The sequence below is a fragment of the Hemiscyllium ocellatum genome, chromosome 44, assembly GCF_020745735.1.
Source record: "Hemiscyllium ocellatum isolate sHemOce1 chromosome 44, sHemOce1.pat.X.cur, whole genome shotgun sequence".
In the NCBI taxonomy this organism is placed as follows: domain Eukaryota; kingdom Metazoa; phylum Chordata; class Chondrichthyes; order Orectolobiformes; family Hemiscylliidae; genus Hemiscyllium; species Hemiscyllium ocellatum.
In genome coordinates, this window is record NC_083444.1 from 5,549,299 (window position 1) to 5,693,477 (window position 144,179).

At 48.2% G+C, this 144,179-nt stretch overlaps 2 protein-coding genes across 2 annotated transcripts; one reads left to right on the plus strand and one right to left on the minus strand.

Moving 5' to 3' along the window:
* Positions 1 to 4,202: 4,202 nt before the first annotated feature.
* Positions 4,203 to 84,377, plus strand: LOC132835202 (retinal guanylyl cyclase 2-like). The gene is made up of 20 exons (XM_060854567.1): positions 4,203 to 4,926; positions 10,435 to 10,736; positions 28,522 to 28,876; positions 30,364 to 30,448; positions 32,799 to 32,895; positions 35,304 to 35,435; positions 40,338 to 40,418; positions 43,087 to 43,263; positions 45,973 to 46,129; positions 51,281 to 51,430; positions 54,845 to 54,993; positions 56,642 to 56,805; positions 59,726 to 59,918; positions 63,983 to 64,157; positions 67,566 to 67,664; positions 71,600 to 71,694; positions 74,666 to 74,751; positions 78,556 to 78,623; positions 80,692 to 80,861; positions 84,330 to 84,377. The coding sequence occupies exons 1-20, from the start codon at positions 4,203 to 4,205 to the stop codon at positions 84,375 to 84,377; spliced, it is 3,507 nt and encodes a 1,168-aa protein (XP_060710550.1).
* Positions 84,378 to 86,123: 1,746 nt separating this feature from the next.
* On the minus strand, positions 86,124 to 100,094 carry LOC132835203 (galactose-3-O-sulfotransferase 4-like). Its single transcript, XM_060854568.1, has 3 exons — positions 100,071 to 100,094; positions 94,763 to 95,533; positions 86,124 to 86,156 (listed from the first exon to the last, which is right to left on the minus strand). The coding sequence occupies exons 1-3, from the start codon at positions 100,092 to 100,094 to the stop codon at positions 86,124 to 86,126; spliced, it is 828 nt and encodes a 275-aa protein (XP_060710551.1).
* Positions 100,095 to 144,179: the final 44,085 nt, after the last annotated feature.

Below are 144,179 nucleotides of genomic sequence, written 5' to 3' on the forward strand. Positions count from 1 at the left end.
ATGTTTTGTTGGCACAGCATTGATCCCAATCTGGATATTCTGGTAAAATGAGTCTAGAATAATCCAATTGCCACATTTAAAAGTTGAGTTCAGAACAATCCAGATGTGTAAGGAGGATTAGTAATGAATCTAGAGTCAGTCCAGATGTTGCACAGTTACTGAATGCAGAACAGTCTAAGTGCATTCTACAGCAAGCATTGTATCGCTAAAATTAATCGAGAGCCATCGTATTTGTGTATTGGCAAGTACATCGAGACCAATCCAGTTGTCACACTGGCAAAAAGATTTGGGACGATGCAGATGTGCTGGCTGGAATGACCCTGAAGTTGTGTTGGATGGGGCTGGAGCGAATCTGAAACAACTGACTGAATCCAGAACAGGGGCATTAGGTTGGAACTCTACAACACTCCGGTTAGGTTGGAGCTGGAGTCTGGTATGCAGTTCTGATCGCGGCACTTTAGGAAGGATGAGATTGTACTGGAAGGGGGGTGCATTTCACCAGGGTAAAATCAAAGAACTGCCGATGCTGGAAACTTGAACAAAAAACAGAAGTTACTGGAGAGAAAGTGGAGTTATTAACCCTCCTTCAGAATTGATAATATCTAGGACAAGGTGGTATACATGCTGTCAACAGGAGCGAGGATGGTGGTAAGTGATAGGTGGAGATGGAGCCCAGGCAGAGAGAGAAGGGCAAATAAAAGGATGGATAATGGTGAGTCAGGGAAGAAACGCTACTAATGGGGACCATATGTAGGTGAAAATGGCTGTCGTGAAAGCAGCCTATGAGATGACAGGGCCTGGGGTATGGGAGTCGGTAAAGGCCATGGAAGAAGGTGCCCATTGGACTCAATATCTGCAGGGTCTCCAAGTGCAAAATGAGATGCTGTTCTTCCAGTTTGTACTGAGCCTCCCTAGAAACCACAGCAGCCCAAAGACAGAGAGAAGTGAATCTGAGGAAATCTTCACTACAGTGAGCTGCTGAGACTGGATTGTGAAGTATATTCAAGGCTGAGAGAGAGAGAATCTTTTCATCAGTATAGGATCAAGGGTTACAGTGAAAATGGAGTTGAGGCTGATCAGATCAGTCATGATCTCGTTGAATGGGGAGCAGTCTCGATGGGCTGAATGGCTGACATCTGCTCTGATATCTTCTGGTCAGAGGCTAGAAATTCTGCAGCGAGTTACTGCCTCCTGTCTTCCCAATGCCTATCCACCGTCAACAAAGCACAAGATGTGGAGGCTCCGGCGCTGGACTGGGGTAGACAAATTCAGAAGTCGCACGACACCGGGTTATAGTCCGACAGGTTTATTTGAAATCACAAGCTTTCGGAGTGCTGCGAGTTGACTGCCTAACAAAGCACGAGTCAGGCGTCGAATGGAATACTGCCTGAATGAGTGCAGTTGCAACAACATTCCAGAAACAATACCATCCGGGGCAAAGCAGTCCACTTGCTCGGCATCTCGTGTTAAACACTCACTGCACTAATGCATAGTGGCAGCAATATGTGCCATCTACAAGATGCACTGCAGTAACTGACCAAGGGTCGTTTAACAACTCCTGCTAAGCTCGTGACCCTTGCTGCTGAGAATAACAAGGACAGCAGATATGTGGGAATACCACTGCCTCCAAATCAGACACAATCCTGATTTTGAACTAAATTACAGTTCCTTCACTACTACTGGGTCAGCATCCTGCAGCTCCCTCTTAAACAATGCCTGTATCCCCCTTAAACCCTTCCTATTCATATAGCCATCCAGATGCTTTTTAGATGTTGTCCACCTCTTCCTCTAGCAGCTCGTTCAATACACACACCAACCTCTGCGTGATGCCTAATCCTATGAAAGAATACTAAACAATAATTTGAGTCTTCCTCTCTGTCTCACTCCAGGAAGAACAGGCGACCTGCTAATCCTATCAATATTGTTAAGCTGCAGTTGGATTAGTTAAATCAAAGACCAGGCTCTGATATTTCTAATACCATAGCAGCCTTAAAGCTGGGGGAGTGGATTTAATGTGAGAATTTCAATCAAGTTAAGTGGCCACACTTTATAACTGTTGTATTGAGAACAAACTCTGAGGTTTCACTTATAATATATGCCAAGCAAAAAGAAGTTCTGTTCCTAAAAAAGGGTCCATAGAATCCCCGCAGTGTGGAAACAGGCCATTCAGCTCAACAAGTCCACACTGACCCTCTGAAGAGCACCCCACCCAGACCCATCTCCCTACCCTAACCCTGTAAACCTGCATTTCCCATGGTTAAAGCACTTCATGTCCAATGTGTGAGCAAATTAATGCAGATGCTGGAATCTGTACTGAAAACAACAAATGCTGGAGATCAGCGTAGTCAGGCAACATCCATGGAAAAAGAGCAAGCTAATGTTTAGAGTCTAGATGGCACTTCATCAGAGCTGCACTTAACATACACATCCCTGAACGCTATAGGGGAATTTTATCAGAGAATCCCCACAGTGTGGAAACAGGCCTTTCAACCAATCCTCCGAAGAGCATCCAACCTAGACTCCTCCCCCTGCCCTATCCCTGTAACCCTGCATTTCCCGTGGCTAACGTACCGAGGTTCCACATCTCGGAACGCTATGGGCAATTTAGTGTGGCCAATCCACCAGGCTTACACGTCTTTGGACTGACAGAGGAAATCACAGCACCTGGCAGAAGCCCAAGCAGACTCTGGGAGAACATGAAAACTCCAAACGGACAGTTGCTCGAGGGTGGGATTGAGCCTGGGTCCCTGGTGCCGTGAGGCAGCAGTGTTAACCACCGTGCTACCTGGACTGAATCTGTTCGCGTGTCTCAGAACTACAGAACATCCCAGCATGCGGAACTCCAATGCAGTACTTTCTGAAGTATCTCACTGTAATTGATGTAGAAAACATGAGACTCACCACCTTCTTCTCTGGGGCTACTAGGGATGGGCAATAAATGCTAGCCCAGCCAGCATCACCCACAATCCTTGAGGTGAAATTTTGAAAAAGCCATTCTATGCACAGCAAATTCCAACAAACAAGAGCATGATAATGATAAAGATGATTCCTGATAAGGGCTTGTGCCCGAAACGTCGATTCTCCTGCTCCTTGGATGCTGCCTGATCTGCTGTGCTTTTCCAGCAACGCATTTTCAGGTCTGATCTCCGGCCTCTGCAGTCCTCACTTTCTCCTCTATGATAATGACCGGTTAATCTGGTTTTTTTTTTAAGAAATAAACTAATGTTGCTCAAAGTATTGGCCCAGGATGCCAGGGAAACCTCCCCCTCTTTGCAATTAAAGAAACCAAAGAACTGTCGGAAAGAAAGGTAGAAATTGCTGGGAAAACTCAGCACGTCTGGCAGCGTCTGTGGAGCGAGGGAAAAGCAGAGTTACTGTTTAAGATTTGGTGACCCTTCTTCAGAACAGGGTGTGAAGACGACTCTGCAATCAAAACGTTAACCGTTTTCTCTCCACAGATGCTGCTTCCCTCTTTGCAGCAGTGGCTGTGGGATCTTTAACATTGACCTACAGGGCTTGGTTTAGTCTCCCACCTGAAAGGTGGCACCTCCAACTGTGCCATGCTTCCTTGTAGCAGCATTGTGTGCTCAGGTCTCTCTGGAGTGGGACTTAGAATCATAAAAGACCTGTACAGTGTAGAAATTGCAATTTGGCCCATCGGGTCAACACTGACCCTACGAAGAGCATCCCAGCCAGACCCACCTGCCCTATCCTATCCCTGTTACCCTGCATTTCCCATGGCCCTTACACCCTAGCCTGCACATCCCTGGACACCATGTTTCAATTTAGCATGGCCAATCCACCCTAACCTGCACATCCCTGGGCACTATGGGACAACTTAGCACGGCCAATCCCCCCTAACCTGCACATCCCTGGGCACTATGGGACAATTTAGCACGGCCAATCCCCCCTAACCTGCACATCCCTGGGCACTATGGGACAACTTAGCACGGCCAATCCCCCCTAACCTGCACATCTTTGGACTTTGGGAGGAGACGGTGGTGTTGGTTGGGGGCGGAGGGGGGGGTACCCAGTTGAGTTCGCAGGACAGGGTGGTTGTGTTAATGATTATTTTTGATCTGCTCTTCCACCTCTCAATCCTTTTTTTTCCTCCCAGAAGCTTTCCAGGGCAGTGACTGAACGGCGACCCCGCCACAGAGAGGGAAGGAGCTCTGGTCAAGCCAGTGGTGAATGGCGCGGTGATGATGAGAATGTTCCAGAAGGTTCTGCACGAGTTGTCTGCCCCACGGTGCCAGGGCACCGGGCTCGCTCTGCTGCTCCTTGGAGTGCACCTGCTGACGGCCGCCCGTTCGCCAACCTTCACCATCGGCCTGGTGGGGCCCTGGCGGTGCGACCCGGTGCTTTCCAGAGCCCTGCCTGAGCTGGCCGCCGGCTTGGCCATCCAAACCATCAACTGGGACCCGTCCGTCAGCCCAGCTTACCACTACGACTACACGGTGCTCGACGAGGAGTGTCAGACGGCGCAGGGCCTGGCCGGCTTCGCCAGGCTGGAGCGGCACGCCTCGGGCTTCGTTGGGCCTCTCAACCCCGGCTACTGCTCGGCGGCTGGCCTCCTGGCCAAGAGCTGGGGCAGGCCGCTGGTTTCCTGGGCCTGCCCGGATCCCGACCCGGGCCGCGGCCCCCCTCGTCGTCGGGAGTTGAGCCACCCGGCCTTCGCCAGGCCCGCGCCCTCGGCCGCCGCCGTCTTGCTCCGGGTGCTTGAGCACTTTGGCTGGGCGCGGGTGGCCGTGGTGAGCTCGGAGCAGGAGCTCTGGGTGGAGACGGCCCGGGCGTTGGCCGACGGCCTGAGGCGTCGAGGCCTCCCTGTCAGCCTGCTGCTCACCGCGGAGAGCAGGCCCCAGGCCCAGCCTGAGGAGGCTGCCGCGCACATCCTCAACCGCATCCGAGAAATGGACGGTGTGAGAGGTAGGAACCAGGGGGCTGCGGGTGCCCTGGGAGGTGCGCAGGACCGTCTGGTCATAAGTGGCTGGGATAGGGAGGGGTGTAGGGGCTGGAGGGGGTTACAGAGATAGGGAGGGGGTGTAAGGGGCTGGAGGGGGTTACAGAGATAGGGAGGGGGTGTAGAGGCTGGAGGGGGTTCAAGAGATAGGGAGGGGGTGTAGAGGCTGGAGGGGGTTCAAGAGATAGGGAGGAGTGTAGGGGCTGCAGGGGGTGACAGAGATAGGGAGGGGGTGTAGGGGCTGGAGGGAGTTATAGAGATAGGGAGGGGGTGTAGGAGCCAGAGGGGGTTACAGAGATAGGGAGGAGTGCAGGGGCTGGAGAACATGACATGGATAGGGAGGGGGTGTAGGGGCTGGAGGGGGTTACAGAGATAGGGAGGGGGTGTAGAGGCTGGAGGGGGTTCAAGAGATAGGGAGGAGTGTAGGGGCTGCAGGGGGTGACAGAGATAGGGAGGGGGTGTAGGGGCTGGAGGGAGTTATAGAGATAGGGAGGGGGTGTAGGAGCCAGAGGGGGTTACAGAGATAGGGAGGAGTGCAGGGGCTGGAGAACATGACATGGATAGGGAGGGGGTGTAGGGGCTGGAGGGGGTGACAGAGATAGGGAGGGGGTGTAGGGGCTGGAGGGGGTGACAGAGATAGGGAGGGGGTGTAGGGGCTGGAGAGGGTTACAGAGATAGGGAGGGGGTGTAGGGGCTGGAGGGGGTGACAGAGATAGGGAGGGGGTGTAGGGGCTGGAGAGGGTTACAGAGATAGGGAGGGGTGTAGGGGCTGGAGGGGGTGACAGAGATAGGGAGGGGGTGTAGGGGCTGGAGGGGGTGACAGAGATAGGGAGGGGGTGTAGGGGCTGGAGAGGGTTACAGAGATAGGGAGGGGTGTAGGGGCTGGAGGGGGTGACAGAGATAGGGAGGGGATGTAGGGGCTGGAGGGGGTGACAGAGATAGGGAGGGGGTGTAGGGGCTGGAGAGGGTTACAGAGATAGGGAGGGGGTGTAGGTGCTGGAGAGGGTTACAGAGATAGGGAGGGGGTGTAGGGGCTGGAGGGGGTTACAGAGATAGGGAGGGGGTGTAGGAGCTGAAGGGGTTTACAGAGATAGGGAGGGGTGTAGGGCCTGGAGGGGGTTACAGAGATAGGGAGAGGTGTAGGAGCTGGAGGGGTTTACAGAGATAGGGAGGGGTGTAGGGGCTGGAGGGGGTTACAGAGATAGGGAGCGGTGTAGGAGCTGGAGGGGTTTACAGAGGTAGCGAGGGATGTTGGGGCCAGAGGGAGTGACAGAAATAGGGAGGGGGTGTAGGGGCTGGAGGAAGTTACAGAGATAGGGAGGGAGAGCTCAACCAGGGATGAATGGAAATCAGAGGTGAGATTTTTGGAAAAAGAACTAAAGAATTATGGATAATGTAAAGCTGAAACAAAAGCAGAAATTGCTGAAGCAACTCAGCACATTAGTATTTGTTGAAGGTGGTGTGGATGGAGGAGTAAACGGTAGGTGGAGATGAAACCCAGAGAGAGGGAGAGAACAGCAGTTGGACAGACAAGAGACTGGGTCATGGGTCAACTTGGGAGAACCAGTGGCTGCTAATGGCGACCGTTCATGGCTGACAGTGGGATGGTGTGTGTTAGCAACGTGTGATGGTAAGGCCTGGTGTGTGGGGGTTGGGGTGAGAGCGTGGGAGAAGGTGCTCAGGTCCTAAAATGATTGATCCCGATATTGGGTCCTGAGGGCTGCTGGGACCCCCAAGTGGAAAATGAGGTGCAGTTCTTCCAGCTTGTACTGAGCTTCACTGGAACAAACCCGAAGCAGCAGAGATGTTGGCCAGGGAACACGGGGGTATGTCGAAGTGGCAGGCGATAGGAAGCTCAGTAATTTTTGTGCAATGTCAGTGTTAATAATGTCTCGTCTGCACCCAACCCTGATGCCCTGACTTTGCTGATGTAAGTTCAAATCCCACCAAGGCAGCTGGTGGAATTTAAATTTTAAAAAAGCTAAAAGAGTGGGCGGCACAGTGGTTAGCACTGCTGCCTCACAGCGCCTGAGACCCAGGTTCAATTCCCGCCTCAGGCGACTGACTGTGTGGAGTTTGTGGAGTCTGCGTGGGTTTCCTCCGGGTGCTCCGGTATCCTCCCACAGTCCAAAGATGTGCAGGTCAGGTGAATTGGCCATGCTCAAGTGTTAGGAGAAATGTAAGGGAATGGGTCTGGGTGGGTTGCGCTTTGGCAGGTCGGTGTGGACTTGTTGGGCCGAAGGGCCTGTTTCCACACTGTAAGTAATCTAATCTGAAACGGTAAGCTAGTCTCAGCAATGGTGGCCATGAAGCTGTCCTTGCGTTGTCGCCAAAACCCATCTGGTTTGCTGGTGTCCTTTTCGGGAAAGAAATCTGCCATCCTTACCCAGCCTGGCTTACCTGTGACTCCAGAGCTGAAAATGTGTTGCTGGAAAAGCGCAGCAGGTCAGGCAGCATCCAAGGAACAGGAAATTCAACGTTTCGGGCATAAGCCCTTCATCAGGAATGAGGAAAGTGTGTCCAGCAGGCTAAGATAAAAGGTAGGGAGGAGGGACTTGGGGGAGGGGCGATGGAGATGCGACAGGTGGAAGGAGGTCAAGGTGAGGGTGATAGGTTGGAGTGGGGTGGGGGCGGAGCGGTCAGGAAGAAGATTGCAGGTTAGGAAGGCGGTGCTGAGTTTGAGGGATTCGACTGAGACGAGGTGGGGGGAGGGGAAATGAGGAAACTGGAGAAATCTGAGTTCATCCCTTGGAGGGTTCCCAGGCGGAAGATGAGGCGCTCTTCCTCCAACCGTCGGGTTGTTATGGTTGGCGATGACTCCAGACCCACAACCAAAGTGATTAATTCTGAACTACCTTCTGACCAAAAGAGCTGTTCAGCTCAGGTCTTTTGCTACCATATGCTGGCTTTTCCAACCATGTCCAGATCCCATGAAAAAATACCTTGAAAAAATTGTACTGTTAGTAGAGTGACAGGACTGATGATCAGAGAGGTTGGCTATAGGGCACTTGCCTTAAAGGAGGGGAGAGTTTTCTCACCACTTGACTCCCCAAAGACTGTCCACCATCTGCAAAGGCACACATGTGAGGGAATATGTGTGACTTGCCTGAATGGGTGCTGAAAATGTGTTGCTGGAAAAGCGCAGTAGGTCAGGCAGCATCCAAGGAACAGGAAATTCGACGTTTCGGGCATAAGCCCTTCATCAGGAATGGGTGCTGCTCCAACAAGACTTGAAGCTCGACACGATCCAGAACAAAGCAATCAGTTTGACTGCCATCGCTCCTACAATCATTCACACCTACAATCATTCACACCTACAATCATTCACACCTACAATCTTCCCACTCCCTCCATCACTGATGCTCAGTAGCAGCAGTGTGTCTCATCTGCCAGACGCACTGCAGCAATACACCAATGCACCAACGGCACCGTCCCAATTTACAGACTTCACCATGTAGAAGGACGAAGGCAGCAGATACATGGGAACACCACCCCCCACACGTTACCCTCTGAGCCCCTCACCATCCGGACTTGGAAGTATATCGGCTGTTTGTTCAGTGTCTCTGGGTCAGAATCCTGGAACTCCCTCCCTCACGGCGCTGTTTGGGTGTCCCTACACCACACGGGACTGCAGAGGTTCATGAAGACAGCTCACCACCCCCCCACCACCTTCTCAATTCGAAGTTATGAGCAATAATAATGCCTATATCCCATGAATTATTTTTTTAAAAAGGGTCCAAGCAGGGAATTCCGAAACCTGAGGGCACCTGGGCAGCTGAAGGCTGCAATCGAAAATAATGGAGCGATTTATTATGGAGCAGACAAGACCCCCTCAATGTTTTAAGAAGGTAGCTTAGACCCTAACTTTTTTTTGTATTTTGAAGGTAGATGCGCAGGACAGTGTTCCAGATGCAATGCGACTGGTCAAACTACTCTATGTTAAGCAAAGCAATTTATTTAAACGTTACAGTTAAAATACAAATAAAAGAAAGAGGAATTTAGAATAACTTAACTATTAGAAAACTTAACCAAATAGTAGATGCAGAGCCTGTTACTAATTAACCGTTTTAATAAAGAGAAATCCCATAAACACACCCCTTAGCAAAAAGGAACATTCAGATGCAGATTCTTGCATGCAATTGGGGGCCAATTTATTGAAGCTCTAACCTTCTGACTACTACAGCCAAAGAAAGTTTGGGAGAGGATTTGTAGCTCGTTGTTGTGGTTCTGTTCGCCGAGCTGGGAATTTGTGTTGCAGACGTTTCGTCCCCCTGTCTCGGTGACATCCTCAGTGCTTGGGAGCCTCCTGTGAAGCGCTTCTGTGATCTTTCCTCCGGCATTTGTAGTGGTTTGAATCTGCCGCTTCCGGTTGTCAGTTCCAGCTGTCCGCTGCAGTGGTCGGTATATTGGGTCCAGGTCGATGCGATGGCACTCCTCCCTAGATTCAATCAATAAGCACATCGACCTGGACCCAATATACCGGCCACTGCAGCGGACAGCTGGAACTGACAACCGGAAGCGGCAGAGACACACCACAATAAATGCCGGAGGAAAGATCACAGAAGCGCTTCACAGGAGGCTCCCAAGCACTGAGGATGTCACCTAGACAGGGGACAAAACGTCTGCAATACAAATTCCCAGCTCGGCGAACAGAACCGTGTGGGGCGGCACGGTGGCACAGTGGTTAGCCCTGCTGCCTCACAGCGCCTGAGACCCGGGTTCAATTCCCGCCTCAGGCGACTGACTGTGTGGAGTTTGCACATTCTCCCCGTGTCTGCGTGGGTTTCCTCCGGGTGCTCCGGTTTCCTCCCACAGTCCAAAGATGTGCAGGTTAGGGTGAATTGGCCATGCTCAAGTGTTAGGAGAAGGGGTAAATGTAAGGGAATGGGTGGGTGGCGGGTCGGTGTGGACTTGTTGGGCCGAAGGGCCTGTTTCCACACTGTAAGTAATCTAATCTAACCACAACAACAGCCAAAGGAAAGCTAGAAAGCCTGATCTTTGAGAATTGGCCACTGCCCTTCCGTTTCTTACAACTGTTCTTAAAAAAGAAACCTTAAAGGCTTCCTGAATTGTTGACTCAGGCCATCTCCAGTGGCCAGTTCCAGCACCTCTGCCTTCACAACCACTCTTCAAAAACAAAACCCCAAAATAACCTCTTTAAAGTGACAGCAGCATCACAGATTCAAATCGGGAAAGCTGAAGAGGTCAGAACTGAAGGCGTATAAAGGTCTTGGCAAAAGATGGGGCTAGAGCTGATTCCGAAGCTGGGGTCAGGGCGGGAGGATTTGAAAGCCAGGACGAGCATTGTAAAAATGAAGATGGTGGTGGGTCAGGGGCGTCTCTGCAGTGACTGAATTTAAAACGCCTCCTTGACTCTGAGGGGCCCACGAGATAGCGTGAGGTAGTGAAAGGTGCCACAGCAATGCACGCTGTTGTTGTCTCTCGCTCACTGAGCTGTTTCTTGGACGTTTCAGTCGTGGTCATGTGCATGCACTCGGTCTTAGTGGGAGGCAAAGACCAGCAGTTGTTCCTCCAGCAAGTGGACAAGATGCAGATGGCTGATGGGAGATACGTGTTCATTCCGTTCGACACCATCCATTACAGCCTTCCATACCGGAACGCCAGCTACCCAGTGCTGGCTGGGAATGCCAGATTGCGACGCTCCTATGACGCCGTACTCACCATCACCATGGATTCCAAGGATAAAGACTTCCATCAGGTCCTGGGAGAGGTTCTGGAAAAGAATAACATCCGGATTTCTCTGAAGCCAACCCAGGTTAGTAGCTTTGGCGCTTTGAAGGGTTACTGGAGTTTGTACAGTCAAAGTTTTTTGTTTTGTCTCACTGTGCCTTACCTACCCCAGGTTTGAATGACCTTGACTGTGCATCACTGGATTATACAGAAATTCGATAGCACCCTTCCAATCCTCCACTAGAAGAACATGTGACTTCCATTAGGGCGGAACGGTGGCACAGTGGTTAGCACTGCTGCCTCACAGCGCCTGAGACCCGGGTTCAATTCCCGCCTCGGGCGACTGTCTGTGTGGAGTTTGCACGTTCTCCCCGTGTCTGCGTGGGTTTCCTCCGGGTGCTCCGGTTTCCTCCCACAGTCCAAAGATGTGCAGGTCAGGTGAATTGGCCAGGCTAAATTGCCCGTAGTGTTAGGTAAGGGGTAAATGTAGGGGTATGGGTGGGTTGCGCTTCGGCAGGTCGGTGTGGACTTGTTGGGCCGAAGGGCCTGTTTCCACACTGTAAGTAATCTAATGTAACAAGGGCAACAGCTACATGAGAACACCACCACTTCAGATGCCCTCACCCCTTTCTCAGTCAAATTCTTTCTAGTCAAAAACAATACCAAATTTATTTTAAAGCCTCATTTAAATCTGCTTCCACCACACTCTCAGACTGGTGGCTCAGTGGTTAGCACAGCTGGCTCACAGTGCCAGGGATCTGGGTTCGATTCCAGCTTGTCTGTCTGGAGTTTGCACGTTCTCCCCATGTCTGTGTGGGTTTCCTCTGGGTGCTCCAGTTTCCTCCCACAGTGTGCAGGTTCGGTGAATTGGCCACGCTAAATTGCCCATAGTGTTCAGGGATGTGTAGGCTCGTTGCATTAGGCAGAGGAACTGTAAAGTAATAGGGTAGGGGAATGGGTCTGGGTGGGACTGGCTTTGCAGGGTCGGTGTGGACTTGTTGGGCCAAATGGCCTGTTTGCACACGGTGGGGATTCTATGAAATGCTAAACTGTCCTCTGTTGTCCACGACCCTGCAATTTGCTCATCCTCAAGGACCTCCTTGGATAGACTTCGGTCCAACCTGTCCACACCGACCAGATTTTCTAAGCTGATCTAGTTCCATATGACTGCATTTGACCATATCCCTTTAAACCTTTGCTATCCATGTACAGATATCTTTTAAATATTGTAATTGTATGCACCTCTTCCACTTCCTCATTGCGTAATCCAACCTCTGTGTGGAAATAATTGCCCCTCTGGTCCTTTTGAAATCTTCCTCCTCTCACTTTAAAATTATGCCCTCTGGTTTTGAGCTATCTTCCCCTGGGGGAAAAAGACCTTTTGTTATTCACCTTATCTATGCCCTTTGTGATTGTTTTAAATCTCTATGAGGTCACCCTTCAACCTCCTAAACTCCAGCATAAAATGTCCCCACCTATCCAGTCTGTCTTTATAACTCAAGTTTCCCAGTCTGAGGGTAACATCTTTGTAAATCTTTTCTGAAGCCCCTTCAATCTAATAAGTAAATTCCTGCAGATGCTGGAATAAACATGCTGGGAGAGATCCCACCACTTCCCCACCTCCCCTTGTTTCCCACTGGACTCGAAATGTAAATTGTTTCTCTCGCTCTCTCTCTCTCTCGCTCTCTCTCTCTCGCTCTCTCTCTCTCTGCTCTCTCTCTCTCGCTCTCTCTCTCTCGCTCTCTCTGTCTCGCTCTCGCGCTCGCTGTCTCTCTTGTTCTCTCTCTCTCTCTCTCGCTCTCCTCCAGCACTTAGAGTCATACAGATGTACAGCATGGAAACAGACCCTTCGGTCCAACCTGTCCATGCCGACCAGATATTCCAACCCAATCTAATACCACCTGCCAGCACCTAGCCCATATCCCTCCAAACCCTTTCTATTCATATACCCATCAAATAGTATCTTAAATGTTGCAATTGTACCAGCCTCCACCACATCCTCTGGCAGCTCATTCCATACATGTACCACCCTCTGTGTGAAAACGTTGCCCCTTAGGTCTCTTTTATAACTTTCCCCTCTCACCCTAAACCTATGCCCTCTAGTTTTGGACTCCCCGATCCCAGGGAAAAGACTTTGCCTATTTATCCTATCCATGCCCCTCATAATTTTGTAAACCTCTATAAGGTCACCCCTCAGCCTCCGACGTTCCAGGGAAAACAGCCCCAGCCTGTTTAGCCTCTCCCTGTAGCTCAAACCCTCCAACCCTGGCAACATCCTTGTAAATCTTTTCTGAACCTTTTCAAGTTTCACAACATCTTTCTGATAGGAAGGAGACCAGAACTGCACGCAATATTCCAACAGTGGCCTAACCAATGTCCTGTACAGCTGCAATATGACCTCCTTACTCCTGTACTCAATACTCTGACCAATAAAGGAAAGCATACCAAATGCCTTCTTCACTATCCTATCTACCTGCGACTCCACTTCCAAGGAGCTATGAACCTGCACTCCAAGGTCTCTTTGTTCAGCAACACTCCCTAGGACCTTACCATTAAGTGTATAAGTCCTGCTCAGATTTGCTTTCCCAAAATGCAGCACCTCTCATTTATCTGAATTAAACTCCATCTGCCACTCCTCAGCCCATTGGCCCATCTGGTCCAGATCCTGTTGTAATCTGAAATAACCCACTTCGCTGTCCACTACATCTCCAATTTTGGTGTCATCTGCAAATTTACTAACTGTACCTCTTATGCTCACATCCAAATCGTTTATGTAAATGACAAAAAGTAGAGGGCCCAGCACCGATCCTTGTGGCACTCCATTGGTCACAGCCCTCCAGTCTGAAAAACAACCCTCCACCACCACCCTCTGTCTTCTACCTTTGAGCCATTCTGTATCCAAATGGCTAGTTCTCCCTGTATTCCATGAGATCTAACCTTGCCAATCAGTCTCCCATGGGGAACCTTGTCGAATGCCTTACTGAAGTCCACATAGATCACATCTACTACTCTGCCCTCATCAATCTTCTTTGTTACTTTTTCAAAAAACTCAATCAAGTTTATGAGACATGATTTCCCATGCACAAAGCCACGTTGACTATCCCGAATCAGTCCTTGCCTTTCCAAATACATGTACATCCTGTCCTTCAGGATTCCCTCCAACAACTTGCCCACCACCGAGGTCAGGCTCACTGGTCTACAGTTCCCTGGCTTGTCTTTACCGCCCTTCTTAAACAGTGGCACCACGTTTGCCAACCTCCAGTCTTTGGGCACCTCACCTGTGACTATCGATGACACAAATATCTCAGCAAGAGGCCCAGCAATCACTTCCCTAGCTTCCCACAGAGTTCTCGGGTATACCTGATCAGGTCCTGGGGATTTATCCACCTTTAACCGTTTCAAGTCATCCAGCACTTCCTCCTCTGTAATCTGGACATTTTGCAAGATGTCACCATCTATTTCCCTACATTCTATATCTTCCATATCCTTTTCCACAGTAAATACTGATGCAAAATATTCATTTAGTATCTCCCCCATTTTCTGTGGCTGCCTTGCTGATCTTTGAGGGGCCCTATTCTCTCCCTAGTTACCCTTTTGTCCTTAATATATTTAGAAAAACCCTTTGGATTCTCCTTAATTCTATTTGCCAAAGCTATCTCATGTCCCCATTTTGCCCTCCTGATTTCCCTTTTGCATATACTCCTACTGCCTTTATACTCTTCTAAGGATTCACTCGATCTATCCTGTCTATACCTGACATATACTTCCTTCTTTTTCTTAACCAAGACCTCAATTTCTTTAGTCATCCAGCATCCCCTATACCTACCAGCCTTTCCTTTAACCCTGACAGGAATATACTTTCTCTGGATTCTTGTTATCTCATTTCTGAAGGCTTCCCATTTTCCAGCCATCCCTTTACCTGCGAACATCTGCCCCCAATCAGCTTTCGAAAGTTCTTGCCTAATACCGTCAAAATTGGCCTTCCTCCAATTTAGAACTTCAGCTTTTAGATCTGGTCTATTCTTTTTCATATCTATTTTAAATCTAATAGAATTATGGTCGCTGGCCCCAAAGTGCTCTCCCACTGACACCTCAGTCACCTGCCCTGCCTTATTTTCCAAGAGTAGGTCAGGTTTTGCACCTTCTCTAGTAGGTACATCCACATACTGAATCAGAAAGTTGTCTTGTACACACTTAAGAAATTCCTCTCCATCTAAACCTTTAACACTATGGCAGTCGATGTTTGGAAAGTTAAAATCCTCTACCATAACTACCCTAATATTCTTACAGATAGCTGAGATCTCCTTACAAGTTTGTTTCTCAATTTCCCTCTGACTATTAGGGGGTCTATAATACAATCCCAATAAGGTGATCATCCCTTTCTTAATTCTCAGTACCACCCAAATAACTTCCCTGGGTATATTTCTGGGAATATCCTCCCTCAGCACAGCAGTAATAATATTCCTTATCAAAAATGCCACTCCCCCTCCTCTCTCACCTCCCTTTCTATCCTTCCTGTAGCATTTGTATCCTGGAACATTAAGCTGCCAGTCCTGCCCATCCCAGTCCCATGTTCCTAACCATGCCCTGAGTTCTTCTGCCTTCCCTGTTAGGTCCCCTGCATTGAAATAAATGCAGTTTAATTTGTTAGTCCTACCTTGTCCCTGCCTGCCCTGACTGTTTGACTCACTTCTGTTCTCAGCTGTACCCGTCCTAGATCGATCTCTTTCCTCACTATCTCCCTGGGTCCTAACCCCCACCACCTTACTAGTTTAAATCCTCCCAAGCAGTTCTAGTAAATTTCCCTGCCAGTATATTCGTCCCCTTCCAATTTAGGTGCAATCCGTCCTTCTTGGACAGGTCACTGCTACCCCAAAAGAGATTCCAATGATCCAAAAGTGTAACTCCTTCTCCCATACACCAGCTCCTCAGCCATGCATTCATCTGCTCCATTCTCCTATTCCTGCCCTCACTAACTCGTAGCACTGGGAGTAATCCAGATACTACTACCCTTGAAGACCTCCTTTTTAAATTTCTGCCTAACTCTCTGTAATCTCCCTTCAGAATCTCAACCTTTTCCCTTCCAATGTCGTTGGTTCCAATGTGGACAATGACCTCCTGCTGGCTCCTCTCCCCCTGTGAGAACATTCTGCACCCTCTCTGAGACATCCTTGATCCTGGCACCAGGGAAACAACACGCCATTCTGCTTTTTCTCTGCTGGCCACAGGAACGTCTGTCTGTACCTTGGACTACAGAATCCCCTAACACAATTGGTCTCTTGGAAGCTGACGTACCCCTCATTGCATTCGAGCCAATCTCAATACCAGAAACTTGGCTGTTCGTGCTACATTCCCTTGAGAATCCATCACCTCCTACATTTTCCAAAGCAGCATACCTGTTTGAAATGGGTATATCCACAAAAGACTCCTGCTCTAGTTGCCTACCTCTCTTACCGTTCCTGGAGTTAACCCATCTATGTGACTGTATCTGAGACTTTCCCCTCTTCCTATAACTGCCATCCATCACATACTGTTGCTGTTGCAAATTCCTCATCGCTTCTATCTATCTCTCCAACTGACCCACTCGATCTGATAAGATTCGCATCCAATAGCATTTATGGCAGATATAATCCGTTGTAACCCTTAAACTTTCTATAAACTCCCACATCTGACAAGAAGGACATATCACTGCAAAGGCCATTTTTGCTCCTTCCCAATCTACAGACCCAGAAAATAACACCGTCTTATTCCTCTACAAACACTGCCCCAGGTTAAAATAATAGCTATGGCTTATATTTTAAGTTTAATCAAGAGACTAATCTCCAAAAACATATAATCAAAAAAGAACCCACTGTACTCCCTAATACAACTTTTCTCTTGGACAGACTTAAAACAACAATTAACTAATCTGAGTCTGTGCTGTGAAATTTGCCCAAACCAGTTCTTCCAAGATTAGTTGTGAATTTCACTGTGTGTTAATTTTCCCAGATGCACTCCGATGTCCAGCGGTACACGAATTCAAGCAGCAAAGGCAGTAACTGTGCAGGTTCTTTCTCTCTCTCTCTCTCTCTCTCTCTCGCTGTCGCTGTCGCTGTCTCTGTCTCTCTCTCTCTAACTGTCCATGCTGGTTTTTGAGTTCTCTGTCACGCAGGAACGGGAGACTGTTCAGCCCCTCAAGCCTGCTGTCCCATTAAGTGAAATCAAGGATGATTTGATTCATACCCTTGCTCCCTTTCCTCAGCTCTGGTGCTGAGTTTCAAACTACATGGGGAATTACAATTGCTATTATACGTGCGCAGTTGCAGTCTAAGTAATGATGGGAGAGGTTCTAATTTTTGCTCTATGATACAGCTGGCTCCTGCTATTGACATGTTTTGGGAAGAGTTTACAGTCAGTGGCTCAATTGGTTCATCCACATTGTGAATGCACCTTCTTCCCTGATTGTCACATCCCAGTCTCAGGGATGGGTCTCCAACTTGGTGCCTGGAGACAGGGACTTGACATGAGCAGCTAAGACAGGAGCAGATGTGAACACTCAGCCCCTCAAGCCTGCTATTCCAGTCAGTGCGATTGTGGCTGATGTAAGGGGGCCGTGGTGGTTGGGTGCTTAGCACCACTGCCTCATAACCCTGGGGACCAGGGTTTGATTCCAGCCTTGTCTGTGTGGAGCTTTCACATTGTGTGTGTGTGTGTGTGTGTGTGTGTGTGTTTGTGTTTCTGCCTGGTGTTCCAGTTTCCGCCCACACTCCAAAATGTGGGGGTTACGGTGGATTGGCCGTGCTAAATTGCCTTACACTGTCTGGGAATGTGCAGGTTAGGATGGATTGGCCGTGCTAAATTGTCCCATAGTGCCCAGGGATGTGCAGATTAGGGTGAATTGGCCGTGCTAAATTGTCCCATAGTTCCCAGGGATGTGCAGGTTAGGGTGGATTGGCCGTGCTAAATTGTCCCATAGTGCCCAGGGATGTGCAGGTTAGGGTGGATTGGCCGCGCTAAATTGTCCCATAGTGCCCAGGGATGTGCAGGTTAGGGTGAATTGGCTGTGCTACATTGTCCCATAGTGTCCAGGGATGTGCAGGTTAGGGTGGGTTGGCCATGCTAAATTGTCCCATAGTGCCCAGGGATGTGTAAGTTAAGGTGGATTGGGCGTGCTAAATTGTCCCATAGTGCTCAGGGATGTGCAGGTTAGGGTGGATTGGCCGTGCTAAATTGTCCCATAGTGCCCAGGGATGTGCAGGTTAGGGTGGATTGGCCGTGCTAAATTGTCCCATAGTGCCCAGGGATGTGCAGGTTAGGGTGGATTGGCCGTGCTAAATTGTCCCATAGTGCCCAGGGATGTGCAGGTTTATTTGAAATCATGAGCTTTTGGAGCACAGCTAACGAAGGTTCACCTGATGAAGGGGCAGCGCTACGAAAGCTTGTGATTTCAAATAAACCTGTTGGACTATAACCTTGTGTCGTGTGATTTCTGACGTTAACAAAAGAGAGTCAGTTCAGTTTAGTATGCTATCTGAATGGCCATGCTTGGATTAATGGCTTTTGAGAGACTTTAGTTCCACTCCTTCCCCACAATTTGTAGTCAATTGCGCTATGCCAGGTAAGCTCAGAGCCTCTGGGATACAGAAGGGGAAAATCAGTTCCGTTACTGATCACTGTCCATTTTCACTCACCAGGAGAGTGCGTGAATTCTAAAAGACTGGTGATTCATATTTGTATGTTGCAAATGCGCCTTTTGTATCACAGGCCGTCCCAACTCACCCTCTGGCAAGTGAAATAAGTGCTGCCACCTTTGTAGTGTAGGCGCAGCAGCCAATTTACACACAGCTGGCTCCTGCAAACACTGGGTGTAATGACCAGTGTTTTTCTTTGTAAATATATTTATTTGCAAATTTTTTTTAACTTTACAAACATGTAAAATTATTGAAAAGTACAATCAATAACAGATATCAGTATAATAAAAACAAAAAAACCCACAAATTCCAATACAACTACTATAACCTACCCTATAATACAAAACAAACCCTAACACTGTGCAAAGCAACACCAAAAAAAAAGCAAAAAAAAAAAAAATTTAAAACACAAAATGCTCTGCACAAAACTCCCAAACAAAGGGACGAGAGCGTTGTATATATATACCCGTATTAACTCAGGAGACCCCCTCCAGGGGCCAGGGCTTGACAAATCTAACCAACCTGGTTAGACAAATGCCCTAGTTAAGATAACTGACAAATCTATCTCCAAATAACTCATGTAGGGCTGCCGGGTCTTATAAAAATGGTCAGTTGTGTGGTGCACCATGATTGTAAAAAAGTCCAAGGGAATGTGCTCCATAATTAATTTCTGCCATCTCAGCAAGCCCGGGGGGTTCTCAGACACCCAATTCATCAGAATATTCTTCTGTGCACAGTGTGCAAGAATATCAAATAGTTTCTTCCCATGCCCTTCTAAAGATGGTAAATGCGGTAGACCTAAGAGGAGAGATATCGGGTCTACTTTGACTTCAGTCCTCAAAACCCTCCCTATCTCTCCCGCCACAGCGCCCCAATAAACACGGAGCTTGTGGCATGTCCAGAAGCAATGGGCCAGAGTACCTACCCTTAATTTACACTTGGGGCACACTGAAGATGCCCCTTTTTTAAATGTCGCCAGATGAGTCCTGTGCAGAACTTTTAACTGCGTAGCGCATGTCCTATTACAGATTGAGATCTTTTGAGTACTCTCCCATATGTTCTCCCATGTTTCAGAAGAGATCTCCACTCCCAGCTCTTGCTCCCAGACCTCACATAACCGGTTAATATCCTGCCAGGCCCTGCCACCCAGCAGGTGATAGAGGGCACTAACCAAAAGGGTGCTATGGAGTGTAGCAACAACCTCTCTGTATCGAGTTTATAGGGCTTAGTGAGAAGCATAGTCTTCATCTGGATGAAATCCCTAACCTGAAAAAAACGGAAAAGGTCTCTGCTGGGCAACCTGTATTTGTGGCTCAGTTGCTCAAACGACAACATAACCTCCCCCTCAAACAAGTCTCCCAAACTAGAAGCTCCTCTCGCTGCCCATAGTTTGAACCCTGAGTCCATCATCCCTGGCCTTTACCCTGACATGCCAACTATAGGTGTAAGTGGTGAAGCCTTGGATAAACAACCCTCACTCTGTCACATCGCCCCCCCAAGCCTTGACTGTACTAATGACAATGGGGTTCCGGCAATGGTCCATAACAGTCCTCATCTTATCCATGAACAATAGGTTAATAAGAGGGCGCTTTGCCTGGGAGGCCGCAATATCCGGCCATATTGAGTTTGGATCGTTACCTACCCAATCACAGACAAAGGATAGCAAGGAACTCAATTGATACCTCCTGATGTCTGGGAAATCAACTCCTCCCCCTCCTTGAGGCAACTGCAATTTAGTAAGTTTGATGAGGGGCCACCCACGATGCCAGACCAAGGAACCCAACCACTCCATAAGCCTCTAAAGCGTTGACCTGGGAAACATTAAAGGGAAAAAGTGAGGTCTGCAGATGCTGGAGATCAGAGCTGAAAATGTGTTGCTGGAAAAGCGCAGCAGGTCAGGCAGCATCCAAGGAACAGGAGATTCGACGTTTCGGGCATAAGCCCTTCTTCAGGTTTCTTCCGCCACCTTCGCCTCCGTGCCTACTTTTCAACCAAGATTCTCGCCCACCCTCTGACGACCCCTTCTCCCGCCTCCAACACACCCCATCCACCTGGACACCCCGTGCTGGCCTCTTACCCGCCCTCGATCTCTTCATAGCCATTCCTGAAGAAGGGCTTATGTCCGAAACATCGAATCTCCTGCTCCTTGGATGCTGCCTGACCTGTTGCGCTTTACCAGCAACACATTTTCAGCTCTGATCTCCAGCATCTGCAGTCCTCACTTTCTCCTTAAATACTTCCCTGGCCTATCCCTATATTTGAACAGCCTTTGGGCGGCATGGTGGCACAGTGGTTAGCACTGCTGCCTCACAGCGCCTGAGACCCAGGTTCACTTCCCGACTCAGGCGACTGACTGTGTGGAGTTTGCACGTTCTCCCCGTGTCTGCGTGGGTTTCCTCCGGGTGCTCCGGTTTCCTCCAACAGTCCAAAGATGTGCAGGTCAGGTGAATTGGCCATGCTAAATTGCCCGTAGTGTTAGGTAAGGGGTAAATGTAGGGGTATGGGTGTGTTGCGCTTCGGCGGGATGGTGTGGACTTGTTGGGCCGAAGGGCCTGTTTCCACACTGTAAGTTATCTAATCTAGTTATCTTATCTAATAATGTCTAGCAAAAGTAAGTTCTTTCTTTGCGTTTTGTGTCAGTATTGAATTCAAGGCAGCCCGGAAGGCCGTGATCCTCTGTAGCTTAGTCACCGAAGGCTGTGCAAAATGTGCCACCTCGGCGGCTTTCAACCGCTTCTCAAGTAGACACTGCTGTTCTTCCTTCTGTTGTTTCCGGCTAGCCGCATAGGAAATAGCTAATCCCCTAGCAAAGGCCATAGCAGTCTCCCAGAGCATAGACGGACTACTAGCCGTGCCTGAGTTGATAGTCAAGAATTCCTGAAATTCCTTCAAAAAGAATTCCACAAATTTGGAATCCTTATGGAGAAAAGGGTCCAAATGCCAATGCCGCGAACCCAGCCCTTCACTCTTGGCCTTAACCTCCAAATATACCGCCGCGTGATCAGAGATAGCTGTATTCCCAATTTTGCAACTCATAATTGAATCCAGAAGGGCCAAGGGAGCCAGAAAGAGATCAATCCTCGTGTGACATTTATGTGGGTTTGAAAAAAAAAAGGTGACGTCCCTGCCGGCAGGGTGAAGACATCTCCAAATATCCACCAGCCCCAACTCCTCGCATAAGTCAACCACCTGCTTGGCCTGTGAAGAAATAGTTGGGGCCCACAAGGCATCCTGTCCACTGTCAGATCAAAAAGGCAATTAAAATCCCCCCTATAATAATGTGCAGTGTTACCAAAAGCACTCAATTTGGGGAAAGCACTAATCAAAAATATGAGGGGATGCGCTGGAGGACAGTAGACATTTAAAATGCCATATTCCTCCCATGTATCAGGGCATTAAGTATCACAAACCATCCCTGCTCATCTTTCACCTGCTCTAATAATGTGAACAGCAGATGTTTCTGGATAAGTACCGCCACTCCCCTACTTTTAGTCGTAAAGGATGAAAAGAATACCCAGTCATAACCCCCTGTTGTAAGTTCAGGTGTTCCCCATCATCAAGATGGGTTTCCTGCAACATAGCGATATCAACCCTTTCCCTCCTAAGGCTAGAAAGCACTTCTTTCCTTTCAACAGGTGAATTACTTCCCTTAATGTTCCAGGTGCACCATTTAATAAGACACTTAGCCATATCTCCTTTCAGAGACCCTTGAACCCCCTCGCAGGAAGCACCCTGCTTACAAATCGCCGAGCATAAGTAAATAAAGACTCCTAGAATCGAAAAACTATATATACAAAAACTACTCTATCATAATTATAAACAACTTACTCCCAAAAAACTACAAAGAAACCGACTATAAAACCTTGAATGGAAGACTCTTCCCCCTGCCCATAGGGGGCACTCACCCTACCCATCCCCTCCTTCACAGCTCCTTCAAACCCAGACTGTGCCCCAGCCTTAGGCCAGAAAAAAAATACAAGGAGGTGATCCTTAAATCAACAGAAAAAAAGACCAAGTCAGGATGAGCACTCGACCCATCCCTGGCTCCATGTCACCCCTACATGTGACTAAAAGAGAAACAGAACAAACAAAAAAGAAATGGGGGAGAGACGAAGATAGAACATTCACAAAATTTCCCATCAGAAAATCCAGTTATTCAAAAAATGGAACAACTTATTCCAAGGTCTTTTCCCCCCTTTCCAAAAAGGAAATTATTAGGGAGAAAGAAAGGAATTGAAAAAAGCAAGAGAAAACATGGGGAAAGATCGACAAGAGAACAAACATTAGCCGTATTTGTCAGGCCAACCGTCTATTTTAAAGTGTCCACAAAGGTTTTAGCTTTATCCGCCGAGTCAAATGTATAAACCGAGTCCTCGTGGCTGAAACGGAGCACCGCGGGGTATCTCAAGGAGTACTGGATGCCCAGGTTCCTCAGTCTCTTTTTAACTTTATCAAAGGACTTCCTCTTTCGAATTACAGCTGCAGAGAAATCCTGGAAAAAGATGATTTTTGATCCCTTGTACAGCAGTGTCTGCAGATCATTTCCCAGGAATCTGGAAGCTTCTATGACTTTTTGCTTGTCCTGATATGAATGGAGGTGCACCGGCCCTGACCTGTGCACTGTAAACCGAAATGCCCTTTCAATCTGCAGTCTGCTGGACTCGATGTGAAGGCCCAAAACCTTCGGCAGCCAGTTTTCAAAGAAGCTGCTCACCTTCAGGGAGCCCAACCAATTTGGAGATTTATATTCTGACCTCTATTTTCGAGGTCGTCGATATGGTCTCGCAAGGCCCACACCTCTCGCTCCAGCACCTGGATTCGACTGGATGAGGACTCCATCGCAGCTTCTGAGGCCTTAGTTGGACCCTCCACCACCTCCAGCCTCTCCCTAAGGCCCTGGATCTCCTGCTCATGCTTCTGCAGCATGGATGCAATTTAGCACGGCCAATCCACCCTAACCAGCACATCCCTGGGCACTATGGGACAATTTAGCATGGCCAATCCACCCTAACCTGCACATCCCAGGGCACTGAGGGACAATTTAGCACGGCCAATCCACCCTAACCTGCACATCCCTGGGCACTATGGGACAATTTAGCACGGCCAATCCACCCTAACCTGCACATCCCTGGGCACTGTGGGACAATTTAGCACGGCCAATCCACCCTAACCTGCACATCCCTGGGCACTGTGGGACAATTTAGCACGGCCAATCCACCCTAAGCTGCACATCCCTGGGCACTGTGGGACAATTTAGCACGGCCAATCCACCCTAAGCTGCACATCCCTGGGCACTGTGGGACAATTTAGCACGGCCAATCCACCCTAACCTGCACATCCCTGGACACTATTGGACAATTTAGCACAGCCAATCCACCCTAACCTGCACATCCCTGGACACTATGGGACAATTTAGCACAGCCAATCCACCCTAACCTGCACATCCCTGGGCACTATGGGACAATTTAGCACAGCCAATCCACCCTAACCTGCACATCCCTGGGCACTATGGGACAATTTAGCACGGCCAATCCACCCTAACCTGTACATCCCTGGGCACTATAGGACAATTTAGCACGGCCAATCCACCCTAACCTGCACATCCCTGGGCACTATGGGACAATTTAGCACGGCCAATCCAGCCTAACCTGCACATCCCTGGACTCTGGGAGGAAACCTGAGCACCTGGGGGAAGCTCATGCAGACACAGGGAGAATGTGCAAACTCCACACAGACAGTCGCCCAAGGCTGGGATCAAACCTGAGTCCCTGGTGCTATGAGGCAGCAGTGCTAACCACTGAGCCAACATGTCACCTACATTAATTTAGCTCAGATTCTTGTGGTACTATTTTCAAGAAGACACTTTTTTTTAGCAGTCCTCCCACTGTGTCTGTAGAATGTAGCAGGGCCACTGCTGAGTTGCATCTGAAAGATGACCTTCTGATAATGCGGCACTCTCTCGGTGCTGCATCAGGAGCGTTGGGCTGGATTCTCGTGCCTGGCTTTGTGAAAAAAAAACTCTGCCTCTCCTCTGGATGAGTCTTCCACCTGGACAACTCCCTGCCTCTCTGGCTTCAGTATTTTCAGGCAGTGCTCAGTTAGTGGAATTAAATCTAAAAGGCTCTGTGCTGAATTAAACTAAGGCATTTATACGAAACAATCAGATTACGTTGAGGATGGTCACTGCTTAATCTTCTTTAATTAATGCAGCTTTACTTAGGCAGACTGGAAGGTAAATAACCTGCCTACATTTTTTAGCACGTTCACCCTTAAAACAGTGATTTGTTGTGATTTGCAAAAGCAGTGAAAGATGATTCACCAGGAACTTGCCGGAAGGGTGTTAAAGAAACACTGGAAGGGGAGAGGTTTGCAGGAGAAAAGGAGGTCTGGGGTGAACTGATAGAAGTCTGTAATATACTGAGGAGTATATCTAGAGTTAACAGTAGGTGTCTTTTCCCTCGGATGGGGATTTCTAGACTCGTGGGCACACTTTTAAGGCGAGAGGATAGAGATTTTTTTTAAAAAAGAGGCTAATTTTGTACACAGAGTGTGGTTCGCGTGTGGAATGAACTTCCTGGGTTGGAGACGCCGGTGTTGGACTGGGGTGGACAGAGTTATAAATCACCCAACACCAGGTTACAGTCCAACAGGTTTAATTGGAAGCACACTAGCTTTTGGAGCGACGCTCCTTCATCAGGTGATTGTGGAGGGCTCGATCGTAACACAGAATACGTTGTTATTTACACATGAAAGAAGTGGAACTATCACTGTATTCTAACAGATGAAAGGCTTAACAGACAATCAGTTTTTCAATGTATAATTCCAGTTACATCACATTGTAAATTTTTGTTATAAATTCTGTGTAATGATCGAGCCCTCCACAATCACTGGATGAAGGAGCGTTGCTCCGAAAGCTAGTGCTTCCAATTAAACCTGTTGGACTATAACCTGGTGTTGGGTGAATTTTAACTTTGAACTTCCTGGGGAAATGGTGGATGTGGGTGCAATTGCAATGTTTAAAAGATAAGGACATGAATAAGAAAGGTTTGGAGGCATATGGGCCGGGAGCAGGCAGGTGGGACTAGTTCAGTTTGGGATTATGGTTGGCATGGACTGGTTGGACTGTTTCAGTGCTGTATGACTCTGTGACTGTGTTGGAAAAGTGATTGGGGTGAATTGGATACCTTGTTCAAAGGGTTGGTATGAACAGGATGGGCTGAACAGCCTCCTCCTGCATCCTGGGATTTGAACATTTTACAAGTTTGTTGTTCGTGATGGGGTATGCATAATAAAATATTATAGCCTGGGGGGAGAGGAACTTGGGAATTTTTGTAGCGCCTTTAACCACCTCAGCATGGCTCAAAGTGCTTCAGAGCCAATTAAGTACTTTCAAATTATAACCACTGTTGTAATGGGCAGTTAATTTGTGCACAGCAACCTCCCACTGAATGTGTAGTGATAATAATGCAAACATTTGTTTTTAATGATTTATGCTGAGGGGTAAATATTTCATTTATCGCTTCGCGGGGTGTTTTGAGTCATTGACTGTTCCACCTTTTAATTCCCATCTCTCTCTGTCCTTAAGAAGGTGGGTGGGGTGAGCTGCCTTCCTGAACTGTTCTAGTCCACCTGCTGTGGGTTGAGCCACAAATCCCTTGGGGAGGGGGTTCCAGGGTCTTGTCCCAGCAACATTGAAGGAGAGGCGATATATTTTTAAGTCTGGGTGGTGAGTCGCTCAGAGGAGAACATAGAACAATACAGCGCAGAACAGGCCCTTCAGAACAAAGAACATAGAACAATACAGCACAGAACAGGCCCTTCAGAACATAGAACAATACAGCGCAGAACAGGCCCTTCAGAACATAGAACAATACAGCGCAGAACAGGCCCTTCAGAACATAGAACAATGCAGCGCAGAACAGGCCCTTCAGAACATAGAACAATACAGCGCAGAACGAGCCCTTCAGAACATAGAACAATGCAGCGCAGAACAGGCCCTTCAGAACATAGAACAATACAGCGCAGAACGAGCCCTTCAGAACATAGAACAATACAGCGCAGAACAGGCCCTTCAGAACATAGAACAATACAGCGCAGAACAGGCCCTTCAGAACATAGAACAATACAGCGCAGAACAGGCCCTTCAGAACATAGAACATAGAACAATACAGCACAGAACAGGCCCTTCAGAACATAGAACATAGAACAATACAGTGCAGAACAGCCCCTTCAGAACATAGAACAATACAGCGCAGAACAGGCCCTTCAGAACATAGAACAATAAAGCGCAGAACAGGCCCTTCAGAACATAGAACAATACAGCGCAGAACAGGCCCTTCAGAACATAGAACAATAAAGCGCAGAACAGGCCCTTCAGAACATAGAAAGTAGAACAATACAGCGCAGAACGGGCCCTTCAGAACATAGAAAGTAGAACAATACAGCGCAGAACAGGCCCTTCAGAACATAGAACATAGAACAATACAGTGCAGAACGGGCCCTTCTGAACATAGAACATAGAACAATACAGTGCAGAACAGCCCCTTCAGAACATAGAACAATACAGCGCAGAACAGGCCCTTCAGAACATAGAACAATAAAGCGCAGAACAGGCCCTTCAGAACATAGAACAATACAGCGCAGAACAGGCCCTTCAGAACATAGAACAATAAAGCGCAGAACAGGCCCTTCAGAACATAGAACAATACAGCGCAGAACAAGCCCTTCAGAACATACAACAATACAGCGTAGATCAGGCCCTTCAGAACATAGAACATAGAATAATACAGCGCAGAACGGGCCCTTCAGAACATAGAACAATACAGCGCAGAACGAGCCCTTCAGAACATAGAACATAGAACAATACAGCGCAGAACGAGCCCTTCAGAACATAGAACAATACAGCGCAGAACGACCCCTTCAGAACATAGAACAATACAGCGCAGAACAGGCCCTTCAGAACATAGAACAATACAGCGTAGAACGGGCCCTTCAGAACATAGAACAATACAGCGTAGAACGGGCCCTTCAGAACATAGAACAATACAGCACAGAACAGGTCCTTCAGAACATAGAACAATACAGCACAGAACAGGCCCTTCAGAACATAGAACAATACAGCGCAGAACGGGATCTTCAGAACATAGAACATAGAACAATACAGCGCAGAACGGGCCCTTCAGAACATAGAACAATACAGCGCAGAACGGGCCCTTCAGAACATGGAACAATACAGCGCAGAGCAGGCCCTTCAGCCCTCGATGTTGCGCTGACCTGTGAACTAATCTTAGCCCATCCCCCTATTCTATCCCATCATTGTCCATGTGCTTACCCAAGGACTCTAATGTGGCCACGTCAACTACATTGGCAGGCAGGGGTATTCCACGCCCTTACCACTCTCTGAGTAAAGAACCTGCCTCTGACATCTGTCTTAAATCTACCATCCCTCGATTTGTAGCTATGGCCCCTCGTACAAGTTGATGTCGTCATCCACTGTCTACCCTATTCAAGGTGGTAGTGGTCAGGGGTTTCCTGTCAAAGGAGGTGAGCTGCTGCAGAGTGTCTTATAGATGGTACACATTGCTGCAACGCTGCGTCGGCAGTGGAAGGAGTGAACGTTGGCTGGGATACTGAGGAGAATGCGCCCTGTTCTTTGATAAAGTAGGAAAGCTGAAAGATAGGAAGGACATTAACCATGTTGAACTGTACGACAGTTACTCCATACTGCAACTGTGAGGGGTATGGCACCTTCCCAATGCCTAGACTGTACTCTGTGCAACCCATCTGAATGCTTTCACTGGGTTTCAGACTGTGACTTACTCCCAGTACTCTTCCCCTCACATTGATACATTGTCCATGTTGAGGATGAGCCTATCACAGGGTCGTCAGCAATGTATTGTCTGAGCGAATGTTGGAAGTAGATTCAAACGTGGCTTTGAAATAGTTTTGGAGATTAATGCCCCTGAAGAGATGGGGAGTTTGCAGAACGATTGAGAAAGGGGTGATAAGATCTGATGTAGCTCAATTGCCCTTAGAGAGAGAGAGACAGCACGGACGCGATGGACTGATTGCTGCTATACATGATAATTCTATGTCTAAGCCTGGCAGCTCTTTCAGAAAAGCGGAACAGACCAGTTGGGCTGAATGGCCTGTCCTGTACCTATTTCTCTTGGTAATTACCCACTGTGCTCCTTCAAACAGGTCTCCCCATTATTTGGCACCATCTACAATGCAATATACTACTTGGCCAAAGCAGTGGACAGTGCCTACCAGGGAAGCAGGGGGGTGGCTGAGACAAGCATTGTCCAACACACCAGTGGGATGGAGTTTGAAGGATTTAACCAAGCCTTGCAGACAGACAAAGATGGAGCAGTCATTGCCGACTACGTGGTTTTGGACACTGACGGAAGGGGGAGCCGACTGAAGGCAACTCACTCAGTCAAAATGGCTACAGGAACCTTGAAATACCTTGGCACTACCATCCATTTCCCACAGGGCTCAGTCCCTGGAACAGATGCTGACTGTTGGTTTGATTCCAAGGAAGTCTGTACAGGAGGTGAGATCAGTTGTTAGTTAAAAATTCTCACCCTTGGCATCCCATCCCTTCAAGACCCTCTCCGGCCTGCAACCCCCTCCCTCTTAGCGCTCCCATTTTTAATCAGTCCTACACTGATAGCCGTGCCAGGGCCCTAAGCCCCCTGGAATTCTCTCCCTAAACTTATCTCCGCCTTTAAGAAGTTTGTTCGATCTCCTAAGTTCTTCAACCCTCCACACCCAGGATCAGTTCAGTGAACCTCCTACAGGACTGCCTCCAACCCAGGTAGTCTCAATGCCTCTCCTCATTCTCCAACCTATCTGCTTCACCTGAAGGAGATGTCAGATAGTTTCTTGGCAGTATTTTCCAGACCATAATGTAATGATAATCAGTTGTGAAGAGAGGTTGGTGTTGTGGTAATGTCCCTCAACTAATAATCCAGAAGATTAGCTGTCGGAATTTGGATTCCTTCCATTAAAATAAATCTAAAATTAACAGGTCATTACAGAGATGGTGATCATGAAACTATTATTGACTGTTGTAAAAGCCTATCTGGTTCACTCATTGAGTCTGACAACATGGAAACAGACCCTTTGGCCCAGCCAGTCCATAATCCCAATCTAAACCAGTTCCCACCTGCCTGCTCCTGGTCCAAATCCCTCCAAACCTTTCCTCTTCATGTACCTATCCTATTAACTTTTAAACATTGTAACTGTCCCCACATCCACCACTTCCTCAGGAAGTTCATTCCACATGCAAACCACCCTCTGTGTGAACAATTTTCCCCTAAGTCTTTTTTAAAATCTCTCTCCTATCACTTTAAAAATTAGTCTTGAAGTCCCTGTCCGAGGGAAAATACACCCACCTTTAATCCTACCTCATTATTTTATAAACTTCTTTCAGGTCACCTGTCAACTTCTGACGCTCCAGCAAAAAAATATCCCAGCCTATCCAGCCTCTCCTTATAACTCAAACCTTCCATACCTGGCAACATCCTGGTAAATCTCTTCTGACCCATCTCCGGATTAATAATATCCATCCCATAACAAGGTGACCAGAACTGGACGCAGTATTCCAGTGTGAGAGGCCTCACTAATGTCCTGTACAACCTCAACATGATGCCACAATTCCTGTACGCAAAGGACAGAGCAATGAAGGCAAGCATGACAAACCCCGTCTTTCATGCCCCTTAGGGGGGGAAATCTGCCTCCCTTACTCATTCTGGCCTACATGTGACTCCAAACCCACAGCCAATGTGGTTGACCTTGAACTGTAATGGGGTTAAGAAATGGAGTCTGAAATGCCTGATCAGCCCACTCGGGGCAACTCGTGTTGGCCTTGCTAATGATATTCTCCTGTCTCGAAGCAGTGAGAACCAGCAGGCTGTGATAGGCCCCCCACACGTGCTTACCAAATGTGACACTGGATTTATTGGTCAATGATTGAAACTGGGTGGGAAAATGTCTTTTGAAGCCCATGGGATAATGAATTGTCTCTCTCTTGCCTAGGATTGGACCCAATGTTTGTGCTGTTGGTGTTCACCATGGTCTGTTGTATGATTCTGATCTGTGGAGCCACAATCTATTCCTTCAGGTTTGGCCATCTCCCATTTTATGGCATTTTCATTTGCATTATCCCACTAATTTTTCATTTCTTTCTCAACGGAAGCGCAGAATCTCCCAGACGGAAGGAGGCCATTTGTCTGTGTATTGACTCCCCATGCCTCATTTTACAGTCTAGCTGTTTTTTTGTCCTTTTGCCCATAATTAGTTAATTATTATTTTCCTTTCCCTTAATAATATACATCAGTGTTGATTCAATTATGAGGACATGGGTTGTATTGTCCTAACTCTCCTTCCATCCGTGATGAACTGTGGCCTTATCAGTGAGCCAAGATCACTCTACTTTCATCTTTCTCTTGCTGTACTCTGAGCCACAAAGTCTTTTGCAGAATTCCCCACACCTTACAGGAGTTGGGAGGTCATGTTGCAGCTGTGCAAGACATTGGTTAGGCCACTGTTGGAATATTGCGTGCAGATTTGGTCTCCTTCTTATTGGAAGGATGTTGTGAAACTTGAAAGGGTTCAGAAAAGACTTACAAAGATGTTGCCAGGGTTGGAGGGTTTGAGTGAGGTTGAACAGGCTGGGGCTGTTTTCCCTGGAGCGTCGGAGGCTGAGGGGTGACCTTATAGAGGTTTATAAAATCATGAGGGGCATGGATAGGATAAATAGACAAAGTCTGTTCCCTGGGGTGGGGGAGTCCAGAACTAGAGGGCATAGGTTTAGGGTGAGAGGCGAAAGATATAAAAGAGACCTAAGGGACAACTTTTTCACACAGAGGGTGGTACGTGTATGGAATGAGCTGCCAGAGGAAGTGGTGGAGGCTGGTACAATTACAACATTTAAAAGGCATCTGGATGGGGATATGAATAGGAAGGGTTTGGAGGGATATGGGCCAAGGGCTGATAGGTGGGACTAGATTGGGTTGGGATATCTGGTCGGCATGGACAGGTTGGACTGAAGGGCTGTTTCTGTGCTGTACATCTCTATGACTCTATGACCTGAGCAGAAAATCTAGGCTAGCATTCCTATTTCAGTATTAAGGACAGTGTGCCATAGTCACAGGGTCAGTGCTGAGGGAGCGCCGCACTATCGGAGGGTCAGTACTGAGGGAGCGCCGCACTGTCGGAGGGTCAGTGCTGAGGGAATGCCGCACTGTCGGAGGGTCAGTACTGAGGGAGCGCCGCACTGTTGGAGGGTCAGTGTTGAGGGAGTGCTGCACTGTTGGAGGGTCAGTACTGAGGGAGCGCCGCACTGTTGGAGGGTCAGTGTTGAGGGAGTGCTGCACTGTCGGAGGGTCAGTACTGAGGGAGTACCGCACTGTCGGAGGGTCAACGCTGAGGGAGCGCCGCACTGTCGGAGGGTCAGTGCTGAGGGAGTACCGCACTGTCGGAGGGTCAGTGCTGAGGGAGCGCCGCACTGTTGGAGGGTCAGTGCTGAGGGAGCGCCGCACTGTTGTAGGGTCAGTGCTGAGGGAGCACTGCAGTGTCAGAAGGTCAGTGCTAAGCGAGCGTGGAATTTTCAGAAGATCAGCGTTGAGAGAGCACTGCACAGTTAGAGGGTCAGCGCCACAATGTCAGAGGTGTTGTTGTTCAAATGTGACGTTTAACTAAGGTCTTCTACATCTGCCTTCCCCAGTAGTTGCCATGATCTCCCGAGTACGTGCAGGGGGCGTTTCCCCAATCCTCTTGCCCCCAGGCCTTCTTCAAGTAGCATCACAAGGTGTGTTTATTTGGTCACTGTCTCAACGCTATTTATAGGATTCTGCTATGCTCCTTTTGAATGCCATGTTAACCCTGAACTGGAACGTTTCCTGGGCCTCAAAGATCGTGTGTCATTGCTTGTGGACCCAAAGCTTTGGGCATTGCGGAGAAGTGATGGCCTAGTGGTATTATCACCGGACTGATACTCCTGGGTAATTCTGGGGGCCTGGGTTCGGATCCCACCACGGCATTCAGTAAATATCTGGCATTGAGAGTCAAAGGGTGACCGTGAATCGATTGTCATCTGGTTCACTAATGTCCTTCAGGGGAGGAATCTGCCATCCTGACCTGGTCAGGCCTACACGTGACTCCACACCCACAGCAATGTGGTTGACTCTTAACTGCCCTCTGGGCTTTTAATGCTGACCTAGCCAGCGGCGCCCTCATCCTGTGAATGAATTTAAGAAAAGAAAACTCCATGCAGTGTAGGAATTGTTTCTTGTTGGAAGGGAGGGTAAGGCAATAGGCCAGTGTGCTTCACTTTGGTAGACAGTCCCACGCAGTCAGCATTGCTTGAGGGACAGCAGAGCTGGGCTCGGGTTAACCTGGGGTCAGGAATGATATGAAAGAAATGTGGTGGGCAGGAGAGCGATGTAACCTGTTTTGCTGACATGTTGTAGGAAGCGCTTCCTGAAACCACACCTGTCAAAAGGACCCAACAAGATCATTCTCAGGCTGGATGACTTGGTGTTCATTAATGCACAGCTCAGCCGTAAGGTACGGAGATTTTATCGGCTTTGTCTTTGTCAAGCTCCAGCAAGACGCAAAAGGTGATGCTGAAGATCTGAAACACCAACAGAACCTGTTGAAGAAACTCAGCGTTAACTCTGCTTTCTCCCTCCGCAGACTTGCTGGGTTTCTCCAACACCATCGTCTGTTTTTATTTCAGTCACAACACTGCCGCCTTGTTTTATGTCAGTAGGAACAGGGCGGTTAGCTCAGTAAGAAACTGGTGTCTGACGCCATCAGCACGGGTTCGATTCCCACACTGGCTGAGGTTACAATGAAGAGCTCTGCTTTGATTTCCCCACTAATTGGGGGCAGACCATTCGGCCCATCGAATCCACACCGACCCGCTGAAGATCATCCTACCCAGACCTACCCCATCCCTGTAACCAAGTGTTTACCGTGACCAATCCACCTAGTGTGCACATTCCTGGGCACTATGGGACAATTTAGCACGGCCAATCCACCCTAACCTGCACATCCCTGGGCACTATGGGACAATTTAGCACGGCCAATCCACCCTAACCTGCACATCCCTGGGCACTATGGGACAATTTAGCATGGCCAACCCCCCTAACCTGCACATCCCTGGGCACTATGGGACAATTTAGCACAGCCAATCCACCCTAACCTGCACATCCCTGGGCACAATGGGACAGTTCAGCACGGCCAATCCACCCTAACCTGCACATCCCTGGGCACTATGGGACAATTTAGCACGGCCAATCCACCCTAACCTGCACATCCCTGGGCACTATGGGACAATTTAGCACGGCCAATCCGCCCTAACCTGCACATCCCTGGGCACTATGGGACAATTTAGCACGGCCGATCCACCCTAATCTGCACATCCCTGGGCACTATGGGACAATTTAGCCCGGCCAATCCACCCTAACCCGCACATCCCTGGGCACTATGGGACAATTTAGCCCGGCCAATCCACCCTAACCTGCACATCTTTAGTCTGAGAGGAAACCTGACCACCCGGAGGAAACCCACGCAAACTCCACACAGACAGTCGCCCGGGGATGGAATCGAACCTGGGTCCCTGGTGCTGTGAGGTGCCAGTGCTAACACTGACCCTGTCCCCTCCTTCTGAACTTCTCCCCTCGCCTGGTGTGTGGTGACTGAAGTAACTCCAAAGAGGCTGGTATTCTGTCACCAAGTCATCCTTTATTTGCATGTGTGACGTACTTAACAATGGTCTGGCTTTCTCAGAGCCAGCTCTGAGTGAACAGAACCTCCTACATTCCTGTTTGTTTCCTCTTTTTCTTTTTTTCTTCTTCATAATTCAGCTGGTTCGGGATTCGTGTTTCTTCCAAAAAGAAACAGAATCCATCAGTGGCAGTACCCACTGGATGTGGGCAGCCCGTTCAGAGTCAGTCCCCTCCCTGGCACAAGATGGAGAGCCCTGGACACTTATCCAGCTCCCTCAGAGCTTGCTCTCAGAGAGAGCAGGAGGTCTGACACTTCAGTTTATTTTTTTCTTTTTTTGTAATTCCTTTTGTTTCTTTCTGTTCTTTTCCTACCCCCCCCCACACTCCCGCCTATCAGCGATGGTGTTTACTTTTTCCCTAGCCCCCAAGTTATGTCTGCGCAGGTGTAGGACTCGGTGAGGAACAAGCGTGTATATCTTCATTTATGTTCCACCACCAGGAATAAAGGACACACCCGAGTGACCAGTGACAAGCAGAGCCCTTCTTGACAAAGGGCAATGCTGCCTGATCAAGTAGTGAAGAGGGAGGCAGGGATTAAATAGAACATAGAACAATACAGCATAGACCAGGCCCTTCGGCCCTTGATGTTGTGCTGACCTGTGAACTAATATAAGCCCCATCCCCCTACATTATCCCATCATCATCCATAAGGATGGTTTAAATTTCCCGAATTTAACTAAAATCATTAACTGTGTTAATCAAAATAGGGTTGGAGGGGGGAAATAAATCACTTCACTCCCTGTGGCGCCCACCTCTCTCTGAAGAGCTGAAGGGTGTTGGTGGACACCGCGTGCTCCTTCTCCAGAGACACCCGGGCACGGACGTAACCACGGAAGAGGGCAGGCAATTGGCCCCAAGGCTCCCCTCCGTGGCCTGCTGCCTGGACCTATTTATGGCCAGTTTAGCCAGCCACTCCTGTTTGTATCTGTCAGCTCCCTGATTGGGACTATTAACCTGGCCCAATCAGGGATCTCCATGTTCTATGAGGTCCCCCTGGCTGACCTCATTCCAATCGCTGCAGTGACCCTAAGGTTTAACCACTACCCTCTTGAATGAGAGAGAGAGAGAGAGAGAGAAACCGTGTGGTCTTGTCGACTTGCAGAGTGCAGCAATGAAGTGCAAGCCCAGAGCCACTCCACTCTGAGAAATCCTTACGTCTTTCTGCTGATGTCTGCTTTACAGAGATTGAACGGTGAGAATGAAACATCTGTTTTAGGGAGAAGTGTCTTGGACTTGAAAACACCCAAACATTCAATGTCGGGGAAAAGCTTTGCGGCAGCCACTCCCGAAACCAGCAACATTGCCATATATGAGGTAACGTCCCCATTCTCTTTTAGATGTGCAGCAGGCCATGATGACTAAATGTATGCGATAACTCGCAGTCACCTGACAGCAGCTAGGGGTTACTTTACTGGGTTGATCCAGAGGTTTGGACCAGGGAACTGGGGTTCAAACCTCACCACGGCAGCTTGGTGGACTTTCGATCAAATTAGTCGATAAATCTGAATTAAAGCAATTCTAATTAATAATAGTCCTAAGAGATAGGACATATTGAATTGAATTGATTGTCACATGTACTGAGGCACAGTGAAAAGCTTTGACTTGTGAGCAATAACGGGCAGATCAGAGAGTTAAGTAGCATAGATAAGTAAAAACAAAACACAGGTACAGGCGAACATTAAGAGTTTGAGAATAGGTTGAGATTTTGGGCGGCACGGTGGCACAGTGGTTAGCACTGCTGCCTCACAGCGCCTGAGACCCGGGTTCAATTACCGCCTCAGGCGACTGACTGTGTGGAGTTTGCACGTTCTCCCCGTGTCTGCGTGGGTTTCCTCCGGGTGCTCCGGTTTCCTCCCACAGTCCAAAGATGTGCAGTTTAGGGTGAATTGGCCATGCTAAATTGCCTGTAGTGTTAGGTAAGGGATAAATATAGGGGGTATGGGTGGGTTGCGCTTCAGCGGGTCGGTGTGGACTTGTTGGGCCGAAGGGCCTGTTTCCACACTGTAAGTAACCTAATCTAATCGTTTCGGCCCCAAGGCCTCTAATCATTCGCTTTACCGGGTAAAACTGCGTGTGGAACGAGCAACAATAGGGTAGAAAGTGTTTTGAAACTGTCTGGTGCATGTGTTCTGAACATAGAACAGTACAGCACAGGAACAGGCCCTTTGACCCTCGATGTTGTGCTGAACATGATGCCAAATTAAACTAATCCCTTCTCCCTGGCCTCGGTCCACATCCCTCCATTCCTGCATGGTCATGCGCTTATCTAGAAGTCTCTTGAACTCCCTGATTGTATCTGCCTCCACCACCATCTACACTTCTACCACTCTCTCTCTCTCTCTGTTAAAAAAAAACTTGCCCTGGCACCTTAAATGCTCGTACCCTAGTATTAGGCATTTCAACTCTGGGAAAAACGATTAGATTTCTATTTATTCACCTTGCTGGTGGGCACCAGCGTCTATTGTCCGTCCTTAATTACCCGTGTGGTGTCGGGGTCCCAGACAGCACCGCTGGGGAGGGAGCTCCAGAGTTTTGAGCCAGCAACACTGAAAGAAAGATGTGACCAGGGAGGACTTCTTCCTGATCTGATCTGTGCGTGATTCCAGCAGCACCAATTCTTAAGTGCCTTTGGAATGTTTGTGGCATGCCACTGAGTTGTACCAAAGCACACCAAACTCGGCATGTGCCTGTACTATGCGGTCTGTATGCAGGTTGTCCGTCATCGCAGTTCTGAAGCGGGTTAGTTACTGGGCAAGAAATACTTCCATCTCTCAACTGGATTAAGTGAAAAACAAAATGTTCAGCTGAATTGAATTGAATTTATTGTATCGAAACACAATGAAAAGCTTTGCCATGTGAGCAATGTAGGCAGGTTACAGAGTTAAGTAGTATAGATAAGTAAGTAATAGGTAAAATTAGTGGGCGGCATGGTGGCACAGTGGTTAGCACTGCTGCCTCACAGTGCCTGAGACCCGGGTTCAATTCCCGACTCAGGCGACTGACTGTGTGGAGTTTGCATGTTCTTCCCGTGTCTGCGTGGGTTTCCTCCGGGTGCTCCAGTTTCCTCCCACAGTCCAAAGATGTGCAGGTCAGGTGAATTGGCCATGCTAAATTGCCCGTAGTGTGAGGTAAGGGGTATATGTATGGGTGGGTTGCGTTTCGGCGGGTCGGTGTGGACTTGTTGGGCCGAAGGGCCTGTTTCCACACTGTAAGTAATCTAATCTAATCTAAACAGCAGCAAAAACAAAAACAGGTACAGGCGAATGCTAAGAGTTTGTGAGTCCATTCAGTATTCTAACAACAATAGGGTAGAAACTGTTTTGAAACCAGCTGGTGTGTGTGTTCAGGCTTCTGTACCTTCTCCCCAATGGTAGAGGTTTTAGAAAAACATTGTCAGGGTGGGATGGATCTTTGAACTCCCCTGCATTATAGTAGGGACTACCTCTCAAGAAACAGATTTTGTTGATTGCGAAGTGTTTTTGTGAGGCGTGAGGATGTCACGAAAGGTGCTACGGAAATGCAAATCCTATAATTCCTGCGTCAGTCTTTATAGTCTGGCTGAGCTGGGAAGGACTTAAGTAAGAAAGGTCTATTTGCTGGAGAGGAGACGCAAGGAGCATTCACTGGATTGATCCCCTGAGTTGAAATGGTTGGCGTAGAGCGAAAGATTGAGGAGAATGAGCCTACAATCTCTGGAACTAAGAAGAATGAGGAATTATCTCACTGAAACATTGCAAATTCTTCAAGCTCTCTTTAGATGCTGAGAGTATGTTTTCCCCCATCTGGAACTAAGGGGCTAAGGTGTTAGAATAAAGGGTCAGCCATTGAGGACTGGGCACAGGAGAAATTACTTCACACAGATGATTGGTATTCTCTATCTTTTGAAAGCTAATCACAATCAACTATAGAGTGTACTCCAGGCTGTAAGAAACATGGGACAATAGGTGGATTTGAGATGGAAAATCATCCATGATCACATTAAATGGTGGATCAAATTTGAGGGGCTGAATGGCCTACTATCTCTTATGTTCTTACATTTCTTGTACGTCTGGAATAAAAGCAGGTTTTTTTAACCTTCTGTTTTACTCATTGTGTGAAAGGTAATGTCACCTCTGATCTTTAGTAATAAATGCTGTGCTATGTCTGTGCTTTCGAACGATAGCTGATTCTGTCTCAGCTGTGGGGACAGAGTTACTAGTGTTTTCCCATTTTGCCAGAGTCTGCAACTTCTGCTCCTGGGAAATAAATGATCCTGTTCCTTGGTTCCAACAGAATGCAAAGAGACATTAGAACAAAGAAGAATACAACACAGGAACAAGCTCTCCAAGCCAGTGCTGACACATTTTGCCCTTCCACACCAAAACTGTCTTCACTTACAGGATCCATACCCCTCTACTCCCTTCCTACTCCTGTGTTTGACCAGGTGCTACTGAAATGCTGCTACTGTGTCTGCTTCTACCACCACCTCTCTGGCAGCGCGTTCCCTGGCACTCCCCACCCTTTGTGTGAAAAACATGCCTCGCACATCCCTGTTGAACTCCCCACCTCCCCGCCCCGCCGCCCCCCCTCCCCACACCTTGAACCTGTGTCCCCTAGTAATTGACCCCTCCACCCTGGGAAAAAGTCTCATACTTTCCACTTTATCCACACCATTCACAAGCTGATAAACTTCTATCAGGTCGTTCCTCCACCACCTGCATTCCAGTGAAAACAAACCCAGTCTATCCAATCTATCAAATCCCCCTTACCAGGCAACATCCAGGTAAACCTTTTCTGCACCCTCTCGAAGCATCCACAACCTTCTGATAACGTGGTGGCCAGAACTGTATGCAATATATACATCTTAAATAAATTATTGATTTATTTATTTTCTGCCTGATCACATTCCGAACTGTCTTTAACACCCTTTTGTAATCAAAGAGTCAAACAGCACAGAAACAGACCCTTCGGCCCAACCAGCCCATGCCGAACATAATCCCAAACTAAACTAGTCCCACCTGCCTGCTCCTCCCTCCAAACAGTTCCTATTCACAGACCTATCCAAATGTCTTTTAAACGTTGCCGTTGTACCTACATTCACTACTTCCTCAGGAAGGCCGTTCCACCTGCAAATCACCATCTGTGTTAAAAAACTTGACTCTCAGGTCCTTTTTAAATCCCTCTCCTCTCACCCTCCTGTTGAAATCCCCCAACCTAGAGAAATTAACTCTATCTGTACCCCTCATTATTTTATAAACTTCTATCAGGTCGCCTTCCAACCTCCTATGCTCCGTTAAAGGAGTCCCAGCCTCTCCAGCCTTTCACGTTAAACAAGAAAGCGTTTTGCATGAAGTGTGGCACATTTTTGAATCCTGCATACCATCCAGTACCAAATCTGTTGCAAACTATCCTAGTCATTTCCAAAAACACACTAAGTTATAGTGGCGCAGTGGCTCAGTGGTTAGCACTGAGACCCGAGTTTGATTCCCACCTCCAGCGACTGTCTGTATGGAGGTTGCACATTCTCCCTGTGGTCTGCATGGGTTTCCTCCGCTTTCCTCCCACAATCTGAAGATGTGCAGGTTGGGGTGAATTGGTCATGCTAAATTGCCCATAGTGTTAGGTGCATTAGTCAGGGGTAAATATAGGATAGGGGGATGGGTCTGGGTCTGAAACTCTGTGGAGGGCTGGTATGGACTAGTTGGGCCAAATGGCCTGTTTCCATACTGTAATCTAATTTAAATTTGTAGGAATAATGTATTTATGTATTCAAATTGCAAATGAAGGGACTCTTGAGTGGGGTCAAGTAGTAGGGAGGGAAGGACAGTGAACTGGTTCATTGCAATACGTTCCTGTCTTACTGGATGACTACCGCACACTTTTTGGGGGATAGATACATTTGGAGGGCTGACCGTGGATAGAATGACATCAGTAAAACAGAATTGGATAGATATTTGCAGAGAAACTATTTGCAAAGCTGTGGTGAGTGGGACTAATTTATGAGTTAGCTGAAAATGTGTTGCTGGTTAAAGCACAGCAGGTCAGGCAGCATCCAAGGAACAGGAAATTCGACGTTTCGGGCATAAGCCTTTCATCAGGAGTTAGTTTATGAGTTAGTTTATGAGTTAGTTAATTCATAAATTGTAAGAGGGCTTTCCAAGATTTGGTACATGCACAATGGGACAGTCCTTTTCTTTCTCCTAATGTTTGACATATTCTTCAATCTTAATGGAACAGGGAGACTGGGTATGGCTGAAGAAGATCAGGAATGGAAAATTTACCGAGGTCAAACCTTCGACCAAAACTGTGTTCTCCAAGGTGAGCTATTCTTCTTTCATTCCTAAACTAAAGCAAATGTGCTTCGGAACCAGAACGGGAAAAATCCCCATTTCTGACTTGTCCGAAGTGAGATAATGTAGTTCTGCCAAGTCTGTCAACTGTATCCTTTGTCTGCAAGACCAGCGATGTGTTGGTACTTCTATTTTCAATTCCTCTGCCTCTTCTTCCATCTCTAATGCCTCAGCGATTCTATCCCTCCATCTACAATCTCCCAGTATCCTCTTCCCTTCCACCTTCAGCCCCTCAGTCTCTTTCCCTCCATTTTTAGTCCTTCATTCCATCTTCAATCCCTCATTTGCACTCACTCCATCTTCAGTCAGTCTGCTTGTCCCTTTATTGCATCGTTCCCTCCATCTCCACCTTCGATATTTTCAGCTGCTGTTGTCTTCTACAGAGGGAATGCAGGGAGAAATCCTTCCCAGCTGAAAATGTGTTGCTGGTTAAAGCACAGCAGGTTAGGCAGCATCCAAGGAACAGGAAATTCGACGTTTCGGGCATAAGCCCTTCATCAGGAGGGCTTATGACCGAAACGTCGAATTTCCTGTTCCTTGGATGCTGCCTAACCTGCTGTGCTTTAACCAGCAACACATTTTCAGCTGTGATCTCCAGCATCTGCAGACCTCATTTTTTACCCGAAGAAATCCTTCCCAACCATGAAAGAATCAAAAAAGGTGCAAATTTGACATTTTTAGCAAAAGAATCCATAGCAACATGAGCCAAAGCCTTTTCACCCAGTGAATGGTTAGGGTCTGGAATGCAGTGCCTGAGATTGTGGTGTGGGCAGGTTAAGTGGAAGTATTGAGGATGGAATCAGACCGAAGGAAGAAGGTATCGGAGTACTGGGAGAAGGTGGACGATGACGCAAAGTGAGTCGCTCATTCAGAGAGCTGGTGTAGACACGATGGGCTACATGGCCTCATTCTGCACTGTCACAAGTCAGTGATTCATTGGTCCCTTCCATCATCATCCCACTGATTCCTTCATCTTTGACCCTGCAGTGTGTGAGTCCCTCCACTTTCACTAAGCAGGGATGATGGATTGAGCCCAGAACCTTGGGAGCCTGTGCAGGGCAGGGTGATATCGGATTGGTCTTTTTTTAAACCACGAGAGGGGTACTATCTGAGGGTTTCTAATATTTCTGAATTTTCAGTGGAAGGATCTTCTGTTTTTAAAATATAGTTTTGGATCCCCCCTGCTTTGCACGTGTTCCTCCCAATTTCATGTGTTATTGTATCATTTAATTGTCATTATTCAGTAAAGCCTCCTTTACAAAATTGTATCTAGTTGATTTATTTGCGACATTTCGTGCTCCTTTCATAGCTCCCTTATTTTTCAGCTTTAAAATAATCCTTAATTCAATGTTTGTCAGTAAAGATGTTTCATTTGTCTGCCTTTTTAACTATTGCTTCATCCTGGTTTCTAATGTTATTCATGTGTCAGTACCTTTGTCATTCTCATCAATTGGACATAGAGTCATGCAGCACGGAAACAGATCCTTCGGTCCAACTCGTCCATGCCGACCAGATATCCCAAATTAATCTAGTCCCATTTGCCAGAACTTGGCCAATATCCCTCTCAACCCTTCCTATTTGTATATTCATCCAGATGCCTTTTAAATGTTGTCATTGTACCAGCCTCTACCACTTCCTCTGGCAGCTCCTTCCATACACGTACCACTCTCTCTGTGAAAAAGATGTCCCCTCAGTTCCCTTTTAAATCTTGCCCCTCTCACCTTAAACCTATGACCTCTAGTTTTGGACTCCCCTACCCTGGGGGGAAAAGACTTTGGCTAATTACCCTTTCCATGCCCTTTCATGATCTTACAAACCTGTAGAAGGTTGGTCCTCAACCTCCGACACTCCAGGGAAAACAATTGACAATAGACAATAGACCATAGGTGCAGGAGTAGGCCATTCTGCCCTTCGAGCCTGCACCACCATTCAATATGATCATGGCTGATCATTCCTAATCAGTATCCGCTTCCTGCCTTATCTCCATAACCCTTGATTCCACTATCTTTGAGAGCTCTATCCAACTCTTTCTTAAATGAATCCAGAGACTGGGCCTCCACTGCCCTCTGGGGCAGAGCATTCCACACAGCCACCACTCTCTGGGTGAAGAAGTTTCTCCTCATCTCTGTCCTAAATGGTCTACCCCGTATTTTTAAGCTGTAAAACAGCCTCATCCTATTCAGCCTCTCCCTGTAGCTCAAACCCTCCAACCCTGGCAACATCCTTGTAAATCTTTTCTGAACCCTTTAATGTTTCCCAACATCCTTCCGATAGCAGGGAGGCCAGAATTGCACGCAGTGTTCCAGAAATGGCCTCACCAATGTACAGCCTCAACATGCCCTCCTATACTGAGGTGTGACAATCAAACAATAATTGAGAATTTAATGAACCGAAATTGCTGTGAAATACAGTAAATGTTCCATTTTAATTCTGCATTTATATGCTGAAATGTTCAAAATTGTGTAATTATTTTATTACTTTAGTGGTTGCAGTATTTTATGAATTACGGCAACTTGTTTAATTTGTTTTATCGTCACAATTTGGCACTTGACTTTTCAATTATGCTGAGCAACTGGCGGCCAAGGACTGAATGGCCAATTTCAGTAAATCCTTTTGTAACAAAGCGATCTTTCCAGATCCAGGAATTGAGACATGAGAATGTGAATCCATCCTTGGGGCTCTTTCATGACTGTGATATCCTCGCAATCGTCACTGAGCATTGCTCCAGGGGGAGTCTGGAGGACCTCATCGCGAATAAAGACGTGAAGCTCGACTGGATGTTCAAATCCTCCCTCCTTCTCGACCTGATTATGGTAAATAGACTTTAGAAAGCTGCAAAGTCTCTCTTTTGGATGGCCTATAAAGTTAGCGTTGTGTTCAAATTCATGATGGCTCTGGACAGAATAGAAAGAGAGAGAAAAATAGTTCCAAAGGGTTGGGGAGCAGGAGATACGACTTAAGATGGATGACAGAAGAATCGAAGGCAATTGGAGGATAAAGAGGAGTTCAGATCCAAAGGTCACCGTTTAAGGATAAAATATAGGTTGTTTAAGATTGAGGCAAACAGAAGTTGAGGGAGTGGTGAGCCTATGGAATTCTCTGCCAAAATACTGAATATTTTTGGGAAGGACTTAGGTATAGTTGTTAGTGCTAAAGGGGTCAAAGGGTGCAGGGAGAAAGCAGGAACAAAGGGCAGAGTTCACTAATTAGTTGCGATCATGCTGAATGGTGGAGCAGGCTCAGATGGCTGTCTTAAATCTGCCAGCCTTCAATTTGTAGTTATGCCTCCTCATACAAACTAACATCATCACCCTAGGAAAAAGACTTTCACTGTCTACCCTGTCTAATCCTCTGATCATCTCGTATGTCTCTATCAAATCCCCCCTTAACCGCCTTCTTTCCAATGAGAACAGACCCAAGTCTCTCAACCTTTCCTCATGAGACCTTCCCTCCAGACCAGGCAACATCCTGGTAAATCTCTGCATCTTTTCCAATGCTTCCACATCCTTCCTATAATGGGGTGACCAGAACTGTACACAATATTCCAAGTGTAGCTGCATGAGCATTTTGTATATTTGCAGCATGACATTACGGCCCTGGAACTCAATCCCTCTACCAATAAAACCTAACACACTGTATGCCATCTTAACAACACTATCCAGCTGGGTGGCAACTTTCAGGGATCTATGTACATGGACTCCAAGATCCCTCTGCACATCCACACTACCAAGAATCTTTCCATTGACCCAGTACTCTGCCTTCCTGTTATTCTTCCCAAAGTGCATCACCTCACATTTAGTTGCATTGAACTCCATTTGCCACCTCTCAGCCCAATTCTGCAGTTTATCCGAGTCCCCCAGACTGCTCCTATTTTCTATAGTTCTGTGATTTTGTACAGCAGGTGGTTGGGAATGTGCTGCCCACAAGTGTGATCCAGGCAGATTGGAAAGCTTTTCAAGATTGGAAAATTTCTTGAAGGGGGAAAGCTTTGCATGGTATAAGGGATAAAGGATGTAAGCGAGGAATAAAATTCTAAAGGGTCTCACAGTTATAAACATAACTGAGCTACCTCTGTTGATAAGACCGAATTATCCCAAATAAGGATTGAATGATCTGGCAGGATGTAAACTTACCTCAGTCAACCGTAAAGGTTGTAAATTCTTGTCATCTCTTTCCATGAAACGGAGATGAGCTTTTCTTGTTCACATGTGAGATGGCTGGCTGGCAAAAATTCATTGCCCGTCCCTAGTTGCCCCTTGAGAAGGTGGTGGTGAGCTGCCTTTTTGAACTGCAGCAGTCCGTGTGCCGTAGGTAGATCCACAACGTCCCTTAGGGAAGGGAATTCAGGATTTTGACCCAGCCACACTGAAGGAATGGCCAATGTATTTCCAAGTCAGGATGGGGAGGGGCTCGGAGGGCAACTTGCAAGGGGGTGGTGTTCCCATGTATCTGCTGCCCCTTGTCCTTCTAAATGGATGTGGTCATGGATTTGGAAGGTGCTGCCTGAGGACCTTTGGTGAGTTTCTGCAGTGCATCTTGTAGATGGTGCACACTGCTGCTACTGAGCGTCGGTGCTGGAGGGAATGGACATTTGTGGACGTGGTGCCAATCAAGCGGGGGCTGCTTTGTCCTGGATGGTTGTTGCTGGAGCTGCCCCCATCCAGGGCAAGTGGGGAGTATTCCCTCACACTCCTGACTGAGGCCTTGTCTATGTTGGACAGGCTTTGGAGAGTCACAGGGCATGTTACACACTACAGGATTCTTAGTCTCTGACATTGTGTTTATGTGATGAATCCAGTTGATTTTCTGGTCAGCAGTAACTTCCAGGATGTGGATAGTGGGGAATTCAGTGGTGGCAGCATTATTGAACATCAAGGTGCGGTGGTTAGATTGCTTCTTGTTAGAGGTGGTCATTGCCTGGCGTCTTGTGAGGCGGGAATGTAACTTGCCGTTTGTCAGCCCACGCCTGGATATTGTCCAGATCTTGTTGCATTTGGACACGGACTGCTTCAGGATCTGAGGAGTGGCGAATGGTGCTGAATGTTGTGGAATCATTGGCAAACATCCCCACTCTGACCTGATGGCGGACGGAAGATTATTGACGAAACAGCTGAAGGTGGTTGGGCCTCGGACATTACCCTGAGGAACCCCTGTAGAGATGACTGGGAGTTGAGATGACTGACCTCCAACAACCATGGCCACCCTCTAATGTAGAGGAAGCCTGACTGGCTGTGCTTTTTCAGCACTATACCTTTTGACTCCCACCTACCTGTGTGCCAGATATGACTCTAACCACTGGAGGGTTTGCCACCTGATACCCATTGGTTCCAGTTTTGCCAGGCCTTCTTGATGCCATATTCAGTTGAATGCAGCTTTGATGTCCAGGGCTGTCACTCTCCCCTCCCCTCTGGAAGTCAGCTCTTTTGTCCACGTCTGAACCAAGGCTGGAATGAGGTCAGGAGCAGAATTGCAACAACAGTCGCAATCCTGTGGGGTTCACGTTTGTCATCTGCATTTCACAGGGTATGAAGTTCCTTCACCACCGACAACTGGTCCATGGGCGTTTGAAATCCAGGAACTGTGTGGTAGATGGAAGATTTGTCTTAAAGGTCACGGACTATGGTTATAATGAGTTACTGGAAGTTCAAAACGTTACATGGATGGATCCGAAGCCAGAAGGTAATGGTGTTCTGCAATGGCTAGCTTAGTGTTGGCCAAGAGCCACACTTGGGACTTCCCACAAAAAGGCAGTTAAACTTACCAAGTTTACCAGAGTGGGGTTTAAGGAAATAACAGCCTGAAGTATGGGAGTGAGGTCAGGCCATCCGGTCCCTCCATCCTGCTCCATCGAACGTTACAGCACAGTACAGGCCCTTCGGCCCTCAATGTTGCGCTGACCTGTGAAATTAATCTGATGCCCATCTAACCTGCACTGTTCCATTATTATCCATATGTACATCCAATGCCCATTTAAATGCGGTGAGTCTACTACTGTTGCAGGCAGGCCATTCCACGCCCCTACTACTCTCTGAGTGAAGAAAATACCTCTGACATCTGTTCTAAATCTATCACCCCTCAACTTAAAGCTATGTCCCCTCCTGTTAGCCTTCACCATCGGAGGAAAAAGGCTGTCACTGTCCACCTTATCTAACCCTCTGATTATCTTATATGTCTCAATTAAGTTACCTCTCAAACCTCTCTCCAATGAAACCAGCCTCAGTTCCCTCAGCCTTTCCTCATAAGACCTTCCCTCCATACCAGGCAACATCCCAGTAAATCTCTTCTGAAACCTTTTCAAAGCTTCCACATCCTCCCTATAATGCAGTGACCAGAACTGTAAGCAATTCCCCAGGTACGGCCTTACCAGAGTTTTGTACAGCTGAAGCATGACCTCGTGGCTCCACAACTCAATCCCTCTACCAATAAATGCCAACACAACATATGCCTTCTTAACAACCCTATCAACCTGGGTGGCAACTTTCAGGGATTTATGCACCAGGGCACTGAGATCTCTCTGTTCATCTACACTGCCAAGAATGTTACCATTAGCCCAGTACTCTGCATTCCTGTTACTTCTTCCGAAGTGAACTACCTCACACTTTTCCATATTAAACTCCATTTGCCACTTCTCAGCCCAACTCTGTACCTTATCTATGTCCCTCTGTAATCCTTTGTCACTATCCCCAACTCTGCCTACCCGCAAATTTACTCAACCATCCTTCTACGCCCACATCCAGGCAATTTATAAAAATGACAAACAGCAGTGACCCCAAAACAGATTCTTGAGGCACAGCACTGATAACTGAGCTCCAGGACAAACATTTCCCATCAACCACCACCCTCTGTCTTCTTTCAGCTAGCCACTTTCTGATCCAAACCATTAAATTACCTTCAATCCCGAAACTCCGTATTTTGTGCAGTAGCCTACCGTGGGGAACCTTATTAAACACCTTACTGAAATCCATATACACCACATCAACCACTTTACCTTCATCCACCTGTTTGGTCACCTTCTTGAAGAACTCAATAAGGTTAGTGAGGCACGACCTATCCTTCACAAAACAGTGTTGACTATCCCTAATCAAATTATTCCCTTCCAGATGATTATAAATCCTCTCTCTTATAACATTTTCCAACACCTTACCCACAACTGTAGTAAGGCTCACTGGCCTATAATTACCAGAGTTATCCCGACTCCCCTTCTTGAACAGGAGAACATTTGCTATCCTCCAGTCTTCTGGCACTACTCCTGTTAGCAATGACGACATGAAGATCAAAGCTCTGCAATCTCCTCCCTGCCTTCCCAGAGAATCCGAGGATAAATCCCATGTGGCCCAGGGGACTTATCTATTTTCAGATCTTCCAAAATTGCTAGAACCTCCTCTTTGTCAACCTCAATCTCATCTAGCCTTGTAGCCTGTATCTCCGTATTCTCACAAATGTTGCCCTTTTCCAATGTGAATACTGAGGAAAAGTATTCATGAAGCGCTTCACCTATGTCCCCAGATTCCACACACAACTTTCCAGTACTGTCTTTGATTGGCCCTAATCTGACTCTAGTCATTCTTTTATTCCTGATATACCGAGAGAAGGCCTTAAGGTTTTCCTTGATCCGATCCGCCAACAACTTCTCACATCCCCTCCTGGCTCTTCTTAGCTCTCTCTTTAGGTCCTTCCTGGCTATCCTATAACTCTCAAGCCCCCTAACTGAGCCTTCGCACCTCATCCTCATAAGCCTTCTTTATCTTGACAAGAGCTTCAACATCTTTCGTAAACCTTGGCTCTCTCTCGACAACTACCTCCCTGCTTGATAGGCATATACTTATCAAGGACACGCTGTAGCTGTTCCTTTTTCAAGTGTGTCCACCCCCTGTAGTTTCCTTCCCCATCATATGCATCCTAAATCTTGTCCATTAGCCTTTCCTCCAGTTATATCTCTTTGCCTGTGGTACGTACCTAGCCCTGCCCATTGCTATTTTAAACATAACCGAATAATGGTCACTATCACCAAAGTGCTCACCTACCTCCAAATCTCACACCTAGTCAGGTTCATTCCCCAGTACCAAATCCAATATGGCATTGCTCTTTGTTGGCCTGTCTACATCCCATGTCAGAAAACTCTCCTGCGCACATTGAACAAAAACTGACCCATCTAAACTACTTGAAGAATAGTATTCCCAGTCAATATTGGGGAAGTTAAAGTCCCCCATAACAGCTACCCTGTTATTTTCGCCGTTATCGAGAGTCATCTTTGCTATCCTTTCTCTACATCCCTGGAACAATTCGGAGACCTATAGAAATGGAGGCTGAGGGCGACACGGTGGTTCAGTGGTTAGCACTACGGCCTCACAGCACCAGAGACCCAGGTTCAGTTCCAGCCTCGGGCGACTGACTGTGTGGAGTTTGCACATTCTCCCCGTGTCTGCGTGGGTTTCCTCCGGGTGCTCCGGTTTCTTCCCATAGTCCAAAGATGTGCAGGTTAGGGTGAATTGGCCATGCCAAATTGCCCACAGTTAGGTGCATTAGTCAGAGGGAAATGGGTCTGGGTGAGTTACTCTTCGGAGGGTCAGTATGGACTTGTTGGGCTGAAGGGTCTGTTTCCACACTGTAAGGGAATCTAGTTAAAAAAAATCTCCCAACAGGGTGACCTCTCCTTTCCTGTTTCTAACCTCAGCCCAAACTACCTCAGTGGATGAGTCCTCAAACATTATCTTAGCTGCTGAAATACTACCCTTGATTAACAATGCCGCACCTATCTGTCCTTTACCATCTTCTCTGTTCTTACTGAAACGTCTAAACCCCAGAATCTGCAACAACCATTCCTGACCCTCCTCCAGCCATGTCTCTGAAATGGCCACAACATCGAAATCCCATGCTGCAAGTTCACCCACCTTATTCTGGATGCGGCCCACATTGAAGTACGCACATTTCAAACCAATGTCCTAATTGCTGGTGTCCTCTCCTGACTTTGTAAACCTATCCCTGACCTCACTACCCTCAACCTCCACTATACAATAAAGTCTGTTTGTGTCTGTTACTCCATATTCTTACCCCATTCCACCTTCCAATGCTTGACTCCATTATTTGTTAAGGTTTGTGTAAATTTATTTTCAGCTTTTTTCAGTGACTCGGCCTGTAAGTCCCATTTGTGAAGGCGGCATTTGGTACACTTTCCTTGGTCAGTGCATTGAGTACAGGAGTTGGGAGGTTGTGTTGCAGTTGTACAGGACATTGGTTAGGCCACTGTTGGAACACTGCATACAATTCTGGTGGGTGAGTGCCGAACCAAAGGACACAGCTTAAAAATACGGGGTAGGCCATTTAGGACAGAGATGAGGAGAAACTTCTTCACCCAGAGAGTGGTGGCTGTGTGGAATGCTCTGCCCCAGAGGGCAGTGGAGGCCCAGTCTCTGGATTCATTTAAGAAAGAGTTGGATAGAGCTCTCAGGGATTGTGGAATCAAGGGTTATGGAGATAAGGCAGGAACAGGATACTGATTAAGGATGATCAGCCATGATCATATTGAATGGTGGTGCAGGCTCGAAGGGCAGAATGGCCTACTCCTGCACCTATTGTCTATTGTCATGCTATAGGAAGGAAGTTGTGAAACTTGAAAAGGTTCAGAAAAGATTTACAAGGATGTTGCCAGGGTTGGAGGGTTTGAGCTACAGGGAGAGGCTGAATAGGCTGGGGCTGTTTTTCCTGGAGCGTCGGAGGCTGAGGGGAGACTTTATAGAGGCTTATAAAATCATGAGGGGCATGGATAGGGTGAAGAGACAAGGTCTTTTCCCTGGGGTGGGGGAGTCCAGAACTAAAGTGGCATAGATTTAAGGGTTTAGATTAGAGTGGTGCTGGAAAAGCACAGCAGGTCAGGCAGCATCCGAGGAGCAGGAAAATCGATGTTTCGGACAAAAGCCCTTCACCCATTCCTGATGAAGGGCTTTTGCCCAAAACGTGGATTTTCCTGCTCCTCGGATGCTGCCTGACCTGCTGTGCTTTTCCAGCACCACTCTAATCTAAACTCCGGTTTCCAGCATCTGCAGTCCTCACTTTTGCCTTGGGCATAGGTTTAGGGTGAGAGGGGAAAGATTTAAAAGGGACCTAAGGGGCAATTTTTTTCACACAGAGGGTGGTACGTGTATGGAATGAGCTGCCAGAGGAAGTGGTGGAGGTGGTACAATGATAACATCTGGATGCTTATATGAGGAAGGGCTTAGAGGAATATGGGGCAAACATTGTAAATGGGACTAGATTAGGCTGGGATATCTGGTCGGCATGGACAAGTTGGACTGAAAGGTCTGTTTCTGTGCTCTACGACTCGATGACATGTTTGGCATTTGGTTGGTGTTGCTCCATCTCAGCCTACTTTGGGCGGCATGGTGGCACAGCAGTTAGCACTGCTGCCTCACAGCGCCAGAGACCCGGGTTCAATTCCCCACTCAGGCGACTGACTGTGTGGAGTTTGCACGTTCTCCCCGTGTCTGCGTGGATTTCCTCCGGGTGCTCCAGTTTCCTCCCACAGTCCAAAGATGTGCGGGTCAGGTGAATTGGCCATGCTAAATTGCCCGTAGTGTTAGGTGAAGGGGTAAATGTAGGGGTATGGGTGGGTTGTGCTTTGGCGGGTCGGTGTGGACTTGTTGGGCCGAAGGGCCTGTTTCCACACTCTAGGTAATCTAATCTAATCTAATCTACTTATACAGAGCGGCGACACATTCAAACCTAACAGACCTGAATAGAAGCGAGCACCAGGAGAGGTCTATGTTGCGTCTTAGTTTCACGGAAAGGAGTTTCCCACTCGAGTCACGTTTTTTTTCCCTCTCTCGTCACCAGACCGGTTTTGGACAGCCCCAGAGCTCCTCCGAGACCCGAGCCTCGAGAAGGTGGGGACTTTCAGCGGAGATGTCTACAGCTTCTCCATCATCGTGCAGGAAGTGGTCGTGCGAGGACCTCCATTCTCCACGCTGGACCTGAGCCCCAATGGTACCCCCACCGTCACGGCGTTTGGCTGCTTAGCCGTGTGCCCTTAACCTGGAGAAAGCTCACTCGCTGATGGCGCGCGCAATCAGGCTGCGCACGGATTAATGAGCGGCAAAGCAGTGCCGACTTGAGAGTGTGGGGGAGAAGAGGAGGAGTGTGGAGGGGCTGAGGGAAGGGGTGGAGGGCACGGTGGGGAAGGTGCTGGAGGGGTGGAGAGGAGGAGTAGATGAGAGAGAGAGCACGTCTTCGAAAGGTAGCTGGAGGGACACTCGAGGGAAATAAAATTGCAGGGGCGTCCTGGATAGAGCAGGATGCGGGGAGGAGATTGAGTCTGCTCTGATTCCTCTCCAGAGAGTCAGCATGGACTCCAATGGGCCACCCTCTGATGTGGTAATGTCTCTTGGACAGCAACAACAACATCATTCTCATGCCTGGGAAGGTAATGGCCTAGTGGCCTTATCGCTGGACTGTTAATCCAGAGATCCAGAGGATGTTCTGGGGGCCTGGGTTTGAATCCCTCCACGGCAGATGGTGGAATTTGATAAAAGCTGGAATTAAGAATCCAATGATGACCGTGAATCGATTGTCGGGAAAACCTACCTAGTTCACGAATGTCCTTTCGGGAAGGAATCCGCCATCGTTACCTGGTCTGGCCTATATGTGACTCCAGACCCACAGCAAAGTGGTTGACTCTTAACTGCCCTCTGGGCAATTAGGGATGGGTAATAATTGCTGGCCTGGCCAGCAATGCCCCTCATCCCGTGAACGAATAAAAAGAAACTCTACAATCCTCAGGATCCCATCAAGCCTTCCAAACACCCCTTCATTGACTGTAATTGTGCAGTCTCCAATATCTGTCCAGCCATGTGTTAGAACGTAGAACATAGAACATTACAGCGCAGTCCAGGCCCTTCGGCCTTCGATGTTGCGCCGACCTGTTATACCAATCTGAAGCCCATCTAACCTACACTCTTCCACGTACGTCCATATGCATGTCCAATGACAACTTAAATGTACTTAAAGTTCCTGAGTGAAGGTTTTCCCCTAATATCAGTTCTATACTTCTTTCCAGATTGCATCTGCTCCTCCCCACCTCCCCGATTTGCACAGCATGATCCCACAAATAGCAACATGACGCCAGCTGGAGTGTTTGTTTTCTCTTTGGCTTTGTTGGTGGAGGGATAAATATTGGCTCCAGGACGCTTGGGAGAACTGCAGTGTTCGTTTTCGAATTGGTGGCCAAGGGATCTTTCCTGCCAACTCGAAAGGCTCCCCCGCGCCCCCCCCCCCCCCCCAGTTTAGCATCTGATCCCAAAGACAGTATCTCTGGTAGAGCAGCACTCCCTCAGCACAGCAGTGGGAGCATGCACCTGGATTTTGCATTCAGGGACTTCTGGAGTGGGTATTATTTTTCTGCCCCAGACTGGAAGTGCCACCAACTGAGAATGTTGGAAAGTTAGATCTCTACCTCCCACCTTAAAGGTTTGCGGTCCATTCGGCTCCCTCAGTGAGGATAGCGGATTATATTCATTGTTGTGGTTCTGCTCGCCGAGCTGGAAGTTTTTGCTGCAAACGTTTCGTTCCCTGGCTAGGGAACATCATCAGTGCTGTTGGAGCCTCGTGTGAAGCGCTGCTTTGATGTTTCTTCCGGTATTTATATTGGTTTGTTCTTGCCGCTTCCGGGTGTCAGTTTCAGCTGTAGTAGTTTGTATGTGGGGTCCAGGTCGATGTGTCTGTTGATGGACGTTCTTGCCGTTTCCGGGTGTCAGTTTCAGCTGTAGTGGTTTGTATATGGTGTCCAGGTCAATGTGTCTGTTAATGGAGTTTGTGGATGAATGCCATGCTTCTAGGAATTCTCTGGCTGTTCTCTGTCTGGCTTGTCCTATGATAGTGGTGTTTTCCCAGTCAAATTCATGTTCCTGGTTGTCTGAGTGTATGGCTACTAGAGATAGCTGGTCGTGTCGTTTTGTGGCTAGCTGATGTTCATGGATGCGGATTGTTAGCTGTCTTCCTTAGGACTCATAACAGCACACAAGCCAACATCCACGCTCAGACAACAACTCACTAGAACAAAGGACCCAATACCCAGCATGAGCCAAACTAACGTAGTTTACAAAATACCATGCAAGGACTGCACAAAACACTATATAGGACAAACAGGAAGACAGCTAACAATCCGCATCCATGAACATCAGCTAGCCACAAAATGACACGACCAGCTATCTCTAGTAGCCACACACTCAGACAACCAGCAACATGAATTTGACTGGGAAAACACCACTATCATAGGACAAGCCAGACAGAGAACAGCCAGAGAATTCCTAGAAGCATGGCATTCATCCACAAACTCCATTAACAGACACATTGACCTGGACACCATATACAAACCACTACAGCTGAAACTGACACCTGGAAACGGCAAGAACGTCCATCAACAGACACATCGACCTGGACCCCACATACAAATCACTGCAGCTGAAACTGACACCCGGAAGCGGCAAGAACAAACCAATATAAATACCGGAAGAAACATCAAAGCAGCGCTTCACACGAGGCTCCAACAGCACTGATGATGTTCCCTAGCCAGGGAACGAAACGTTTGCAGCAAAAACTTCCAGCTCGGCGAGCAGAACCACAACAACGGATACCCGAGCTACAAATCTTCAATCAGCTTTTAAGGATTATATTCACGTTACAGCGTAGCCATCTTAAAACTCCTGATCCAGAGCAAGTTGCAAAGCTTCAGCCACCCGTCTCTTTTCAACGATATTCAAGTTCCCTTCATATTTTGGCACTTGTGCCAACTTCAAAGAGAAGGGATAGAGATTGGAACTAGGCCGGTTGTCAATTTTCTGAAATGCCATCCAGGTTCTGGATGAGTGGGTGCTGGAAGAGCGCAGCAGTCCAGGCAGCATCCGAGTAGCTGTAAAATCGACGTTTCGGGCAAAAAGCCCTTCATCAGGAAATGTCATCCAGGCAGGTCATTGGTTGGGAGATGCTGGAGATCAGAGTCTAGAGTGTGGTGCTGGAAAAGCGCAGCAGTTCAGGCAGCATCCGAGGAGCAGGAGAATCGAAGTTTCGGGCATAAGCCCTTCATCAGGAATGGCTTATGGTCGTAGATTGTCCAGGGTGCTATTGACTGGTGCTCAACAGAAACAGAAGTTGCTGGAAAAGCTCAGCAGGTCAGGCAGCATCTGTAGAGAGAAATCGGAGGTGATGTTTTGGATCGAGTGACCCTTGTTCAGAGGGAGGGTCACTGGAACTGAAACATTAACTCCAACCTCTCTCGACAGATGCTGCCTGACCTGCTGAGCTTTGTTGGATTTATCTTCCCTTGTACACCAACCTTTGCCGATGGCTGTGACGGTCGGTGCTCACGTGCTGTTTTTCTACAAAGCTGCTTCTGTTCTTTTTCAGATATTATCAAGAAAGTGCAGAAGCCTCCGCCACTGTGCCGGCCCTCCGTCTCACCAGATCTTGCTCCCATGGAGTGTATCCAGATCATGAAACTATGTTGGAGTGAGCAGCCTGAGAGACGACCCAACTTTGACCAGATCTTTGACCAGGTCAGCACCACCTCTCCCACCCAGGCACACTCTCGGAGCTGTTAGAGGCTCCCAAATTGACTGTGTAAATTTTTTTTGCACCCTTGTCTCCTGCAGTATGCATTGTTTGAAGTTATGGCATTCTTGCATTGTGTCCTGATGACTTCGAAGTGAAAAGACGTGGCAATGGCCTCATGGTTTTGTCTCTGGGCTGTTAAACCAGGAAGCCAAGAGTGTGGTGCTGGAAAAGCACAGCAGGTCAGGCATCATCTGAGGAGCTGGAGCATTGACATTTCTGGCATAAACCCTGTTAATCCAAGAATCCTGGTGATATTCTGGGGTCCTGAGCTCAAATCCTGCCACGGCTGATAGACCCATAGAGCTGTACAGGCCCTTCGGCCCAACTTGTCCATGCTGACCAGATATCCTAAATTAATCTAGTCCCATTTGGCCCCTATCCCTCCAAAGCCTTCCTATTCATATACCCATCCAGATGCCTCTTAAATGTTGCAATTGTACCAGCCTCCACCACTTCCTCTGGCAGCTCATTCCATACACGTACCACCCTCTGCGTGAAAAAGTTGCCCCACTCATCCTAAACCTATGCCCTCTAGTTCTGAACTTCCTGACTCCAGGGAAAAAAAAACTGTCTATTTATCCTATCCATGCCCCTCATGATTTTATAAACCTCTATAAGATTACCCTCCTCAGCGCCCGGTGTTCCAGGAAAAATCACCCTTTCCATGCCCTTCATGATTTTACAAACCTGTAGAAGGTTGGTCCTCAGCCTCCGACGATCCAGGGAAAATAGCCCCAGCCTATTCAGCCTTTCCCTATAGCTCAAACTCTCCAACCCTGGCAACATCCTTGTAAATCTTTTCTGAACCCTTTCAAGTTTCACAACATCGTTCCTGGAATAGGGAGACCAGAATTGCACGCAGTATTCAAAAAGTGGCCTAATCAATGTCCTGTAAAGCTGCAACATGACCTCCCAACTCCTGTACTCAATGCACTGACCAATAAATGTACCAAATTATGGAATTCGTATTCAGTAAAATGAAAATCTAGAAATAAGAATCTAATGGTGACCATGTTGATTGACTAACAGAAAAAGGTTCACTAATATCCTTTAGGCAAGGAACCAGCCATTAGTGGGCGGCACGGTGGCACAGTGGTTAGCACTGCTGCCTCACAGCGCCGGAGACCCAGGTTCAATTCCTGACTCAGGCGACTGACTGTGTGGAGTTTGCACGTTCTCCCCGTGTCTGCGTGGGTTTCCTCCGGGTGCTCCGGTTTCCTCCCACAGTCCAAAGATGTGCAGGTTAGGGTGAATTGGCCATGCTCAAGTGTTAGGAGAAGGGGTAAATGTAGGGGAATGGGTGGGTTGTGCTTTGGCGGGTCGGTGTGGACTTGTTGGGCCGAAGGGTCTGTTTTCACACCCTTCTAATCTAATCTAATCTAATCTTTACCTGGTCTGGCCTACATGTAACTTCAGACCCACAGCAATGTGGTTGACTCTTAACTGCCCTCTGGGCAATGAGGGATGAGCAATAAACGTTGGTCGAGACCGTGATCCCAACATCTCATGAATTAAAAATGCACCCGTTTGCCTTTTCGGCAAGATTCAGGAGAGCTGATCTTCCATGTTGTTTGTTCCCTGTGCTGGCAGTTTAAAAACATTAACAAGGGCAAGAAGACCAACATTATCGACTCGATGCTGCGGATGCTGGAGCAATACTCCAGCAATCTGGAGGACCTGATCAAGGAGAGGACGGAGGAGCTGGAGATCGAGAAGCAGAAAACCGATCAACTCCTCACGCAGATGTTGCCATAGTGAGTGCCAAACGTACCCACAAGCCCCACCTACCCCCTTTAGTCTTCCTGTGAACAGGGGCGTCGGGCTGAGGGAGAGGAGGCTGCGGGTGACATAGCTGGGTGGACCTCCCATCTACGGTTCTCCCAGTGCAGTATTAAGGGAGTACTGCACTGTCCAACTTTCAGACAGCACATCAAACCGAGGTCTAGCTTGTCAGGTGAACGTAAAAATAATCCCACGGCCCCTCTTTGCAAAGAATCACAGGGACATCTCCCCGATATCCAACATCACTAAAAATCGATTATGTGGACATTATTGCATGTGAGAACATGCGCAAATTGGCTGCCATGATGGCTAAATGACAAGAGTGACTGCACTTCATTGGCGGTTCTGGAGGATCTTGAGGCTCTCTCATTCTCTCTCTCCAAGCTTCCCTACGTTCCTTCACATCTCTCCCTCCACTACCCGGCTAGTCCCCCTCTCTAGCCTTCTAAATCCATCACTGTCAAATATGCAGAGGAACCTCGGTACTCCGGCACTCAGTTATACAAATATTGGATTATCCGGCAACATTGCAAGGTCCCGAGGCTCGGCTAAACTCGATTATCTGGAATTTGATTAACCGAACAAAATACTCCCCGCCCGTGTGCTTCGGATAATCAAGGTCCCTCTGTGTATGTGGCTCGCTTTTGAAACCTCCAATGGAATCTGCCTACATCAGTCTCCCACAGGAACACATTCCAAATTGGAACAACTCTGCGTAAAGACGGTTCTCCTTGTCTCACTCCTAGCTCTCTTGCTGATGATCTTGAAGTTGTGACCCCCTCGTTGCTACTGGAAACAGAACATCCGTGTTTCCCCGATCAAAATTGTTCATTACTTTGGACACCTTAGTAAGGTTACCATGACGTCAAAGACAATAAGCCCAATTTCGCTAATCCTTCCTCGTATCTAAAACCCCTCATTTCTGGTATTGTTCTCTCGCTCACTAGGGCTTTAACATCCTTCCTGAAAAAAGGTGCCTAGGACTAGGGTGGCACAGTGGCTTAGTGGTTAGCACGGCTGCCCCTCAGCACCTGGCCCGTGGGTTCGATCCCACACTTGGGTGACTGTCTGTCTGTGTGGAGTTTACACATTGTCCCTGTGTCTGTGTGGGATTCCTCCGGGTGCTCCGGTTTCCTCCCACAGGCCAAAGATGTGCAGGTTAGGGGGGATTGGCCGTGCTAAATTGTCCCATAGTGCCCAGGGATGTGCAGGTTAGGGTGGATTGGCCGTGCTAAATTGTCCCATAGTGCCCAGGGATGTGCGGGTTAGGGTGGATTGGCCGTGCTACATTGTCCCATAGTGCCCAGGGATGTGCAGGTTAGGGTGGATTGGCCGTGCTACATTGTCCCATAGTGCCCAGGGATGTGCAGGTTAGGGTGGATTGGCCATGCTACATTGTCCCATAGTGCCCAGGGATGTGCAGGTTAGGGTGGATTGGCCGTGCTACATTGTCCCATAGTGCCCAGGGATGTGCAGGTTAGGGTAGGTTGGCCGTGCTACATTGTCCCATAGTGCCCAGGGATGTGCAGGTTAGAGTGGATTGGCCATGCTAAATTGTCCTATAGTGTCTAGGGATGTGCAGGTTACGATGGATTGGCTGTGCTACATTGTCCCATAGTGCCCAGGGATGTGCAGGTTAGGGTGGATTGGCTATGCTAAATTGTCCCATAGTGCCCAGGGATGTGCAGGTTAGGATGGATTGGCTGTGCTAAAGTGTCCCATAGTGCCCAGGGATGTGCAGGTTAGGGTGGATAGGCCGTGCTAAATTGTCCCATAGTGCCCAGGGATGTGCGGGTTAGGGTGGATTGGCCGTGCTAAATTGTCCCATAGTGCCCAGGGATGTGCAGGTTAGGGTGGATAGGCCGTGCTAAATTGTCCCATAGTGCCCAGGGATGTGCGGGTTAGGGTGGATTGGCCGTGCTAAAGTGTAAAAAATGAGGTCTGCAGATGCTGGAGATCACAGCTGAAAATGTGTTGCTGGTCAAAGCACAGCAGGCCAGGCAGCATCTCAGGAATAGGGAATTCGACGTGAAGGGCTTATGCTCGAAACGTCGAATTCCCTATTCCTGAGATGCTGCCTGACCTGCTGTGCTTTGACCGTGCTAAAGTGTCTCATAGTGCCCAGGGATGTGCAGGTTAGGGTGGATTGGCCATGCCAAATTGCCCCACAGTGTCTAGGGATGTGCAGGTTAGGGTGGATTGGCCATGCCAAATTGCCCCACAGTGTCTAGGGATGTGCAGGTTAGGGTGGATTGGCTGTACGAAATTGTCCCATAGTGCCCAGGGATGTGCAGGTTAGGGTGCGTTGGCCATGCTAAAGTGTCTCATAGTGCCCTGGGATGTGCTGGCTAAGTGGGTTAGCCATGGGAAATACAGGGATAGATTGGGCCTGGATGGGATGCTCTTCGGAGAGTCAGTGTGTACTCGATGGGCCGAATGGACTGTTTCCACACTGTAGGGATTGTATGAATTGAACACAGTACTCCAAATGAGGAATTGACCTATGATTTATACAGGTGTGGCATCATCTCCTTGCTTTTACACTCTCTGCGTCGATTTATAAACCCAATGATCCTCTAACACATCTTTCAAAATGGCTGGCCACCAATTGGTTTTTTTAAAAAATCCATCTGGTTCACGAAAGCTCCTTAGGGACCGCAATCTGCCTTCCTGAGTCGGGTTTGATCTACATGTGACTCCAGACCCATAGCCAATCTGGTTGATTCCTAACTGCCCTCAGGATAGTTGCTTACCAGCACTTTCTCAAGGGTCGGTTAGGGAGGGGGGATCAGATGCTGGCCATCCCAGTGATACCCATGCCCCTGTGTCATAGTGTCGGTGTGATTACCAGTCAGAGATTGCTGACCCACCGTTCCTTCCTCACTTGCCCAGCTCTGTCGCCCAGGCACTGAAGACGGGGGACCCGGTGGAGCCTGAACATTTTGAGCAGGTGACCATCTACTTCAGCGACATAGTTGGCTTCACCACCATCTCAGCCATGAGCGACCCCATCGAGGTGGTTGACCTTCTCAACGACCTTTACACTTTGTTCGACGCCATCATCGGATCCCACGACGTCTACAAGGTAGTTCGCTCGGAGTGAACAGCTCAGCTTTGTCAGGTTGGATTTGACAAATTCAGACGGTCACTCAGAGGCGGTCTAGCTGTGTGTAAGAGGCTTACTCAGTCCTAATTGTATAAACTTTTGTATGCAAGTATAAAGCATTCAGCAGGTCAGAGGCCAGGAGTATTGAGGTGAGTAATTTCCCTCCTGACTCCCCGAACCCTGTCCCACCATCAACAAGGCACAGGTCAGGAGTGTGAGGGAATACTTCCCACTTGCCCCTTGATGGGGGCAGCCCTAGTAACACTCAAGAAACTCGACACCACCCAGGACAAAGCAGCACCTGCTTGATTGACACCACAGCCACACTCTCCACCACGGTAGCAGCAGTGTGTACCATCTACAGGATGCAATTCACTAAAGATTCTCAGACAGCACCTTCCTTAACCACAACCACTTCCATCTACAAGGACAAGGGCAGCACGGTGGCTCAGTGGTTAGCACTGCTGCCTCACAGCTCCAGGGACCCAGTTCGATTCTAGCCTCGGGCAACTATCTGTGTGGAGCTTGCACATTCTCCCCGTGTCTGCGTGGGTTTCCTCTGGGTGTTCCAGTTCCCTCCCACAGTCCAAAGAAGTGCAGGCCAGGTGAATTGGCCATGCTAAATTGTCCCATAGTGTTAAAAGTGTGGTGCTGGAAAAGCGCAGCAGGTCAGGCAGCATCCAAAGAGCAGGAGAATCGACGTTTCGGGCATGAGCCCTTCTTCAAGAATAAGAAGGGCTCATGCCTGAAACGTCGATTCTCCTGCTCCTTGGATGCTGCCTGACCTCCTGCGCTTTTCCAGCAACACATTTTCAGCTCTGATCTCCAGCATCTGCAGACCTCACTTTCTCCTGCCCATAGTCAGAGGGAAATGGATCTGGGTGGGTTACTCTTCAGAGAGTAGGTGTGGACTTGTTGGGCCGAAGGGTCTGTATCCACACTGTAGAGGAATCTAATCTAATCAGATACACGGGAACACCACCACCTTCAGGTTCTCCTCTGAGCCACTTGTCACCCTGACTTGGAAAGCCATTTCTTGACGTTAAATAAAACATTGTCACTGACTCAAAATCAAAGAATTCCCTCCTGGATGGCACTGGGTGGGTCAACCTTCAGGTGGTCTGCAGCGGTTCAAGAAGGCAGCTCAGCCTACCACCTCGTCAAGGGGCAACTAGGGACGGGCAGTAAATGCTGGGCCCAGCCAAAGATACCCACACCCCACAAAATGAATAAATTTTTTTAAAAAACTCACTCTAGGCCCTTCATGTGAAACTTCTCCACCTCTTCAGCATTTCACCAATCCCCGCCCCCATCTTTCTGTTCTTTTCTGTCTTAATGTTTAGAGTCACAGAGATGTCCAGCACGGAAACAGACCCTTCGGCCCAACCTGTCCATGCCGACCAGATATCCCAACCCAACCTAGTCCCACCTGCCAGCACCCGGCCCATATCCCTCCAAACCCTTCCTATTCATATCCCCATCCAGATGCCTCTTAAATGTTGCAATTGTACCAGCCTCCATCACTTCCTCCGGCAGCTCATTCCATACACGTATCACCCTCTGTGTGAAAAAGTTGCCCCTTAGGTCTCTTTTATATCTTTCCCCTCTCACCCTAAACCTATGCCCTCTAGTTCTGGACTCCCCCACCCCAGGGAAAAAAACTTTGCCTATTTATCCTATCCATGCCGCTCATAATTTTATAAACCTCTATAAGGTCACCCCTCAGCCTCCGACGCTCCAGGGAAAACAGCCCCAGCCTGTTCAGCCTCTCCCTGTAGCTCAAACCCTCCAACCCTGGCAACATCCTTGTAAATCTTTTTGAACCCTTTCAAGTTTCACAACATCTTTCCGATAGGAAGGAGACCAGAATTGCACACAATATTCCAACAGTGGCCTAACCAATGTCCTGTACAGCCGCAACATGACCTCCCAACTCCTGTACTCAATACTCTGACCAATAAAGGAAAGCATACCAAACATGCCCTGAAATATATGGACAATGTTCGCCTTGATAACACTGTCTTAGGAGCCAGTTCCATTCCCTCACTGCTGTCTGGGGAAAGAAGTGGTTTGTGTATCTCTAACTCTTAAAACCCCTTTCTCCTTTCTATGTCCAGCGAGACTCCTACTGGCACAGTAGCCCTGGATTTAATAACATAGTCTGGACTGATCATCTGGAGTCATAAGTTCGAATCCCAACACATAAATTTGAAATTCATTTAGATTAGATTACTTACAGTGTGGAAACAGGCCCTTCGGCCCAACAAGTCCACACCGACCCACCGAAGCGCAACCCACCCATACCCCTACATTTACCCCTTACCTAACACTACGGGCAATTTAGCATGGCCAATTCACCTGATCCGCACATCTTTGGACTGTGGGAGGAAACTAGAGCACCCGGAGGAAACCCACGCAGACACGGGGAGAACGTGCAAACTCCACACAGTCAGTCGCCTGAGTCGGGAATTGAACCTGGGTCTCAGGCGCTGTGAGGCAGCAGTGCTAACCACTGTGCCACCGTGCTGCCCACATTTAATTAATGTATTTGGAAGAAAACACTGAAATGATGACCGTGAAGCTTTGCATTGTCATCGGACTAATGCACTTAGGGACGGAATTCTGCTCTTCCTATCCAAACTGCAAACCCCCAGTGATATGGCTGATTCCTACCTGCTCTCACTTATAACCCTAGCACGCCACTGAGTTAGAGTCATAGAGGTCTGCAAACACTGAAAAAGGGCCCTTTGGCCCATCAAATCTATGTTGATTATAAACAACCACCTGACTACTCTGAATACAAACTGAAAGAACTGCTGATGCTGTAAAACAGAAGTTGCTGGAAAAGCTCAGCATCTGTGAGAGAAATCAGTGAATGTTTCAGATCCAGTAACCCTTCTTCAGTATCTAACGGTTCTAATCCCATTTCCCAGTCTTTGACCCATCTCCTTGACATCGCAAGTGCACATCTGAATGCTTATAAATCTTAAGAGGGCAATTAGAGATGAATAATAAACACACCGGGAACATTTTATTTAATTCTGTCAGCGAAAAGTCTGGACACTTTCCAGATTAAGCCATGATTCCGTCGATGACTACCATCGTCATTGTTCCCACTAAGTTGCGTTAGGAAGCTCCACACACGTCAGTTGCAATGGAGATTTGTACAGGAACAAAAGCCGAACTTGCTGGAAAAACTCAGCAGATCTGGCAGCATCTGTGGTGGGAGAAAGCAGAGTTGACTTTCTGGGTCCAGCAACCCTTCAGAACAGGATTTGTTAACTGTTCGTGGTGTGTCTCCATGCCGACCATAGTCCTACCAAGCAGCACCTTCTTCTCGTGTTGTGTACACTGTCCTCTCGAAATGTGGTTTTCTTGTGTTGAGTCCTGACAAGCCTATGGCAAATAGCTTTAACTCTCTATTCCTTTCCAGCATTACCATTGAGTCATAGAGATGTACAGCACGGAAACAGACCCTTCGGTCCAACTCATCCATGCCAACCAGATATCTGAAATTAATCTAGTCCCATTTGCCAGCACTTGGCCCATATCCCCCTAGACCCTTCCTATTCATATACCCATCCAGATGTCTTTTAAATGTTGCAATTGTACCAGCCTCCACCACTTCCTCTGGCAGCTCATTCCATACACGCATCACCCTCTGTGCGAAAACGTTGCCCCCTCAGGTGCCTTTCCCCTCTCAGCTGAAATCTATCCCCCTTAATTCTGGACTCCTCCACCCCAGCGACAAGACTTTGTCTGTTTACCCTCTCCATGCCCCTCATGATTTTATAAACCTCTATAAGGTCACCCCTCAGCCTCCGACGCTCCAGGGAAAACAGCCCCAGCCTGTTCAGCCTCTCCCTGTAGCTCAAACCCTCCAAACCCGGCAACATCCTTGTAAATCTTTTCCGAACCCTTCCAAGTTCCACAACGTCCTTGCTACAGCAGGGATCTGTCAGCAATGTTTCTGAAAGAGCCATGACTGGCCGGGTGAGCGGCCTCTTTCTGTGCTGGGTCAGTCTTGCAGTCTGTGCTTTCAGGTCGAAACGATCGGAGACGCGTACATGGTAGCGTCCGGACTTCCGACTCGCAACGGGAGCCGACATGCGGCAGAAATTGCTAACATGTCCCTGGACATCCTCAGCAGCATCGGCACCTTCAAGATGAGGCACATGCCCGACGTTCCAGTGCGGATCCGAATCGGATTGCACTCAGGTACGTCCTGGCTGTCAACGTTTAGCCTTCTAAATAAGTCTTTTCTTCAGTACATTGTTTATGTCATTGGTAATGCAGAGGCCCAGGCTAACACAGTGGGGACACGGGGTTCGAATCCCCCCAGAGCATTGGATGGGATTTAATTTCAGTTAATGGCATTGTGTGGATTGCAGCGGTTCAAGATGGGAGCTCATCCCATCTTCTCAAGGACAACTAATGAATGCTGGCCTAGCCAGTGTTACAAGTGATGGCTAGCAAGAGGGGACAGAGCTTTAAATTGAGGGGTGATAGATATCGGACAGGTATCAGAGGTAGTTTCTTTACTCAGAGAGTAGTCGGGACGTGGAACGCCTTACCTGCAACAGTAGAAGACTCGCCAACTTTAAGGGCATTTAAATGGATATTGGATAAACATATGAATGATTAAATAGTGTAGGTTAGATGGGCTTCAGATTAGTTCCACAGGTTGGTGCAAACATCGAGGGCTGAAGGGCCTGGACTGCGCTGTCGCCTTCAAGTGAATAATAAAGAGAAAGGTGACGGGTTGAAATCCTATCGGATTCCTGCGGGGAAGGAAATCAGCTGTCTTTACCTGGTCCGGCCTGCATGTGACTCCAGAGTCACAGTGATCGTGCCAGCTCTGAACCACCCTCTGAGATGATGCAGCGAGCCCCTCAGTTTGAGGGTGATCAGGAATAGGCAACAAATGCTGGCCTTTGCAGTGACACCCACAACTCATAGGGGGAACAAAAAACTAACCTTCTGGACAAGGTTAAAAATCACACAACACCAGGTTATAGTCCAACAGGTTTAATTGGAAGCACTAGCTTTTGGAGCGACGCTCCTTCATCAGGTGATAGTGGAGGGCTCAATCGTAACACAGAATTAATAGCAAAAATTTACAGTGTGATGTAACTGAAATTATACATTGAAAAATAGATTGTCTGTTAAGCCTTTCATCTGATAGTTTCACTTCTTTCATCCAACAACGGATGAATGGGCACCGCACAACAATCAACAGACAGGAGGGTTCCCTCCCAGTTGGGGAACACTTCAGTGGTCCAGGACATTCAGCCTCGGACCTTCGGGTGACCATCCTCCAAGGTGGACTTCGGGACAGGCAGCAGAGGAAAGTGGCCGAGCAGAGGCTGATAGCTAAGTTCGGTACCCATAGGGAGGGCCTCAACCAGGACCTTGGGTTCATGTCACATTACAGGTGATCACCATTGCACTACACACACACACACACACACACACACTCTCACATACACACGGACACAGGTACACACAGACGCGCACACAGACACCCACACACACCCTTATAGACACACACACTCCCATGCTCACACATGCACCCCCTTCACAGTCTTAAGACACTCTACATCCACTACACACACACACACACACACACACACTTTCCCACACTCACAACCCCCACCCCAGACAGACAGACACACAGACAGACAAAGACCCACATGCACACATATATTGTGTGGGGTGAATTTGTATTGCAGAGTTACATTGTACTTTGCTCAAACACTGCATACATTCATGTAGAACTCTGAGCTCAAAAACTGCATGAATTTATGTAAAACTCTGTTATCTCACTTTTTAGATTAGAATCAATCTAAACACCATGGCATAGACAGAGAACACAGGGGGCCAACACCTTCAACATATTGTCTAGCTATCACCATTATTAACAGCTAACCCGAGAATGCAACTTTAAAAAGAAGGGTTTTGTGATTTACACATGAAAGAAGTGGAACTATCATTGTATTCTAACAGATGAAAGGCTTAACAGACAATCTATTTTTCAACATATAATTTCAGTTACATCACACTGTAAATTTTTGCTATAAATTCTGTGTTACGATCGAGCCCTCCACTATCACCTGATGAAGGAGCGTCGCTCCGAAAGCTAGTGCTTCCAATTAAACCTGTTGGACTATAACCTGGTGTTGTGTGATTTTTAACTTGGTACACCCCAGTCCAACTCCGGCATCTCCAAATCATTCTGGACAAAAGCTTGGAGTGAGTCGAAAAGAGTGAATTAAAAACAAGGAACAGCGTGCATTTCTAAAGTGACAAAAGCAAAAGTTGCTGGAGAAACTCAGCAGGATTGGTAGTGTCTGTGGAGGGAAAACACAGTTAATGTTAACTCTTACACAACACTAGGTTATAGTCCAACAGGTGTATTTAGAAACATCAGCTTCCGGAGCGTCGCTCCTTCATCAGGTAGAAGGAGCAGCGTTCTGAAAGCTAGTGCTTCCAAATACACCTGTTGGACTATAACCTGGTGTTGTATGGTTTTTAACTTTGTCCACCCCAGTCCAACTCCGGCACCTCTAAGTCAATGTTAATTCTGTTTCTCTCTCCACTGATGCCGCCAGACATGCTGAGTTCCTCCAACAATTTCTATTTCTGTTTAAGATTCCCAGCCTCGGCAGTTCCTTGTTTTATTTTAGCGTGTTCCTTTAACATCTTTGGAATGTCCCAAAATGCATTACTGCTAGTGAAATACGTTTTCCAAGGGGCAGTCATTTAGCAAGTTTTGAGAAGATTTGTAGCTCAGGTTGGGGTTCTGGATGTAGGTTTGCTCACTGAGCTGGAAGGTTCATTTCCAGACGTTTCGTCACCCTACTAGGTAACATCTTCAGTGGGCCTCCGGGCGAAGCACTGTACATGATTCCTACTTTCTACATGTTTGGGTTTCTTTGGGTTGGTGATGTCATTTCCTGTTCTTTTTCTCAGGGAGGGTGGTAGATGTCTAACACATCGAGTTAGACCCCATCTACCATCCCCTGAGAAGAAGAGCAGGAAATGATATTACCACAGGAAATGACATCACCAACCCAAAGAAACCCAAACATATAAGTAGAAAGTAGGAATCATGCATACTGCTTCGCCTGAAGGTCCACTGAAGATGTTACCTAGTTGGGTGACGAAACGTCTGGAAATGAACCTTCCAGCTCAGTGAGCAAACCTACATCTAGGGGAGTCCTTGTTGAAACATGGGAAGTATGGCCTCTAGCTAGCAGACAGCAAAACTCCCATGAATAGCAGTGCAGCAGTGACCAGAATTCTTTGGGATATCCGGTGGTCAAAGAAAAGTAGTATAGAAATGGAAATCTTTAGTTACCCCGTTTGATAAGGTACCTACCCTTGCAAATCCACACACAGTCGATGTTGAATCGTGCTCCGGCGATGCTTCACCGTGTGAAAAGCACTATGCAAATGCAAGGTGTTGTTGGAGCAGCTCTTGCATTTGGTTGCCGGAGGGTGGGCTTCCTGCTTCTCTCGCTGAACGACAGACAGACGAAAGAAAAGGGCTTTCTGGTGGCGTGTCTCAGTCAAAAGAGTGGCGAGCATGAAGGGCAGGTCTGAAGGTCTGTTTCTTTTCCCAAGGTCCGTGTGTAGCAGGGGTGGTAGGACTGACCATGCCAAGGTACTGCCTCTTCGGAGACACGGTCAACACTGCTTCACGGATGGAGTCCACCGGCTTGCGTGAGTATTGGGCTCGATGAAGGCGAGGTTTCTCAAGGGCGTGGAAGATTCGTGGGCGGCACGGTGGCACAGTGGTTAGCACTGCTGCCTCACAGCACCAGAGACCCGGGTTCAATTCCCAACTCAGGTGACTGACTGTGTGGAGTTTGCACATTCTCCCCGTGTCTGCATGGGTTTCCTCTGGGTGCTCCAGTTTCCTCCCACAGTCCAAAGAAGTGCAGGTCAGGGTGGATTGGCCATGCTAAATTATCCATAGTGTTAGGTAAAGGGGTAAATGTAGGGGAATGGGTGGGTTGCACTTCGGCGGGTCGGTGTGGACTTGTTGGGCCGAAGGGCCTGTTTCCACACTGTAAGTAATCTAATCTAATTCTGTTTCCGTGCTGTACATCTCTATGGCTCCATGACCACCATTTTGAAGGAGAGTGTTGAGTGGGGAGTGGAAGGTGGTGGCAAAGAGGTGTGCTGGGTTCTCACCCAGGCATCTTGACCCGACCAGCATCACAGAGGAGAGCAGTATAGTAAGATCTTGTTATGGATAAATCAGTTGCCATAGTTACCCTGCTACCTAGGCTGTCATGCACACTGGGCCTGCTAAGAGTACGAAAGAGGTTCTGAAAATGAACTCACTATTTAATTTAAGTTGCTTTCTGTGTTGGGTTGTTGAGTGGCTATGGTTACAGGAGGAGTGCTACACCTGTCCAAAACAATACGGCACGGTGGCTCAGTGGTTAGCACTGCTGCCTCACGGCGCCAGAGACCCGGGTTCAATTCCCGCCTCAGGCGACTGACTGTGTGGAGTTTGCACGTTCTCCCCGTGTCTGCGTGGGTTTCCTCCGGGTGCTCTGGTTTCCTCCCACAGTCCAAAGATGTGCAGGTCAGGTGAATTGGCCATGCTAAATTGCCCGTAGTGTTAGGTATGGGGTATATGTATGGGTGGGTTGCGCTTCGGCGGGTCGGTGTGGACTTGTTGGGCCGAAGGGCCTGTTTCCATACAGTAAGTAATCTAATCTAATACCTACCTACGACTGCACTGCCAATCACTAAAGTGACCACTGAGCATCTCACTGAGATAGGACTAATCCCTCACAGACACTTCCGAAAGGTGGAGGGGCGAGCCCTGTAGAGCACATCCACAGAGCTCCATCTCATGCCATGAATCAAGTGGGCATGGCCATAAACTCCCTATGAGGCCTTTAGTTCATCTTATGAGGCTGTTCCTGAAGCTTCGCTGGGTCAGACTCCCGGAACTGCCTTCCCAGTAGCACCATGATCATTTGAGCATTTCCCAGAATTACTGTAATAACTTGCAAACTGTTCAAACCCTTTGATTAGATTCCAGGCTGTAACCCACTCCATGGTATCTGTTATTCTATATATAAAACACCATGAACCCCTCAGTTAGATCCCAGTCTGTAACTCACTCCCGGGTATCTGCTATTCTATATATAAACCACCCTGAACCCCTCGATTAGATTCTAGTCAGTAACTCATTCCCGGGTATCTGGTATTCGATACATTAATCACTCTGAACACCTCGATTAGATTCCAGGTTGTAACTCACTCCCGGGTATCTGTTATTCTGTATATAAACCACCCTGAACCTTTCGATTAGATTCCAGTCTGTAACACACTCCCTGGTATCTGCTATTCGATATATTAATCACTCTGAACCCCTCGATTGGATTCCAGGCTGTAACTCACTCCCTGGTATCTGTTATTCTGTATATAAACCACCCTGAACCCCTTGATAAAATTCCAGTCTGTAATTCACTCCCGGGTATCTGTTATTCTGTATATAAACCATCACGAACCCCACGATTAGATTCCAGTCTATAACTCAATCCCTGGTATCTGTTATTCTGTATATAAACCACTCTGAAACCCTCGATAAAATTCCAGTCTGTAATTCACTCCCGGGTATCTGTTATTCTGTATATAAACCACCCTGAACCGCACGATTAGATCCCAGTCCGTAACTCACTCCCGGGTATGTGTTATTCTGTTTACACACCACCCTGAACCCCTCGATTAGATTCCAGTCTGTAACTCACTCTAGGGTATCTGTTTTCTGTATATAAACCAACCTGAACCCCTCGATTAGATTCTAGTCTGTAACTCACTCCCGGGTATCTGATATTCTGTATATAAACCATCCTGAACCCTGCGAATAGATTCCTGTCAGTAACTCTCACCTTGGTATCTGCTATTCTATATATTAATCACCCTGAACCCTTTGATTAGATTCCAGGCTGTAACTCACTCCCAGTATCTGCTATTCTATATATAAACCCCCTTGAACCCCTCGATTAGATTCCAGTCTGTAACTCCCAGGTATCTGTTATTCTGTATACAAACCATCCCGAATCTCTCGATTAGATTCCAGTCTGTAACTCCTTCCCGGGTATATGTTATTCTACATATAAACCAGTCTGAACCCTTCAATTAGATTCCAGTCTGTAACTCCCTCCCGGGTATCTGTTCTTCTGTATATAAACCACCCTGAACCCCTCGATTAGATTCCAGTTTGTAACTCCCTCCCAGGGTATCTGTTATTCTGTATATAACCCACCCCGAACCCCTCGATTAGATTCCAGTCTGTAACTCATTCCCAGGTATCTGTTATTCTGTATATAAACCATCCCTGAACCCCTCGATTAGATTCCAGGCTGTAACTCACTCCCAGGTATCTGTTATTCTGTATATAAACCAATCTGAACCCCTCGATTAGATAATAGTCTGTAACTCCATCCCGGGTATCAATTATTCAGTATATAAACCACCCTGAACCCTTTGATTAGATTCCTGTCAGGAACTCACTCCCCTGGTATCTGCTATTCGATATATTAATCACCCAGAACCCCTCGATTAGATTCCAGGCTGTAACGCACTCCCAGGTATCTGCTATTCTGTATATAAACCATCCTGAAACCCTCGACTAAATTCCAGTCTGTAACTCACTCCTGGGTATGTGCTATTCTGTATATAAACCACCCTGAAACCCTCGATTAGATTCTAGTCTGTAACTCACTCCCTGGTATCTGCTTTTCCATATATTAATCACCCTGAACCCCTCGATTAGATTCCAGGTTGTAACTCACTCCCGGGTATCTGCTGTTCTATATAAAAACCACCCTGAACCCCTCGATTAGATTCCAGTCTGTAACCCACTCCCAGGTATCTGTTATTCTGTATATAAACCACCCTGAACCCCTCGATTAGATTCCAATCTGTAACTCACTCCCTGGTATCTACATTCTATATATAAACCACCCTGAACCCCTCGATTAGATTCCAATCTGTAACTCACTCCCTGGTATCTACATTCTATATATAAACCATCCTGAACCCCTCGATTCGATTCTACTCTGTAACTCCCTCCCGGGTATCTGCTATTCTGTATATAAACCACCCTGAACCCTCGATTAGATTCCAGTCAGTAACTCACTCCCAGATATCTGTTACTCTGTATATAAACCACCCTGAACCCCTCGATTAGATTACAGGCTGTAATTCACTCTCTGGTATCTGCTATTCTATATATAAACCACCCTGAACCCCTTGATTAGATTCCATGCTGTAACTCACTCCAGGCTATCTGTTATTCTGTATGTCACCCACCCTGAAACCCTTCATTAGAATCCAGTCAGTAACTCACTCCCAGGTATCTGTTATTCTGTATATAAACCACCCTGAACCCCTCGATTAGATTCTACTCTGTAACTCCTTCCCGGGTATCTGTTATTCTGTATATAAACCATCCTGAACCCCTCGATTAGATTCCAGTCTGTAACTCACTCCCGGGTATCTGTTATTCTCTGTATAATCTGTCCAAGCACTTTCAGTAGATTCCAGGATGTAACTCAGTCTCTGGTCTTTTCTACGTTTGGAATAATTGTTTGGCTGTTTGGGTATAATCGAAATATCTCTGTTTTCAGCCTATCGAATCCACGTGAATGAAAGCACAGTCACCATTTTAATGAACCTTAACCTGGGCTACCAAGTGGAACTGCGAGGGAAGACAGAACTGAAGGTACTGGAACTGGCGGTACTGGTACTAGAACTGGCTGAATCACTGGCGGTACTGGTACTAGAACTGGCGGAATCACTGGCGGTACTGGTACTGGAACTGGCGGAATCACTGGCGGTACTGGTACTGAAGCTGGCAGAATCACTGGTGGTTTTCGTACTGGAACTGGCAGTACTGGTACTAGAACTGGCGGAATCACTGGCGGTACTGGTACTGGAACTGGCGGAATCACTGGCGGTACTGGTACTGAAGCTGGCGGAATCACTGGTGGTATTCGTACTGGAGCTGGGGAATCACTGGTGGTATTCGTACTGGAACTGGTGGTACTGGTACTAGAACTGGCGGAATCACTGGCGGTACTGGTACTAGAACTGGCAGAATGCCAGTACAAGAGCCTTTCTAGATGAACGATTGAGGGTGGCAGGACAGGTTTCTGAAATATACAGAATTGTGGGCCATGTAAATATTGGGGCAGAGTCCAACAGCCAGACTGTCTCGTCCCTTATTAAATTCCTGTGTTTAATTCTGGATGTGACACTTTTGGAATGATGTGAATGCATTAGACAGGGTTTGGCAGCCATTCCAAAGATTCCAGCATCTGGCAGAGATAGCAGAATGGTTCCAAGACTACTTTAATGTGGAAGGACAGGAATTGTTTCTTTAGATCAGGGAAGGTGAGGGTGAGATCTGATTGAAGTGGTCAAGGTCACAGAAGGTTAATGTTGGGGAGGCTACTTGCAATGACCGAAGGCAGTATAACCCGGTGTTGAGGAAATTACTCCGTCTGAGAGTTTGACTCTTGTCTCAAGGACCTTTATTTTTTGGTGAATTCACGGAGAGGCTGCCACAGCACTGTCCCTGGAGGCGAAATTTGGCTGGAATTTATACAATGAGCACAAGCAACCTCGTTTACATTCTGCACTCAAGTAATCTTGAATACAGGAGCCAGGATTTGGAGATGCCGGTGTTGGACTGGGGTGTACAATGTTAAAATTCACACAACACCAGGCTATAGTCCAACAGGTTTAATTGGAAGCACGGATTTTCGGAGCGACGCTCCTTCACCAGGTGATAGTGGTGCTCCGAAAGCTAATACTTCCAATTAAACCTGTTGGACTATAACCTGGTGTTGTGTGAATTTTAACCTTCATCAGGTGGTTGTCAATGACTGACAGACAACCACCCGATAAAGGAGCAGCTCGCAAAAAACTAGTGCCTCCAGACAAACCTGTTGGATTACAGTCTGGTGTTGAGTGATCTTTAATTTTGAATGTAATAGTTCAAGATTAGAATAAACACAGTGCCTAATGCCTTTGGTATTTGGGGTTGCTCAATCAGAGAAAATTAGAAGCTCAGGATTCACTCCCTATATTTCGTCAAATTACAATTACATAACCTCAGGCTTTGTCCCCAGCAGTACTTTTCCACAAAAGGTGAGAGCCGTACATCTTTTATCTTGGCGAAAATGGGTACTGCAGATTCGAGTCAAGATTAGAGTGGTGCTGGAAAAGCACAGCAGGACAGGCAGCGTCCGAGGAGCAGGAAAATCGACGTTTCGGGCAAAAGCCCTACCTTTTACCTTGATCAAGTATCCCATCATGCAGCAGCATGCCAAGTTCTTACTGCTTCCCCAACTGGGGGCACGGTCTGTCAGTGATTGGCGAAGGAGCTAGAGGCAACAGGAGGACAAGTTTGTTTTTGAGTGAGGCGGGTGTGAGCAACTTGGAGCGCGCGGCCCGAGTGCGTGTGGTGGCGGCAGATTCAATTGTGGCCTTCGAAAGGGAATTAGATTTAAAAAATCTGAAGGAGAAACGTCCTCCGGGAATGTGGTGAAAGAGCAGTTTGTGAGAGACAGACTGGATGGCACTCTGGAAGACAGAAATGACCGTCTCCGACAAGGGAGAAACCGCACCTGGCTTCTTGACACCCGGTGGGGTCACCGTCACTGAATCTTCCTCTCCTGGGGACGTACCGATGAGCAAAAGCTCAACTGGACTCATCATATAGAAGAGGCTAGGCATACCCCAGTGAGTAACTCCCTCCCTGACTCCCCAAAGCCTGTCCCACCATCGACAAGGCCCAAGCCAGGAGTGTGAGGAAATACTCCCCGTTTGCCCTGGGTGGGGGCAGCTCCAACAACACTGAAGAAGCTCGACTCCATCCAGGGGTAAAGAAGTCTCCCATTTGATTGACATCACATCCACTCCCTCCCTCACCGACACTCAGTAGCACCAGTCTTTACCATCTATAAGATGCACTGCAGAAATTCACCCAGGTTCCTTAGAGAGCTTCTTCCAAGCCCACGATCATTACCATCTAGATCTCCGCGGGAATGTCAGCCCCTGTAAGTTCTCCTCTGAGCCACTGTCCATCCAGAATTGGAAATATATCTCCATTCTTTCAAACTTCTCCAGCTCCCTCCCTAGCTAATGTCACGGTGGGTCAGTGGGTGGTTCTAGGAGGCAGCTCAGTCCCACCTTTAACTGCAGCAGGTTCAAGAATAGCTTCCTCCCCACTGTTAGCTAGATGAGAGTGCGATAGGTGGATGGAGGTGAGGGGATTGGTGATAGTTTGGAGAGGAGGGTGGGGCGAATAGGTGGGAAGGAAGATGGACAGGTGGGACAGGTCACGAGGGCGGTGCCGAGTTGGAGGGTGGGATAAAGTGGGGGGGAGGGGAAATGAGGAAACTGGTGAAATCCACATTGATCCCACGTGGTTGGAGGGTCTCAACGAGGAAGGTGCGCCTCATCCATCGATCCTCCTGCTCCTTGGATGCGGCCTGACCTGCTGTACTTTTCCAGCACCACACACTTGACGTCTTCCTTCGGCCTGCTGTTTGAGGGGGGAGGGGGCAGAGAGGAGTTCTAAGTAACTGAGATCTTATTCTTGTTCGATGCTGCAGTGGTCTGTCATGAAGAAAGTGCTTGAATACACCCGTGAAGTGTTTAACATTCATTGTGCTTGCATCCTTAAGGGCAAAGGCTTTGAGGATACCTTTTGGCTGGTTGGAAGAGAGGGCTTTAATAAACCATTGCCAACGCCACCAGATCTCTTACCAGGGTAGGTGTCCACTTTTGATGGCCACTGCGTTACACTCGAGGTTTCGTCTCACTGAGGTGTTTGAGATAATCGATCGGGTCGATAGATAGAAACTGTATTCCTTGGTAGGGAATGGGGTGAACAATGAGGTGCAAAGATCGCTGAGGAACCTTAAAGTTTGGAGCTGGCCTCTCAGGGTGGGGGGGTGGTGGAAGACGTCAGAACAGGGGCATTCACACAAACCAGCCCCAAATTTCAAACAGAAACTCTCCAGGGAGTGGGGCTGAAGCTTTGAAGACTGCCCCTTGCTAGACTTTTGCTGAGGAAGGGAATGAAAGAATTTGGAGTTGAGGGCGACAGTTGGCATTGAGGTACAACTGGGGAGTTGAGTTGTCTTGTATGGAGGGGGAATCCCTCATCCCTGGGTGAGGGATTCAATAACGAGAGGTCCCGTGTTTCAGGTGAGAGGATAGAAGTTTAAGGGGGGGATACACGCGGAAAGTATTTTACACAGAGGGTGGTGGGTGCCTGGAAGGCGTTGCCAGCAGAGGTGGTAGAGGCAGGAATGGTAGATTCATTTAAGGTGCGTCTGGACAGATGAATGAGGAGGTGGGGGGCAGAGGGATACAGATCCTTAGGAAGTGGGCGATAGGTTTAGACAGTGGATTTGGATCGGTTCAGGCTTGGAGGGCTGTTCCAGGGCTGTAAATTTTCTTTGTTCATTATTCTTTGTTTTTTTTCCTTTGAGCAATGGTGAGAGTATGGGTGAGATGGCCATTTCCTCTCAGAAAGAAAGATTGAGGAAACGAGGGCCTGTATTCAACATCTGAGAGACGAGTGCATGGACACTTACAAAATTGTTACCGGGTGGATATAGACACAATGTCTGTTTTTATTTCCCTTCTCGCTGACTGGAGAGTCTGGAACTGGGGGAATACAGTCTCAGAATAAGGGGTAGGCCACTCAAGATGTTGATAAACCTTTCACTCAGTGGCTGATGAATCTTTGGAACTCAAATTTCACAGCACTAATGATGTCACACACATGGAGATCACACGGACATTTTGTTACAGTTGTCTACGAGTTTGGTGAGGCCACACTTGGAGTATTGTGCATAGTTTTGGTCACCTTGTTATAGGAAAGACATAGTGAAGCTGGAAAGAATACAAAGAAGATTTATGAGGATGTTGCCAGGATTGGTACATAGAACATTCCAATGCTGTACTGGCCCTTCGGCCTTCGATGAAACCAGGCTGAAGCCCATCTCTCCTACACTATTCCAAATGCCTATCCAATGACCATTTAAATACCCTTAAAGTTGACGAGTCTACTGCTGTTGCAGACAGTGCATTCCATGCCCCTACTACTCTCTGAGTAAAGGAAGGCCTGAGTAATAGGGGGAGGTTGGCCAGGATAGGACTTAATTCCTTGGGTTGTTGGAGAATGAGGGGTGACCTTATTGAGGCGTACAAAATCCTGAGGGAGATAGATAGAATAAATGCATGTATCTACCTCAGGAAGGACACACTGGCACTGGAGTGTGTCCAGTGCAGATTCCCATGGATGATCCCTGGAATGGTAGGCCTAACATACAATGAACAGCTGAGGATTCTGGGATTGTATTCATTAGAGTTCAGAAGGTTGAGGGGAGATCTAATAGAAACTTCCAATTTAGAATGGAAATGAGGGAGATATTTCTTCACCCAGAGAGTGATGGCCCTGTGGAATTCATTGCCGTGGAGAACAGTGGAGGCCAAGACGTTAAATGTCTTCAAGGCAGAGATTGATAAATTGTTGATCTTGCAAGCAATTAAGGGCTATGGGGAGAGTGCAGGTAAATGGAGGTGAAATGCCCATCAGAAGAGTGGACTCGATGGGCTGATTGGCCTTATTTCCACTCCGATGTCTTATGATCTTATGTAGACTTTTCCCCAGGGACGGGGAATTGAAAACTCGAGGGCGTAGGTTTGAGGTGAGAGGGGGAGGATTGAAGAAGGACCTGAAAGGCAACTCCTTCACACAGACAGTGGTGCGTCTGTGGAATGGGCTGCCAGAGAAAGTGGTTGAGGCAAGTACAATAGCGACATTTTTTAAAAAATTGGACAGGTACGTCGGTGGGAAGGGTTTAGAGACATATGGCCCGAATGTAGACAATGCTGAGTGGGCATCATAGTCAGCACGGATCAGATGGGCTGAAGGGCCTGTTTCCATGCTATATTACTGTATGAGTCTATAAGATTGGTGGGGTGGTAGTGGGGGAGATCAGCCATGATCAAACTGGTTGGTCTAACAGGCTTGATGGGCTGAATGGTCTTCTCCTGTTCCTACATTAATTCACCATGTACCTGAACACAGTGAACACAAGAAATAGGGGCAAGAGTAAGGCTGAGGGGTGACCTTATAGAGGCGTATAACTCATGAGGGGGCAGCACGGTGGCTCAGTGGTTAACACTGCTGCCTCCCAGCGCCAGTGACCTCAGTTCGGTTCCGGCCTCGGGTGACTGTCTGTGTGGAGTTAGTACATTCTCCCCGTGTCTGCGTGGGTTTCCTCCCGGTGCTCCGGTTTCTTCCCACAGTCCAAATGTGTGCAGGTTAGGGTGGATTGGCCATGGGAGATTGCCCATTGTATCCAGGGATGTGCAGGTTAGGCTGGATTGGCCATGGGAGATTGCCCATTGTATCCAGGGATGTGCAGGTTAGGGTGGATTGGCCATGGAGATTGCCCATTGTATCCAGGGATGTGCAGGTTAGGCTGGATTGGCCATAGGAGATTGCCCATTGTATCCAGGGATGTGCAGGTTAGGGTAGATTGGCCATAGGAGATTGCCCATTGTATCCAGGGATGTGCAGGTTAGGCTGGATTGGCCATGGGAGATTCCCCATTGTATCCAGGGATGTGCAGGTTAGGCTGGATTGGCCATGGGAGATTGCCCATTGTATCCAGGGATGTGCAGGTTAGGGTGGATTGGCCATGGGAGATTGCCCATTGTATCCAGGGATGTGCAGGTTAGGCTGGATTGGCCATGGGAGATTGCCCATTGTATCCAGGGATGTGCAGGTTCGGGTGGATTAGCCATGGGAAATGCAGGGTTACAGGGAAAGGATTTGTTGGGCCAGATGGCTGTTTCCACACTGTACAGATGTTATGCAGTTAGGATGAAAGGCTCAGCATGGGGGAGTCCAAAACCAGAGGGCATAGGTTAAAGGTGAGAGAGCTAAGATCTAAACAGGACTGAAGGGGAAATTTTTTCACACAGCGGGTGGTGAGTGTATGGAATGAGCTGCCAGAGGAAGTGGTGGAGGCTGGTGCAATTTCAGCATTTAAAAAGCATCTAGACGGGTATATGAATAGGAATGGCTTGGCGGGATATGGGACTAGATTAAATGAGGATATCTGATCAGCACGGACGAGTTGGACCGAAGGGTCTGTTCCCGTGCTGCATAACTCTACAACCTTCCTTTCTCACTCGTGTGCTCATCCAGCTTCCCCGTCAATAAATCTACAGCAGTCACTCCCCTCTGCTCACAGATTCCATCTCCTCACCACGCTTTGCGCAGGGAAGTGTCTCCCGGATCCTCATTGGATTTCTTTACGGCTGACATGGTCTGAGATGAGATTTGTTCATTGGATACACATTCCCTGAGTTGCCACAGTGGGATTTGAACCCATTAACCTTCTGGATTCCTGGTCCAGTGATGTTACCAATTACACCATCATCTACCTTCATAAATCGTTTTTCCTTCCCAAGCCTCTGCGTTCCTTATATAATATGTTGGCCCCTCATTTAAGCAAAATAACTTGCTCTCTCTGTGTCTCATTGTCAGAGCCAGCAACCATGGCCTTAATTTGGAGGAGGTGCCACCAGACAGAAGGCAGAAGCTGATGAATGCACGCAACAAGAAATAGGTACGGAATAATGAACCTTATTAATCTTTCTCTCATTTTATTGGGGAAACGAGCAAACAGAGCCGATATTTTGGGTTCAGAGTCTCTTTTTGAATCTTGAAGAAATGTTGACTCTGCAATCCCTCTGTCCAGATGCTGCCAGACGTGCTGAGTTTCTCTGATAATCTCGGTTTTCATTTCTGATTCTTGTTTGTCATCTGTCGTTTCTCAAACTGCCAAGAATGCCCAACATTTCTTGCCGTCTTCTCTATTTCGGTGCCACCTTAGAATGGTGGGGTACAGACAAGGCCTTTCAGCCCAGCATGCCTGTGCCAGCCCTTTTGAATGAGGTAGTCAATCCCCACTCCCCCCACCCTTCAACCCCACTTGCCCAGCCCTTTCTCACCATTAGTTCTCGGGAGTCGAGAGTGATGACGTTGAAAACAACAACCTGCATTTATGAGGCACCTCCATTGCAGTAAAACATCCCCAGGGCAAAATTAACCGAGATTCAAATCTGACACTGAGCTGCGTGAGGAGATGGAAAAGCATCCGAGGAGCAGGAGAATCGATGTTTCAGGCGAAAGCCCTTCATCAGGATTGGGGGCTGATGCCCGACACATTGATTCCCCTGCTCCTCGGACGCTGCCTGACCAGGTGTGCTTTTCCAGCACCACACTCTCAACTCTGATCTCCACCCTCTCCGCATGAGGAGATGCGAGGGTCCAGTGACCAAATGCTTGGTTAAAGTGATCAGTTTTAAGGAGTGTCTTAACCAGGGCGTGGGGGAGGGGAGAGAAAGAGAGCGCGGAGAGGTATCAGGGAAGGGAGTTACAGAGCTCAGGGTCCAGGTAGCTGGAGACACAGGCTCCAAATGGATGCGGTGATTAAAATCGAAGACATGCAAGAGGTTTGTAATGGAGGAAAACAGAGATCTGAAGGTTGTCAGGCTAAAGAGGGTTAAGGAGATGGGGGGGGAATCGAACAAGATTCAAATGTATAACTTGGGGCATTGGCGTACACCAGTGTGCAGGCCAACTCCAGCTTCCATTCAGCACCCCGTTTTCCTGCAGTAAAAATTGTTGTAGGAGAAGGTGGGTTCTGCAGATGCTGGAGATCAGAGTGGAGAGTGTGTTGCTGGAAAATCTCAGCAGGTCAGGCAGCATCCGAGGAGCAGGAGAATCGACGTTTCAGGCACAAGCCCTTCATCAGGAATGAGGCTGGTGGGCCAAGCCTGAGAGATAAATGGGAGGGGGGTCCTGGTTGGAGGGAGGTAGCTGGGAAAGTGATAGGGAGATGAAGGTGAGGGAGAGGGTGATAGGTCAGAGGGGGCAGTGATGGATGGGTCCGGAGGGCGGTGCCGAGTTGGAGACTTGGGACTGGGATAATGTGGGGGGAGGGGAAATGAGGAAGCTGCTGAAATCCACATTGATCCCGTGTGGTTGGGGGGGTCCCAAGGCGGAATATGAAGCATTCCTCCTCCAGGCGTCGGGTGGTAATGGTTTAGTGGTGGAGGAAGCCCAGGATCTGCATGTCCTTGACGGAGTGGGAGGGGGAGTTGAAGGGTTCAGCCCCGGGGCAGTGGGGTTGGTGGGTGTGGGTGTCCCAGAGATGTTCTCTGAAACGATCCGCAAGCGTCCTGTCTCCCCGATGTAGAGGGGACCACACCGGGTGCAGTAGATGGCATTGTGGTGATTGTTTGAAATTTGACACTCTTGCACTGGTCCTGATAAATGCGAAACCAAATGTTTAGCAGCGTACTCTATTTTACAGCTATTTTCAATCTCTGTACTACCATGTGACAGTTTGCATTTAGCTACGAATCCCACTCAACCCCAGCTCCCCCCATACGTCCTGCTGGCAATCATCATCAGCTCAACTCTCAGATGAGACATGGGCTTGTTGCCATGATACCAGAGCGCGCACAGTTCAGTGTCACTTCCCTCAGGTAAAGCTGAGGATGGTTCGGGCGTTCGTTTAAACTGATGGAGGTGAGGCTAGCAGTAAAACCTGATCCTCGGTCGAGGTGTGCGCTTTGTGTTTTTTTTTTCTGCTTCCCTTTTATTTTTCTCCAGCTTGTCACAAACGCAGACCCGGGGGCCAATGCACCTGCTCCCAGGCACCAAAAGGCGGCCTTGCATTTCTGTCGAGCCTTTCACGGCCCAAGGATGCCCACAGACGCTTCGCAGCCAACGACGACGCGCTTTTTTTGAGCGGAAGTGGAGTTGCTATCGGGTGGTTGGAGGTGTGGTGGTTCGTTGGCACACAGGAAGCGACAATGCGATTAGGGCGACCAGGTTTTGGACAAAAACATAATGTGAATGGAAATGATAAATCTAGGTCCCCAGGGAGGACATATCCCTGCCCTCCCAAATGACTTTGAAATCAGGCCTTGCGTCGGTTTATGACCCTCTTCTGCTCCCCGCTACCTCGGGAGGGTAGTTCGTCTGGAAGGTGGCATCCCTGGGCAAGGCAGCATTCCTTCTGCGCTCAAACATCTGGAGCAAGGATTGGACCCAGGAACTGTGCCTCTCCGGGGGAGAGGCCATCATGACGACAACTGCTTGGGAATTGTGATGCCACTTGAAGCGGATGCTTCCTTCGCGTCGCCCACTCGTTACTGGCCTGTTCTCCTCCAAGCATTTTCAAGTACTTTTCGATTGTGGTATTGGCCGGAAACAGGGCCACGGAAAACATACGCAGCCAACTCCTGCATCACAGAGAGAGACAGAGACAGAGAGAGAGAGAGAGAGACACAGAGAGGGCGACAGACAGAGAGAGACAGAGACAGAGAGAGAGAGAGAGACACAGAGAGAGAGAGAGAGACTGAGAGAGGGCGACAGACAGAGACACAGAGAGAGAGAGAGAGACACAGAGAGAGAGAGAGAGAGAGACTGAGAGAGGGCGACAGACAGAGAGAGACAGAGAGGGCAACAGACAGAGAGAGACAGAGACAGAGAGATTGAGAGAGAGAGGGAGACACAGAGAGACAGATAGACAGCGAATATTCCAAGCTGACGATGTCACCTGGAGAATAAATATTGGCCCCAGGATGACGAGGGTTTCTTTCTCTGTCCCCATGTTCGAAAGAGGGCACTCTCAACTGTGCTGCACCCCCTCAGTCACACACCGGGGATGGATGTCATTCTGAATGCTGTTATCCTAGTCTCTGGATTGGAGGCCTTGACCCCACAACTTCCAAGCCCCAGCGAGAGAGAGAGAGCGCGAGGAAGCGCTCGCTCCCCAGTGGTCGGGGGCTGACATGCTTCATAAATAAAAGCTGTTTCTACATTAGCGGCAGTTGTGAAACTGGGTGTGCCCTCACTCTGGGGCCGAGAGCAGCAGTCAAAGGTGCCACACTAACCTGCATTCCCATTGCACTGCCGACACGGCACAACGGAGAGAGAATTCTGAGGCTCTTATCCAGGAAAAAAAAACAAAGGTGGGGGATCTCCACCGAGGGCTGGCCCACTTGCTGAGTGAACTGACAGGTGTGCCGTAGCTCCGAGTGCCGCGTACGATATTTGACCTTTCGGTACTCTCGCCGTTAATAAAGCCATTGTTTTTAACAATGTATGACAAAGTTTGTGACCTGTGTGTGGAAAATGTGCTCCAATCCACACTGTCGTGAGCAGGCGATATGACATGGCAGCGTTTAGCAGAACTACCTGAGACACTGTGGGTGGACTCATTTTCTCTCCCCACCCGAGTCTGGCCCGTTTCTCCTGAGACCTAGTGTTGTGAACCTTGTGCTGAGGCGTCAGTTCCGGGGAAAACAACGAGCTTTGGGTCCTTTTCTTTTTAAAAAAAATGAAGACAAAAGGAGGTGGGGGTCAGGCTCTCACAGAGCCAGGCTTTGGTTTTTGTATTTATTGCAGTTTCTTTGGAATTGGAGCTGCTAGATACATCTCTCTCTCTCTGTCTCTCTCTCTCTCTCGCTGTCTGTCTGTCTCTCTCTGTCTCCCTCTCTCTCTCTCAATCTCTCTGTCCCTGTCTCTCTCTGTCTGTCGCCCTCTCTGTCTCGCTCTGTCTCTCTCTCTCTCTCTCTGTCTCTGTCTCTCTCTCTCTCGCTGTCTATCTGTCTCTCTGTGTCTCCCTCTCTCTCTCAATCTCTCTGTCTCTGTCTCTCTCTGTCTGTTGCCCTCTCTGTCTCTCTCTGTCTCTGTCTCTCTCTCTCTCTCTCTGTTTCTGTCTCTCGGTCTCTCTCGGTCTCTCTATCTCTGTCTGTCGCCCTCAGTCTCTCTCTCTCTCTCTCTGTCTCTCTCTGTCTGACACCCTCTCTCAGTCTCTCTCTCTCTCTCTCTCTTGGTCTCTCTTTCGGTCTCTCTGTCTGTCTTTCTCTCGGTCTCGGTCTCTCTCTCTCCCTCTCTGTCTCTCTCTCTCTTTCTTTCTGTCTTTTTCTCTTTCTCTCTCTCTGTATAAAGCTTGTTCTGTCTCTGCTGCTAGACTCATTCTTTCGCTTTTCCCCTCTCCTGGACTGGAGACAGGATGTGAGCAAAACTGTTTTGCTGAAATTGCCTTTGCCAAGGATGTGTTTATGGGATGCTGCCATATTGGAACAGTTGGTGAGGTATAATTAAATCATTTCGTTAAGTATTTCAGTTGAGTTAAAGTTATTCCAATTCTCTTATGTTTGTTTGTGTTTTAACTGCACTGTAAGAATAAAAGTGTGCTTTGCTTAAAGCGAAAAGTTGTCTTAAAGTGTGACCAATCGAATCGCATCTGGAATGCAGCACCTTGCAATTGCCTTTAAGTGCGATGAAAGGTGGGCGTGATGTGTTTGATGGGGTTTGGACTGAGGCATAACAACATCGGTCGCCCCAAAACCCCATTGCCATGAGAGGGGCTGGGAAAGCAGCCAGCCCCAGTGAAACTGGTGAATGGTTCAGACTAACTGTCTAACCGTGGGGAGACAGGAGGGCACAGGGACCAGATTTGGACTGTTGTGAACAATCAGAAATTCAACATCACAATTTGCATATTTGGGGAACCACAGTTAATGCTGAGCAACACTGAGTCACCACACAAGAAGGTCTCAAGGAGTCTCGCATCACAGTGGTACTGTCCGTATTACTGGACTGGAAGCTCTGGGTTCATGACTTGCCTGCTTCATTTCATAGAGTCCTACAGCACGAAACAGTCCATGCCGACCATAATCCCAAACTGAACTAGCCCCCAACTGCCTGCTCCTGGCCCGTATCCCTTCAAACCTTTCCCGTTCATTTCCTTATCCAATGTCTTTTAAATGTTGTAACTGTACCCACATCCACCACTTCCTTCATTCCACACATGAATTAGCCTCTGTACAAAGAGATTGTCTATGTAAATCCCTCTTCTCTCACCTTTAAACATTTGTCACCTGGTCTTGAAATTCCCCCACCCCACTAGGGAAAAGACAGAGAGGTGACTGGTGATGGTTTAACCTGAGGGTTACCCCCCTACCTCAGGTAGAGGGAGAGATCAGGAAGGTGGGATCTCTATGGTAACCTCCGCTGATGTGAGGATTGAACCCACGCTGTCAGCATCACATCACAAACCATCCATCCGGCCAACTGAGTGAACTGACTCCCTCGCCTCAGCCTGTTTTGCTACATTACAGGTGCTATAGAAATGCATCTTTTTTTGAGGGATAGGAGGGAGTATTTGCTGTCTCCCCAGCCCAGCTCATGTTGGCTCGAAATCATCCCTGCTCTTTGACCCCTGCCTGATCTAGATGGATCCTGTGAAGGGCTTTGAGGAGATTTACAAGAGGCTCAGGTGATTGGCGTAAAAGAATGGGTTTGAAGGAATGCCACCAAAGATGAGAGAGGGTGGAGAGACTTCGAGGGAGGGCGAACCAGGCAGCTAAAGACAAGGCCACCAATGGTGGGGTGTCACAAAGCTGGTCGCATTTCTCTTAAAAACTGTTCCTTTTCTTAAGGATACTGTGTCCTTGGTTTTTCTCAAAGGGGTTGTAAATGGGCCGGCTCCGACCAGACTGGTTTGGTGCAGAGATTAAATGGGACTGAGAGGCCTTTTTTTTATGTGTGAACAGATGAGACTTCAGGCCAAAGTGGTCACGTTTTAGAAGTGACCTGTATAATGAAAGGGGAGTGGTCAGCTCTCCAGCTGAGCAGTTCAGACCAGAACTAGTTAGGGGTTCAGCTGTATTGAAACATGCTCTCTCTCTCTCTCCTTCTGTCCTTCTACCTTCAACCTTTAAGCATTTGTTCCATTGTTACTGTTTTTAAGGGGGTTTGTTTATTGGGAGTGTTGTGTGTATTTGGAACAGCAGAATTAAGTCTATTTTGGATTGACTGAGTTCTGTAGATGTTATTTATTTTTCATTGTGTAATTTTGTGAATAAATTTTTGTCTGTTTTAAAACCTGGTAGTCAACCTCGCTAACTTTTTCGGGTAATTTTCACTGTACACTTACCAAAAGAAATTGCAAAGGTATGGCCTGGATTGCCTGCTTAGGAATGTTTTGAGTGGTCTGGTCTAGTCCACAACAGGTGGGACACGATATCTAGAGGTCACCTTGTAGGCCACTTCATCAAGGCAACATTGTCACTGAACCCAGCCTTCCGAGAGATTAAGAAATAAACCCAAAGAAGCTAACATAGGTACTGAATCATTCAGCTTCACTGTCCCAGAGCTGACTGGTTTGGAACAGTTATCTCGCTTCGCAACATCCAAATCAGAAACAATTGAAATAAGTCTCTGGTTAAACAGTCACCCAGTTCTAATGGAGATTGATACCAGTGCGGCTGTTTCAGTCATTGTCGAACCAATCTTCAACAGAATTCACTCTGGACTTGCACCCTTAAGTTTTCTCAATACCTTGGCTAGACTGAGAACCTATACCAGGGAACCTTCACAGATTAAGGGTTCAACTTTGGTTCCGATCTATTGTGAGAAGCTGCTGGTTCAGTTCCCACTGATTGTAGTAAAAGGCTCAGGCCCGAGCTCGATGGGGTGAAATTGCTTCAGAAAGATTGCCCTTGATTGGCTGAACATTTTTCAATGACAAAATGGCTGTCTGAGTGAAGTCCTAATTAAATACCTGGACTTTTTCAAGAAGGTCCAGGGCCTATCAAAGGAGCCCCTTGCATGTTGACCAGGAAGCAATTCCACGAGTCTGCAAGACCTGCTCAGTGCCATTTGCCTTTTGGGCAGAAGGAGAGGCAGAAATCAGAGGGCTGGAAAGCGACGAAATCATCAAACCAATCCAGTTTGCAGAATGGGCAGCACTGTTCATACCAACTGTAAAGTCTGACCGGCCCATTTGCCGTTGTGGGGATTTTAGGCAAACCATAAACTGCATTTCACAGCTGCATATATACCCAATCCCTAGCATCGAGGATTTGTACACAAAGCTAACAAGAACGCCGTCCTTCATGACTGTGGAGATGAGCCATGTGCACTTGCAGTTATGGTTAGGTGAGGATTAATACATGAGACTGCTATTTGGGGTGTCACCAGCCTATGCAATTCTTCAGCAGATGATGGAGAACATTTTACAAGGTCTACTCCAGGTGGCCAGTTAGCAAGATGACTTGCTAATAACCAATAAGGAGCACTTAGAGAACTTGGACAATTTCCTTAAATGTTTCTCTGAGGCAGATGTATGACTAAGAAGGAAATAAATGTGTGTTCCAGGCCCCCCCTTGTGCCCTAGGCTGCAGACCTGACAGGACGGGGTTACACCCAATGGAAGATAAAGTGAGAGTGATCAAACATCCTTGGCTCCCACATTTGTACCGAAGCTTCGGTCTTTCCTCGGGCTGGCAAATTATTCTGGAAAGTTCATACGTACACAGGTCTCCATCTTGGCACTTCTGCATCAACTCCTTAAAAAAAACGTTCAGCCTTGGAAATGGTCCAGTGAAGTGAAGAAACAGCTATCATTCCCCCCAAAGCATGGCACACTCTGATCCCAAGTGAGATCTGGGATTCATAAGCAATGCCTCCCCATCTGGTGTGGGGGCAGTAAGAGCTCATTGGTGGCCCAGTGAAGAGGAATACCAGCGTGCCACGGTGGCTCAGTGGTTAGCACTGCTGCCTCACAGCACCAAGGACCCAGGTTCAGTTCCAGCCTCGGGCGACTGTCTGTGTGTGTGTGTGGAGTTTGCACATTCTCCCTGTGCCTGTGTCGGTTCCCTCCGGGTGCTCCGGTTTCCTCCCACGATCTAAAGATGTGCAGGGTAGGTGAATTGGCCAGGCTAAATTGCCCGTAGTATTCAAGGATGTGTAGCTGAGGTGCACCAGTCAGGGGGAAGTGTAGGGGAATGGGTCTGGGTGGGTTACCTCTCGGAGGGTGGGTGTGGACTTCCTCGGCCAAATGGCCTGTTTCCACACTGTAGGGAATCTAAAATAAAATTTAAAAACCCCAATAGTGTTTGCATCCAGGGTTTTGAGTAAAACGGAGTGGAAATATGTCCGGATAGAGAGAGAGAGAAGGCTTGGCAGTCATATTTGCAGTCAGGAATTTCTATCAATACCTTGACGGGTGTAAATTTGTAATAATTACAGGCTAGAAACCCCCATGAGATCTACTGAAGGAGGGCAAGACAATGCCTTCCATGACTTCAGACCAATCCAGCAACATGCTGTAACACTAGTGACTGCAGGTGCACTGAGCTGCCTCCTACCAGCAGATACACCATTGGTGATTCCACCACTGGGAAAGTCGGTGATGGTTTTAAATTTTCTGGACACACGTTCTCGTCACAGTTAACTGGGGACGCAGAAAGACCCAGTCCTGGACAAACTGAGCAGCTGTTGGTGAGGTGGGGGGTGCCACAACCTAGAAGGGAAACCTTTTTGGACCCAGAGAGACCAGGTCACAGGAAATTATACAGCATATTATTATTATTTTTATTATGGGGAGCTGGAGTGATTGTCCCAAGCAAAGGTCGCCGCCTGATACTTGGCTGAATTCCTCCAAGGTCATCCAGTGGTCTCCAAAATGAAGACGTTGGCCAGATGTTCTGGCTGGTGGCCAGCCCTTGGATGGAGACACGGCCGTGTTTGTGGGACAGTGCCCAGAGTTCCGACAAGGACAAAAAATGCGGTCAGCAGCTCCCGCACATTCGGGGGGAATGGTCGCATAAAACCCCTGGACTCAGTAACGTGTCAACTGTGTCGACCTGCTCATGGGCTCAATGTTCTTAGTCATTGTGGCCATCCTCTCAAAGTGGAACACTGCATTCACCTTCTGGTCTCCCTGCTTACAGGAAGGATGTTGTGAAACTTGAAAGGGTTCTGAAAAGATTCACAAGGATGTTGCCGGGGTTGGAGGGTTTGAGCTACAGGGAGAGACTGAACAGGCTGGGGCTGTTTTCCCTGGAGTGTCGGAGGCTGAGGGGTGACCTTATAAAATCAAGAGGGGCATGGTTAGGATGAATAGACAAGGTCTTTTCCCTGGGGTGGGGGAGTCCAGAACTAGAGGAAAGAGGTCCCTTTTACATCTTTCCCCTCCCACCTTCAACCTGAGGGGTAACTTTTGCGCGCAGAAGGTGGCGCATGTATGGGATTAGCTGCCAGAGGAAGTGGTGGAGGCTGGTACATTGGCAACAATTAATAGACATCTGGATGGGTATATGAATAGGAAGGGTTTGGAGGGATATGGGCCAAGTGCTGGCAGGTGGGACTAGATTAATTTAGGATATCTGGTCGGCATGGACGAGTTGGGTGGAAGGGTCTGTTGCTGTGCTGTGTAGCTCTGTAACTCTGACTTTATTGTGTGCAGGCTTTCTGTGTTTCATGTCCAGGCCCATCAAAGTCCCTTTGCATTGGAACATTCTGCAGTTTCACTCTATTTAAACAACATAGTGTTCTCCCTTCCAAAAGGAACAACTTTCCATTTGGCATATTTTACTCTCTTTGCCAGCTTACTTAGCTGATGAACATCTCTCTGGAAACTGTGTGCATCTCTCTCACAACCTGCCTTTCCAGGTAGAATGTAGAACATTCCAGCGCAGTACAGGCCCTTCGGCCCTCGATGTTGCACCGAACCTTTGGAACCAATCTGAAGCCCATCTCACCATCACTCTTGCATTTTCATCCATATGTCTCTCCAGTGACCATTTAAATGCCCTTAAAGTTGGCAAATCCACTACTGTTGCAGGGAGTGCATTCCACACCCCTACTCTCTAAGGAAAAAGCCTACCTCTGACATCTGTCCTATATCTATCATCCCTCAATTTAAAGCTATGTCCCCTCGTGCTCACCGTCACCTTATTGGAAAAAGGCTCTCCCTGTCCACCCTCTCTAACCCTCTGATTATCTTGTATGTCTCAATTAAGTCACCTCTCAACCTTCTTCTCTCTAACGAAAACAGCCTCAAATCTCTCAGCCTTTCCTCATAAGCCCTTCCCTCCATCCCAGGCAACATCCGAGTAAATCTCCTCTGCACCCTTTCCAAAGCTTCCACGTCCTTCTTATAATGCGATGACCAGAACTGTACACAATACTCCAAGTGCGGCCACACCAGACCTTTGTACAGCTGCAGCATAACCTCATGGCTCTGAAACTCAATCCCTCTACCAATAAAAGCGAACACACCGTATGCCTGTTTAACAAACCTATCAACTCGGTGGCAACTTTCAGGGATCTATGTACCTGGACATTGGGATCTCTCTGCTCATCTAAACTGCCAAGACTCTTACCATTAGCCCAGTACTCTGCATTTCTGTTACTCCTTCCAAAGTGAATCACCTCACACTTTTCCACATTAAATTCCATTTGCCATCTCTCAGCCCAGCTTTGCAACTTATCTATATCCCTCTGTAACCTGCAAAATCCTTCATCACTACCCACAACTCCACCGACCTTAGTGTCATCTGCAAATTTACTAACCCTTCCTTCTGCGCCCTCACCCAGGTCATTTATAAAAAACTGACAAACCACAGTGGCCCTGAAACAGCTCTTTGCAGTACACCACTAGTTACTGAGCTCCAGGATGAACATTTCCCATCAACCACCACCCTCTGTCATCTTTCAACTAACTAATTCCTGATCCAAACTGCTAAATCACCCTCAAAGCCATGCCTCTGTATTTTGTGCAATAGCGTACCTTGGGGAACCTTATCATACGCCTTACTGAAATCTATATACACCACATCAACCGCTTTACCCTCATCCACCTGTTTAGCTACCTTCTCAAAGAACTCAATAAGGTTTGTGAGGCACGACCCTTCACAAAACTGCATTGACTATCCCTAATCAACTTATTCCTCTCTAAATGATTATAATTCCTATCTCTTATAACCTTTTCCAACACTTTACCCCCAACCGGATTAAGGTTCACCGGTCTCTAATTACCAGGGTTGTCTCTACTCCCGGTCTTGAACAAGGGAACAACATTTGCTATCCTCCAGTCCTCTGGCACTACTCCTGTAGACAATGATGACAAAGATCAAAACCAAAGGCTCTGCAATCTCCTTCCTGGTTTCCCAGAGAATCCTAGGATAAATCCCATCTGGCCCAGGGGATTTATCTATTTTCACACTTTCCAGAATTGCTAACACTTCCTCCTTGTGAACCTCAATCCTGTCTAGTCTAGTCGCCTGTATCTCAGCATTCTCTTTGACAATATTGTCTTTTTCCAGTGTGAATACTGATGAAAAATATTCATTTAGTGCTTCTCCTATCTCCTCGGACTCCACGCACAACTTCCCACTTCTATCCTCGATTGACTAGACAAAGATTCAGGCCATTCCTTTATTCCTGATATAGAAAGCTTTAGGGGTTTCTTTGATCCTATCTGCCAACGGCTTCTCATGTCCCCTCCTGGATCGTCTTAGCTCTCTCTTTAGGTCTTTCCTGGCTAGCTTGAAACTCTCAAGCGCCTTAACTGACCCTTCATGTCTCATCCTAATATGAGCCGCCTTCTTTCTCTTGACAAGAGATTCAACATCTTTAGTAAACCTCAGCTCCCTTGCTCAACCACTTCCTCCCTGCCTGACCGGTACATGCTTATCAAGGACACGCAGTAGCTGTTTCTCGAATAAGCTCCACATTTCAATTGTGCCCATGCCCATCCTATGCATCCTAAATCTTGCCTAATTGCATCATAATTGCCTTTCCCCCAGTTATAACACTCACCCTGCATTATATACCTATCCTTTTCCATCGCTAAAGTAAACATAATTGAATTGTGGTTACTATCACCAAAGTGCTCAAATCTAACACCTGACCGAGTGTATTACCCAGTACCAAATCCAATGTGGCCTCGCCCATTGTTGGTCTGTCGACATATCGTGTCAGGAAACCCTCCTGCACACATTGGACAAAAACTGACCCATCTAAAGTACTCGAACTATTGTATTCCCAGTCAATATTCAGAAAGTTAAAGTCCTCCATAACAACTACCCTGTTATTCTCACTCCTATCCAGAATCATCTTTGCTATCCTTTCCTCTACATCTCTGGAACAATTTGGAGGCCTATAGAAAACTCTCAACACTGTGACCTCTCTTTTCCCATTTCTAACCTCAGCCCATCCTATCTCAGTAGATGAGTCCTCAAACGTCCTTTCTGCCACTGTAATACTGTCCTTGACTAACAATGCCACACCTCCCCCTCTCATAATCATCTCTGTTCTTGCTGAAACATCTAAACCCCAGAAACTGCAACATCCATTCCTGTCCCTGCTCTATTCATGTCTCCGAAATGGCCACAACATCAAAGTCCCAGGTACCAACCCATGCTGCGAGTTCCCCCACCTTATTCCGGATGCTCCTGGTGATGAAGTAGACATACTTCAAACCTCCTTCCTGATTGCTGGTGAACTCTTGTGACCTTGAAACCATATTTCTGACCTCACCACTCTCAACCTCCTGGACACTGGAACTATAATTTAGGTTCCCATCCCCCTGCTGAATTAGTTGAAACCCTCCCTCATACCATTTACAAATGTCCCCCTCAGGATATTGGTAGCCCTCTGGTTCAAGTGTAGACCGTCCTGTTTGTAGAGGTCCCACCTACCCCAGAATAAGCCCCAATTATCTGGGTTGCTGAATCCCTCCCATCTGCACCATCCCTGTAGCCACATGTTCAATTCCTCTCTCTCTCTATTCCTCTCCTCGCTAACACGTGACACAAGCAACAAACCCGAGATAACAACTCTGTTTGTTCTAGCTCTCAGCTTCCACCCGAGCTCCCTGAATTTCTGCCTTAAATCCCCATCCCTTTTCCTCCCTCTGTCGTTGGTGTCCATGTGGACTATGACTTGGGGCTGCTCCCCCTCAAGGATCCCAAAAACATGATTCGAGATATCACGAACGCTGGCATCTGGGAGGCAACACAGCAACCGTGAGTCTCTCTTCTTCTCATATCTATCCCCCTAATGATGGAGTCCCCAATGACTAATGCTCTGCTCCTCTCTCCCCTTCCCTTCCAAGCAACAGGGACAGATTCCAAGCCAGAGACCTGTACCCCATGGCTTCCCCCGGTAAGTTGACCCCAAAATGGTTATTGAGAGGAATGGTCACAGGGGTTCCCTGCACTGCCTGCCAGTTCCCTTTCCATCCTCTGACGGTAACCCATCTACCTTTTTCTTGTACCCGAGGTATGACTACCTCCCTGTAACCCCTCTCAATAACCCCCTCTGCCTCCCGAATGATCTGAAGTCCATCCAGCTCCAGTTCCCTAACGCTGTTTCCCATGAGCTGGAGTTGGGTGTAATTCCCACGGATGGAGGTGACACCTCCCTCCCTCATTCTGCAGGAGGAACATTCAACTGCCCTAACCACCATTCCCACTGTTCTAAATTCCCAAAGTAGAACCATAACTAGTTGTTAAAAAAATTCTTTATCTTACCAATCCGGCACACAGAACCTTTTGTTTTGGTTTGAGGAGGAGGAGGATGGGTGGGGGACACTACCTCAGTCATGCTTCAGGTAACACAACCAGCCAAGTATATTACATCACTTACTCAGCAGTCCCATGTCTGCTCCTGCTCAGTGTGCCCTCCGTCTATCCACAAGGTAAGTTTATATAATTTTAAATTCACCTTCCTGGCAGGCCCCTTGCTGTTTTAGTGACGCCTACAAATGTGGCTACAGTACAGTCTCTTCCTCCCTTCAAATCACGAACATTTGCGCCGGCCATCAGTGAGATTAAGTTGACTTGTACCTTTTCCCCCACAGGGCTCAGTTCCTGTTACTGTTTAAATCTTTGTCTAGCTCAGCCTGAAGTATATATACACGTGACTGCGGTTGACCCAGGTTAAAATAGCATTTATAATGAATTAATTCACAAAAAGAACAGCAGAAGACAAAGGGCTGTGTTACATGAATCTATGTAACCATTGAGGAAGAATTTCATTTCTATAGTGCCAGCCTCCCCCTTGCTATCCCCAAAGCATTGGACACCTTTCACATGTCCATTGTGGTGGAGCTGCCTTCACCTAGCACCACCTTTGCCCACCAGATGTCAGCTGTCCTGCAATGTCCATGCCCCACCCCCCCAACCCGCCTTCACATGCCGTCACCTCAGAGAGCCCGCCAACTCCTCTCCGATCACTCATGAAGCATAGCATGAACCTGGCAGTGCTGAACAAGAGCACTTGGCCCATCCTCCTCAGCGTGGAGCTGCAGCTGAGCTTCATTCCCCCCCTCACCCCATCCCCCGCTGTACCGTGCAGCTCTCTCGTCAATGCTCAACACAGCCATGTTCCTCTCTGAGGCTGGTGTTCCACATTCTAAACCTCAAAATGGAGGATAAAGAAGGGCCCTGGCAGTGGGGATGGGAGTGGTGGGTGGGTGGGGTGGGCGGTTTGGTGTCCATTGTTCTACACCAAGGGTCTGAAGAGGTTGCTAAGAAAGGACCAGAGACACCAAAGCATAACCGTCAATCAAACTGGGAGGAGGTGGGCCCTGCAGATGCTGGGGATTAGAGACTGGCGCTGGAAAAGCGCAGCAGATCAGACAGCATCCGAGGAGCAGGAAAATCAACGTTTCAGGCAAACGCCCTTCAAACTGGCACCAATCACCCTTGCCCTGTCTCACCCAGAAAGGTAATGTGGCTGGGCTTTAAGAAGATCCCAGAGTTTAGATCAGAGTGGTGCTGGAAAAGCACAGCAGATCAGGCAGCATCCGAGGAGCAGGAAAATCGATGTTTCGGGCAAAAGCCCTTCATCGGGGATAGCAGTCCTCACTTTTGCCTTTAAGAAGACCCCACCCAAGAGACTGTCCTGAAACGCTCGCTAATCTTGTCTGTCTCTCCCTTCAACCAGTCCTTGGTTTCTTGGCTGCTCCTCAGAATGGATCCTGGTGACTTGGCTTGGGTTGATATATTTCCCTCCCCACCCCTTTCCACCTTCTGCAAAGACCGTTCCCTCCGTGACTACCTGGTCAGGTCCACGCCCCCCTACAACCCACCCTCCCATCCTGGCACTTTCCCCTGCCTCCGCAGGAACTGTAAAACCTGCGCCCACACCTCCTCCCTCACCTCTATCCAAGGCCCTAAAGGAGCCTTCCACATCCATCAAAGTTTTACCTGCACATCCACTAATATCATTTATTGTATCCGTTGCTCCCGATGCGGTCTCCTCTACATTGGGGAGACTGGCCGCCTCCTCGCAGAGCGCTTTAGGGAGCATCTCCGGGACACCCGCACCAATCAACCACACTGCCCCGTGGCCCAACATTTCAACTCCCCCTCCCACTCTGCCGAGGACATGGAGGTCCTGAGCCTCCTTCACCGCCGCACCCTCACCACCAGACGCCTGGAGGAAGAACGCCTCATCTTCCGCCTCGGAACACTTCAACCCCAGGGCATCAATGTGGACTTCAACAGCTTCCTCATTTCCCCTTCCCCCACCTCACTCTAGTTTCAAACTTCCAGCTCAGCACTGTCCCCATGACTTGTCCGACCTGTCTATCTCCTTTCCCACCTATCCACTCCACCCTCTCCTCTCTGACCTATCACCTTCATCCCCTCCCCCACTCACCCATTGTAATCTGTGCTACTTTCTCCCCACCCCCACCCTCCTCTAGTTTATCTCTCCACACTTCAGGCTCACTGCCTTTATTCCTGATGAAGGGCTTTTGCCCGAAACGTCGATTTCGCTGCTCGTTGGATGCTGCCTGAACTGCAGTGCTCTTCCAGCACCACTGATCCAGAACCTGGTTTCCAGCATCTGCAGTCATTGTTTTTACCTTCTTTGAGTACTGCTTCCTCTGCAAGTAGGTGAGGTATTGTTTCTCAGGAAGTACCATTCGCTGACAGAGCTCCAGGTCATCATTGCTGAGGTTGACCTTCAGCACGTAGCCCTGGATCTTAGCCTTGCCGGAGCTGTGGGGCATGAAACCGGGATCCCAGACCCGCCCGGGGAAGTTGCTTTTGAGACAGCGGGAGGCCAGGCGGTGGCTCAGGGCTTTCAGGCGGGCCACGTCGCTCTCCATCCTCTGGGTGCCGTAGCTGGAGATCCGCCGCCAGAGGGAGGCGTTGTAATGGCGGTAGAGTCTCCAGTCCAGGTGGTTCCAGGCCCGCAGCCTCTCCACTGAGCTGGCACTCAGAGGCAAGACCGAGTCATTGGAGCGGGTGTTCAGCTTGAAGTAGGCCACGTCCTCCAGGTCCCAGCACTGCGCCTCCTTGAGGAGGATCAGCGACTCGTCGAAATACTCAGTGACCAGCACCAGGTCAAAGATCCGGTCCAGCTGGACCAGGACGGCGTCGACGTAACCGGGCACGTCCTCCATGTTGTTGTCGTGCCCGAAGTCGAACCACATGACGTTGCGGGCGTAGTGGTTGTTCGGCTCCAGGCCCCTGTAGTGACGCTCAGGGAAGGCCACAAACTCATCCAGGCTCTTGGCATGACTGAAGGCCGGGGAGAGGAAGCGGTAATAGGCGAAGGAGGACTCAGCCAACCGGACAGGATCCCTGACGATGGAGAAGTAAAACGTATCATTTGGCACCACCTTCTTCTCCTGTGGGGGGCGCAGAGGAGGAGGGAGAGAGCGTCAGATTGGCCAAAGTGGAGGGGCCTTTGACCCTAACAGACCCGAGAGCAAAGTTAGAGAAAGCGAGGACTGCAGATGCTGGAGATCAGAGTCGGGAGTGTGTTGCTGGAAAAGCACAGCCTGGTCAGGCAGCATCCGAGAAGCAGGAGAGTCAACGTTTCAGGCATAAGCTCTTCATCAGGGTGAAGTTGGAGGTCAAGGCATGAAAGGGGCAGGAGAAATGCAGGTGCGAATGGCCTCAGCATCAGGAAACTTCAGCGAGGTGGTCAATGGATCTTTTTATTGAGCTGGAGGCACATTCTAAACATGAACGTTACCCTAACCCTAACCTTTTCCTGTTCCCTCATCTGAGTCTAACCGTCACCCTGACCCCAACTCTAACCCTCACCCTGACCCCAACTCTAACCCTCATCCTGACCCCAACTCTAACCGTCACCCTGACCCCAACTCTAACCATCACCCTGACCCCAACTCTAACCCTCACCCTGACCCCAACTCTAACCGTCACCCTGACCCCAACTCTAACCCTCACCCTGACCCCAACTCTAACCCTCACCCTGACCCCAACTCTAACCGTCACCCTGACCCCAACTCTACCCGTCACCCTGACCCCAACTCTAACCCTCACCCTGACCCCAACTCTAACCGTCACCCTGACCCCAACTCTAACCCTCACCCTGACCCCAACTCTAACCGTCACCCTGACCCCAACTCTACCCGTCACCCTGACCCCAACTCTAACGTCACCCTGACCCCAACTCTACCCGTCACCCTGACCCCAACTCTAACGTCACCCTGACCCCAACTCTAACGTCACCCTGACCCCAACTCTACCCGTCACCCTGACCCCAACTCTAACCATCACCCTGACCCCAACTCTAACCCTCACCCTGACCCCAACTCTAACCCTCACCCTGACCCCAACTCTAACCGTCACCCTGACCCCAACTCTAACCCTCACCCTGACCCCAACTCTAACCGTCACCCTGACCCCAACTCTAACCGTCACCCTGACTCCAACTCTAACCCTCATCCTGACTCCAACTCTAACCCTCATCCTGACCCCAACTCTAACCGTCACCCTGACCCCAACTCTAACCCTCACCCTGACCCCAACTCTAACCGTCACCCTGACCACATTCTAACCATCACTCTGACTCCAACTCTAACCCTCATCCTGACCCCAACTCTAACCGTCACCCTGACCCCAACTCTAACCGTCACCCTGACCACATTCTAACCATCACTCTGACCCCAACTCTCACCGTCACCCTGACCCCAACTCTAACCGTCACCCTGACCCCAACTCTAACCATCACCCTGACCCCAACTCTACCCCTCACCCTGACCCCAACTCTAACCGTCATCCTGACCCAACTCTAACCATCACCCTGACCCCAACTCTAACCCTCACCCTGACCCCAACTCTAACCCTCACCCTGACCACATCCTAACCATCACCCTGACCCCAACTCTAACCCTCACCCTGACCCCAACTCTAACCGTCACCCTGACCCCAACTCTAACCGTCACCCCGACCCCAACTCTAACCCTCATCCTGACCCCAACTCTAACCATCACCCTGACCCCAACTCTAACCGTCAACCTGACCCTAACTCTAACCGTCACCCTGACCCCAACTCTAACCCTCATCCTGACCCCAACTCTAACCCTCATCCTGACCCCAACTCTAACCGTCACCCTGACCCCAACTCTAACCCTCATCCTGACCCCAACTCTAACCGTCACCCTGACCCTAACTTTAACCGTCACCCTGACCCTAACTCTAACCCTCACCCTGACCCCAACTCTAACCCTCACCCTGACCCCAACTCTAACCATCACCCTGACCACATTCTAACCGTCACCCTGACCCCAACTCTCACCGTCACCCTGACCCCAACTCTAACCGTCACCCTGACCCCAACTCTAACCGTCACCCTGACCCCAACTCTAACCCTCATCCTGACCCCAACTCTAACCCTCATCCTGACCCCAACTCTAACCGTCACCCTGACCCCAACTTTAACCCTCATCCTGACCCCAACTCTAACCCTCATCCTGACCCCAACTCTAACCGTCACCCTGACCCCAACTCTAACCCTCATCCTGACCCCAACTCTAACCGTCACCCTGACCCTAACTCTAACCGTCACCCTGACCCTAACTCTAACCCTCACCCTGACCCCAACTCTAACCCTCACCCTGACCCCAACTCTAACCATCACCCTGACCCCAACTCTAACCGTCACCCTGACCCCAACTCTAACCGTCACCCTGACCCCAACTCTAACCCTCACCCTGACCCCAACTCTAACCCTCATCCTGACCCCAACTCTAACCGTCACCCTGACCCCAACTCTAACCCTCATCCTGACCCCAACTCTAACCCTCATCCTGACCCCAACTCTAACCGTCACCCTGACCCCAACTCTAACCCTCACCCTGACCCTAACTCTAACCCTCACCCTGACCCTAACTCTAACCCTCACCCTGACCCCAACTCTAACCATCACCCTGACCACATTCTAACCGTCACCCTGACCCCAACTCTAACCGTCACCCTGACCCCAACTCTAACCATCACCCTGACCACATTCTAACCGTCACCCTGACCCCAACTCTAACCGTCATCCTGACCCCAACTCTAACCATCACCCTGACCCCAACTCTAACCGTCACCCTGACCACATTCTAACCATCACTCTGACCCCAACTCTCACCGTCACCCTGACCCCAACTCTAACCCTCACCCTGACCCCAACTCTAACCGTCACCCTGACCCCAACTCTAACCGTCGCCCTGACCCCAACTCTAACCGTCGCCCTGACCCCAACTCTAACCGTCACCCTGACCCCAACTCTAACCCTCACCCTGACCCCAACTCTAACCGTCATCCTGACCCAACTCTAACCCTCACCCTGACCCCAACTCTAACCCTCACCCTGACCACATCCTAACCATCACCCTGACCCCAACTCTAACCCTCACCCTGACCCCAACTCTAACCGTCACCCTGACCCCAACTCTAACCGTCACCCTGACCCCAACTCTAACCCTCACCCTGACCCCAACTCTAACCGTCACCCTGACCACATCCTAACCATCACCCTGACCCCAACTCTAACCGTCACCCTGACCCCAACTCTAACCTTCACCCTGACCCCAACTCTAACAGTCACCCTGACCCCAACTCTAACCCTCACCCTGACCCCAACTCTAACCGTCACCCTGACCCCAACTCTAACCTTCACCCTGACCCCAACTCTAACAGTCACCCTGACCCCAACTCTAACCCTCACCCTGACCCCAACTCTAACCGTCACCCTGACCACATCCTAACCATCACCCTGACCCCAACTCTAACCGTGGCCCTGACCACATTCTAACCATCACCTTGACCTTAGGACATCTTACCTAATGCTTCAGTAGCTGAACGCATTGACAGGCTGGATATTTGGAACCATGTAGTGGTTGAAGCACAGAAGGAGACCATTTGGCCCAATGTGTCTGTGCTAGCTCCTTGCAAGAGCACCTCAGCTGATATCATTCTCCTGTCGTTTCATAGCCTCACTGGTTAGCGCTGCTGCCTCACGGCGCCAGGGACCGGGGTTCAATTCCACCCTCTGGCGACTGTGGAGTTTGTACATTCTCCCCGTGTCTGTGTGGGTTTCCTCCGGGTGCTCTGGTTTCCTCCCACAGTCCAAAGATGTGCAAGTTAGGGTGGATTGGCCGTGCTAAATTGTCCCATAGTGCCCAGGGATGTGCAGGTTAGGGTGGATTGGCCGTGCTAAATTATCCCATAGTGCCCAGGGATGTGCAGGTTAGGGTGGATTGGCCGTGCTAAATTGTCCCATAGTGCCCAGGGATGTGCAGGTTAGGGTGGATTGGCCGTGCTAAATTGCCCCATAGACTCTGATCCCAGGGAAAAAGACTGACTATTTATCCTATCCATGCCCCTCATAATTTTGTAAACCTCTGTAAGGTCACCCCTCAGCCTCCGACACTCCAGAGAAAACAGCCCCAGCCTGTTCAGCCTCTCCCTGTAGGTCAAACCCTCCAACCCTGGCAACATCCTTGTAAATTTTTTCTGAACCCTGTCAAGTTTCACAACATCTTTTCATAGGAAGGAGACCAGAATTGCACGCAATATTCCAACAGTGGCCTAACCAATGTCCTGTACAGCTGCAACATGACCTCCCAACTCCTGTACTCAATACTCTGACCAGTAAAGGAAAGCATACCAAATGCCTTCTTCCATTTTACAGACCATAATGAAGCATACATGTTACAAAAATAACCCAAAGACAAATTAACCCTTTTACAGTGACAGCATTGTCACATGATCCAGCCTGGCCCCCTCAAATTATTCTCTGTTCCAAAGCAAATAACCTCAGTTTATCCATCGCTCCACCTCAGGACAGCATCCTGGTGAATCTCCTCTGCAACACCATTCAGTACAAGCCCTTCCTGCTGCCTTAGAGTACTGTACCTATGGCCTCACCAAGGCCCTGTCCAGCTCCAACATGACCTGCCTGCTCGGCACGGTGGCTCAGTGGTTAGCACTGCTGCCTCACAGCACCAGGGTCCTAGGTTTGATTCCCGTCTGTGTGGAGTTTGCACGTTCTCCCCGTGTCTGCTTGAGTTTCCTCCGGGTGCTCCGGTTTCCTCCCACGGTCCACACCGACCCGCTGAAGCGCATCTCACATTTACCACTTATCTAACACTACGGGCAATTTAGCATGGCCAATTCACCTGATCAGCACATCTTTGGACTGTGGGAGGAAACCGGAGCACCCGGAGGAAACCCACGCAGACACGGGGAGAACGTGCAAACTCCACACAGACAGTCGCCTGAGGCGGGAATTGAACCCGGGTCTCTGGCGCTGTGAGGCAGCAGTGCTAACCACTGTGCCACCGTGCCGCCCACAAGGATTAGGTGAATCGGCCGTGCTAAATTGCCTGTGGGTTAGGTGCATTAGTCGGAGGGAAATGGGTCTGGGTGGGTTACTGTTCGGAGGGTCAGTGTGGACTTGTTGGGCCGAAGGGCCTGTTTCCACACTGTAGGCTATCGAATCTAGACCGAAAAAAATCTAGGTCACGAGTGATAAAGGCAGATGCATGAAGGTCCTGGGGAATGTTGCTGAACCAACAGAATTCTGAAGTGCAGGTTCATTACTTCCTTGATCCTGGAGTTGATATGATTGATTTGATTGTCACGTCTCGCTATGTACAATAAAAAGCTTTGTTTATGAGCAGTATAGGTGGAGTATAGTATGCAAGGGTGATAAACAAACTGGTTACACTGCTCAGGGCGCGTGCTAGGCAGGATTGACATTAACAAGATGAGCATTAGTTGAAGTTAGAGAGCCCATTCACCAGCTGGGAAGATACTGTTCTTGAAGTCCCTGATGCGTGTGTTCAAACTTCTGTTACCTTCTGGCTGACAGAAGACGTTACAGGAGAGTATTACCGGGTCGGGGGCGGATTTTCTTTTTTGAGGAGGTTCCGATATCCTGGTTAGATAGATATTTTTGACAATCCCTCCACACTGCTGCCAAACAGCAACAGTGCTCATTTCTCCATGAGAGATAGGAGTGGAAGTAAGGCCATTTGGCCCATCGAGTCCACTCCGCCATTCAATCATAGCTGATGGGCATTTCAACTCCACTTACCCACACTCTCCCTGCAGCCATTAATTCCTTGTGAGATTAAGAATTTATCAATCTCTGCCTTGAAGACATTTAACCTGCTCCACTGTTCTCCGTGACAATGAATTCCACAGGCCCACCACTCTCTGGCTGAAGAAATGTCTCTCATTTCCATTCTAAATTGACCCCCTCTAATTCTAAGGCTGTACCCACGGGTCCTAGTCTCCCTGCCTAACGGAAACAATTTCCGAGCGTCCACCCTTTCTAAGCCTTGCATTATCTTGTAAATTTCTATAGATCTCCCCTCAACCTTCTAAACTCTAATGAATATAATCCCAGGATCCTCAGCCGGTCATCGTATGTTAGACCTACCATTCCAGGGATCATCCGTGTGAATCTCCCCTGGACACGGTCCAGTGCCAGTATGTCCTACCTGAGGTGTGGGGACCAAAGTTGGATACAATATTCTAACTGGGGCCTAACTAGAGCTTTATAAAGGCTCAGTAGCACATCGCTGCTTTTATATTCCAATCCCCTGGAGATAAATGACAACATTACATTCGCTTTCTTAATCACAGACTCAGCCTGCATGTTTACCTTCAGAGATTCCTGGACTAGCACTCCCAGATCCCTGTGTACTTTGGCTTTATGAATTTCCTCACCCTTTATAAAGTAGTCCATACTTGTATTCTTTTTTCCAAAGTGCAAGACCTCCCATTTGCTTACGTTGAATTTCATCAGCCATTTCCTGGACCACTCTCCCAAACTGTCTAAATCTTTCTACAGCCTCCCCACCTCCTCATTACTACCTGCCTGTCCACCTAACTTCGTATCATCGGCAAACTTCGCTAGAATGCCGCCAGTCCTTTTATCCAGATCATTAATATATAACGTGAACAGCTCCGGCCCCAACACTGAACCCTGCGGGACACCGCTTGTCACTGGCTGCCATTCCGAAAAAGAACCTTTTATCCCAACTCTCTGCCTTCTGTCAGACAGCCAATCCTCAATCCATCCCAGTAGCTCACCTCAAACACCATGGGCCCTCACCTTGCTCAGCAGCTTCCCATGTGGCACCTTATCAAAGGCCTTTTGGAAGTCTAGATAGACCACATCCACTGGGTTTCCCTGGTCTAACCTACTTGTCACCTCTTCAAAGAATTCTAACATGTTTGTCAGGCACGACCTCCCCTTACTAAATCCATGCCGACTTGTTCTAACCTGACCATGCCCTCCCAAGAATTTAGAAATCTCATCCTTAGCAATGGATTCTAGAATTTTACCAACAACTGAGGTTAGGCTATAATTTTCCATCTTTTGTCTTGATCCTTTCTTGAAAAAGGGGGTTACAAAAGTGATTTTCCAATCATCTGGGACTTCCCCTGACTCCAGAGACTTTTGAAAGATTACAAGATTGAAAGATCACGATTCGTGATTCCTGAAGAAGGGCTTAATCCCGAAATGTCGATTCTCCTGTTCCTTCGATGCTGCCTGACCTGCTGTGCTTTTCCAGCAACACATTTTCAGCTCCGATCTCCAGCAGCTGCAGTCCTCACTTTCTCCTTTTTTATTGGACTAGTCTTATAGCAGGGAAGTTAAAAGATAGGTTAGAAGGAGGAATTGTAGATCGTTGTTGGTTAATTATTATCGGTTAGACTTTCAGAAAAAAAGTTGCTCATTTTATAGATCCCGGCCACTCAAATCTTTACAGATTACTGCACGGGATAAATCTTTTCTGTGTAGCTGGTTTTAAATTAAGCAGGAGGGTTTACCCCGTGTCGTAACAGGTGCTACAGCAGTGCAGGTTGTTGTTGCTGTGTGGTGCACCTCCCGTGACCAAATCCCTCTGGCCTTTCAGGCGCAGCGTGGACATCCGGCTGGAGCCTCCCTGCGTTCCGAAGCAGAACCTGGTGTTCCTGAAGACCCACAAGACGGCGAGCAGTACCATCCTGAACATCCTGTATCGGTACGGTGAGGCCCACAATCTCACCTTCGCTCTGCCCTATTACGACCATCTCGGTTACCCTCAAAGGTTCAAGGCGGAATACGTCAAACACTTCACCAAGACCCACCGCGGCACGTTCAACATCCTGTGCAACCACATGAGGTTCTCCCACCCGGAGGTAGTGAGCGAGTCCTTTCACCTTCGGCTTATTATTGTCATAGCTCTGCCATTGCAGATCCAATCCCTGTGTCTCCCCACCCCACAGAAATGCCTGAGGGTGAGCAGCACAGTGTGATCCCAGGACTGAGGGGGTTCAAAACCACTTACCACAAACTGACTCAATTTCTGAAAGGTTAACCAAAGCAAGGCCTTCGAGCTGGTGGAAGATTCGGTCAGATTCCCGACAGTGTGGAAACAGGCCCATCAGCCCAACACGTCCACACCCACCCTCCGAAGAGCAACCTCTGGGCACGGCCAATCCACCCTAACCTGCACATCCCTGGGCACTAGGGGACAATTTAGCACGGCCAATCCACCCTAACCCGCACATCCCTGGGCACTATGGGACAGTTTAGCGCAGCCAATCCACCCTAACCTGCACATCCCTGGGCACTATGGGACAGTTTAGCGCGGCCAATCCACCCTAACCTGCACACACCTTTGGAATGCACCTGGAGGACACCCATACAGATGCAGGGGGAATGTGTAATGGAACCTGGGTCCCTGGCGCTGTGAGGCAGCGGAGGGGGTGGGGGGGAGAGGAAGAGGAGGTGGGGGGGGAGGGAGGAGGAGAGGAGAGTGGGGGGGTGGGGGGAGAGGGGGAGGGTGACGGGAGAGAGGGGAGGGGGAGAGACGGATTGGGGAGAGAGGGGAGAGACAGGAGGGGGAGAGAGGGGAGAGGTGAGAGGGGAGTGGGAGGAGAGGGGAGTGGGAGGAGAGGGGAGTGGGGGGAGTGGGGATGTGGGGGTGGGTAAGTGGGAAGGAGGTGGGGGAGAGGGGGATGAAGGAGCGGAAGGGTGGGATGTAGGGGGTGTAGGGGGAGTGGGGGTGTAGGGAGGGGGAGTAGGGGAGAAGCTGGGAAGGGCTGGGCGTAATGGGGCTAAATGGAGTTAACCAGGGTCAGTATTGGGGAGGGGTGGTGTAGGCAGGACGGTCAGTCAGAGGTTGGTGGGGGGGACCAATTTAAGGAAATTGTTTGAAAAAAAATCCTCTGCCGGGGAAGGCAAATATTACCTCACCACATGTCCCCACCCCAGACAGTCCCCTTGTGAAAAGTTCAGCTGCCTTATCCTGATGAGTTTACCTTAAAGGAGCTCATTTCCCTTTGGAGATTCTGGCAAAGATTAAAACCTGACAGGAGATCGCTGCAGGGGCTACACGGTCCTGAGAAACAGCAGCAGTGGGAAGCTACCTGGAGATAAGCAAACTTCCGGGGAGAGCAATGAGCAGAGGCAGGTGGGGTTTTGGCATTGTCATGTAGTTCATGAAAGGTGGGGAAAAGGCGTGCATCACCAGATTCTCCCTTCAGCAGCACACATTCCACACGGTCAAGCTGTTTGTCTCTAATGGGGAGATGCAGATTACACCCAGCCCCAACAGTCCAGGCCACTGAATGCAATCCTCACAAGTATAACACCGGGTCTCTGGCTCCACAGCTCTTGCATTGAGTTCCAAACATTATGGAAGAAATTCCTCCTCATCTCAATCTTAAATTGGTGTCCCTTTATTCTGAGACTGTGCCCTCTGGTCATCAACTCCCATGAGGGGAAACATCCCCTCAGTATTGACCCTGTCAAGCCCCTTAAGGATCTGAAACACACTCTCTCAAACAAACACGCACACACTCTCTCTCAAACACGCACACACACAAACACACACACTCTCTCAAACACACACACACACACACTCTCTCAAACACACACACACACACTCTCTCTCAAACACGCACACACAAACACGCACACACACACAAACAAACACACACACAAACAAACGCGCGCACACACACACACAGACACTCTCTCAAACACGCACACACACACAAACACGCACAAACACACAGACACGCACAAACACTCTCTCTCAAACACACACACACACAAACACACACACTCTCTCAAACACACACACACACACACTCTCTCTCAAACACGCACACACAAACACGCACACACACACAAACAAACGCGCACACACACACACTCTCTCAAACAAACACACACAAACACGTACACACACACACACTCTCTGTCAAACACAAACACACACACACTCTCAAACACACACACTCTCTCTCAAACATGCGCACACTCTCAAACACGCACACACACACACACTCTCTCAAACACACACACACACAAACAAACACATGCACACACACTCTCTCTCAAACACAAACACACACACACACTCTCAAACACAAACATGCACACACACACACAAGTACACACTCTCTCAAACACACACACACATACACACACAAACCAATACACACACACTCTCTCTCAAACACAAACACACACACTCTCTCAAACACACACACACTCTCTCAAACACACACAAACATGCACACGCACACGCACACAAACAAACACGCGCACACACACTCTCTCTCAAACACAAACACACATACACGCACACAAACACACACACACAAATACACTCTCTCTCAAACACAAACACACACACACACACACACACACACACACAAACACACACACACACACACACACACAAACAGAAAACCACAAAACCTGCTTGACTATCCCACATCTTTTTTCTCATCCTCTGACTCCAATAGTTAACCTCCCAATTATCCACGTGATATTAAAATGCTGGTTCACTCATGAGTCCTGACGAATCCAGTGCAGTACTGCCCTTACATGCTTTCAGTCAGAAATCTGAAGTGTTTTGTTGCTGTTTCTACAAAGCATCTTTCAGCTCAAAAGGACCTGACTTTGTTTCCCTCTCCCACACTTCCTGCAAAAGGCTGTCTCCATCATTTTCTGTTTTTATGCCATTATCCATCACAGTCACAAATAGATTCTGTTCTTTATTTTAAGCAACATTCCTGGCTTATAGTTAACTTGGCCAAACAGCAAGGGATGCTGGGTATATTGGCCAAGTAAATCTCCAAAATCACAAAACCCACCCACCAGACGCAGTTGAAACACAGCAGCTGGGGGCTAGTGACATTAGCGTCATGTAGTTATCCTGGACAGACATATCCCCCAACAACTTACCCACCAAACAAGGGCAGGCCCAGACAGAAAGGTACCAGCTCCTGCTAGACAAAGAGACTGACATCCAAATGGTTGGACAATGTTTCAAACCATTAAGTGTGTCTCCCTGACTGGCCAGAACCATAGAAAGTTCCCAGCACACCACCTAAAAAGGTATGAAAACAGATTTCACCCGCCAACCGCTCTCTTGAATCTTCTGAAGGCGTTCTGAGGAGACTAGCGTGGCGAGAGACAGAGAGCAGCTGACAGAGAGAGAGAAAGCAGCTGTGCAGAGACAGAGCCAGAGAGACAGTGACTGTGTAACTCTACAAGAGCCTTGGGGCATATTGTAAGCTTAAGGAGCTGAATAGGATTAGAGAGAGTATATTTAGGATGCAAAGATTATTGTAACTCATTTCCTCATTAAGCTGGGACTGTTTACATTGGCACGGGCTTGTGTTCCCAGTGATTTGACTGTCTTGGTATTGTGGGACTCCTGGGGAAAATATTCATAACGTTCTCCGTTTCCTGACCCCCGCGCCACAGTCAGTGAAGATTGGGGACAATATTTCATCGTCAGTAACACTGGAGCCCCTCCCCAGGGGTGGGTACTCAGCCCCCTACTGTACTCACTGTGTACCCATGTCTGTGTCGCCAAATACCAGCCTAATGCCATTTACAAGGTCACTGATGACACCACTATAGTCGGTCGAATCTCAGATGGTGATGACACAGGCTACAGCCGGGAGGTGGAAGACCTGGAAAAACGATGCACTGAGACCACCCTAACTCTCAATGCCGGCAAAACCAAGGAACCCGACTTTCGGCGGGATGTTACTCATTAACAGCACAGAGGTGGAACGAGTGGGGAGTGTCAAGCTCCTGGGAATGATCATCCACAACAAACTTTCTTGGACTCTTCATGTGGACGCACTGGTTATAAAGGCCCAACAACGTCTCCTCTTCCTCAGGCAGCTGAGGGAAATCTGGCATGATGCCGAATACTCTTACCAACTTTTATAGGTGAACCATTAAGAGCATTCTGTCTGGATATATCACTACCTGGTACGGCCACTGTACCATTCAAGATCGGAGACGGTTACAGAGAGCGGTGAACTCGGCCCAGACAATCACAAAGGCCAACCTCCCATCGGGAGAATCCATCTCCCAGGCCCCGTTGTCAAGGAAAGGCTGACAGCATTCTCAAAGATCCATCCCACCCTGGCAATGTTTTTCTACATCTTCTCCCATCAGGGAGAAGGTACAGAAGCCTGAACACACGCACCAGCCGGTTTCGTAACAGTTTCTAAATGTTGTTAGAATACTGAATGGACCCACAAACTCTCACCTGTACCTGTGTTATGTTTTTCCCACTGTTTACCTATTATTTATTATCGATGTGACCTAACTCTGTGATCTGCCTGGCTTGCTCACCAGACAAAGCCTTTCACTGTACCTCAGTACACATGACAATAAATTCAGTTCAATTCAATTTAATTCTGGTCAGCATCGTCTCACTTGTTTAAGAGGACACGAGACAAAAATGTTTAAGAGCTTTTGTTAATGCAGCAATTGGTTCTTGTCTAAGATAATGTTTATTGGCCTTTTACAGTCTGAAACCTAGACTGTTTCTGTAGCTCATGAGTTTTCTGTTGAAAATGAAGATTTGTTTCCTTTTTGGAGGTGAATTTCCCTTTGAATGTTTAGGAGCAGTTACTCACTCAGATTAACATATTTTATAAACTCTCATTTCAGAGACAATTAGAGTTGGACAGTATGGGCTGGCACGGTGGCTCAGTGGTTAGCCCTGCTGCCTCCCAGCGCCAGGGACCCAGGTTCGATTCCAGCCTTGGGGCGACTGGTCTGTGTGGAGTTTGCACATTCTCCCCGTGTCTGCGTGGGTTTCCTCCGGGTGCTCCGGTTTCCTCCCACAGTCCAAAGATGTGCAAATTAGGGGAATTGGCCATGCTAAATTGCACATTGTGTTCAGGGATGTGTAGGTCCGTAAGGTCAGGTGTAAGTATAGGGTAGGGGGAATGGGTCTGGGTGGGTAACTCTACAGAGGGTTAGTATGGACTTGTTGGGCTGAAGGGCCTGTTTCCAAGCTGTATGGATTCTATGGGAACAGACCACCTGTCCGACTCATCCGTGCCAACCAGATATCCTAAATTAGATTAGATTCGATTCCCTACAGTGTGGAAACAGGCCCTTCAGCCCAACAAGTCCACACCGACCCTCCGAAGAGTAACCCACCCAGTCCCATTTCCCTCTGGCTAACGTACCTAACACTATGGGCAATTTAGCACGGCCAATTCACCTGACCTGCACATCTTTAGACTGTGGGAGGAAACCGGAGCACCCGGAGGAAACCCACGCAGACACGGGGAGAACGTGCAAACTCCACACAGACAATCGCCCCGTGGCTGGAATTGAACCCAGGTTCTTGGCGCTGACCACTGAGCCACCGTGCCGAACTTCCTGCATATGGACAGAGACTAGGACCCGTGGACACAGCCTTAGAATTAGAGGGGGTCAATTCAGAACAGAAATGTGGAGACATTTCTTCAGCCAGAGGGTGGTGGGCCTGTGGAATTCATTGCCGCAGAGTGCAGTGGAGGCCGGGACGCTAAATGTCTTCAAGGCAGAGATTGACAGATTCTTGTTGTCTTGAGGAATTAAGGGCCACGGAGAGAATGTGGGTAATGAAATGCCCATCAGCCATGATTGAATGGCGGAGTGGACTCGATGGGCCGAATGGCCTTACTTCCACTCCTATGTCGTATGGTCTTAAGGACCCTTATTGATTAATTCTCGCTGCCTAACAGGATTGTAGCCTTAAATGGCCATTACAAGCCACTCAACAGGCAATTACAAATGGCGACCCAATGCTGGCTTCACAGGTGACACCCACAGCTGAGAAAAGAATATTTTCCTCAAATTAACTGCCCTCAGAAATTGGCCACCTTGCTCTGCCCAGCCCACGGTGCTCAGCGAGCTGTGACCAGCACAAACCTGACCTCAGGGAAAACTGGGATCCAACAGGACTATTCCCAATCCTCTTTTTCCATGTGCCTCCCTGCAATGGTTACATCCTCACCCCTCACCCCCTCCTCGAGCGTTCCCTACACAAATCCGCAGGACAGCCAGGAGACTGTCCAACTTCTGCTGCCAGTCATTCAAAAAATCCCCAACCATTCCGACCTCAGGCACAGAATGTCAGGATGGGGGCGGAGACGGAGTTTCAGGTTAGTGTCTCACTAAATACTGGCCAAGCACAATCTTTCAGCCAATACAGTTGCGTGCCTGGGTGGTCATCACAAGACATGGGGCCCCAGGTACTCTGCATTGCAGCAACGTAGACAAAGGCGGGATTGAGGAATTCCTCCTTTCTATCTATTCAGGTCTATTGCGAAAGAAACATCCGCGTACAGGGACAACTCTCGGTGCAGTTACACTGGGTTTCAGGGAGACCACCCCTGGAGTGTATGGAGTATGGTGCTGTGGTGGAGATGGTCACCAGAATTCTGTCCTGGTCCACCCACTGCGATGTGATGGGTTATCCCACCAACATCTCTGGACACTAAGGAAATTCGGCATGTCCAGAAAGGCTCTTACCAGTTTTTACAGATGCCCCCGTAGAAAATGTTGACTATCCATTGACTCCATCCACATTTCCCATTGCCTCGGGAAGGCAGCCAATATCATTAAAGACCCCTCCCAACCCAGTTATAATCTCTTCCAACCTCGTCTGTCAGGCAAAAGATACAAAACACACGGCGACAGGTTCAAGAACAGCTCCTTCCCCTCCCCCCCAGCTGTTATTAGCATGCTGAACAGACCTCTCATTTTCAAAGTTTGTGCGAAGATTTGTATTCTCATATTTTACATTTAATGTTGGTCTCGCTCTTTCTTGACAACATTGTATTCCTCGCTCTGTGCTATCCCCCTCACGCACTTTGTGTGACACGGCCTGCCTGTACCGCACGCAAAACAAAACCTTTCACTGTACCCAGGTACATGTAACAATGGGGTGGCACAGTGGTTAGCACTGCTGCCTCGCAGCACCAGGGACCCGGGTTCGATTCCAGTGACTGTCTGTGTGGAGTTTGCACATTCTCCCTGTGTCTGTGTGGGTTTCCTCCCACAGTCCAAAGATGTGCAGGTTAGAGTGGATTGGACATGCCAAATTGCCCATAATTTTAGGTGCATTAGTCAGAGGTAAGTATAGGGTAGGGGAATCAGTCTGGGAGGTTACTCTTCAGAGGGGATGGTGTTGCGCCAAATGGCCTGTTTTCCCCACTGTAGGGAATCTAACAATAAATCAAATCAAATCAAGACAAATTATTTGCCATAGTTTTGGTCTCCTTACTCTGGCAATGGAGGGAGTGTCATGAAGATCTCCCAGACTGAATCCTGGGATGGCAGGACTGATGTATTCTTCATTTGTCTCCGTACCTAAAACCAAAAGCAATCTTCGAGTAAATGGAATCCACGAGCCTCATTTCTATTAACAAAACCTAACATTGGATGTTACGAAATCAAAACCAAAACAGACCCTGCTGAACGTCAGAAGCAAAAAGCCGAAATTGTTGGAAATGCCCCGCAGGAGTCGGAGCAGAACAATTAAAGGCCGTGCCTCCGAACTGAGGAATGTGGAACTCCGTTCTGGAGAGGGCTGACTGCACCCGAGGCATTGACTCTCACTCCCCTTCGCACAGACATGTTGTCAGACATGCTGAGCCTGTCCGTTTCTGCTCCAAGATATTCACATCGTGTCGGGACTTGGGAGGCCGGACTGCGATGCAGAGTGACCCCAACTGCCATGGGTTCGATTCCCACCTCAGCCGAGCACAGAGGACGCCCCTTCTCAACCTTTCCCCACAGCTGTGGGCATGGCAACCCGCAAGTTCAATGGCCACCAGTTGGCTCTCTAACGAGAGGGGTTGGGGCCCTCTGGTCTGCAGAGACCTGATTGTTATTCTGCGTAGAGCTGCGATTGTTGTCTTTTAAGGAAAAAATGCCAAAGAGCTCGTTATTGACTTTCGGCGGGATGTTACTCATGCCCCACCCCCTACACATTAACAGCACAGAGGTGGAACGAGTGGAGAGTGTCAAGCTCCTGGGAGTGGTCATCCCCAACAAGCTTTCTTGGACTCTTCATGTGGACCCACTGGTTACAAAGGCCCAACAACAAATCTTCTTCCTCAGTCAGCTGAGGAAATTTGGCTTTGACGACAAATACCCTTGCCAACTATTATAGGTGCGCCATTCTGTCTGGGTGTATCACTACCTGGTATGGCCCCTGTACCATTCAAGATCGGAGACGGTTACAGAGAGCGGTGAACTCGGCCCAGACAATCACAAAGGCCAACCTCCCATCAAGAGAATCCATCTCCCAGACCCCGCTGTCAAGGAAAGGCCACCAGCATTCTCAAAGATCCATCCCAACCTGGCAATGTTTTTCTACAACCTCTCCCATTGGGGAGAAGGTACAGAAGCCTGAACACACACACCAGCTGGTTTCGTAACAGTTTCTACCCTGCTGTTGTTCGAATACTGAATGGACTCACAAACTCTTAACACTCACCTGTACCTGTGTTTTGTTTTTACTGCAGTTTACCTATTATTTATTATCGATGTTACTTACCTCTGTCATCTGCCTGAAGAAGGGCTCATGCCCGAAACGTCGATTCTCCTGCTCCTTGGATGCTGCCTGACCTGCTGCGCTTTTCCAGCACCACATTTTCAGATCTGCCTGTATTGCTCACAAGACACAGCTTTTCACTGTGCCCCGGTACACGGGACAATCAATTCAATTCGATTCAATTCAAGAGCACAGGATGCTATTACGCAGCCTCGAAAACCATGTGGAATGAGGGATCGAGATTAGGAACACGATTGTGGGCGGCACGGTGGCACAGCGGTTAGCACTGCTGCCTCACAGCACCAGAGACCTGGGTTCAATTCCCGCCTCAGGCAACTGACTGTGTGGAGTTTGTACGTTCTCCCCGTGTCTGCGTGGGTTTCCTCCGGGTGCTCTGGTTTCCTCCCACAGTCCAAAGGTGTGCAGGTCAGGTGAATTAGATTAGATTAGATTAGATTTACAGTGTGGAAACAGGCCCTTCGGCCCAACAAGTCCACACCGACCCGCCGAAGCGCAACCCACCCATACCCCTACATTTACCCCTTACCTAACACTACGGGCAATTTAGCTTGGCCAATTCACCTGACCGGCACATCTTTGTTACTTAGAATTGGCCATGCTAAATTGCCCGTAGTGTTAGGTAAGGGGTAAATGTAGGGGTATGGGTGGGTTGCGGGTCAGTGTGGACTTGTTGGGCCGAAGGGCCTGTTTCCACACTGTAAGTAATCTAATCTAAAAAACAGTCGTGCCACATATCCGGCAAACACCAGAGGGGAAACTGTGTCAGAAACCAAGAATATCTTTGACTTGTACAGAGCGGGGAACGCCGTGAGCTCTGAAACCCTGTGTTGTCTGACAGAGGTTTTACGATTTAAAGGTCCGTTGGATGACAGCTCCCGAGAAAAAAGAAGCTGAAGTGAAAAAGGAAAGAGGAGATGGTAGCAGAAGGGAAAAGCACAGGATCAACAGAAAAAGTCTGAAAACTAATGACTTACGCAGTGAATGGGAGGGCCCCGTTGTAGCACAGGGAAAGGCCGAGGCACTCAGGTACATAATTCTTTGACATTTGTGTCCCATATAAACGGGCTGGTTAAGAGGACATTGAGCACGCTTGTCTTCATTGCTCAGCCCTTTGAGTCCAGGAGTTGGGGTGGCCCGTTGAGGTTGTACAGGACATTGGTGAGGCCTCTTCTGGAGAACTGTGTCCAGTTCTGGTCCCCCTGTTACAGGAAGGTGATTATTAAACTGGAGAGGGTTCAGAAGAGATTTACCGGGATGTTGCTGGGAATGGAGGGTTTGGGTTATAAGGAGAGGCTGGGACTTTTTTCCCTGGAGTGTAGAAGGATGAGCGGTGACCTCATAGGGGTTTATAGAACCATAAGGGGGATAAATAAAGTGAATGGTAAGTGTCTTTTCCCTGGGATGGGGAATTTGAAGACCCTGGGCACGTTTTTAAGGTGAGAGGAGACAGATTTTAAAAAGACATGAGGAACAATTCTTTTACACAGAGGGTGGTTCGCGTGTGGAGCGAACTTCCTGAGGAAGTGGTGGATGTGGGGACAGTTACAAGGTTTAAGAGGTAAGTCCATGAACAGGAAAGGTTTGGAGGGATATGGGCCAGGAGCAGGCAGCTGGGACTAGTTTAGTTTGGGAACACGGACTGCATGGACTGGTTGGGCAGAGTCTCGAAGATAATGAACTCTGGGCCACTCCTTCAGCCATGCAGGAGGGAAAATTCGATGAGAGAGTCGGGTCAGTCGTGTTGGTGAATTCTGTTTAATTCAAGGGGATGTGGTGCCAATATTTGGGAAAGAAAGAGCTGCAGAATTGGCACAGACTCAAAAAAGGGTTCCTTTTTCCTAAAAGCTGTTCCTTTTCTCAAGGATACCGTGTCCTTGATTTTTTTTTCAGACGGGTCATAAACTAGGCCGGGCTCCGATCAGACTGGTTTGGTACAGAGATTAAATGGTACTGAGAGGCTTTTTGTTTATATATAAACAGGCCAAAGTGGTCATGTTTTAGAAGTGACCTGTATAATGAAAGGGGAGTGGTCAGCTCTCCGGCTGAGCAGTTCAGTCCAGAACTAGTTAGGAGTTCAGCTGTATTGGAAACATGCTCTCTCTCTCTCCATCTCTCTCTCTCTCTCTCTCTCTCCTTCTGCCCTTCTAACTTCAACCTAAGACCATAAGACATAGGAGTGGAAGTAAGGCCATTTGGCCCATGGCTGATGGGCATTTCAACTCCACTTACCAGCGTTCTCCCGGTAGCCCTTAATTCCTCAAGACAACAAGAATCTATCAATCTCTGCCTTGAATAAATTTAACGTCCCGGCCTCCACTGCACTCTGCGGCAATGAATTCCACAGGCCCACCACTCTCTGGCTGAAGAAGTGTCTCCGCATTTCTGTTCTGAATTTACCCCCTCTAGTTCTAAGGCTGTGTCCACGGGTCCTAGTCTCCTCGCCTAATGGAAACAATTTCCTAGCGTCCACCCTTTCCAAGCCATGTATTATCTTGTACGTCTCTATTAAGTCTCCCCTTAATCTTCTAAACTCCAATGAATACAATCCCAGGATCCTCAGCCGTTCCTCATATGTTAGACCTACCATTCCAGGGATCATCCGTGTGAATCTCCGCTGGACACGCTCCAGTGCCAGTATGTCCTTCCTGAGGTGTGGGGACCAAAACTGGACACACTACTCCAAATGGGGCCTAACCAGAGCTTTATAAAGTCTCAGTAGCACATCACTGCTTTTATATTCCAACCCTCTTGAGATAAATGACAACATTGCATTCGCTTTCTTAATCATGGACTCAACCTGCATGTTTACCTTTAGAGAATCCTCGACTAACACTCCCAGATCCCTTTGTACTTTGGCTTTACTAATTTTCTCACCATTTAGAAAGCAGTCTATGCTTTTTTTCTTTTTTCCAAAGTGCAAGACCTCGCACTTGCTCACGTTGAATTCCATCAGCCATTTCCTGGACCACTCTCCCAAACTGTCTAGATCCTTCTGTAGCCTCCCCACTTCCTCAGTACTACCTGCCTGTCCACCTAACTTCGCATCATCGGCAAACTTCGCTAGAATGCCCCCAGTCCCTTCATCCAGATCATTAATATATAAAGTGAACAGCTCCGGCCCCAACACTGAACCCTGCGGGACACCGCTCGTCACCGGCTGCCATTCCGAAAAAGAACCTTTTATCCCAACTCTCGGCCTTCTGTCAGACAGCCAATCCTCAATCCATCCCAGCAGCTCACCTCGAACACCATGGGCCCTCACCTTGCTCAGCAGCCTCCCGTGTGTTCCATTTGGAACAGGCATCTGTTCCATTTTTTACTGGTCTTCAAGAGGGTTTGCTTATTGGGAGTGTTGTGTGTATTTGGAACAGCATAATTAAGTCTGTTTTGGATAGAGTGTGTTCTGTAGATGTTATTTATTCTGTTTGTGTTTCAATGTGTAATTTTGTGAATAAATTTTTGTCTGTTTTAAAACCTGGTAGTCAATCTCGCTAACTTACTCTGGGTAATTTTCACTGTATAATTACCGAAAGAAATTGCGAAGGTATGGCCTGGACTGCCTGCTTAGGAATGTTTTGAGTGGCCTGGCCTAGTCCACAACAGGTGGGACATGGGATAACTTTGGCAAATAGGGTTAAGGTGAATCTCAAGGGTTTCCTCGAATGAATTGCTGACAAAAAGATAATTGTGAAGTGAAGAGGGCCCCTCGAAGATCAGCAAAGTGGCCTTTGTGTGGAAAATGGGGGAGATACTAAACGACAAATTTGCATCAGTATTTACCGTGGAAAAGGTCATGGAAGATAAAGAATGTCGGGGAATAAATAACAACATTTCAAAAAATGTCGATATTAAAGAGGAGGAGGTGCTGGATGTCTTAAAAAGTGAATAGATGTCCAGGGCCTGATCAGGTGTACCTGAGAACTCTGTGGGAAGCTAGGGCAGTGATTGCTGGGCCTCTTGCTGAGATATTTGTGTCATCGATAGTCACAGGTGAGGTGCCGGAAGACTGGAGGTTGGCAAACGTGGTGCCACTGTTTAAGAAGGGTGGTAAGGACAAGCCAGGGAACTATAGACCGGTGAGCCTGACCTCGGTGGTGGGCAAGTTGTTGGAGGGAATCCTGAGGGACAGGATGTACATGTATTTGAAAAGGCAAGGACTGATTAGGAATAGTCAACATGGCTTTGTGCGTGGGAAATCATGTCTCACAAACTTGATTGAGTTTTTTGAAGAAGTAAAAAAGATGACTGATGAGGGCAGAGCAGTAGATGTGATCTGTATGGACTTCAGTAAGGCATTCGACAAGGTTCCCCATGGGAGACTGATTAGCAAGGTTAGATCTCACGGAATACAGAGAGAACTAGCCATATGGATACAGAACTGGCTCAAAGGTAGAAGACAGAGGGTGGTGATGGAGGGTTGTTTTTCAGACTGGAGGCCTGTGACCAGTGGGAGTGCCACAAGGATCGGTGCTGGGTCCTCTACTTTTCATCATTTATGTAAATGATTTGGATGTTAACATAGGAGGTATAGTTAGTAAGTTTGCAGATGACACCAAAATTAGAGGTGTAGTGGACAGCGAAGAAGGTTACCTCAGATTACAACAGGATCTTGATCAGATGGGCCAATGGGCTGAGAAGTGGCAGATGGAGTTTAATTTAGATAAATGTGAGGTGCTGCATTTTGGGAAAGCAAATCTTAGCAGGACTTATACACTTAATGGTAAGGTCCTAGGGAGTGTTGCTGAAAAAAGAGACCTTGGAGTGCAGGCTCATAGCTCCTTGAAACTGAAGTCGTGGGTAGATAGGATAGTGAAGAAGGTGTTTGGTATGCTTTCCTTTATTGGTCAGAGCATGGAGTACAGGAGTTGGGAGGTCATGTTGCGGCTGTACAGGACATTGGATAAGCCATTTTTGGAATATTGCATGCAATTCTAGTCTCTCTACTATAGGATGTTGTGAAATCTGAAAGGGTTCAGAAAAGATTTACAAGGATGTTGCCAGGGTTGGAGGATTTGAGCTACAGGGAGAGGCTGGGATATTGTCCAAGAATGTCAGAGACTGAGGGGTGACTTATGGAGGTTTATCAGACCATGAGGGGCATGGATTTAAAGTAATCAGTGGTGATAAGGGAATATTTTTTCACTTGAGGGCAGTGGGGTTTTGCATCCCATTGTCTGACAGGGAATTAGAAACCCGTGATTCATTTCTGGAGCTGCATCTCTTACGCCACGTGCTACAGGGTTGTCGAGAAAGGGGGTCAAAGGTTACAGGGAGAAGGCAGGAGCATGGGGTAAGCGAATGGTGGAGCAGATCCAATGGGTCGAATAGCCTTTGTGAGAATATTACGGCCTTAAGAGTTGTATTTTGTCATTTCTTTTGGGAAGAAGATTGAGGCAGAGGAGCCAATAAAGCAAACAGCTTGTGAGGCCTTGGGATTTTGTTTTTAGAAGCTGGAACAATAGACGCAGCCTGAACGGGTGGGGTCAAGCTCTCCCAGAACCTGGATGTTTAGTTTTAGTTTTTTCAGTAGCTGTTTCTGGGGTCTTAAACCTGAGTTTGAAAGCTGCAGGTGCATCACTTCCTGTTCCTCTCTCTCTCCGACGTTTCTCTGTTTTTTTTTCCCTCCTTGCCTAGAGAATTGGATGTGTAACAATCTGGGGTGGCTTGGCGGCTCAGTGGATAGCACTGCTGCCTCCCAATGCCAGGGTCCCAGGTTTGATTCCAGCCTTGGGTGACTGCCTGTGTGGAGTTTGCACATTCTCCCCGTGTCTGCGTGGGCTTCCTCCCACTATCCAAAGATGTGCAGGTCAGGTGAAGTGGCCATGTTAAATTGCCCCATAGTTGTTAGGTGCAACAGTCAGAAGGAAATGGATCGGGGTGGGTTACTCTTTGGAGGGTCAGTGTGGGCTTGTTGGGCTGAAGGGCCTGTTTCCACACTGTAGAGAATCTAATCTAAACTATTTTACTGAATTTGCCTTTGTTAAGGGTGTGTTTATGGCATGTTACTGTATTAGAACAGTTGAAGCTGCAAATGTGTTGCTGGTCAAAGCACAGCAGGCCAGGCAGCATCTCAGGAATAGAGAATTCGACGTTTCGAGCATAAGCCCTTCATCAGGATTCCTGACGAAGGGCTTATGCTCGAAACGTCGAATTCTCTATTCCTGAGATGCTGCCTGGCCTGCTGTGCTTTGACCAGCAACACATTTTCAGCTGTGATCTCCAGCATCTGCAGACCTCATCTTTTACTCTTAGAACAGTTGAAGTTTAGTCATCTATTATTCTGTTGAATTTGCCAATAGAGTAAAATTATTCCAATTTTTTCTTTCTTTTGTTGTATTTTACCTGAAGCATCAGATTAAAATGTGGTTTTGCTTCAATCCCAGTAGTTTGACCAAATGAATTGCATCTGGAGCTTAGTGCCTGGTGCTTGACTCTAGTATAAGAAGGAGGTAAACTGTTGGCTGTTTTATGAATACAGGATATTTATGGGGGGGGGGGGGGTCTGATCTAGTCCATGACACTTAGTTCTGCTCCTACATCCTGATAGGGCCAAATGTGGGAAAATGGGATGTAGCTGAGTGGATCAGAACCAAAGTGGGTTTTTTTAAAAAAATCCCCGATGCATCGATATTTCTGGGAATTCATATCAAAATATTTATCTTCCTCGTGTCATTAATCACAGCGTACTTAACAATGCAAATTGGCTGATGTGTTAATGATTCCACTTCACACATGGCTAATGAACTGTGAAATCCTTTGGGACCCGGAACATGCAAACGAACCACAAGTCTTTCCAGTTTCCAATTCCCTCCAGGCACACAGCAATCTCATTGATTCTTAAAGGCTCTCTGGAGATTTAGGGATAGGCTAGCATGAACCAGTTTACACCCACGTCCTGTTTAGTAATTTTTAAAGTAAACAGCGTAGGAGGTGGATCTGACGACCTGGCTCTTGTGCAAAGCGAATGAATATCACAGTGATGGGCCGGACTCGCCTCTATTCCTGATGAAGGGCTTTTGCTCGAAATGTCGATTTTCCTGCTCCTCGGAAGCTGCCTGACCAGCTGTGCTTTTCCAGCACCACTCTAATCTTGCTTTAGTTTGGCCCATCACTCCCCTCTCGAGCCCCCATTGTCCCCCCTTTTCCCCAGCTTCTGTGTCAGTACAGACATAAACGTCCGTTGAGAGGAGGGGATAATTGCTGGTCTGTCCTGGAGCTATCGAGAGTGTCCCTCACCACCCCCCCCCCACCCCCGTCACCTCTGAAGCATATCCCATGCCTCACCCTGGCCCCAGTGTGCAGACCTTACAGTTGCCACCCGGGTTGACAGGGTTGTGAAGAAGGTAGACGGTGTGTTAGGTTTTATTGGGAGAGGGATTGAGTTTCGGAGCCATTAGGTCATGCTGCAGCTGTACAAAACTCTGGTGTGGCCGCACTTGGAGTATTGTGCACAGATTTGGTCACCACATTATAGGAAGGGTGTGGAAGCCTTGGAAAATGTGCAGAGGAAATTTACCAGGATGTCGCCTGGTATAGAAGGAAGGTCTTAGTAGAAAAGGCTGAGGACCTTGAGGCTGTTTTCGTTAGAGAGAAGAAGGTTGAGAGGTGACTTAATTGAGACATACAAGATAATCAGAGGGTTAGATAGGGTGGACAGGGAGAGCCTTTTACCTTGGATAGTGATGGCTAGCACGAGGGGGACATAGCTGTAAATTGAGGGGTGATAGATACAGGACAGATGTCAGAGGTAGTTTCTTTACTCAGGGAGTAGTAGGGAGCGTGGAACGCACTGATTGCAACAGTAGCAGACTCGCCAACTGTAAGGGCATTGAAATGGTCATTGGATAGACATATGGACGGGAATGGAATAGTGTGGGTTAGATGGGCTTCAGATCAGTTTCACAGGTTAGCACAACATCGAGGGCGGAAGGGCCTGTACTGCGCTGTAATGTTCGATGTTCTATATTCTCTTCTCAGTTAGATGTATTCTTGATCCCTGAAATTCCACACTTGCCCCTGGATGGGGGCAGCTCCAACAACACTCGAGAAGCTCAACACCATCCAGGGACAAAGCAGCCCCCCCACTTGATTGGCACCACACCCACAAACACCTGCTCCCTCCACCACTGACGCTCAGTACCATCAACAGAAATTCACCATAAATCCTGAGACAGCACCTTCCAAACCCACAACCATTTCAATCTAGAACATCAAGGGGCAGCAGATACATGGGAACGCCACCCCCAATCCCCTCACCATCCTGACTTGGAAATATATCAGCCAATCCTTCAGTGTTGCTGGGTCAATACTTCCTCGTTTGTTAATAGGATGTGGGAGCCGTTGGCTGAAATTCCTCCTCATCTCCAACTCAAAGCCTTTATTTTGAAATCCTGCCTCTTTGTTCCAGGAAGGAACATCATTTCAGCATCTGTCCTGTGTCTCGTCCCTCAGGATCCTCTAAGTTTCAACAAATGCGGAATACAGGGTTAACGGTAGGGTTCTTAGTCAGGTGGAGGAACAGAGGGATCTTGGGGTCTATGTACATAGATCTTTGAAAGTTGCCACTCAGGTGGATAGAGCTTGTAAGAAGGCCTATAGTGTATTAGCGTTCATTAGCAGAGGGATTGAATTCAAGAGTCGTGAGGTGATGTTGCAGCTGTACAGGACTTTGGTTAGGCCACATTTGGAGTACTGTGTGCAGTTCTGGTTGCCTCACTTTAGGAACGATGTGGAAGCTTTGGAGAGGGTGCAGAGAAGATTTACCAGGATGTTGCCTGGAATGGAGAATAGGTCGTACGAGGATAGGTTGAGAGTTCTCAGCCTTTTCTCGTTGGAACGGCGAAGGATGAGGGGTGACTTGATAGAGGTTTATAAGATGATCAGAGGAATAGATAGAGTAGACAGTCAGAAACTTTTTCCCCGGGTACAACAGAGTGTCACAAGGGGACATAAATTTAAGGTGAAGGGTGGAAGGTATAGGGGAGATGTCAGGGGTGGGTTCTTTACCCAGAGAGTGGTGGGGGCATGGAATGCGCTGCCCGTGGGAGTGGTGGAGTCAGAATCATTGGCGACCTTTAAGCGGCAATTGGATAGGTACATGGATGGGTGCTTAATCTAGGATAGATGTTCGGCACAACATCGTGGGCCGAAGGGCCTGTTCTGTGCTGTATTGTTCTATGTTCTATGTTCAAAATCTCGTCTCATTTTTCAAAATGTTAAAGGGCAAAGGTCCCTTGTGAGGCAATCCGTAGAGATCAGTGATCCTGAGTTCCCCTGATGCTACAGAGAGGATCTCCAGCAATGGGCTCTGTTCCTGTTCACAGATCGACCATTGTCTCCTCCCCTTCAGTTACCCATGGAATAAAACGAGGTTCAACCTTCCAAAACTGACCGATCAGTCCAAGTCACCCAGTATCAGACTCTGCCCTGGACTGCAAGAGAGTGGGGAACACAGCCCAGTCCATCACCAGCCCCCCCATCCACTGACTCCGCCTACACTTCCTGCTGTCCCAGACACCATCATCAAAGACCCCTCCCACCCTGGTTATAAATCCCCCACCCCGGTTATAATCCCCCTCCCATCCCGGTTATAATCCCCCTCCCACCCCGGTTATAATCCCCTCCCATCCCGGTTATAATCCCCTCCCACCCCTTTCTCTGTATCTCGAACACGATATTCTACATTGCGTTCTGTTACCTTGCCATAACTATGTGAGGGATGATTTATCTTGTTGACAGACAAAACCAAGAGTTTTTACTGTATTGTGGCACATGTGACACTAATTAAATCAAACCAATCAATTCAGACTCCTCCCACCCTGCCTCATCTCACCCATTCTCTTTCATCCTCATGCATTTATGTAGCGCTCTCTCCAATGCATCCACAGCCCCTCTTGGAAATGACTGCCAGACTACTCAGGCCGCTTGGCATCATGGTAACCCACAAACCAACCAACACATTTAAACAGCAGCTAGTGCCCAGGGATGTGCAGGTTAGGGTGGATTGGCCGTGCTAAATTGTCCCATAGTGCCCAGGGATGTGCAGGTTAGGGTGGATTGGCCGTGCTAAATTGTCCCATAGTGCCCAGGGATGTGCAGGTTAGGGTGGATTGGCCGTGGGAAATTATCCCATAGTGCCCAGGGATGTGCAGGTTAGGGTGGATTGGCCGTGCTAAATTATCCCATAGTGCCCAGGGATGTGCAGGTTAGGGTGGATTGGCCGTGCTAAATTGTCCCATAGTGCCCAGGGATGTACAGGTTAGGGTGGATTGGCCGTGCTAAATTGTCCCATAGTGCCCAGGGATGGGCAGGTTAGGGTGGATTGGCCGTGCTAAATTGTCCCATAGTGCCCAGGGATGTGCAGGTTAGGGTGGATTGGCCGTGCTAAATTGTCCCATAGTGCCCAGGGATGTGCAGGTTAGGGTGGATTGGCCATGCTAAATTGTCCCATAGTGCCCAGGGATGGGCAGGTTAGGGTGGATTGGCCGTGCTAAATTGTCCCATAGTGCCCAGGGATGTGCAGGTTAGGGTGGATTGGCCGTGCTAAATTGTCCCATAGTGCGCAGGGATGTGCAGGATAAGGTGGATTGGCCGTGCTAAATTGTCCCATAGTGTCCAGGGATGTGCAGGATAGTGTGTATTGTCCATGCTAAATTGTCCCCTAGTGGGACAATTGCCTATGGGACAATTTAGCACGGCCAATCCACCCTAACCTGCACATCCCTGAGCACTATGGGACAATTTAGCACGGCCAATCCACCTTATCCTGCACATCCCTGCGCACTATGGGACAATTTAGCATGGCCAATCCACCCTAACCTGCACATCCCTGGGCACTATGGGACAATTTAACACAGCCAATCCACCCTAAGCTGTACGTCCCTGGGCACCATGGGACAATTTAGCACGGCCAATCCACCCTAACCTGCACATCCCTGGGCACTATGGGACAATTTAGCAAGGCCAATCCACCCTAACCTGCACATCCCTGGGCACTATGGGACAATTTAGCATGGCCAATCCACCCTAACCTGCACATCCCTGGGCACTATGGGACAATTTAGCACGGCCAATCCACCCTAACCTGCACATCCCTGGATACAATGGGAAATGTCCCATGGCCAATCCACCCTAACCTGCACATCCCTGGATACAATGGGCTATCTCCCATGGCTAATCTACCCTAACCTGCACATCTTTGGACTGTGGGAGGAAACCGGAGCACCGGGAGGAAACCCACGCAGACACGGGGAGAACGTGCAAACTCCACACAGACAGTCACCCGAGGCCGGAACTGAACCGAGGTCACTGGCGCTGGGAGGCAGCAGTGTTAACCACTGAGCCACCGTGCCGCCCCCTCATGAGTTATATGCCTCTATAAGGTCACCCCTCAGCCTTACACTTGCCCCTATTTCTTGCATTCTCTGTGTTCAGGTACATGGTGAATTAATGTAGGAACAGGAGAAGACCATTCAGCCCATCAAGCCTGTTAGACCAACCAATTTGATCATGGCTGATCTCCCCCACTACCATCCCACCATTCTTTTAGACTCATACAGTAATATAGCATGGAAACAGGCCCTTCAGCCCATCTGATCCGTGCTGACTATGATGCCCACTCAGCATTGTCTACATTCGGGCCATATGTCTCTAAACCCTTCCCAGCGACGTACCTGTCCAATTTTTTTTTAAATATCGCTATTGTACTTGCCTCAACCACTTTCTCTGGCAGCCCATTCCACAGACGCACCACTGTCTGTGTGAAGGAGTTGCCTTTCAGGTCCTTCTTCAATCCTCCCCCTCTCACCTCAAACCTACGCCCTCGAGTTTTCAATTCCCCGTCCCTGGGGAAAAGTCTACATAAGATCATAAGACATCGGAGTGGAAATAAGGCCAATCAGCCCATCGAGTCCACTCTTCTGATGGGCATTTCACCTCCATTTACCTGCACTCTCCCCATAGCCCTTAATTGCTTGCAAGATCAACAATTTATCAATCTCTGCCTTGAAGACATTTAACGTCTTGGCCTTCACTGTTCTCCGCGGCAATGAATTCCACAGGGCCATCACTCTCTGGGTGAAGAAATATCTCCCTCATTTCCATTCTAAATTGGAAGTTTCTATTAGATCTCCCCTCAACCTTCTGAACTCTAATGAATACAATCCCAGGATCCTCAGCTGTTCATTGTATGTTAGGCCTACCATTCCAGGGATCATCCATGGGAATCTGCACTGGACACACTCCAGTGCCAGTGTGTCCTTCCTGAGGTAGATACATGCATTTATTCTATCTATCTCCCTCAGGATTTTGTACGCCTCAATAAGGTCACCCCTCATTCTCCAACAACCCAAGGAATTAAGTCCTATCCTGGCCAACCTCTCCCTATTACTCAGGCCTTCCTTTACTCAGAGAGTAGTAGGGGCATGGAATGCACTGTCTGCAACAGCAGTAGACTCGTCAACTTTAAGGGTATTTAAATGGTCATTGGATAGGCATTTGGAATAGTGTAGGAGAGATGGGCTTCAGCCTGGTTTCATCGAAGGCCGAAGGGCCAGTACAGCATTGTAATGTTCTATGTACCAATCCTGGCAACATCCTCATTAATCTTCTTTGTACTCTTTCCAGCTTCACTATGTCTTCCCTATAACAAGGTGACCAAAACTATACACAATACTCCAAGTGTGGCCTCACCAAACTCGTAGACAACTGTAACAAAATGTCCGTGTGATCTCCATGTGTGTGACATCATTAGTGCTGTGAAATTTGAGTTCCAAAGATTCATCAGCCACTGAGTGAAAGGTTTATCAACATCTTGAGTGGCCTACCCCTTATTCTGAGACTGTATTCCCCCAGTTCCAGACTCTCCAGTCAGCGAGAAGGGAAATAAAAACAGACATTGTGTCTATATCCACCCGGTAACAATTTTGTAAGTGTCCAGGCGCTCGTCTCTCAGATGTTGAATACAGGCCCTCGTTTCCTCAACCTTTCTTTCTGAGAGGAAATGGCCATCTCACCCATACTCTCACCATTGCTCAAAGGAAAAAAACAGAGAATAATGAACAAAGAAAATTTTACAGCCCTGGAACAGCCCTCCAAGCCTGAACCGATCCAAATCCACTGTCTAAACCTATCGCCCACTTCCTAAGGATCTGTATCCCTCTGCTCCCCACCTCCTCATTCATCTGTCCAGACGCACCTTAAATGAATCTACCATACCTGCCTCTACCACCTCTGCTGGCAACGCCTTCCAGGCACCCACCACCCTCTGTGTAAAATACTTTCCGCGTGTATCCCCCTTAAACTTCTATCCTCTCACCTTGAACACGTGACCTCTCGTTATCGAATCCCTCACCCAGGGATGAGGGATTCCTGCTCCATACAAGACAACTCAACTCCCCAGTTGTACCTCAATTCCAACTGTCACCCTCAACTCCAAATTCTTTCATTCCCTTCCTCAGCAAAAGTCTAGCAAGGGGCAGTCTTCAAAGGTTCAGCCCCCCCCCCCCCCCCGCCCCCCCCAGAGAGTTTCTGTTTGAAATTTGGGGCTGGTTTGTGTGAAATGCACCTGTTCTGACATCTTCCGCCACCCCCCCACCCTGAGAGGCCAGCCCCAAATTTTAAGGTTCCTCAGCGATCTTTGCACCTCACTGTTCACCCCATTCCCTACCAAGGAATAGTTTCTATCTATCGACCCGATCGATTATCTCAAACACCTCAGTGAGAGGAAACCTCGAGTGTAACGCAGTGGCCATCGAAAGTGGACACCTACCCTGGTAAGAGATCTGGTGGCGTTGGCAATGGTTTATTAAAGCCCTCTCTTCCAACCAGCCAATAGGTATCCTCAAAGCCTTTGCCCTTAAGGATGCAAGCACAATGAATGTTAAACACGTCACGGACGTATTCAAGCACTTTCTTCATGACAGACCACTGCAGCATCGAACAAGAATAAGATCTCAGTTACTTAGAACCCCTCTCTGCCCCCTCCCCCCTCAGACAGCAGGCCGAAGGAAGACGTCGAGTGTGTGGTGCTGGAAAAGCACAGCAGGTCAGGCCGCATCCAAGGAGCAGGAGGATCGATGGATGAGGCGCACCTTCCTCCTTGAGACCCTCCAACCACGTGGGATCAAGGTGGATTTCGCCAGTTTCCTCATTTCCCCTCCCCCCCACTTTATCCCACCCTCCAACTCGGCACCGCCCTCGTGACCTGTCCCACCTGTCCATCTTCCTTCCCACCTATCCACCCCACCCTCCTCTCCAACCTATCACCAATCCCCTCACCTCCATCCACCTATCGCACTCTTATCTAGCTAACAGTGGGGAGGAAGCTATTCTTGAACCTGCTGCAGTTAAAGGTGGGACTGAGCTGCCTCCTGGAACCACCCACTGACCCACCGTGACATTAGCTAGGGAATGAGCTTGAGAAGTTTGAAAGAATGGAGATATATTTCCAATTCTGGATGGACAGTGGCTCAGAGGAGAACTTACAGGGGCTGACATTCCCGCGGAGATGCTGTCTTAGTCCTTCTAGATGGTAATGATCGTGGGCTTGGAAGAACCTGTCTAAGGAGCCTGGGTGAATTTCTGCAGTGCATCTTATAGATGGTAAAGACTGGTGCTACTGAGTGTCGGTGAGGGAGGGAGTGGATGTGATGTCAATCAAACGGGAGGCTTCTTTACCCCTGGATGGAGTCGAGCTTCTTCGGTGTTGTTGGAGCTGCCCCCACCCAGGGCAAACGGGGAGTATTTCCTCACACTCCTGGCTTGGGCCTTGTCAATGGTGGGACAGGCTTTGGGGAGTCAGGGAGGGAGTTACTCACTGGGGTATGCCTAGCCTCTTCTATATGATGAGTCCAGTTGAGCTTTTGCTCATCGGTACGTCCCCAGGAGAGGAAGATTCAGTGACGGTGACCCCACCGGGTGTCAAGAAGCCAGGTGCGGTTTCGCCCTTGTCGGAGACAGTCATTTCTGTCTTCCAGAGTGCCATCCAGTCTGTCTCTCACAAACTGCTCTTTCACCACATTCCCGGAGGACGTTTCTCCTTCAGATTTTTTAAATCTAATTCCCTTTCGAAGGCCACAATTGAATCTGCCGCCACCACACGCACTCGGGCCGCGCGCTCCAAGTTGCTCACACCCGCCTCACTCAAAAACAAACTTGTCCTCCTGTTGCCTCTAGCTCCTTCGCCAATCACTGACAGACCGTGCCCCCAGTTGGGGAAGCAGTAAGAACTTGGCATGCTGCTGCATGATGGGATACTTGATCAAGGTAAAAGGTAGGGCTTTTGCCCGAAACGTCGATTTTCCTGCTCCTTGGACGCTGCCTGACCTGCTGTGCTTTTCCAGCACCACTCTAAATCTTGACTCGAATCTGCAGTACCCGCTTTCGCCAAGATAAAAGATGTACGGCTCTCACCTTTTGTGGAAAAGTACTGCTGGGGACAAAGCCTGAGGTTATGTAATTGTAATTTGACGAAATATAGGGAGCGAATCCTGAGCTTCTAATTTTCTCTGATTGAGCAACCCCAAATACCAAAGGCATTAGGCACTGTGTTTATCTTAATCTTGAACGATTACATTCAAAATTAAAGATCACTCAACACCAGACTGTGATCCAACAGGTTTGTCTGGAGGCACTAGTTTTTTGCGAGCTGCTCCTTTATCGGGTGGTTGTCTGTCAGTCATTGACAACCACCTGATGAAGGTTAAAATTCACACAACACCAGGCTATAGTCCAACAGGTTTAATTGGAAGCACACTAGCTTTCGGAGCACCACTATCGCCTGGTGAAGGAGCGTCACTCCGAAAATCCGTGCTTCCAATTAAACCTGTTGGCCTATAACCTGGTGTTGTGTGAATTTTAACATTGTACACCCCAGTCCAACACCGGCATCTCCAAATCCTGGCTCCTGTATTCAAGATTACTTGAGTGCAGAATGTAAACGAGGTTGTTTGTATAAATTCCAGCCAAATTTCGCCTCCAGAGACAGTGCTGTGGCAGCCTCTCCGTGAATTCACCAATAATAAAGGTCCTTGAGACAAGAGTCAAACTCTCAGACGGAGTAATTTCCTCAACACCGGGTTATACTGCCTTCGGTCATTGCAAGTAGCCTCCCCAACATTAACCTTCTGTGACCTTGACCACTTCAATCAGATCTCACCCTCACCGTCCCTGATCTAAAGAAACAATTCCTGTCCTTCCACGTTAAAGTAGTCTTGGAACCATTCTGCTATCTCTGCCAGATGCTGGAATCTTTGGAATGGCTGCCAAACCCTGTCTAATGCATTCACATCATTCCAAAAGTGTCACACCCAGAATTAAACACAGGAATTTAATAAGGGACGAGACAGTCTGGCTGTTGGACTCTGCCCCAATATTTACATGGCCCACAATTCTGTATATTTCAGAAACCTGTCCTGCCACCTTCAATCGTCCATCTAGAAAGGCTCTTGTACTGGCATTCTGCCAGTTCTAGTACCAGTACCGCCAGTGATTCCGCCAGTTCTAGTACCAGTACCGCCAGTTCCAGTACCAGTAACACCAGTGATTCCGCCAGTTCTAGTACCAGTACCGCCAGTTCCAGTACTAGTAACACCAGTGATTCCGCCAGTTCCAGTACCAGTACCGCCAGTTCCAGTTCCAGTACCACCAGTTCCAGTACCAGTACCACCAGTGATTCTGCCTGTTCCAGTACCAGTAACACCAGTTCCAGTACCAGTACCACCAGTTCCAGTACCAGTACTACCAATGATTTCGCCAGTTCCAGTACCACCAGTTCCAGTACCAGTACCACCAGTTCCAGTACCAGTACCACCAGTGATTCCGCCAGTTCCAGTACCGCCAGTTCCAGTTCCAGTACCACCAGTTCCAGTACCAGTACCACCGGTGATTCCGCCAGTACCAGTACCACCAGTGATTCCGCCAGTTCCAGTACCAGTAACACCAGTGATTCCGCCAGTTCAGTACCAGTACTGCCAGTGATTCCGCCAGTTCTAGTACCAGTACCGCCAGCTCCAGTACCAGTACCGCCAGTGATTCCGCCAGTTCTAGTACCAGTACCGCCAGTTCCAGTACCAGAACCGCCAGTTCCACTACCAGTACCAGTACCACCAGTTCCAGTACCAGTAACACCAGTTCCAGGACCAGTACCGCCAGTGATTCAGCCAGTTCCAGTACCAGTTCCGCCAGTTCCAGTACCAGTACCACCAGTTCCAGTACCAGTAACACCAGTTCCAGTACTAGTACCACCAGTTCCAGTACCAGTACCACCAGTGATTCCGCCAGTTCCAGTACCAGTACCACCAGTTCCAGTACCAGTACCATCAGTTCCAGTACCAGCACCACCAGTGATTCCGCCAGTTCCAGTACCAGTACCACCAGTTCCAGTACCAGTATCACCAGTGATTCCGCCAGTTCCAGTACCAGTACCACCAGTGATTCTGCCAGTTCCAGTACCAGTAACACCAGTTCCAGTACCAGTACCACCAGTGATTCCGCCAGTTCCAGTACCGCCAGTTCCAGTTCCAGTACCACCAGTTCCAGTACCAGTGCCACCAGTTCCAGTACCAGTGCCACCAGTGATTCCGCCAGTTCCAGTACCGCCAGTTTCAGTTCCAGTACCACCAGTTCCAGTACCAGTAACACCAGTTCCAGTACCAGTACCACCAGTTCCAGTACCAGTACCACCAGTGATTCTGCCAGTTTCAGTACCAGTAACACCAGTTCCAGTACCAGTACCACCAGTGATTCCGCCAGTTCCAGTACCGCCAGTTCCAGTTCCAGTACCACCAGTTCCAGTACCAGTACCACCAATGATTTCGCCAGTTCCAGTACCAGTAACACCAGTTCCAGTACCAGTACCACCAGTGATTCCGCCAGTTCCAGTACCAGTACCACCAGTTCCAGTACCAGTACCACCAATGATTTCGCCAGTTCCAGTTCCAGTACCACCAGTTCCAGTACCAGTACCACCAGTACCAGTACCACCAGTTCCAGTACCAGTACCACCAGTTCCAGTACCAATAACACCAGTTCCAGTACCAGTACCACCAATTCCAGTACCAGCACCACCAGTGATTCCGCCAGTTCCAGTACCAGTACCACCAGTTCCAGTACCAGTAACACCAGTGATTCCGCCAGTTCCAGTACCAGTACCACCAGTTCCAATACCAGTAACACCAGTTCCAGTACCAGTAACACCACTTCCAGTACCAGTAACACCAGTTCCAGTACCAGTAACACCAGTTCCAGTACCAGTACCACCAATTCCAGTACCAGCACCACCAGTGATTCCGCCAGTTCCAGTACCAGTACCACCAGTTCCAGTACCAGTACCACCAGTGATTCCGCCAGTTCCAGTACCAGTACCACCAGTTCCAATACCAGTAACACCAGTTCCAGTACCAGTAACACCACTTCCAGTACCAGTAACACCAGTTCCAGTACCAGTACCACCAGTTCTAGTACCAGCACCACCAGTGATTCCGCCAGTTCCAGTACCAGTACCACCAGTTCCAGTACCAGTACCACCAGTTCCAGTGCCAGTACCACCAGTGATTCCGCCAGTTCCAGTACCAGTAACAGCAGTTCCAGTACCAGCATCAACAGTTCCAGTTCCAGTACCACCAGTTCCAGTTCCAGTACCACCAGTTCTAGTACCAGTACTGCCAGTTCCAGTACCACCAGTGATTCTGCCAGTTCTAGTACCAGTAACACCAGTTCCAGTACCAGCACCAACAGTTCCAGTACCAGTACCACCAGTTCCAGTACCAGTACCATCAGTTCCAGTACCAGTGCCACCAGTGATTCCGCCAGTTCCAGTACCAGTAACACCAGTTCCAGTACCAGCATCAACAGTTCCAGTTCCAGTACCACCAGTTCCAGTTCCAGTACCACCAGTTCTAGTACCAGTACTGCCAGTTCCAGTACCACCAGTGATTCCGCCAGTTCCAGTACCTGTACCACCAGTTCCAGTACCAGTACCACCAGTTCCAGTGCCAGTACCACCAGTGATTCCGCCAGTTCCAGTACCAGTAACACCAGTTCCAGTACCAGCATCAACAGTTCCAGTTCCAGTACCACCAGTTCCAGTTCCAGTACCACCAGTTCTAGTACCAGTACTGCCAGTTCCAGTACCACCAGTGATTCTGCCAGTTCTAGTACCAGTAACACCAGTTCCAGTACCAGCACCAACAGTTCCAGTACCAGTACCACCAGTTCCAGTACCAGTACCATCAGTTCCAGTACCAGTGCCACCAGTGATTCCGCCAGTTCCAGTACCAGTAACACCAGTTCCAGTACCAGCATCAACAGTTCCAGTACCAGTACCACCAGTTCCAGTACCAGTACCACCAGTGATTCCGCCAGTTCCAGTACCGCCAGGCCCAGTACCAGTAACACCAGTTCCAGTACCAGTACCACCAGTGATTCCGCCAGTTCCAGTACCGCCAGTTCCAGTTCCAGTACCGCCAGTTCCAGTACCAGTACCACCAGTTCCAGTACCAGTACCACCAGTGATTCCGCCAGTTCCAGTACCACCAGTTCCAGTACCAGTAACACCAGTGATTCCGCCAGTTCCAGTACCAGTACCGCCAGTTCCAGTTCCAGTACCACCAGTTCCAGTACCAGTACCACCAGTGATTCTGCCAGTTCCAGTTCCAGTACCACCAGTTCCAGTACCAGTACCACCAGTGATTCCGCCAGTTCCAGTACAGCCAGTTCCAGTTCCAGTACCACCAGTTCCAGTACCAGTACCACCAGTGATTCCGCCAGTTCCAGTACCACCAGTTCCAGTACCAGTACCACCAGTTCCAGTACCAGTACCACCAGTGATTCCGCCAGTTCCAGTACCACCAGTTCCAGTTCCAGTAACACCAGTGATTCCGCCAGTTCCAGTACCGCCAGTTCCAGTTCCAGTACCACCAGTTCCAGTACCAGTACCACCAGTGATTCCGCCAGTTCCAGTACCGCCAGTTCCAGTACCAGTACCGCCAGTTCCAGTACCAGTACCACCAGAGATTCCGCCAGTACCAGTACCGCCAGTTCCAGTTCCAGTACCACCAGTTCCAGTACCAGTAACACCAGTTCCAGTTCCAGTACCACCAGTTCCAGTACCAGTACCACCAGTGATACCGCCAGTTCCAGTACCGCCAGTTCCAGTACCAGTACCACCAGTTCCAGTACCAGTACCACCAGTGATTCCGCCAGTTCCAGTACCGCCAGTTCCCGTACCAGTACCACCAGTTCCAGTACCAGTACCACCAGTGATTCCGCCAGTTCTAGTACCACCAGTTCCAGTACCAGTACCACCAGTGATTCCGCCAGTTCCAGTACCAGTACCACCAGTGATTCCGCCAGTTCCAGTACCGCCAGTTCCAGTACCAATACCACCAGTTCCAGTACCAGTAACACCAGTGATTCCGCCAGTTCCAGTACCAGTACCGCCAGTTCCAGTTCCAGTACCACCAGTTCCAGTACCAGTACCACCAGTTCCAGTACCAGTAACACCAGTGATTCCACCAGTTCCAGTTCCAGTACCACCAGTTCCAGTACCAGTACCACCAGTCCCAGTACCAGTAACACCAGTTCCAGTACCAGTAACACCAGTTCCAGTACCAGTACCACCAGTGATTCCGCCAGTTCCAGTACCGCCAGTTCCAGTTCCAGTACCACCAGTTCCAGTACCAGTACCACCAGTTCCAGTACCAGTACCACCAGTGATTCCGCCAGTTCCAGTACTGCCAGTTCCAGTTCCAGTACCACCAGTTCCAGTACCAGTAACACCAGTGATTCCGCCAGTTCCAGTACCACCAGTTCCAGTACCAGTAACACCAGTTCCAGTTCCAGTACCTCCAGTTCCAGTACCAGTACCACCAGTGATTCTGCCAGTTCCAGTTCCAGTAACACCAGTTCCAGTACCAGTACCACCAGTTCCAGTACCAGTACTTCCAATGATTTCGCCAGTTCCAGTAACACCAGTTCCAGTGCCAGTACCACCAGTGATTCCGCTAGTTCCAGTACCGCCAGTTCCCGTTCCAGTACCACCAGTTCCAGTACCAGTACCACCAGTGATTCTGCCAGTTCCAGTACCAGTAACACCAGTTCCAGTACCAGTAACACCAGTGATTCCGCCAGTTCCAGTACCAGTACCACCAGTTCCAGTTCCAGTACCACCAGTTCCAGTACCAGTACCACCAGTTCCAGTACCAGTACCACCAGTGATTCCGCCAGTTCCAGTACCACCAGTGATTCCGCCAGTTCCAGTACCGCCAGTTCCAGTACCAGTACCACCAGTTCCAGTACAGTAACACCAGTGATTCCGCCAGTTCCAGTACCAGTACCACCAGTTCCAGTACCAGTACCACCAGTTCCAGTACCAGTACCACCAGTGATTCTGCCAGTTCCAGTACCAGTAACACCAGTTCCAGTACCAGTAACACCAGTGATTCCACCAGTTCCAGTACCAGTACCACCAGTTCCAGTTCCAGTACCACCAGTTCCAGTACCAGTACCACCAGTGATTCCGCCAGTTCCAGTATTGCCAGTTCCAGTTCCAGTACCACCAGTTCCAGTACCAGTAACACCAGTGATTCCGCCAGTTCCAGTACCACCAGTTCCAGTACCAGTAACACCAGTGATTCCGCCAGTTCCAGTACCAGTACCGCCAGTTCCAGTTCCAGTACCACCAGTGATTCTGCCAGTTCCAGTACCAGTAACACCAGTTCCAGTACCAGTACCACCAGTTCCAGTACCAGTACTACCAATGATTTTGCCAGTTCCAGTAACACCAGTTCCAGTGCCAGTACCACCAGTGATTCCGCCAGTTCCAGTACCGCCAGTTCCAGTTCCAGTACCACCAGTTCCAGTACCAGTACCACCAGTGATTCTGCCAGTTCCAGTACCAGTGACACCAGTTCCAGTACCAGTGACACCAGTGATTCCGCCAGTTCCAGTACCAGTACCACCAGTTCCAGTTCCAGTACCACCAGTTCCAGTACCAGTACCACCAGTTCCAGTACCAGTACCACCAGTGATTCCGCCAGTTCCAGTACCACCAGTGATTCCGCCAGTTCCAGTACCGCCAGTTCCAGTACCAGTAACACCAGTGATTCCGCCAGTTCCAGTACCAGTACCACCAGTTCCAGTACCAGTACCACCAGTTCCAATACCAGTACCACCAGTGATTCTGCCAGTTCCAGTACCAGTACCACCAGTTCCAGTACCAGTACCACCGGTGATTCTGCCAGTTCCAGTACCAGTAACACCACTTCCAGTACCAGTAACACCAGTGATTCCGCCAGTTCCAGTACCAGTACCACCAGTGATTCCGCCAGTTCCAGTACCAGTAACACCAGTTCCAGTACCAGTAACACCACTTCCCGTACCAGTAACACCATTTCCAGTAGCAGTACCACCAGTTCTAGTACCAGTACCACCAGTGATTCCGCCAGTTCTAGTACCAGTAACACCAGTTCCAGTACCAGCACCAACAGTTCCAGTACCAGTAACACCAGTTCCAGTACCAGTAACGCCAGTTCCAGTTCCAGTACCACCAGTTCCAGTACCAGTACCACCAGTTCCAGTACCAGTACCACCAGTTCCAGTTCCAGTACCACCAGTTCCAGTACCAGTACCGCCAGTTCCAGTACCACCAGTGATTCTGCCAGTTCTAGTACCAGTAACACCAGTTCTAGTACCAGTACCGCCAGTTCCAGTACCTTCAGTTCTGTCTTCCCTCGCAGTTCCACTTGGTAGCCCAGGTTGAGGTTCATTAAAATGGTGACTGTGCTTTCATTCACGTGGATTCGATAGGCTGAAAACTGAGATATTTCGATTATACCCAAACAGCCAAACAATTATTCCAAACGTAGAAAAGACCAGAGACTGAGTTACATCCTGGAATCTACTGAAAGTGCTTGGACAGATTATACAGAGAATAACAGATACCCGGGAGTGATTTAGAGACTTGAATCTAATCGAGGGGTTCAGGGTAATTTATACATAGAACAGCAGATACCAGGGAGTGAGTTACAGACTGGAATCTAATCGAGGGGTTCGGGATGGTTTATATACAGATTAATAGATACCCGGGAGGGAGTTACAGACTGGAATCTAATCGAGGGGTTCAGGCTGGTTTATATACAGAATAACAGATACCCGGGAGTGAGTTACAGACTGGAATCTAATCGAGGGGTTCAGGGTGGTTTATATACAGAATAACAGATACCCGGGAGTGAGTTACAGACCGGAATCTAATCGAGGGGTTCACGGTGGTTTATATACAGATTAACAGATACCCAGGAGTGTGTTATAGACTGGAATCTAATTGAGGGAATCAAGGTGGTGTATATGCAGAATAACAGATACTCGGGACTGAGTTACAGACAGGAATCTAATCGAGGGGTACAGGGTGGTTTATATATAGAATAACAGTTACCTGGAAGTGAGTTACAGACAGGAATCTAATCATGGGGTTCATGGTGGTTTATATACAGATTAACAGACATCCAGGAGTGAGTTATAGACTGGAATCTAATCGAGGGGTTCAGGGTGGTTTATATACAGAACAACAGATACCCGGGAGTGAGTTACAGACTGGAATCTAATTGAGGGAATCAGGGGTGTGTGAAAACAGAATAACAGATACTTGGGAGGGAGTTACAGACTGGAATCTAATCGAGAGGTTCAGGGTGGTTTATAAACTGAATAACAGATTCCTGGGAGTGAGTTACAGACTGAAATCTAATCGAAGCGTTCAGGGTGGTTTATATATAGAGTAGCAGATACCAGAGAGTGAGTTACTGTCTGGAATCTAATTGAGGGAATCACGATGGTTTGTATACTGAATCACAGATACCCTGGAGTTAGTTACAGCCTGCAATCTAATCGAGAGGTTCGGGGTGGTATATATACAGAAAAGCAGATATTTGGGAGTGCGTTACAGCCTGGAATCTAATCAAGGGGTTCAGGGTGGTGTATATGCAGAATAACAGATACCCGGCAGTGGGTTACCGATTGGAATCTATTCAAGGCGTTCAGAGTGGTTTATATACAGAATAACAGATACCCAGGAGTGAGTTACAGACTGGAATCTAATTGAGGGAATCAGGGTGGTGTATATACAGAATAACAGATACTCGGGAGCGAGTTACAGACAGGAATCTAATTGAGGGGTTCAGGGTGGTTTATAATTGGAATAACAGATACCCGGGAGGGAGTTACAGACTGGAATCTAATCAAGTGGTTCAGGGTGGTTTATATACACAATAACAGACACCTGGAAGTGAGTTACAGACTGGAATCCAATCATGGGGTTCATGGTGGTTTATATACAGATTAACAGACATCCAGGAGTGAGTTACAGATTGGAATCTAATCGAGGGGTTCAGGGTGGTATATATACAAAACAACAGATACCCGGGAGTGAGTTACAGACCAGAATCAAATCGAGGGGTTCACGTTGGATAATATCCAGAATAACAGATACCTGGGAGTGAGTTACAGACTGGAATTTTATCGAGGGGTTCAGGGTGGTTTATATACAGAATAACAAATACCCGGGAGTGAGTTACAGACTGGAAACTAATCGAGGGGTTCAGGGTGGTTTATATGCAGAATAACAGTTACCCGGTAGTGAGTTACAGACTGGAATCTAATCGAGGGGTTCGGGGTGGTTGATATACAGAATAACAGATACCCGGGAGTGAGTTACACACTGGAATCTAATTGAGGGAATCAGGGAGGTGTGAAAACAGAATAACAAATACTTGGGAGGGAGTTACAGACTGGAATCTAATCGAGGTGTTTAGGGTGGTTTATATACAGAATAATAGATACCCGGGAGTGAGTTACAGCCTGGAATCTAATCGAGGGGTTCAGGGTGGTTTATATACAGAATAACAGATACCTGGGAGTGAGTTACAGACTGGAATCTAATCGAGGGGATCAGGGTGGTTTATATACAGAATAACAGATACCCGGGAATGAGTTACAGCCTGCAATCTAATCGAGGGGTTCGGGGTGGTATATATACAGAATAACAGATACCCGGGAGTGAGTTACAGACTGGAATCTAATCGAGGGGATCAGGGTGGTTTATATACAGATTAACAGATACCCGGGAGTGAGTTACAGACTGGAATCTAATCGAGGGGTTCAGGGTGGTTTATATACAGAATAACAGATACCTGGGAGTGAGTTACAGACTGGAATCTAATCAAGGGGTTCAGGGTGGTATATATACAGAATAATAGATACCCGGGAGTGAGTTAAAGACTGAAATCTAATCGAGGTTTTCGGGGTGGTTTATATACAGAACAACAGATACCCGGGAGTGAGTTAAAGACTGAAATCTAATCGAGGGGTTCAGAGTGATTAATATATCGAATAGCAGATACCAGGGAGTGAGTTACAGACAGGAATCTAATCGAGGGGTTCAGGGTGGTTTATATACAGAATAACAGATACCCAGGAGTGAGTTACAACCTGGAATCTAATCGAGGTGTTCAGGATGGTTTATATACAGAACAACAGATACCCGGGAGTGAGTTACAGACTGGAATCTAATTGAGGGATTCAGGGTGGTTTATATACAGAATAACAGATACCCAGGAGTGAGTTACAGACTGGAATCTAATTGAGGGAATCAGGGTGGTGTATATACAGAATAACAGATACTCGGGAGCGAGTTACAGACAGGAATCTAATTGAGGGGTTCAGGGTGGTTTATAATTTGAATAACAGACACCCGGGAGTGAGTTACAGACAGGAATCTAATCGAGGGGTTCGGGGTGGTATATATACAGAATAACAGATACCCGGGAGTGAGTTACAGACTGGAATCTAATCGAGGAGATCAGGGTGGTTTATATACAGAATAACAGATATCTGGAAGTGGTTACAGACTGGAATCTAATTGAGGGGTTTAGGGTGGTTTATAAACTGAATAACAGATACCCTGGAGTGAGTTACACACGGGAATCTAATTGAGAGGTTCAGGTTGGATTATATACAGAATAACAGATACCCTGGAGTGAGTTACAGACTGGAATCTAATTGAGGGAATCAGGGGTGTGTGAAAACAGAATAACAGATACTCGGGAGGGAGTTACCGACTGGAATCTAATCGAAGCGTTCAGGGTGGTTTATATACAGAGTAGCAGATACCAGAGAGTGAGTTACTGTCTGGAATCTAATCGAGGGGGTGAGGGTGGTTTATATACAGAATAACAGATACCTGGAAGTGGTTTCAGACTGGAATATAATCGAGGGTTTCAGGGTGGTTTAGATATAGAATAACATATACCCAGGAGTGTGTTACGTGTCGGAATCTAATCGAGGGGTTCAGTGTGGTTTATATACAGAATAACAGATACCCGGGAATGAGTTACAGACTGGAAACTAATCGAGGGGTTCAGTGTGGTTTATATACAGAATAACAGATACCCGGGAGTGAGTTACAGACTGGAATCTAATCGAGGGGATCAGGGTGGTTTATATACAGAATAACAGATACCCGGGAGAGAGTTACAGACTGGAAACTAATCGAGGGGTTCGGGGTGGTTTATATACAGAATAACAGATACCCGGGAGTGAGTTGCAGACTGGAATCTAATCGAGGGGTTCGGGGTGGTTTATATACAGAATAACAGTTACCCGGGAGTGAGTTACAGACTGGAATCTATTCGAGGGGTTCAGGGTGGTTTATATACAGAATAACAGATATCTGGGAGTGAGTTACAGACTGGAATCTAATCAAGTGGTTCAGGGTGGTATATATACAGAATAACAGATACCCTGGAGTGAGTGACAGACTGGAATCTAATCGAGGGGTTCAGGGTGGTTTAAATACAGAATAACAGATATCCAGGAGTGAGTTACAGACTGGGATCTAATCGAGGGGTTCAGGGTGGTTTATATACAGAATAACAGACACCTGGGAGCAAGTTACAGACTGGAATCTAATTGAGGGGTTTAGGGTGGTTTATAAACTGAATAACAGATACCTGGGAGTGAGTTACAGCCTGGAATCTAATTGAGAGGTTCAGGTTGGATTATATACAGAATAACAGATACCCTGGAGTGAGTTACACACGGGAATCTAATCGACGGGTTCAGGGTGGTTTATATACAGAATAACAGATACTTGGGAGTGAGTTACAGACTGGAATCTAATTGAGGGAATCAGGGGTGTGTGAAAACAGAATAACAGATACTCGGGAGGGAGTTACAGACTGGAATCTAATCGAAGCGTTCAGGGTGGTTTATATACAGAGTAGCAGATACCAGAGAGTGAGTTACTGTCTGGAATCTAATCGAGGGGGTGAGGGTGGTTTATATACAGAATAACAGATACCTGGAAGTGGTTTCAGACTGGAATATAATCGAGGGGTTCAGGGTGGATAAGATATAGAATAACATATACCCAGGAGTGTGTTACATGTCGGAATCTAATCGAGGGGTTCAGTGTGGTTTATATACAGAATAACAGATACCCGGGAGTGAGTTACAGACTGGAAACTAATCGAGGGGTTCAGGGTGGTTTATATACAGAATAACAGTTACCCGGGAGTGAGTTACAGACTGGAATCTAATTGAGGGGTTCGGGGTGGTTTATATACAGAATAACAGATACCCGGGAGAGAGTTACAGACTGGAATCTATTCGAGGGGTTCAGGTCGGTTTATATACAGAATAACAGATACCTGGGAGTGAGTTACAGGCTGGAATCTAATCGAGGGGTCCTGGTTGGTTTATATACAGAATAACAGATACCCAGGAGGGAGTAACAGACTAGAATCTAATTGAGAGGTTCAGGGTGCTATATATACAGAATAACAGATACCCGGGAGTGAGTTACAGACTGAAATCTAATCGAGGTTTTCAGGGTGGTTTATATACAGAATAACAGATACCTGGGAGTGAGTTAAAGACTGAAATCTAATCGAGGTATTCAGGGTGGTTTATATACAGAATAACAGATACCTGGGAGTGAGTTACAACCTGGAATCTAATCGAGGGGTTCAGAGTGATTAATATATCGAATAGCAGATACCAGGGAGTGAGTTACTGACAGGAATCTAATCGAGGGGTTCAGGGTGGTTTATATACAGAATAACAGATACCCGGGAGTGAGTTACAACCTGGAATCTAATCGAGGGGTCCAGGATAGTTTATATACAGAATAACAGATACCCGGGAGTGAGATACAGACTGGAATCTAATTGAGGGAATCAGGGGGGTGTGAAAACAGAATAATAGATACTTGGGAGAGAGTTACAGACTTGAATCTAATCGAGGGGTTTAGGGTGGTTTATATATAGAGTAGCTGATACCAGGGAATGAGTTACAGCCTGCAATTTAATCGAGAGGTTCAGGGTGGTTTATAAACTGAATAGCTGATACCTGGGAGTGAGTTACAGACTGAAATCTAATCGAATCGTTCAGGGTGGTTTATATATAGAGTAGCAGATACCAGTGAGTGAGTTACTGTCTGGAATCTAATTGAGGGAATCACGATGGTTTGTATACTGGATCACAGATATCCTGGAGTTAGTTACAGCCTGCAATCGAATCGAGGGGTTCGGGGTGGTTTATATACAGAATAACAGATACCCGGGAGTGAGTTACAGACTGGAATCTAATCGAGAGGTTCACGGTGGTTTATATACAGAATAACAGATACCCGGGAGTGAGTTACAGACTGGAATCTAATTGAGGGGTTCAGGGTGGTTTATATACAGAATAACAGATACCCGGGAGTGAGTTACAGACTGGAATCTAATCGAGGGGTTCGGAGTGGTTATATACAGAATAACAGATACCCGGGAGTGAATTACATACTGGAATCTAATCGAGGGGATCAGGGTGGTTTATATACAGAATAACAGATACCTGGGAGTGAGTTACAGACTGGAATCTAATCGAAGCATTCAGGGTGGTTTATATACAGAATAACAGATACCCAGGAGTTAGTTTCAGCCTGGAATCTATTCGAGGAATTCTGGTTGGTTTATATACAGAATAACAGATACCTGGGAGTGAGTTACAGACTGGAATCTAATTGAGGGTTTCAGGATGGTTTCTATACAGAATAACAGATACCCGGGAGTGAGTTACAGACTGGAATCTAATCGAGGGGTTCAGGGTGGATTATATACAGAATAACAGATACCTGGGAGTGAGTTACAGTCTGGAATCTAATCGATGGGTTCAGGATGGTTTATATACAGAATAACAGATACCTGAGAGCGAGTTACAGTCTGGAATCTAATCGATGGGTTCATGGTGGTTTACATACAGATTAACAGATACCCGGGAGTGCGTTATAGACTGGAATCTAATCGAGGGGTGCAGGGTGGTTAATATCCAGAATAACATATACCCGGGAGTGAGTTACTGACTGGAATCTAATCGAGGGGTTCAGGGTGGTTTAAATACAGAATAACAGATACCTGGGAGTGAGTTACAGACTGGAATCTAATCGTGGGGTTCATGGTGGTTTATATACAGATTAACAGATACCTGGGAGTGGGTTACTGACTGGAATGTAATCGAGGGGTTCAGGGTGGGTTATATACAGAATAACAGATACCCGGGAGTGAGTTACTGACTGGAATCTAATCGAGGGGTTCAGGGTTTTTTATATACAGAATAACAGACACTCGGGAGTGAGTTACAGACTGTAATCTAATCGAGGGGTTCGAGGTGGTTAAATAACTGAATAACAGATACCCGGGAGTGAGTTACAGACTGGAATCTAATCGAGGGAATCAGGGTGGTGTATATACAGATTAACAGACTTCCAGGAGTGAGTTATAGACTGGAATCAAATCGAGGGGTCCAGGGTAGTATATATACAGAACAACAGATTCCCGGGAGTGAGGTACAGACCAGTATCTAATCGAGGGGTTCACGTTGGATTATATACAGAATAACAGATACCTGGGAGTGAGTTACAGACTGGAATCGAATTGAGGGAATCAGGGGGATGTGAAAACAGAATAACAGGTACTTGGAAGGGAGTTACAGACTGGAATCTAATCGAGAGGTTCACGGTGGTTTATAAACTGAATAACAGATACCTGGGAGTGAGTTAAAGACTGAAATCTAATCGAGGGGTTCAGGGTGGTTTATATACAGAATAACAGATACCTGGGAGTGAGTTACAGACTGGAATCTAATTGAGGGGTTCAGGTTGGATTATATACAGAATAACAGATACCCCTGAGTGAGTTACAGACTGGAATATAATTGAGGGAATCAGGGGTGTGTGAAAAAAGAATAACAGATACCCGGGAGGGAGTTACCGACTGGAATCTAATCGAAGCGTTCAGGGTGGTTTATATATAGAGTAGCAGATGCCTGGGAGGGAGTTACAGACTGGAATCTAATCGAGGGGTTCAGGGTGGTTTAAATACAGAATAACAGATACCTGGGAGTGAGTTACAGACTGGAATCTAATCGAGGGGTTCAGGGTGGTTTAAATACAGAATTACAGATACCCGGGAGTGAGTTACAGACTGGAATCTAATCGAGGGGTTCGGGGTGGTTTATATACAGAATAACAGTTACCCGGGAGTGAGTTACAGACTGGAATCTAATCGAGGGGTTCGGGGTGGTTTATATACAGAATAACAGTTACCCGGGAGTGAGTTACAGACTGGAATCTAATCGAGGGGTTCGGGGTGGTTTATTTACAGAATAACAGATACCCGGGAGAGAGTTACGGACTGGAATCTATTCGAGGGGTTCAGGTCGGTTTATATACAGAATAAATAGAGAATTCGACGTTTCGAGCATAAGCCCTTCATCAGGATTCTGATGAAGGGCTTATGCTCGAAACGTCGAATTCTCTATTCCTGAGATGCTGCCTAACCTGCTGTGCTTTGACCAGCAACACATTTGCAGCTGTGATCTCCAGCATCTGCAGACCTCATTTTTTACTTATATACAGAATAACAGATACCTGGGAGTGAGTTACAGACTGGAATCTATTCGAGGGGTTCAGGGTGGTTTATATACAGAATAACAGATATCTGGGAGTGAGTTACAGCTGGAATCTAATCGAGGGGTTCAGGGTGGTTTATATATATAATAGCAGATACCCAGGAGTGAGTTACAGACTGGAATCTAATCGAGAGGTTCAGGGTAGTTTATAAACTGAATAACAGATACCTGGGAGTGAGTTACAGACTGAAATCTAATCGAATCATTCAGGGTGGTTTATATATAGAGTAGCAGATACCAGTGAGTGAGTTACTGTCTGGAATCTAATTGAGGGAATCACGATGGTTTGTATACTGGATCACAGATATCCTGGAGTTAGTTACAACCTGCAATCGAATCGAGGGGTTCGGGGTGGTTTATATACAGAATAACATATATCTGGGAGTGAGTTACAGCTGGAATCTAATCGAGGGGTTCAGGGTGGTTTATATATATAATAGCAGATACCCAGGAGTGAGTTACAGAATGGAATCTAATCGAGGGGTTCAGGGTGGTTTATATACAGATTAACAGATACCCGGGAGTGAGTTACAGACTGGAATCTAATCGAGGGGTTCAGGGTGGGTTATATACAGAATAACAGATACCTGGGAGTGAGTTACAGAGTGGAATCTAATTGAGAGGTTCAGGTTGGATTATATACAGAATAACAGATACCCGGGAGTGAGTTACAGACTGGAATCTAATTGAGGGAATCACGATGGTTTGTTTCCTGAATCACAGATACCCTGGAGTTAGTTACAGCCTGCAATCTAATCGAGGGGTTCAGGGTGGTATATATACAGAATAACAGATACCCGGGAGTGAGTTACAGACTGGAATCTAATCGAGAGGTTCTGGTTGGTTTATATACAGAATAACAGATACCCGGGAGTGAGTTACTGACTGGAATCTAATCGAAGGGTTCAGGGTGGTTTATATATAGAAAAACAGATTCCTGGGAGTGAGTTACAGACTGGAATCTAATTGAGTGGTTCAGGGTGGTTTAAATACAGAATAACAGATACCCGGGAGTGAGTTACTGACTGGAATCTAATCGAGGGGTTCAGGGTTTTTTATATACAGAATAACAGATACCCGGGAGTGAGTTACAGACTGGAATCTAATCGAGAGGTTCGAGGTGGTTAAA

Coding starts and splice junctions, on each gene's coding strand:
- LOC132835203 (XM_060854568.1), bottom strand. CDS start 100,094: ATGTTGGAGCTGGACAGGGCCTTG. Junction 95,534..100,070: donor TGGAGCTGGACAGGGCCTTG/GTGAGGCCATAG, acceptor CGCCCCCCACAG/GAGAAGAAGGTGGTGCCAAA. Junction 86,157..94,762: donor GGAAGCAGTACTCAAAGAAG/GTAAAAACAATG, acceptor ATTGGTTATTAG/CAAGTCATCTTGCTAACTGG.
- LOC132835202 (XM_060854567.1), top strand. CDS start 4,203: ATGATGAGAATGTTCCAGAAGGTTCTGCACGAGTTGTCTGCCCCACGG. Junction 51,431..54,844: donor GCTGGACCTGAGCCCCAATG/GTACCCCCACCG, acceptor GTTCTTTTTCAG/ATATTATCAAGAAAGTGCAG. Junction 71,695..74,665: donor GAGGGAAGACAGAACTGAAG/GTACTGGAACTG, acceptor TGCATCCTTAAG/GGCAAAGGCTTTGAGGATAC.